The sequence below is a fragment of the Nipponia nippon genome, unplaced genomic scaffold (assembly GCF_047370975.1).
Source record: "Nipponia nippon isolate SJK-2023a ecotype South Korea unplaced genomic scaffold, ASM4737097v1 scaffold_4, whole genome shotgun sequence".
In the NCBI taxonomy this organism is placed as follows: Eukaryota; Metazoa; Chordata; class Aves; order Pelecaniformes; family Threskiornithidae; genus Nipponia; species Nipponia nippon.
In genome coordinates this window covers 47,044,188-47,188,366 of record NW_028262358.1, presented here as the reverse complement: position 1 = coordinate 47,188,366, position 144,179 = coordinate 47,044,188, and the positions used below count along the sequence as shown (strand labels likewise).

Below are 144,179 nucleotides of genomic sequence, written 5' to 3'. Positions count from 1 at the left end.
TGCCAAACTACTGGAAAGGAATTTGGAAAAAACACTACAAGAGGAAACCTCACCCTTCTTACAGGTTTACCTCTGGGAGAAAGCTGTTTCCCTTCCTAATTACATTTTTTATAGGTGTCTTCTTAAGTAATGTATTAACCACATACAATAAATATGAAATGCATAGAGATGTTGCTGGGTGTTAGTTCCAGTTGTCATTTATTAACTTTAAAATGTTTTTCCAGTCTGTCTGCCAAAGGACTATGTAGGATGATGATGGTGTGTTTATACTATGACATATATAAAGGGTGTGCAACTTCATTACCCTTAGTGAATGTCCACACTTTGAAGAAAAATGCCTTAAATCTCCAGTCTCCTCCACCCAAACTATACTTGTTTTTACGTCATCCTTATAGTCTTTATTTTAATCACTGTATATTAGATTATTCCGACTGTTCTCAGCATGCAGATCATTTTAAGGTGCTTAAAAGTGAGATACTAAAGAAGATTCTTTGTGTTAAGGTACCAACTGGCAATCTGGAAAGTGCAAAAGCATAAAATATTTCTAAAGAAGAATAATAAAAGCACATTGGTATGTCTCTTGAAGGAAACCTGAAATGATATTTTTACAACTATCTTATTGCACAACTTTGTTTTCTTAAGCAACTTCAGTATAGCTTACTGTCATGAAACCAAAAAACTGTAGTAGATGAAAAAACCTTTGGATGAGTGAACAAAAAAAAAATTGTACTACTCTGTTAGGACAGAAGAAGGTAATTTGCATTTACTGGATCCCAGAACTCCACATCATGCTTCACTTGAATATATTCTCTGTTGTGACTTCATGGGTGGGAGCAAAGAGGAAGAATGGGTAAGAGGAAACATATCACCATGTCAGACCACTGATCAGAGTGGTTTCAACTAGAGGAGGGAAAAAAGCTCCTTCCAACTGTATTTTTCATAGCCCAGGATCACACATGGTGGAAGGCATTTCATTCATTTTTTCAGCTTCTATTTCCTTTCCTCAAGATGTCTTTTTATCTACAGTCGTGGAGAGTGTGTTTTATATTCATTAGGCCAAGCTCGCCCCTGCTGTAACCCTAGCCAAGCGTGTGGAGTTGGGCCAGGAATACTTTCAGCCTCTGGTCTCCTTCTTTCTGGGATCGTTACCACCTGAAACCAGCATCCTCCCCCGAGGCATGGCTTTCAGGTCTGCTAGTCAGCGTGCACAGACGTGAGGCAACGCTTTCTGCCCAGGGATTGGTAGCTGCCTGTGAGTCCTGTCTACAAATTGGTAAAACGAGATACCTCTGGGTGTTGTGGGAGAGTAGACTATATACAGACGTTTCTCACTTCCAAAATGAGAGCTTAAATGGCAAGTTTAGGGGCAGGTGCTGCCCTGGGAAAGCAAAAAGTGCTTAATCCAGGCATTTTGGCAGATCTCTGAGTAATAGCATAGAAGCAGAACCACAGCTACATTACTATGTGCTGTTACTTTTCACAGCTCGCGTTGCAAGTTGGCTCTAGCATAAGTTTGCCATTACAGACTCCACAAACAAATGGGATGTACTCAACCAGTATTCCAGTGAACCCTGAATTTGGGCCTGTATTTAAGCTATAGCTGCCTTTTCTTATTTACTGTCTCACTGTGGCTTAAAATAATGGAATGTGCTGCGAAGATTTGGCAGTGCGTAAGCTTATTGCCTGTAGGAGCAGAGCGCAGCCCGACTGTCCACATCACAGTCCCCAAGCAGAAAGAAGCTGGGTGATGCTTGTAGATGATTAGAAGTCTTCTTTCATGTAGAGACTAAAAAAATCCTGGATTAACAGGGCTTTAAGATTAATAAGGCTCAGAACTTTGAAGTCCTGTCTTGTTTTAAAATTAAAACAAGGCCCAGCAAAATCAGGTTGACTTTTATCCTTTGTTTTTGTTGCTATTAATTGCCACATGAAGAGCCTGAAACAATGGGGAAAATGCTTACTTCAGATAGTCTGCATTTTTCCTCTGGTCTTAAGAAAATTGTATAATTCTTTTCTTCTGTTAATTTGATTGCTCAGAGAAATATTATGCAATAATATCCAAGCTCTCCATACTTGACACAGCTAATGAGAGAAACAGCAGCCAGGAGCCGCCAGTAGGTCTCCTAGAATGGCCAGTCCTGCAGTGAGACTAAACGGCAGCCTTTACGTGAAAGCTGCATAAAAAAATCAGAAAATGTTATCTTGAAGAATACAGTAGTAACCCATTTTTTTTCCTGCCTCTTTCCAAAAGATGCAAATTCCCCAAGTCTGAATCAACACAGCCAAATGGCAGCATTTGGTGGTACTTTAATACAAGGTCTTTGGAGGGAAAAAAAGTCAGAGATTTAACTCATCTTAATTCTATCAATCAGCGCAAATGAGGAATGGCTCTTTGAAAATGAATGCAGAGATTAGGTATAAAACAAACATGCAGTCATTGTGGGTAACATGCCTGGTGCAAGGGCTGATTCCCTTTCTCATGGTAGGAACCTCCTTGAACCTAACAGAAGAGTCAGGCCAACAAATTGTTTCAAAGCCCATGCCTTCAGATAAAACTAAAATGCATGCATATAAGTACGTGCATGATTGATTGTTTTTTACAGCAGGGGACTAATGCATCTACACAAAGTCCTGATGAGTGAAGGAACAAGAAATTTGCACTGTGACATAGTAAAGTAATGATGACACTCACATGTTGTTGACCTCAACAACATCGGTAAAAGCTGAAGTGCCCTGCCTTGACTGGATTGCTAGAATAAAGCAGTAATTTCAGCTAATTATCTCACTGAATGTCTTCTCGCCCTGCCCCCACCTAGAGTAAGTGAAATAAAAAGAATACCTTCCTTGAGAGTGCACATATAACCTAGGAGCCAAGTCAGCAGGCAATTGACTTCCTCCACCCTCCGGAATCACTACTTATTCAATTTGCAGACAATAATAAATTAAGAGGGGCTGGAGGCACTTGGGACCGCAGGATCAGAATTCAGTGTGGTGTTGGCCAATTGGAAAAATGAGTCAGTAATGCCACATAGCTGTAGACAAACTCACCACCACAGTGGAATGTTGAATTATGAGTGCCATATTTAAGATGCACCAAGCCATGCCTTCAGCCTACACAGCACTAACTTAGCATGTAGTCGTGTAACCTTCTGGGAGCACTGCACTTCCAGAAAGAGGAACACGGGGCCGGAGAAAGTACAGAAAACAACAAAAATTAATAGAGGTCTAGAAAACATGACCCATGAAGACAGATTGAAAGATCTGGCTTTGTTTAGACTAGAAAAGAGAAGTCTGAGGGGAGACATGATAACAATTGCCAAGTATGTAGAAGGTTGCTACAAAGAGAAGGTAATGAATTATCCCCTGTGTCTAATGGATTAAGACAGAGAGTAATGGATTTAAATTGCACCAAGGGGATTTCCCACCTGGGGAGGCTGTGGAATCTCTGTCACCAGAGGTTTTGAGGAACAGTTTAGGCAAACATCTGTCAAGAATGATTTAGAAGTAGCTGCTTTGGTCTAGTGGGCACCTCTTTGGAAGTGACTTCTCAAGGGTTTGTCTTTCTGGATGATAGGATCAACCCAATTGCCACATTATCTTGCAATACTTTTCTGCTCAGAACAGATTTTTGTCCAGTAATAAACAAAGCAAAACAAACCCCAACAAATCACAAATTCTCTCTTGTTTGAATGGAAGGGAAGGCATGCGTTCATTTGTTTACATTAACTAAGACAGTGCAAATGTTCATTGTGGTTTGTTCAACTTTGGCCACAACATAAGATTAATCTGGAAGCTGAATCTGGGAATGAAATTTATATCACTTTATGTTAAATAAAATTAATCATAGCTATAATTCTGCTCATTCATGCCACATCATTTACTCTGTGTTTGGTCACCTCAGGGCCAAAACCACTGTTCCTACAGAGAAAGCCCCTGAGACATCTGGAGCATCCACCCAGACAGATCTGGTAAGAAAAGAAACATCAGTACAGGCAGTAGGTTGCAGCAAGTGCCCAAACCCTTCCCCTGATGAAGAGGTAAGTACCTGCATAAGGGGCGCACAGGTCGATGATCTGTTACGTCAGGTGACTGAGCTGCAGGAAACAGTCAAAAGGCTGCGCAGTATTAGAGGAGCTGAGACAGAGATAGATCGGTAGCTTCAGAGCCATGTTCCTGTGGCGGACACCACTGAGAATGAGGCGCTTTGGACCCTGGTGACTCACAAAAGTAGGACTCCACATCAACCTGCACCCTCCACCATCAAAATGAAAAACAGATATGAAGCCTTAACAGCTGAGGACACCCATAAGCAAGGCTTGCAAAGCCCCCTGCAAGGGGAAACTGCACCAGCAACACACAGTGGACACCATAAAAAGAAACGATGAGTACTCGTAGTGGGTGACACTCTGTTGAAGAGTACTGAGGCACCCATCTGCTGACCTGACAGGGAGTCACAAGATGTATGCTGCCTTCCAGGAGCTAGGGTTTGAGACGTGGCTGAGAGGGTGCCACAACTCATCAAGAAAGTGGGTTATTATCCATTGTTACTATTTCATGTAGGCATGAACGACACTGAAAGCCGAAACCTGGGTAAAATCAAGGAAGACTTTCAAGCCCTGGGTGTGCAAGTGAAGAACATTGGTGCCCAGGTTATCTTTTGCTCCATTTTGCCAGTTCGAGGGAAGGGGGTAGCCAGAAATAGGCGCATAATGCATATCAACTCCTGGCTACGTGGCTGGTGCCGTCATGAGGGTTTTGGCTTTTACGACAATGAGGCATTCTTCGATGACTATAACATGCTAGGGAGGGATGGAATCCACCTGTCTAGAAGGGGAAAGGGAATCTTCAGCAACAGGCTGGCTAACTTGGTGAGGTGGGCTTTGAACTGAAGGATTTGGGGGGTGGGGTCCAAAACAGAAAAAAAGACTGGGATGCACCTGGCTAGAGAGCAGCTCTGTGGAAAGGGACCTGGGGATCCTGGTGGACAGGAAGCTCAACATGAGTGAGCAGTGTGCTGCTGCGGCCAAGCAGGCCAACAGGATGCTGGGTTGCATCAAGAAGGGCATCACCAGCAGAGATAAAGAAGTCATTGTCCCTCTCTACTCAGTGCTTGTCAGGCCACACCTGGAATACTGTGTACAGTTCTGGTCCCCATTATACAAAAAAGATGTGGGCAGGCTGGAGGGGGTCCAGAGAAGGGCCACCAAGATGATCAAGGGTCTGGGAAGCCTGCCGTATGAGGATAGGCCGAGAGAGCTGGGCTTGTTCAGCCTTGAGAAAAGGAGGCTTAGAGGTGATCTCATCACCATGTACCAGTACTTAAAGGGGAGCTACAAAGAAGATGGAGACTCCCTTTTTACAAGAGTCACATGGTGAGGACAAGGGGTAACGGGTACAAGTTATCCATTTCTGTTGATATGTATTTTAGAACAGCCTCTCATGCATTGAAGCAAGGCATCCTAAATTATATTAATAGCAATTTCATAACACATCACTTCATTTTTATTTATCAGGAACACCCAAACTTTTTTTTGAAATTGTTTCATGCAATTTTTATTGATATTTTTCTTCCTGCAATAAAATACCATAAGACAAACAGATCTATTCATTGTTTAAAAGGGAAAATGTGATTTCACAACACAGTTTTGAAAAGATGCTGTGATTAAATGAAGGGTGTGATTAAATGAAGGGTGTGATTAAATGAAGGAATAATGGAAGGAAGAATAAGTGCCACTGACTACCTCCAGGTATTCCAGGAGTGTTTAACTCTGTATTTAAATGCAATCATCATGTATAATGGAAAGCAATATAGTCTTGAAGAATACATCCAAAGAGCACTTCTTCCATGGTGAATTAAGGAAATAGAAAAGGCCAAGGGAAAACAGAGTTCATTCGTGGGCTTGCTCTTCCCCTCCTCCTGACAGCGCAACCCAAACTTGTCCATCTCTCCTTTCATTCTACACAGAAAAATAGGTACTACCTGATATTTTGCAAACCACTTAATACCAAACAGTTTTTAACAGGATCCACTTCAGAACAGTGCTCGCTGCCCCCCTGTGCTTTCTGATCTTTAGAGCACCAGACCAAACTCCTGTGGAAATCCATTTTAGGAATTCTGTGACATTTGGTAGATGATCACCTGGGAAAGTCCTCCACATAACAGCATGCAGAAAGTCACAAAAACACCACTCCTCTTCCCAACATATAGGACATTCAAGGACAGATGTTACATAATGACACAGCAAATATTTAATGAAACTAGACTATTCTTCTGCCAACTGTTTTCCTCACACATTGCCACATATTCCTTCAAAGCCAGACTTCTAATTTTCGTAAGATATTTGGGGTTTTTTTTCCAAAAGCAGTTTGAAGGCATACTCAATATTTGTCACAATGACCTATTAAATATTTACACTTACAGCTGTCTGTGTCATTTTTTTATAGCTGAGATACATTATCCACCTTAGCTAACCAGGAACTTTTCCTGTCTGCTTTTAGGACTGCCTCATTTCAAATAGTGTTGTCTTTATGTCAGAAACTGAAAATATAAACTGTCAGGTTTGCCTGTTTAAAACCAAAGGTATAGTGCTTCTGTAGATACAGCATTATGTTGAAGAGTAATCTTTTATGACTATAACTCTTTAGTAATTAAGTATAGCCTCCTGTGTCCTTCTATCAAGCAGATCTCAGAAGGAAAACCTAGTAATAATGAAAATGTTAAATATAATATTATAAGATGGTAGCACCATCCACGGCTGTTTTTTCCTCCTATTTGCTATTAGAAAACCTGCTTTCAAGTGTTTAACTTTGCCAAACTTGAAGTGTGTCAGCTAAAGTTTTCCATTCTCAAAACCACAAGCATTCAAGCATTTCTGAGGAGTCCAGAGGGAAAAAAAATCTTTTTTTTTTGAACATATGAAAAAATTGTAGTGAATTTCCATTTGAAAAGTTCTAGTGCCTGTGTGGTAGGGCAGATTCTCTCTCACCCCCTGAGGGAAAAAGGGGTTAACAGATTCTTGGGCTACCAAAGGGCTGCACATCTGCAAGTCCTGAACAGATGGAAGACTGTATTCAGCAGGGATTGATGATGCTGTGGTCATGGCCAAAATGCCCCAAAGGGCTTTTCTGTCCAGCAAAAGTCCTTGATGAAAGTAACCAGAAAGCACCAGACAGCTGAGTCTCACTTTAAGGAAAGAGAGATAATACATTAGATTTGGAAGAAGAGCTCCTCCTGCAGAGATCAAACTAGCCCAAGATTAAGAGAGGTTTTTGGGATACACACTGGCTGACTGGGGACTGACAACAGTTAGTCCTAGAAGGTAAGAAATCTAGAAAATTGAAGCCTTTCCCTTATACTTCAGGCCCATGGGGATTGTGACAACCTCCATGCTTGCAGCAAGGATTCAGAGTTTTTCTGAGTGTGTCCTCTGCCTTGAGCCTTGAGAATGTTACTCTTCTGTTTAAAAAATGCGACACTTTTAACAAAAAAATAATAGTAATAATTGCAATTCAGACATCCTCAGCAGATGTTTCAAACTCTCTGAAGAGTCAGTCATTACTAAGCAAGTTGCAAGCCAGGGCTCAGAAACACTTTCCTTGCAAATACAGGTATGGGCCATGGTATTTTTCTGTATTTGAATAGCGACTGTTGGTGTGGAGTCCAGAGCATGCAGATGAGAAAGTTAGCTAAATGAAGTTTGAAGAAGACCATCCTGAGGATCCCTGTGGTGGAGATAAAAATTCCACTCTTGCTAATAATTCATGAGTGTAGTGTACCAGTGTGCAGCCACAGCATAGAAGGTGATCTCTTGGTTAATCCGATTTTGAATGGGAAAAGTGTTCGGTTGCATTATTCCACATTTGCTTTGATCATACCAGGCCCGATTCTGATATTCAGACTCCTGCTGAGTATGGTCTAGCTGCACTACACTCCTATAGTCATTGATGAGTGTTGTGTTGTGGAGAATATTCGAATATGATACATAGTGACAGTATATGATTTTGCTTAGCAAAAAAACAGCTAAAGCCTTTTCAAAAGAACATTTGTTAAGGAAATTAAACAACTTATAGAAATATCTTGATTTACTTATACTAAATATTATATGTATAAATTGGGGATGCCTATTAAATACAACATTCTTTACAGTACTGAAAGTGATCTGTCCATACTGATTGATGTTAAAGTGGTGGTGGAAATTCCATTTTTTCCATTTTTTTTTTTTAAGTAATCTGATTAATAAAGTTTAGTGATTCTGTTCTGGCAAATTTAACTGTAATGGAAGTTTGCAAGGAAAAGAAAATATCTGTCTCCTTCCACCAGTTATATACATGCTCTCTACTCTTACCTAGAGTCAATGAACACTTAGAATGCCTAGTTTTAAAAAAAGAGTTGTCTAACAAATCTTTTCTAAGATCAAGATAATGAACTAGGAAGAATACAAGAAATTAACATTTTTTCCCCATAACTTTATTTTTATATTACTTAATTTTTTTTGAAAATATTTAAACAGTTATTAAAAGACAAAAATAATTTATTTACATTTAAAGCTGTTTTAATAATATCAGACCCTAGCAAGAAGGTAATATTTTAAAGAGATCTTTCTCACATATTCTCTAAAAAATTTACAGAATGTAGTATAAAGGGTAAAACAGTAAAATTCTGCCTTCAAACAACATCCACAACAAAGGAGTATAATAGAAGAACTCTCATGGCATTTCAGAAAGACATACAATTCTTCTCTCTTTCTGATTAATGTAAATATTTGGTCACAGGCACATCTAGCTTTAAAAAGGGAACAGTTATTATTTTACCTGCATTTTCAATCTAGAGTAAAGTGGTCCCAGTCTAGCAAAGCACTACAGAACACACCTATTTATAAGCACCCAAGAAGTCCTCTGAAAGCCACTTCTGTTGTGATCTGCTAGACTGAAGTCTGAATGAGTAGTGCCTTGCTTTTCTTGATCTTTGCCCTTATTTTTGCAATAAAGCTAACATTGTACAACAGAAAAACTTTGACAACAGTTTGAGGAACTTGCAGAAAACAAAATCAGGAGAAAATGGTAGTTTAAAAGAGAATATTATGCTGCTTGCCTTGGCCAGTTCCCAGTCTCCTTTCTCTCAGCAAGTCGTTATTCTGAGAGCACCAGGGCCAAAGCTTCACAGGCTGGCAAGTATCAGGGTAGAAACAATTGGAGTTTGCCATCCAAGGTGGCTGTGGTGAGCTGCAGTTCAAAAGAAAAGAACATATGGCTTTAATAAAGATCTTTCCAGTGAGTGAAAGTTTGCTTTAGGGCAACGAACTGAATGAAGATCATTAAGAAGATATTTAAATTACTTCTATGTTAAGCGGTCCAGGATTCATTTCAAAAAAGGAACAACTTAACCTATAGACTCTTCTTAACCAAGCTAATCTGAAAATTCCATTTTACTTAGATTTTTCTTTTCCAACTATTTTCAAATTTGTGTCAACATCCTCTAACACATCAACAGTCTGTAAAACTGAAGCATATGTTTAAACCACATAGAAATTCAGACAGACTTTACTGTGTATGACTCAAGAAGGGAATGTGGAAGAAATAAGAAAGAGCTGGAATAAATGAAGATGGAAAACACTATGAATTAAATCAGGCATACCAACAAATGCAGTTTTCTGATTTTTATTGGTGTTAAATGTAGTATAAGAATTTCCATTGTAAGAAAGTATGTTGAAAAAGGCCACAAACCTTTATGAAGAGGCAAGCCTCGAAGACATGCATAAAGAGTCTTCAACTGCATTAGTTTTCTCTTACCAGTCTGACAAAATCTTAATTATAAATAAGAGCAAATACTATTTTCTGCAATTATTCCTAAAAACAAGCACTTGAAAACCTGATGTAGATCAGAAAGTGGTGATCTACAAATGGCACCTTTTATTCAAGATGTTTACTCTTTGCATATTAGGATTTACAGTTATTCATACCAGTGAGAAAAATCTGAAGAGCTGGAACCAAAAACGTATCTCATGCTCTAACCAGTTCATCTGGTTAACTTTTCTCATCCTCATTTTTCTTGATCTGTTCTTTGTTTGATATGTTTACTTCTTTGTTTTCTTCCTTGGATAAAGTGGCTCTGTGGTCAATAAATAATCTTCTTGGCTTTGTATACCCTCCTGCAACATCTCCAATGACAAATCCTTTTAATCTCTCACAACTGTTATCTTCCAAGACAGAGACTTTTGTTCTCTTATTTCTCACTCTCACTTATGTAATCTTAAAGTACAGACTACCCAGGACTGTCCAATCTAATTCCTCCAACTGTATTTTTTACAGCTATCCAAGACTACTACATCTTTCCAAAGACTTTTATTAGCTCCTTATCTACCTCTGTAACTTATAATTGGAATGATGATATGTCTAAAAAATATCTAAGTAATGTATCCTTTCTAAGATTCTGTACCCATTTACCTTGTGGGAAAAAAGAAAATGCTTTTTTATTGTTATTTCATCTTATCACAAAAGAACTGACTTAACTTCAGAAGTCAGAGATAGATTCTATTCTAACTGAAGACTCATTATTACAGGAGATACTATAGAAATCTTGCTTAGTTTTCAGATGAAAATAAAATAATTGTAAATAAACTGAATTTTTACAAGACCCAAGGAGGTCATCTGGTCCATCTTCCTGCTCTAGGTGTAACCACTGAAAACATTAGAAGAGCTTAGCTATGGCTTTTTCTGGCTAAATATTGAAAAACTACAAGGAAATTTCACAACTTGTTCCAGTGTTGCACTGCCCTCCTAGTGCCTTTTTTTTTTCCTAATGTCCAACCTGAACCTCAAAAACTGCAATGTGTGGACAATCCCTCTTATCGTATCTTCTGACAGTACTGAAACACTGCTTGGCTTCCACCTGCTCAATGTAAATGTATTCCCTACACTACTATTATATTCTTCTTCCAGAGTCTTTCTGTTTTTATTATCCATTAAAAATTATCTTTCTACTCCATCTAACCACCTTCCACACTTTTGACAACACCAAACCACAGAATCGTTGAAATGTTGGCTGAACTAAAAACGTCCACCTTCCGGCTTTCAGATCTCTCCTTGTTGGTCATGTGCTCTAAACCACTGATTGTCTCACAAGTCCTCCTCCTTCCCTTTCCCTTTCTCCTGCTTTTTCAACCTGCTTTCCTTGGCAGTAGATAAAAGAGGCTGCCCTTTGATTGCATCATTCTCCTGAGAAGTGTTACAGTCAGTATCTTGCCATGGACAAAAGGAATATACCCTATATAAGGGGCCAGCAATTTTTTTTTAGTCTAACCAATGTTTTAAAAGCCTAATCAAAATAAAACAATTATTAGACAGTTAAAATGACACTCATAATCCAGAAGTTCCCTAATTATTACAGAAAAGTTTCATCAAAAATAGAGTTTTTGATGGGGTCAGTGAGTCACTAGCATGCTGAGTTCTTCCCTGGGAGGAGTACAATGTTGATGGCAGGGATTTTCTTCCTCCTCAGACTGGGGTTCCCTTGGGTTATTTTTAGACATTACATGGGTTAATGTAGACTAGATCTACTCTGGTCCCATGGACTGAAAGTCTGTTAGCACACTGAGTGCAACCCTGGAGTTCATCTTTTGGTTTGACCTGATCAGAGACAAGTCCGGTTCACATCCTCACACAGTGAGTGTACAGCAATGAGAGCAAAGTTGGATAAGTAGGGACAACAGTGCACTTCAAAAGTGCATTTCTGATCCAAACTAAATGCTAATATGTACTCACAGGGAGTCCAGATAGTTCGTACTATACGACGTCATGCTGAGCATATAAAGCTGGGGGAAGAAGAAGGAAGGGGGAACGCTCGGAATGATGGCATTTGCCTTCCCCAGTAACCATTATGCGTGATGGAGCCCTGCTTTCCGGGAGATGGCTGAACACCTGCCTGCCAATGGGAAGTGGTGAATGAATTCCTTGGTTTGTTTTGCTCGCATGTGCAGCTTTTGCTTTGCCTATGAAACTGTCTGTATCTCAACCCATGAGTTTTCTCACTTTTACTCTTCTAATTCTCTTTCCCATTCCACTGTGGGGGGAGTGAGCGAGCAGCTGTGCAGTGCTTAGCTGCCAGACGGGGTTAAACCATGACATAATACAATAACAGTACAAAGGTAATTGCAATCTATATCACCATAGATCAAAAGAGGTACTAAAAATCCAACCTGTAGGACCCTTGAAATTCCTGAATTATTACACTTAAGAGCTATCAAAAACTGATGAATAAAGAATTTGCTCAGCTATATTTAGAACCCATAGAAATTTCAATGAGATTTTAAAGAAAAAAATAATGTTTAACTTATGCCAATATTACATTTCCAAAAAGTGCAAACATGTAACTTCATTCAAACCCCTCAGCTCCCAAACATACTACTCCAAAATTGTGTTTTAAATTATATTTTACATCTCTGTAGTAGTTAAGTCAATATACTACTTAAAATAAAAAGAAAAAAAAACAACCAAACAAAACTGTCTTAGTATTAGATACTCAAATTTTGGCATCAGTTCTGTGAATAATTTGAAACCTATATAAACATTTCCTATGGGACAAACACTGGAACATTATGGAATATTAAAGGGCATTTGAGAGCATGGACTATTTTTCATATCGATGGATATATGAGTAATGAAGAAAAGACCTTCAAGTAGAGCAGAGAAGTAGGTGTAGGTTTTGTGCATTTTAGAGCTTTTTGTAGAAGCTTCGAGGTTTAGAAAGCACCTATGACATCTGGTGCCAGAACGGGGAGAGAACAAGTTCTTGAACACAGTCCTCCTCTACTTGATGGGCTGCAGAAGATATAAAAGTTTGCTTCAATAATGTTAAAACAGTGACATGCAGTGTTGGAAGGCTGTCAGTTAACTAACAGAATGAATTTCAAGACTTTGCGTTCTGAATTTCCTTGTATAATAACACAGTATACATATTTTTTTAGAATTATCTTTTGAGGGTGAGAAATATGCTTCTGTAGTGATGCCACATAACAAAAATGTGCTGTAAATTAGAGGCTTGGAGTTTTTTAAGACACAAACAATTGGCTTTGTATAGAAATGCATATGACAATTTTTTTTTTAATATTTTACACAACCCACTTATGTGTATACAGTGTAAATTTCAAGACATACTGTACTTCAGGTAATAATAAGAATCAAAGCAATTCCAGCCAGTTTCACATTACAGGCACATAATATGATTTTGCTTTCTTTTAATTAGCATAAATACATAAATATGAATAATATGCAAATAGAGATAAAAATCTTGAAAAGGTCCACTAGCTGCACAGCAAAAAGCATCATCTTGCCAAAAATGCAGTGTCTCAGCAGACCAGATGAGAATACGGTTTTTAGGGGTTTACTATTTTTGGTTTTCATTATTCAAACTATTCTTTGAAAATCAGAGGGCACATGTAGAACGAAAACTGCCAGAAGCAGATGATGTGAACCAATATGTCTCTGTAAGGTCATCCCTCAAGCTTCAAAAAGATAAAGAATTCTTCAAGTCAAGCTGTTATATATGATTTATAGGAACAGTTGGCACAAATTGTATTTTCAAAGTGGCAATCACTGTTCAGGGAAGCATCTGTTTATGGTTTGGCTAGTCAGTTAATCTTATTGTTCCCTTCATTTTCTTATGTGGCATATATTGATACGATAGAAAAAAATGATCAAAGCAGAAATGAAAGTATAACATAATGAGTTGTTTTTTAGCAATACTTGCATATGAGACTGGAGAAATATTTACATATAAATAACCTAAATGTTGTTGAAGCACCAATTGCAACTCCAAGTTCTGCACAAGAGCCTGCGACTGCTGACTGACCACTATGGAAGTTTAGAGCCTTTCTGCATTCCACCGTGTACATGAGAGGTAAAATAAATATACCAAATTAGATGAATACACACATTTTCTAATTTAACTTACACTTTTTTACATCTCCTTTTGAATGTCCTAGTGGCATTTTTACATTATAGACTTTAGTTCAAGAACATCTTTTTAACATTGTCTGGACTCCTATTTCACTTGTTACAGAGGCTTGCCATTGCCTGTGCTTCAGTACAGCAAAACCTAACTTAACAAGAAATGTATGCTTTCCAAAGGAAATGCTAATTCATTACACAGCTATCAAACAGCACACGCAGTAAGTTCAGGGTTTAAAGTAATCTTCCACAGCCTTCTAATCTATTAAATTAGCATGTTTTGAAACTGGTCTTACGGAACTGCTTCCCAACCACTACAGTTATTGTGCCATGCAGTAATAAACAGTAACAATGGCCAAATTAAAAAAAAAAGAAGTACCTATTATTTTTTCCCCACAAGTGATTTTGTATAAATAACTTATATACCAAAATCAATACCTATAAAAGCTACTCAAAAGGAGAATCATTGATTTTACATAGAATCAAGAAGTGCTATGCCAGAGCCCATCACATACTGAATTGTTGTGATTACAAGCTAACCATTTCTGTCCTTCTGAAAGAAAGGTTAAAAAACCCACTCACCGAATTGATCTGCAATTGCAACTTTTCAGTTGACCCTGACAGAAACACTGAGTCTGCAGCTGGATGGCGGGGTCCCATCCTGCAGCACAGTGTCCCACTCACCCCGTGGACTGGCAGAGCTGGTCCTCCTGTACCACGGCTGGCAGGACTGGGCACAGAAGGTGCAGCCCCTGCAGGAGGAAGCGGCAGGGACTTCCTTGTGTAGGGACTGGGGATGGATGAGTATCATCAGCCGGACCAGCAGAGACAGGTCTAAAGAACTAATGGTAAAAGCGAAAGCTATTTTTCATTAATTTCAAACCTAAAAAATACCTGGTTCATTTTTATGTATAATCAACATCGAGTCACCTTGATATAGTAAGTTTTGGAGTTTCTTTTGAGACTCTTCAAGCAAATTTAATTCATTCTCTCTTCATTTTTTTCACATAATCTCAGAAAACAGAGATTAAACTAAAGACTTCAACCTTCTCTATGCTATTCAGCGTGTCACAGACTTCTCTTATCCACACCTTTCACACTCAGGATAACCAAACACAAGATAACCTCTCAATGTGGCTTCAAGTGTAACCTACACAGAAGTCAGAACTACCAAATATCATCTTAGCAAGTATTTATTTTGAAAATGAACTTGAAATTAGTCACACAGATAAAATATAGATAGAACTCATATCTCTCTAATGCCATGCAGCAGCATCTTTAGTTCCATGGTTTTCAGCTAATTATGAGAATTGGGGTGGGGAGGGGGGAAGGCACTGCTCAATGGGTTTGAAGTGTGCTTCACAAGAACACCATCTTTTATTCCACATATTACAGTAGACAAACATTATTCACTGATACAATAAATCTCAATTTCAGGCCACTAGCAACAAGCCACATTCCGAATCAGTGCTGTAAATCCTACAAGAGTTTCACCCCTCTTTTTATTTTTAAAACTGTAAACTTTCAATACCAATGGAAATCTTTACATGCCAAGACTCTAAAAACTTACAAATTTGAATTAACTCAGAACTAAACTGATATCAGAAATAAAATTGTAACTGTAATGATATTTAACATCGATTAAGTATATATTTGCATTTATTTTTATATGACATACCTATAAAACTTTATGCAATATTATAAAACTCCAGATTCTTAATCAATACTGGCCATACCTAGACTGATACACATTTTAGGAAACAACTCAGATCTCTCTTCAGTGGATATAGTCAATGTCTATTACAACAGATTTTTGTTTTTACCACCTTTGAATGGATAGATGTAATCTCTGAATTTACTAGTGGCACACTCACAGCTGCAATATAAAACTGTCAGAAAGCAAATGATGTGAATGAAATTAAATTGATAGAAATACCACTAAACACTAGTGTTTATCAACGAAAACAAAACCAATACTGTAGTACTTACTGTTGCTCTTGAATTTTGCATTGGTTTGACAACTAGCCCCAGTCAAGAGCAAGAGGAAAAGGAGGCATTATGGAACTGACTTTTATTATATTTTTGCTGTTCAGAAAGTGGTGTCTAAAGCAACCACCTTTACCCTTGAAGATCTGCAGTACGTGAAAGCTTTACCAACTCCAGTTTTGTGGTTTAACCCAAGAACAGAACACGTGTAAGTAGCACTCTGAAAATATTCGTTTTCTTGAAAGACGATTGCTTAATTTGACAGCTACACTCAAGTGTTCAATCAGTTAGATCAAAGCCACATGTTTTTTCACAGACAGAACACAGAACATAAGTTTTTATTGTTAAGGGAGTTCTCCTATTGCATAAATGAGAACTGAGGAGAAAATATAAAAAACAAGTTAGCAGCTTTTCACCATAATTCCTTGAGGTGTAGCATGCACACATAATCATATAGGGGGTAAGGATATGTAGAGTCATTCAAGAGCTGAGGGCTTTTCTGTCTTCACAGTACCCACAGATGATATGCCTACATTTTTTCTCCCATTATGCTCAGTGCATGGATAGGGTAGATGGAGTACATTGCTCTGCCTCTGTTTCCCTCAAACATGGAATACACATCTCTGATTTCCAGACAGAAATCACTGGAGAATGGAAGACTGCCAGAAAGTGAACCCAAGCATGTCTGAAAAACAGTCCATGTGGCTTAGATCAGAAGGGTTAACACTTTAGGTGGAATTCATCTCACCTAAGTTTTAGTGTCTGTAATATCTATATTTGATGTGTCTTGCATATTAGAGATGGCTTGCGTATCTAGAGGGACTCAAGTTCAGAGGCCACCATGAATAAGACATTAAAACAGTTGTTAAAGGAGTCACTGATGATGTATATATAGAAATGTTCTAGGTAGGGCTTGGGCCTTAAAAAGGAGAAAGTCTTTTCTAGAATTGGTAGGAAGGATAATTGTAAAGAAAGCTAAATTATTCAACAGATTGAATTTATAGCAGGCAAACAATGCCTCAGAGTTGGCAAGCTGGAGCTGTAGAGAGGCCAAAGAATAAAGACGTTTTTCCAGATCACCTATATGTGCAGAACCCCATCAGAAAACTTATGAATAATGTAACAGATCCACCACATACAGTATTTTCACTAGTCACTCAAGAAAATCAACCAGATACATTTAAAGAAAATGATAATTGAATGCAACCTAGAAAGGTCATCTAACTTAGCTTCCTACTGAATCTTCATAGCAAAACCTTATTTTTAAAACCTCGTATTTTTATTTGTAATTTTCTCTCCAAATAAAATATTCAAGAAACACAGATCTGAAAGCAGCAGATCTTAATTTTATGGCCTCACCTGGGCTTCTTGTCATTTAAAGTTCTTAAAATTGTTACAACAAATAGATACTTTGGCAAAGCCAAAGCATGTGAATATATTTATTTTGAATTTCTGTCTAGATTTCTCAGTGTGTTTATTCAAGTGGTTTTATTTGGAGCAGAAGAATAGATATACTGGAGCAAAGATCCACTTTGCTGGACTCCATCTTGGAGTCTTGTCCAAGAGTGATAAAAACAAATACTAGCAAAGAGTGAGATACTCCTGCAGCTTGAATGTAGGTGCATCTACAGTCAATGTTAGGAAACCTAACACTGGGCCTAACCTAGTGTTAGGTTAATGGTTGGACTCAATGATCTTAAGGGTCTTTTCCAACCTAAATGATACCATGATTCTGTGACTTCCTGAGCCAGATACAACTTCTACATATTTGGTAACATAGTCAAGGGTTGACTCTGGTGGTCTCCCTCACCATGAAACAGTCATTCTTAGCATCTAAAATCTGATTTCTGCATACATCCTTATACAGCAGGGTAACGAATCTTCCTGCCATCGCTGATCCATCATAACACAGACAGTGTTGCCATCTTGGTCTTGTTATTAAGATACAAGTCCAATACTCTGTTTTTCCTATACAGGCCTGCAACTTCAGCCTGTACAGGACTCCTTATTACTTGTTGAGGTTTATTAATTTGTCTCTCTTCTATGCTGTCCTAAATATAAAGCATAACTTCACTGCCAGCAAGGTTTAGCCTATGTTCCCTGTACATTTTGCAACCTTTTACTGGACTGTCTCACTGATTACCCTTCTTCCACCAAATTTGTGATAAGCCTAACAGATCGCCCAGGGCAGCCTTCATCCAGCACTGACCATTCCATTTTCCTATCTTATTTCCTAGTATTTGTGCAAATGTATCACTAGTTCCGTTCTTGGCAGCCTAACTTCTGTTTTCTACCTGACTATTTCTACCTTCTGACATATCTGTGAGAATACAGAATTTCTGCATCTTGATCTGTCATAGAAGTGTCATCCCAAACCCAATCATAAGTTTTAAAACCTTAGTTCCCTTATAACTCAGATTAAGTTCTTCTCTTCTGGACAGATGTTCCTGGAACTTCCTGGGCAGTTTCCCTAAGGTATTAACTTTAAATATATTTCCCATTTCAGCACCTGCATCTCTTTGCTGTCAGCTTTTAGTAAGTATTATCTATGTGCTCAAAAAAAAGCAAAATTCTCATCTATATTTAACATGACATTTTTATAGGCAAGTAAAAGCAGTAATTCCCAGTAAGTCTTTTGATGTATGAAATTTACTTGACCAAAATATAATATGTGAAGCAATATTCAGTCTATCTTTTTGCTTTTATGCTAACATTCAGAAATCTTTTTCATTTAAATCTGATATTGATGAAGGAAACCTGAAGGAATAGGCTACCCCAATTAACTACAAACTCCTGTAATGGATCTGATTTTTTTGACTTTGCCTTCTCAAACATAGGTAAGAAACTGTGTAAGTATATAAAAATTCTCAATCAGCATGATAATAAAAAACAAATTAAATACCCTCATGTAAAAGAATATAATCCACTTCATATTTTTCTGCCTCTGGAGCTAATGAAGAAACAAATATATGACAGAAAGTAGTTATAATGCTTATACAACTACTGGAAGATAGGTCAACACCACAGCAATGCAAATGCTCTGAGGACAGAAGTGATGCAGAATAGGATTTTATGGAAAGCTCTGCACATTTTCCAGCTTTAAGATATAAGCCAATGCTTGTTAAATCCGGCAAGAGAGTTTCCTCTAACTTCAAGGGGCATTGAATCAGATCATAATGTAAAAAGCCAATAACTGGAACAACACACTAATTTAGAGTTACTCTTTACAACTCACAGTGATAAAAAAATCTAGTTTCACTGCTTCCTACTATACTATTAATGACAAATTACATAGGCCCTCAAATGCTGTTTTTCTTTTAATAGGCCACATTAAATATTTCCATTCCAGAAAGCATGCCATTTTGGCAGTAGACCCTCATGAGTTCACAGCACTAGGACAAAGTAGTGGTAAATATTCCTTACACAACTAAATACATATCAGTATATCAAATCCCAGTTGCTAGAATACAAATGAAAGGAGACAACTTAAAAAATAACTGAAAATAAAAATGTCAGACCTAATAAAAGGATGGGGTTAGCAGTGGCAACATTGGAGAATAGTTCAATAAACATAACATTCATGTTTTAAAGACTGTCATACATGAAGTGTTGTTTGACAGAAGAACTACTAGGAGAGTGTCTCATACAAAATTTGTATAATGAACCTAAATAAATTATTTTTTCCCTTCTTCAATGTGAGCTTTGCTCACTGCAGACATTCTCTTTCTCTGAATTTTTTATTTTTTAATGAAATCATTATATTGACTTGGGCTTTATGACATCCATACGTGCTTTTATGTCAAGAACTATTATTATTTTTGTTATTGATTTCACAGCAAGCAGAAAGCTGAAGTGTAAAAGAATAGTTACTTTAAAACCCCCAAACATCTTACCAATAAAAAGTGAACTTATGAAAGGACTGATTAAGTACAATTGTTTTTTCATGCAATTTTTTATTTATTAAATTTGGTTCCAGCATAAAGTTCTGTCTCAACAGACACTCCATCCTGGTGGTCTAACACCTTGGGGCACCGCTTGAAGAATGGATGGAGCCTGACACTTTGAAGCGGTTAATTCTGTTTCAGGTTAGTATTTATCAGACACAGTATACTACTCATTTCAAAAGGGGGGTGGGGGCAGGGCTCACTCTGCTAATGGGAACGTATTTGTACTGTGTAAAGAAAAAGGCTGGGATCCACCTGGCTAGAGAGCAGCTCCGTGGAAAGGGACCTGGGGATCCTGGTGGACAGGAAGCTCAACATGAGTGAGCAGTGTGCTGCTGCGGCCAAGCAGGCCAACAGGATGCTGGGTTGCATCAAGAAGGGCATCACCAGCAGAGATAAAGAAGTCATTGTCCCACTCTACTCAGCGCTTGTCAGGCCACACCTGGAATACTGTGTACAGTTCTGGTCCCCGTTATACAAAAAAGATGTGGACAGGCTGGAGGGGGTCCAGAGAAGGGCCACCAAGATGATCAAGAGTCTGGGAAGCCTGCCGTATGAGGGTAGGCCGAGAGAGCTGCACTTGTTCAGCCTTGAGAAAAGGAGGCTTAGAGGTGATCTCATCACAATGTACCAGTACCTAAAGGGGAACTACAAAGAAGATGGAGACTCCCTTTTTACAAGAGTCACATGGTGAGGACAAGGAGTAATGGGTACAAGTTACTCCCAGGGAGATTCTGATTGGAAACGAGAGGTAAATTTTTCACAATGAGAACAGTCAATCATTGGAATAATCTCCCCAGGGAAGTGGTTGACTCCGCTACGCTGAACACGTTTAAGACTCAGCTGGACATGGTGCTGGGCCATCTTGTCTAGATTGTGCTAGATTGGTTGGACCAGATGATCCTTGAGGTCCCTTCCAACCTGGTATTCTATGATTCTATGATTCTACAATTCTATGATTCTATGAAATGATTGACCCAGGACTGGGTCAAGGTATTGAAGCACAGCAACAAAGGAAAGTGCAATTCATTACTCTGCATGTTTTGTGATTAAAAGGGAAAGTTCTCTACAGACCACATCTCTTGGAACAAGAGAACACCACACTTCACCGCCCATACCACAGAGGTATTTAAGTTTTACATATTATCATTTTAGACCTTTAGCTTAGTCCCTTGCTTTGGAATCACAGATATCACTGTTAAACAGTTTTCAGTACAAAATACACATTTTTGATTTGTCAGTAGTGTAATTACAAGGCAACAGCAATGGAAGTAGGTAAATACACCGTATATAAATTCTTAAAGTAGCTTTCTGTCAGAATTATCCAGTCTTTTCAAATGCACATCTCAGCTTTTTCACTTCTAATTGAAATCATACATTGATTTATCACTCAGTTTATCTACAAGAAAGAAAAAATACTTTTCTGGTAAATATTCTTCAACTTATTTAAATCCAGAAGAAAATAATAGGGAGGAAATCTAGAGTGGATAGGGATTGATGGAAGATGGAAAAAAACAATCAGTATTTCCAGTTTTGTGAATATAATTTGAAATGGATCTTAAATAAACATAATGAAGAGAAAAGAAAAGTCCAAGAAAAAACAGTTTTAGTTGCCTGCTGAACATTTGTTCAAAAGGCAATCATGGTAGATGTCTTCCTGCATATCTCAGGTCTCAAATGAAGAAACTACAGACATAAAAGTTCAAGAAGAACTGGAAGGAACAAAATCCAGAAAAGTCGAAGAACTTATTTAAGCTTTTCCTGGGTTAAGGGACAGAGATGAGGAATAGAACACAATAAATAGTGATGAAAGTGTTCAAGTTAAAAAAGAAGGCAAGACATTTCAAAACAAGACTGAGCCATTTATGTCTAATCCATGTTCACATCTGAGGTTCAGGCAAACCATTACTGCTTTCCAATTCATTCAGCCTTATGCAGATTTTTAAACAGGCCCCCATATCTACGACAGGGATTTTATCCCTTAGTATAATAAAGGCAAAACTCCACTTGACTTCCTGGGAGCCAGGACTGTAATTAATATCTTTAACTTACAGTACATATATGTAAGCCACTTCATCAGTTGTTCTGAATTCCTTTGCAAGACTACAGATGCACAGAAAGCCAACAGCAACTTCAGAGGATAAAATTATATAAATGTACTTCCACTAGACTAATTAGCAAGTTTCCTATCAAATTAAGAGTTTGAAGTATTTTGACATGTTTGAAAAACAGAGCTGAAGTAGCTTCAGAAGACAAAGGGGAAACACGTCTTGGACAACAAAATCTTAAAGCAAGGACATTTCTAATTTCTGCAGACTGAAAGGTTTCAATCCAGCTTGGCCAGCATTCCATACAGCCCCCGCATCCCTGGGGACCCACGCAGGGGCTCTTGCCCTCCCCCACTGAGATGGTGGGATACTCCATCTTATGATGAGCCCAGCCCCAAATGACATGATAGTCCACACTGATTCTTATAGCAGAGGACAAATGTGCCACCTGGTTTCTGTCCACGCATCTGACTGTAGCACAGCAACACAGCAACCCTTCCTGGTCTGGGAGTCCACACACGGTGCAGCTAATTCATGAGCGAGGGACCCACTGACAAAGTCAGGCTAGAGCAAGGGCTTCTGGAGGGGCAGAGAGAAAGTGGCATAGTACTACTGGTGCTTGAGACACAGTCGCTTCAGACAGCATAAAAAGAAGCAAAATTGTTTCCCTCATCATGTGAGAATTGACAGGAGTGATTTTGTGGTTTTACTCTCGTCAGTGATGCACTTTGTGACATATTATTCCACACATATTATTTCTCAAATTGCCAAATACGGTTCTTGGCCTCCTTATACATAGACGTTTAGCCCTTCTTGGCAAAAGCTAGCTTGTGTTTGCATCAAGTCTATTGGAGTCAAATAATAGACACCATCTCTTGAGGCCAGTAAAGCACTTCTTGAAATGCAATGCCCAAAACTGGCTACAGTGCCCCATGTGATCACTTAGTAGCACATATGTAGGTTGGACAAACTGTAAAGATTGTTTGATGTCTCCCATTGATATGATGCCATCACTCATTTGATGCACTTACTACAAAACCTGGCAACTGGAGGTATGACTTCATGTGCCAACTATGCCCATATTCTAAGAACAGGTTTTCTAATTTGCCTTTATTAGGGGTATCATGCTAATAACTTTAAGCTATTTCAATTTTATTTCCACCACAGATAAAATCATTTCTATTTCTATGCTTCATTACCACTGCTGATTCTTCTTTGGCTCCCATTTTCTTTCCATTGCGTCATCATCAATGAGAAACGAAGAACAGAATTCTTTTAGACTTTTCAGTCACACTAACATAACAGCTCACATATTTTCTTGCTTCTTTTCATATTTATAGCTAAATATAATTTTATTTTTGCAATATTGGGACTTTTTTCAAGATCTAATTTACCTTGACTTTTCATGTTTGTCATTTAAATCCTCTGTATGTTGCTAATAGATGTTGCTATAATCTATAAAATGTTGTCTTATAGATAAGTATGTGCCAACAGATATTGGTCATTCAGGAAAGATAAGAATCATTAGTTTTCCTTAGGGGGAGGAGGTCATCAGAGATCCTTGCTGGTCAAAAAGGCAATATTAGCTAATAATAATAACAGCTAGCTAAGCTGCTCATAAAGACAGGTTGCACAAACTTAGTAAGCTTTCAAAGGCTCCTCTCTAAACTAAGAAGTCCTAAAGAAGGACTTGTTCTGAACAGATTTCCTTAGGCAATTTTACCTCTGGCTTATCACTTCATTTTGTGGTTGACTTCTGAACAGCAGGTGTTGCCATCAGTCATGAGGGACACAGTGAGCAGTTTTGGTCTTCTTGCACTATCAGCCTGCCTCCCCAGACATGAAATGGAGCTCATGGTACAGAGTTAACGAAACATTAGGTTGTTACTCCTGCCTTTTTGGACACACTGTTTCATTGATCTCAGTTATGGGAGTCTCTAAGATAATCAAAGGGGTGCATGTGCCCATCACCAGCCAATATAAAGACAGAAGAGGAAAAGTAAATTTTTAACACCAAAAGCTTTGGCAGTGCCATCTTGCTCAGTATGATATAATGTTCCCAAGAGAATGGACTTTGAGAAGAAACCAAAAAGGAGAGAATAGTCTCTCAACAGAGTAACCACTGTGCACACAGTTTACAAACAAAAATGCTAAGAGACGAACGAGAAAAGAGAGCCAAGAAGTGCAGGAAAGAATGGTACTGGAAGCCATAGTTCAGAACCATTTTGTACTAAGAAACAAAAGAAAGTGCAGTAGTCACAATGCACAGGAAGAGAAGAAAAACAAAAAGAAGTAAAACGAGAAAATATGTGTTTCTCTGTAAGCACACAAATGAATTGACAAAAACTCTAACTGTAAAAATCAATATATATCAGACATAAACCATGCCCCTGTCCCAAGAAGGAGTGGATATATGTGCCCTTTCTTGATACGACCTAGGTTACAAAGCCTCTGGTTTCAAGTGCTAATGGAACACCCACCCACTTTGTGAATGTATGTATGTGCTCCCATTGGAAAAAAAAGGCAACAGACCATGAACATTTCCTTTTCTACTATAACCTTGCTTTAACCCCTCATTGGTAAAATCATGCCATACATTAACAATGCATGTTTATATGGGCATATATGCATGAGTTCATATCCATGCACATATATAAAGTTTATTTTTACTTTCTTCAAACTTCAGAAATTGGTTATGTGCTGGTTGTGTTTCAGATAAAGAACACCTCAGAGCCTTTCTTACTGAACCCACAAAGGTTCAGAAACCTGCATTTAAACAAGAGTGCTATGTTAATATTACCATGTCTTTATAAATACACATCAATAAACATGTAAAACCACACAACACAATGTAAAATACAGATGGTTTGCCTCAGGATATTATGCTGAGGGAATTAAAAATGGCTTACTTTGCTGGTTCATGCACATACAAGGAGTAAAATGATTACATATTTTCATTGTTAGAATAACACCACCTAAACCTATACTATTTGTTCGGAATTTACAGTATCTAAACAGCCTGTGAGCATTCATATCTGAGATTTCCTTTGAGAGTTCATACTCAGAGTCAGTGCTTCTTTGCTTTCTGATAAAAAGCTGAAGAATGTCGGTGTTCCTGGATGAAGCCCTGCTCCCACTGGAATCAAAAGGAAAGCCACAAGAAACTACAAAAAGCTGGAATTAATCTCTAGGGGTCCATGGTTTATACCACCAACAAAGATGACCACTTCTGCTTTAGGTATTCATATCAACTGCTACATCTGTTTTGTAGTCTCAAAAAGAGACTCACAAAGCATTATATTTGCTTAAAAATCTTGAGGAGATTGAAACGTGGAATAGGAATGCCATAAAAATGTTTTAAATTGTAAGAACAATGAGAGACTTTGGAACAGGTTCTCATTGCTGACCAAATTTAAACTGGATAATTCTACTACTTTCTATATTGTAACTCCAAATTTCCATTGTTTTGATTGATATCACAGTCAGTTACATCTCAGTTGCAAATGATCCTTTCTACCAGAAAATTTGACCATGCCATTAATTCTCAAGATGGTCACCTCAGCTCTCCATAAAATGGCATAAGAAAAGATATGCACCTCAGAATGGAATCCATAAGAGCAGCATGCTGAGTAGGGAGCTGTTTGCCAATAGAGCCAACAGAGGAATGATGAAATCAAGGACATGCTTTAACTTTTGTCCTTTCCCAGGGTCTAGTGCCTTACCATGGACTAGGCAGTGGGAAGCTCATTTCACCCAGGATTCATGGTCTAGAACACTTTCCTGAAAATATTTGTTTGTGGGCTGCATTGCTGTAACTGTTGGCTGACTACTGTGATCCAAGAGGGATTTTTTTTTTAGCTTCTGAATGTTTCATTCAATATTCACTTCATATAATTCAAACAGCAAGCTCTTCTAGACAAGGACTACCATGGTTTTGGGTACTATCAAAGAACGGATACTGCATAAGAGAAACTGATGCTAGGAGGAGTGTATGTTATGGCATGTGGCTGCAGTTATGTGTGTAGCAGTAGTTTCAGTGTTGCTCATTTTCAGATGAACCAAATAATAGCCTGCACTGACATCTCCCCACAAAGGGGATATAGCACATAGAATAAAAAGAATATTCTAGCTCACTAGATGTTCATCTGTTTCATGTATTGTCAAGATCCATTCTGTAACTAAAAGGTTTTCTGTCCCTACACCTCTGATTAGAGGTCTGTTCCAGGTCCCCACTCATTTGATTATTGGGCAGGAAACTAAGAGTGAGTTTTTAAGTTTTTTCCATGATTGCTGTTTCTAAAGAATCCTTTTCGAATGTTTCATGGCTGGACTAAGAATTCTACTAAGAATTCCACATATTCCATATTCCACAATATGTCACAATTCAGTACAATTCTCCTTTCCTTGTAGTTCCCTAACTCAAGTTCTATGCAGCAGACACAAATTTGCACAACTCAGAGGACAGCTGCTAATCTGGTTGCTATTTTTTTCAGCCACATAGCCACATGTGTCTCTTACCTATCCCACTTTAAATGTGGGGCACTGTAATAAAGGATCTGTCATATTTACAGTATATTGAAGGCAATCTTGAAGCAGTCAGATTGCTTTCAGGTTGCCCAGAGAGACTATGGAGTCTCCATCTTTGGAGATATTCAAAAACTGACTGGACGAGGTCCTGAGCAACCAGCTGTAGGTGGCCCTGCTTGAGCGGGGGGGTTGGACTAGATGACCTCCAGACATCTCTTCCAACCTCAACCAGTCTGTGATTCTGTGATATCAGAACGGTGAAGCAGGTATCTGAAGATACTGCATGATGAACAACAAAGAAGAGTGCAATGAAGTAGAGTATGTTATTGGTATCAATCATTATTATATGAGAAAGAATGATGCCAAGGTTAGTCAAACTCTTGGGTACATTAAAGCAAAATTCAAAAGAATGAAAATATATAATTAGCGGTATGAAAATGTCTAATAAACCATTTTTTAATGTAGAAAACACTTTTACTGTATTCTTATAATAGCAATTTTTGAAAGTCTGCAAAATACACTTAGAACTCATATGGCTGGACAAATGATCAGGAATGGTTTCCAGATCATTTTCTTTAATGATGGGTTTGAAACAACTTAAATGTAATCTCAGACATTCTTCAGAAGACTGTCTTAATCTCTGAGGCTGCTAATGTTTGCATGACATCATTGTCATTACAATCCTGTCTCTTCACTCAGTAACGAGAAAAACTGAGGGAAACATGAAAAAGAGTTTTTACTAGCGTCCTACTCAGGTGTATAATTTCAAATTCCACTTCAAAATCTGGATGTTAGCTCACCACAAAATACATTAAAAACCCACAATTCTTTCATGCAAACCTAGCCACACAAGCGTAGTCAGGCAGTCCCCTTCAAAGTAGTTGTTTTATACCCCTACTTATCCTTGATACACCAGAGGAATGGATTTTTTCTTCCTAAAACTGAAGCATGCATCAGAACTTAACAGGCTCACATTTCTTCTTTTGTTATTCCACATTCAAGTGACTGAACATGTTTACATAGAGTATATTGCTTTTTACTCCTTTTTTCTCAAAACCCTGACATTCTCATACAACTTCTGCATTTAAAATAGTCGCTTCATTATGAAATAATGTATCACAAGAGAAAGACAACTGTCAAAAGAGTAAACCTTCGGTATGAAGGAACTTCTATGACTTCTTACATTCAACATTTTCCAAACAAAATGCAAGAGTAAATGGAAATTTTCAATATGATTCATCTTGGGCAGTGTTGTTTCTATCCCTATGTGGTATTTACAAAATTTCTCCAACTGGCATAAAGTTCGTATGTTACAAAAGCTGCAAGAAAGAGGAATATTTTTTAAAAAAGTAGGTGTTAACTACTGATCACATAGGCACAAAGCAGCATAATGAAGTCATTTGTGCCTGGCAGATCTAGACCCAACTGAAAGTAACTGCAGGTCGATGTATTTCTTCAGAGTACCTACATATACAGTTCAAATTGTCACCATAGTTTAAAAATTTTTAAAAGATACAAAGACCTCTTCTTCATAGAAAACCAACATTTTCTCAGATTAGTTGTCTAAAAGAAAGGGGTGTAAAAGCAGACATATCACTAAAACATTTAGCAGTTACCACAGTGACAGGAGGCATCCTAAATTTTGTTAGGTTTTAGTTTACTCCTGGATTAACTATTTAAATAAAGAAAATAAAGAGTGATTAGTTAGTAATCTTGTTATATGCTCATACAAAAAAATTTGCCAAGACGTAGTAAGTCTATTTAAATACATAATTTATACCAATGTAATTTTTAAAGAATAATAAATTAATGAAAATGCTAAACAACCTCAGTTCTGCCCTGCCCCGCCCCTAGAAAACGTAGTCTGATCTTTTTACGTAAGTTAAATTTACTAAAGCCTCTTAATATTTACTAATGACTTTTAGGTAGAGTAAGTAATAGACATGTATTCCAAAATTTATTAAAGTGAAAGTACAGTGATTATATAAAAAAATTCCAGATGTCTATTCCTCTGACCTAAAATAGTAGAAAAGAAGGAAATGTATATTTTCATCTTCCATAAACATATGTATGCAACAAAGTTTAACCTGAGATTAAAATGTAACTTTATACATGAACTGCAGAATTGCACCTTCCTGATCAAAGTCATGGAAATGTAATTTCATAAAAAATCATTGCACTGTTATTATATCACTTTCCCAAAGAAAGAAACAGAAGGACCAGGGAGATTCCACTGTGTCAAAAATACTTCTGGAAGCAACTACTGAATGTAATTCTTAAGATGAATCTTGAAGAAAAGGAGAAGCCAAATGTGTTTTCCATGTATAATGAAGTACAGTTGTTGGCAGTCAAAAAACATAAAACATAATGAGGCTTCACCACATGAAAAAAGTATCTTCCCACTACTTAGTGACACATTGCAACAGTTTGAACATGAAAGAGTCCAGGTAGCTCATTAGTAGCAATGTGAATGTGCCTTTATAGTCTCCATAGACTATGTTCTCAGAGTCATGGGCTATTGTCGCTTGGAATCTAATACACTAAAAAGCCTGGATAAGCCCTAAATCTGAGTGCTTTCCTGCCTTTAAAATGGGCAATCCCACTTGTCAAAGAATGGAAGATGATTTTTTACAGTGCAGGCAGCTACAAGGCAGCTACAAGAGTCTATGGCAGGATCAGCCATATGGCATGAATTTTCCGTTCATGATCACTACAGTATGTATAACCGTCTTGAGGAGAGGGAACGTTAATTGCACTTTTGCCATTCCAAAGATAATTATTATAAAATTTTCCAAATAGACTTATATTTTGAGATGATCACTGTTAACATTAGTAATTACAAGAAGTGTTCTGAGATGCAAAGTTTTAATGGCAAAATAGATCATCACGTATCAAACGAAAAGAAAAACCGTGGACACATAAATGTAGATCATTCTTGTTAAGTGGAATTTATCAAAGAGTATGAATGCCATTTATCTGAAGTCAACAAAGGCTGCCTCTGGCTTTTCTGATTAGTACTCATTTAGCTCTAGACTATTAGATGAAAGCTCAAACCAATGGTTCACAAGTAATTTGAAAATTATGCACACCAGGGTGCACTGATTCATCTTGCTTACAGGAATGTTCTACGTGTCTGTTATCCTGTAAAAGCACAGGTCATGATGCCTCTCTAGCAATCACTGGTATGCAAAGAGGACAAGATAGCTTACCAGCCTGTGTACTGAATTGCCAATGGCCTGTGGTCTGCCACGTTGTAGGTACATCTTCTCTCTTGTATTGCTCTGGTGAAACAACTGTCCCAGCTAATGCATTTGCTGGGACCACACATAGCTCTTTTCCTGAACAGTGTCAAAAAGCAGTTCCATTCTCCAGAACCACCCTCATGGAACCCTGCCTGCCACCAGCTCATGAGTGTCTTCAAGCCTGAGCTAAACTAGTTAGATTAGCAAATAGGTCTAAATCCCTATTTTAATACCACTGTGTGTACTCAGGCTGCTTTTGGTTTTCATCAGGAAAACCAAACCTTCATGACCAAGTGCAAAAAACAACCTCTTAGTGCCTTTGTTATCCAGTTTGAAAACAGGGATAAGAAGACTAACCTGAGGCTCCTGTGAAGGCAGGTAGAGTGAAAAAACTGGTATACCACAAGTAAGAAAGAGGAAGAATTTATGTGTGTTATATACGTCAATATATTTTTAAAAGTATTGTTTTCTTGAACTTGTAAATATATTCCTAGTTACTTACTTAATATACTATAGAATATGAAAAAAAATCTTTAGTCCTGTGTTTTGATGAAATTTAATTTTAAGAAGAAATTTTTAAGATGACTGCAATCTTGTGCAGATTCACCTTTAAATCTTTTAAATCCATACTGTAAGTCTTAGTTATACTTAAATATAAATGCCTCTTCAATAGTCTCCTATTCCTGTGCAAAATATGAGATGAGGGTGTACATATTTTTTTCTTTGTAACCTTGCACTGTTACTAAGAGTAGGTCTGGAATACTCTTCACTTCTTCCCCCACAAAAGAAAGCAGGAATAGAAGGAAAGCATGAACTGATTTTGCTTTTCACTTTACATTTTAACTTTGTTAAATTGGTAAGTTTAATGAACCCATCAAAGGTGCAATTTCTGGATTCCTCACCATTGTAATTTAACTCTAAAACAGTAGGGTCTACATGTGGAATTACTTATTTTATAATATGAAGATTATTTACAAACAAATTATTCAATGTTGTTTGCAGCCATTTGGGAAATAAGGACTGTATTTTAAGTTCCTACAAATGATACACTTTGCTGTTTGTCAGTTCCTCATTAACCTGAGACCATTTGGATAGCATATATGATATACATATATATCACACCGGAAAATTGCAATGAATGTATCTGAAGTCATGCATTTTGAAAAGGGATTATAAGTATGGAGATGAGGGAAGAAGGGCACAAGGAGAAGGCATCCTATGTACTGAGTTTATAAAGTGCCCAGAAATAAGATTCTCAGAACAGAAGATTGCTACTCAATTGACACATTCCTCAGATGTGACTTCAGTACACTCAGTGCTGGAGATCCCAGTAGCCAGCACACGAAGAACTGAGACTATTGCCAGACTATTAGAAACAAATAGCTTTTACTAGCCAGATACTAGATCAACAATCGTAAAGAATAACCTGAACCAACTTCCATGGACAAAGCCCAGGGACTTCAAATACAAGCATTTACAGAAGTATCACTAAGACAAAAACTGATACATCAAATTTGTTATTTTACAAGAGAAAATCAAATACTTTTTGTAGGGCATATTTCATTTCTAAAAGAAAATTTTGCTGGTATACTACAGTTGGGAAAATCCATTATTTAATAGAGGAAACTAAAATCTTAACATAAATAACCCCTCTGAAGTAAAAAAAAAGTTAGATAAATGATCAGTTTAGTTCTCTATACTCATTATTAATTCTTTGTAATTTTTTGCAGTCTTCTGTTCTTTTCAAACTAAGATGTTACAGACTCACTGAATTATATTTTTCTTTTCTACTTTAATGTAATTTCTATTAATAATGAATTATTTATCCTACAGTAATGAGGGAAATACAATATTATTTATGTGAACATCATGTAAAATATCTTTGGGTAAAAATGCAAAATAAAATTTTAAAAATCATATTTTGATTTATGTTATCTATCATTTAATTGGCAAGTATGCAGATTCCTACATATGGTTTTGACTATAATCCTACAAAATATGAAAGCCCCTAAATATGCACCATGGTAAACATTCTCTATAGCTAGCAAGTGACATGGTGAACACAAAATATTAACAATATTTTAATTTTCAGGGCACTGAATATTTACCAATTTGTGTTATCTTTTCAAAATTCTAAATATGGAGAAATATTCTGCAGGAAAAAATGCAATGCCACATTGCAATTTGGAACAAAAAAATTACCAAAATGATATACACTCAGAAAATACTCAGAACACTAACAGAAGACTAACCAGAGTTAGTTTCCTGGAATTTCTTAGCTCACAAAAGAAAAACAGAAGAGAAATTAGATTAATAGCTTTCTTAAAATGTGTTTTTCCTAAGTGCACGATTTGTACAGCCAAATGAGAAGTTTAAATGTAGCATGTCAAGTAACAAGCTCATTCAGTGTGCTGTACCTCAAATATACATATAAAAACATTTGCATTAAGTAACTCGGGGGGGCAGTTAGAATGTACACATTAAATTTAAACCCAAGTTTTAAAACAACTGTAAGTCTTATAAGGAGAAGTCTGCTGTTTATATTATAATAGAAACAAAAGCAAAGAACTTCAAGGCATGAAATTTAGGGCATGCCTATACTGTGAAATGGACCATGGTGCTGTTACCCTTGAGTCAACAGAGAATCAAGGCAATATGTTCATATGGTTTAGTACAGCACTATGTAGTCTTACTTGTGTGAGTTCACAGGCAATGTAGCCATGTTAGCTTGGTACCACCTTCCAGTGAGTTAGTAAGGCTGACAAGAATTATTAGCTCATCTACAGTGCTGGAATAAATCAGTTAAACTGTCCTAGGCCACAAACTGGCTTGCCAGTACTCAACTGATGAGTTTAAGTCTGGTGTGAATAAAGCAAGGCTGGAGCCTTCATGCACACCTACATAAATATGTCCTTACCGCTATCAGGACTTCAGTCTTTACTGATAAAGGGAGGCCGTTTGTCAATAACTCTAAAGTGGAGTAGTCTGCACAGATATTCACAGTCTGTGTATGCAAGTGCAGTCAAGCATCTTAGACTAGGGATAACTGTAAGGTTTGCATTCCCCTGTTCCGTGTCCTGCTGTCTGAACATGAGATAAATACCATAGAGAGTGCCCCGCCTTTTTGGTTACAAACCCAACCTCTCCCTTTGAAAAAGAACTTCAAACCAAAGGGAACGGATGCAGCTGTGAATGTGCACAACACTTTCCCAAGAATGCCCCCTTAGTTTTTAAGGAAACAGTCTTTTCCTTCAGATGATTATCCCTGCATACTCATGCTTTGGGTGACCCCAAGCAGCATCATTCCTAGCCTAACTGATTAGACAAACTAGAAGGACATATTCACTTTAGCATTGGCATAATTCATAATAAAAGCATGGGTCAATCTTCAGGCAGCAATTATACACATCACTTACTTAGAAACATTTCCAGAGTTTTCCCGGGAGTGCCTTTGCCTTGAGCTGACATCTTGCTGCCGCTAATTCTCTCCAAGACCGTCACAGCAGATACACACAAAGCTGGCACTACTTTGGGCAGCAACTTACTGAAAGCCTCATGAATATAAGGAAAACAAAATAATATCTTTTAAAAAAGCCTGAATCTATGTATTTTTCCAGGAAAGACAATGGTTACCAAAAGGTCATTTTCATTAAAAGATGAAGATACTAGGCTACAGACATAAAGGTTCACAGCAAGTTGATATCCCTTCCTGTGATATGGTCTCTAAAGGGAGAAAATGTCAATTGCTCAAAGAAGTTAAGGATGTCAGCATATGAAAAAATCAAATACTCTTCCACAAAAGTACTGAGCATAGACTGATGCTAAGTGCATCTTCACACAGTTCACAGAATTCCTCATGCTAAGAGGTGAAGAAATGGGTCTTCTGGGATTGGAAGGGATCTGATTACATTCAACATTAGAATGCCAGTCCACTTCAATATGTATTTGCAGGTTCCTTTCTGTTATTAATTATGTGCCAAATAAACTTGCTTTAACCCTTAGAGTCACACAGTATTCCTGTAGTCTGGAGCAGATTTATAAAATTTGTGTGGAAGCTTCATGCCAAGCCATTAGACAAGTCTGTCACCGAAGTTAAACACTGCACTGGTAAGTGGAGTTGGTTCTGCAATCAAGCGTTATCGCTACCATGTGTGTGAAGTAATTGTCTTGGAAACACGCTGCCTTGCTTTCCTCTGTATTTACAGTGCTAGAGGAAAACAGTTTGAAAAAAGCAGAAACAAAAGGACATGTATTAGAGCCTCAGATAAAGACAAAAGATAGATCCAACAGGGATCTCTAGGCTGGTCCTGGAGTAGAAAAGCTGGCATCTTCCTATAGGTGCTCCTGTTGGCAGAAGAGCTAGCAATAGAGGGAAACTGGGAAAAGGTCAATTACAGGGCCAAGCGCTGGCTGGCAGCAGAAGCTCCTGACATCAAGCCAATAGCACAGCTTGAGGCCACTGCAGACATTGGCTGTTTCAGGAGAAGCAGAGCTCTGTACTTTTTCTTTCCTCTATACTCGCTTGAATGTTTCACATGTAACATATAGAAGCACCAGTTTTTGATCCAATTTATTATGAACTTCCTGAGTTCCTTCTGTAGTACACCAGCCACACAGAAGGTAAGAATGCCCTTCTTTACAAAGCCTGGACCAACAAAAAATCCTTGAAATCTAGGACCAAATTCTCTACTGAAAACACCCACATTTTTCTCAGTAACTAAATAAGAATCCAAAGGTGAACATCCATGAGTTCCTGATGAGACAAACCGTAGAGAGAATATCAGAGTTTTTCCTGATACTTCTGCCTAATTCAGGGTTTGGATACCCAAACACTTAGCTGCATGTGTTCTTCCTTTAAAAACAGAGTGGGACTGGGCCCCCAAAACAGAGGCACAGGTAGATTCTCAATCAATCAGTTCATCTAGGAGATGATAGAGAGGCCAACAATGAAAGAAAATGACAAAATTGACACTAAAATGTCAACACAGGCAACATAAACCAAAATCCAGTAACTCACGTAGAAGATAACTAAAGATGCAGAGTATAACTAAAGCACTACAGCAAAAGAGCTTTACCTCCACTGGACAGTTAAGAAGAGAGGTGGTATATGCTCTAAGAGTTTCAGACAGTAAACAATGGAATATCAGGAACATGTCCTGTGGTATTGCAGAGGCTATAAAAGTCTGGGGTCTTGTTTGCTGCCAAGGTTTGCAGGTCAGGTTTAAATTTTATCCTTACACATCTAATTCTGTCAAGTTAATTAGCAGATGCCCAGATGTGCATGAAAACTTGTGGAAATCAGTCCCACTTGCACCTGTGTGGAATACTCACATAGAAAATAGTTACAAGAATTTTTCTTCACACTTTCAAGATTTTAACATTTTCTTGAATAAGTTCTGATAAAAACTGTTGTATATGCACCTTTTCACAAAGAACTGTGTTATTTTCTGTATTTAGGTTCCCTATTTATGATGTTATATAACATCATGACTGTGGCTCTAGGTACACTCTAGTAGGCTTCGCTACTATTGTAATTTCATTACAACCTCTGGACACAATATTGCTCCAAATGAAACAGACAGCTGTTTCCAAAATTTCAATCAGAGCAAGGTCTATAGTTTCAATCCTGTACTTTGAGCACACAAAACATGAAAGCACCATTGCTTATATTTTGAAATCACTGTAAAATTAAGTACAACTACAATGTTTAACCTTGAAACAAAGATCTGTATTTAGAAAGAGATCCTGTCTCCAAATATCAAGATTTTTCACCATACGTATTGTATAATGTCCTATTTAGGCCAATCAAACCTCAAGCTCTTGGCCTGAAAAGCAGACTCCACAGCCAAATAAAATAGAACTGAGGATCTGTTATAAATATTTAATGAAAATTTGTCAAACCCAGAGTTTTCAATCCTGTGAGTATATTTTGTATTCTAAAGGACTGAAATATTGTATAATTAATTAAGCTATTTTCCAGTTTTTCTCTAAATTTTATCATGTCTTAGAAAATGGCTCTGATGTAAATTAATAATATGCTATTTCTTTTTAAATTAGAATACTTACTAAAACAATTTCCTTCCCAGAAATCTGGGATTTAAAACTATATTTTTCAAGTTATAAGTCTGGAAAATTGGATTTACTCACAGAAGTGTGTTTGACACTACTACTACTATTAGTCCATTCTTATTCACAGTGATCCAGATAATCCTTTGCATTTTATATGTAAACAATAACATGAGAATCCACTGTTCCATAACACAACCTTTCTCCCATATGGCTATTAGAGCAAAATTCCATTTGTGTTTTACTATTACTATTCTTGATGAAATGTATTTCATTTCTAATGTCATTGTCTTGCAAATACAAGGAATACCTCTTTTTTATTCATCTCATATTTACTGTTCTTTTTTTAGTATTTTTTCATTACCCTTTCATGTTTTAAGAACTTTTCACCTTATAAAAATAAGTATCAGCTCTACCCTTTCCTGTACTTTAAAGCTTTGCACTAAAATTGTGTGCCAATACACACTTTTTCCTTGTTCCTTTCTTTTCTTCCAGATTCTGTTCTACTTCTGTTTCTTTTTTGTTACATTTGGTGAGTTTAACTGTATAAAATTATTTTACATAATGTTTTAATACTCTGATGTGCCAAATTGCTGATACTTCTTTTGAAGAATAATTTTAAGTCAAATCACTGTCAAATATATTCTACTATATTCCAAAGAACAAACCTGTGATCTAGATACATTTTTCTCTAGTTTTGCCTGACTCAGATTTCTCCTTTTGATCACAGACAGACCAGAAACAGGGAGAAATCTTACTACCTATTTACGTAGTAGATATATATATTTCCTTCAGGAACAAAAGATTTTGCACATGGAAACAAATAAACTTTTCTTCTTTTTTTTTTTTTAACTGCCAGTACAAAGTCAAGAACATTAAACTGTCAAGGTCTGAAGGGTAGGCACAGTGCTAATGCCTCAGCTTTCAAAGGTACCTTTTGAATAAACACAAGCAACCAGATTAATAATATCTTCCATATATAAGTGTAGAGCAGGATGGTGCAATTAGCCTTCTGGGAATCTAATATTTCATATGGGAGAACATAAAGTATAACTGTGTCAACATGTAATTATCCAAACATTTATTAATGGCATAAGCTAACACTAGTAAGAATTGTATCCTTAAAGCAAATCCTTTCCCTTGGTTCTTATTTCATTTGAAAAAGTCAAAACTTAAAGAAGTTGTAAGACTGATGGATCACTTTGGAACAACATATCCTAGAGTTGCCATCATTCCTATAAAGTTTAATCCATAAGGTATATTATATTGCCCTACATAGCTAATAAAGTAAGTTTTTTAAGAGGCTCAAACTGATCTATGTTAAAATTGAGAGGAAAGCATTCTTTTAAAGAAGGTGACTCTACTCCATTGTCTTCCTCAAAAGCACAAGTTTCATAGCACTTTGCATAATGATACATAATACCAAAAAAAGATTAAACAAATAACATTTGTAAAGATCTCTGCATATTCCATGAAGGGTTGTCTCTTCTACTTTTATCAGGACAGATCTCAAAGACAAATTCTACTGAAGACAAAATATGAGTTACCAGGAACTGCAATAGAAAAACCCAACAAGCCCCTGCCCTAATGAAAGATAAAGTTTGTTTAGTATGTATATGGATCCAGGAGCAACAGCCTAACCCAGACGTGGCTAACTGTGCTGCTTCAGTTGAGCAGATGAGCAGAACAGCTTTAACTGTAGGAACTGTCAGCAAGTGTTTCAATTAAGATTATGAGTATTTTCTTTCTCTGCTTTTGGTGTGTTTGCTACTTTTCTAGCATGAATTTTCATGTCTGTAATCCCCATTGCTTCTTTCCTAGCCATCTTAATTTCTCCACAGAATTTTCCAACTTTTGTCTTCCTTTTCTTTTCCCCTACTGCAATGCTTGCTTCCTTGTCAGTTGAGAAATTTCTCTTCTGTTCTCTTTCCCTTGCCTCAGAGGCCCAGTCTAACACATTAACTTATTTCCTTTTTGCTCTTCATTACTTATTAACATATCAATGTCATCTGGCTCTTCCTCCTTCCAATGTAAACATTCCTTAGTTTCTGTGTCCTTAAAAGGCCTACTTTTGTCCACACTTGTTTCTCCAGTTACAGATCATCTCTCATTTACTTAATAACAAAGAATGTGCTGTTTGCAGTCAGGTTTGGTGGGTTTTTTTCCAGTCCTCTTCTCTAATGTACCTTTTGTCCTTGAATTTCATTGAAATAATTCCTGAAAATCCTTCTAGTGATTTGTTCCTAGCCATAACTGAGAATAAATGCCATCCTTATTTGCTTCCGGCTATCAAGCTGCCTTCAATACAGCTGACAATGCTTTTCCTGGAGTCTAGATCTCTCTTGGCTTCCTTGATTCTTCTCTGTCCTGATTATCTTTCTGCTTCATAAATCAGTCCTTCAGAAGAGCATTCTCATTTCCCAGTCAATTCCCTGCATCTCACAGAAGTCTTCCCTTACTTTTCTCTTTCCCCTCCTCTCTTTATGTCTTAACTTCAGATAATGTCAAACTACTATTTCTCTCAGCATGACTCACAGTTAAACCTCTATTCCAGACCTATCTCCACACCTGTCTAATGATTCACCATTATTTCAAGTCTAACAAGATTAGATCAAGGATCTTCATTTCTCTTTCACTGCAATTTTTGCTCAAACCTTCTCCATCATTGTATACAGCAACTTGTCCCTGGGACAGATAAGTTGGAGATCATCTGCAACTTCAATTTCCTTCTACATCATCACCTCTAGGTTATGTGTTAGTCCTACAAATTCTTTCTGCTTAAGATCTCAGGGATATGGTCTTCCACATTCATTTAAACAGCTAAAAAATTTATCTAAGTCTAGGTCTCATTGAAAAAATAACCTTTTTCCTCAGCTTGCTAATTGCTTTCATCCTTATTTTCCTTCACTATTGTCACCCCTTGATTCAAAACAAACAGAAGTCCGTCACTTTGACCATGCCACCACCTTCCCTCCTTTTTTCACTGCATCAGACCTAAGCTAGTCGTTTTCACTAGCAAATTTGCAGTTTGTTTCTGCATCAAGCTTTGAGCATCTTGCTTACACAGGAGCACAACTCATCTGCGTCAGGCATCTTCGCAATGAAAAATTCTTTAGCCTGCCTTTCTATTTAAAAGAATAAAATGGTTATTTGGAATGCTGCAAAGTGTTTATTAGTGCTACAGTGATCTATTTGACATTCACTTATAAAAATTAATCTAATTGATTCAAAACTAAATCAATAGCTAAAATCAGAAAATCAAAAAGATGATGTTTGAATGACAAGGAAAATTACTCCTGAAAATATTATAAACATAATTGTAATAATCTTTGAGGTTTACTGTTATGGTAATATAAAGTAAGAGAAAACATGCATGTAAGGTATACTGTTAGTCTTCCAGAGTATTAATTCTTGCAGGTTAATAATAGAAAATGTCAATGTTGGATAAAGTTCTTTCACAGAATGACCAAAGACTCCATACAGACTTACAGACAGGACTGGAAAAATTCTTGTATGTTTATTCTGAGCAACATAATGAGGACTCACAGGCAAGTGGAAGAAAATTATTGTGATTTAAAAATGCAAAGAAACAGTTATTATTCTTTAATATCATAATTCTTTAAATTGGAAAGATTTACTAGCTTCAAAACGTTTGATCTATAGCTATATTTTTATCCTTTATATAACTTTTCAGTTAAAAAAAAAAAAAGACCATATTACATCAGCTATAATAATATGCCTTGCATGTCTTCAAAAAATAGCCTAAAATGGGCATTCAACACAAATTGCTAATGTCAAACACAGATTAAGTTTCTTTGGAACTCGGAATATTTAGCTCTGAGCATGCCGAATGCAGGTCTGATGTGAAATTCCGATACTCACAGTTGCCCACACATTGACCATAGAATCCCTCTATAGCGCAAAGACAATCTATAACAAGGCAGGGAAAGCAATCTGAATTTTCTCTAACTACATGCTGTGGCAAGAAACTTTCTGAATCAAGCAGACACACAATGGATGCTCATGAACTTATTTCTTTAAAAATATATATGTTTTTACCTTGTTGCAAACTCTCTGGCTCATCTGTTGGAGGTTTAGAAAATTCCCTAGTGCTGGTCCCAAAGAAATACATCTTTAATAAATGTCTGGAAATCAATCAAAATGGGTAATTCTGTCCACTGTTTTCTTGTGGTTCCCTTTGTTTTCTTTCCTTTGCTACTCCTTCCTTACCTACATTTAATTCACTCTCATCGACCTACTCCTTGCCATTTCTCTCCAGCTCCACTGCTGACTCAGCACCCATACAGTTTCCAAAGGGAAGTTTCCTTGTAGATCAAATGCTACGCAGAAGCCTGGATGGTGAGTATATTTCTGGCAGTCTCACTGCCCTGTCAAACCTTTTGACAAGCATGCAACTCTTCACATATAGCAATTTCTTGAGAACATGGTAACTCATCAGTTTTCCGTTATTATAATTTTTACATAGAAAGTCATTAAAAACAAACCAGCAAAGATGAAGGTAACAGTTTTGTTGCAAATACTTTTATGATTGATCTTGTCCTGCCACTTGATATAAAGCAAAGAACAAAAGTACAGACTGTTGATAACATCAGGCTACCATCCATTATTCATCCTCAGCATCCACAGTCCATTAATAGACGTATGAGCCATTCTGCAAGTACTTCAGTTTCTGAAAAAATTTGTTAGCATGATATCTTTTAAAAATCCACTAGTGAACCAGTAAGAGATTTCATGAGCAGTCCTTGAAACACATAGAATGTTGCACTTCAGTATCACAGGCAATATTAATATTAAGCTGGTTTTCAATAGGGACAGTTATGATCAGGAACTATATTCATAACTAAGCCAATATATACTTTCTTTTCAAACTGTATTTCACGGGATTTGCAATGACTTACAAAAGTAAGCCAAAAATGGCATATCATCAATGCTGAATTTCCAAAGCAAAGTAGTGTTCAAGCCAAGGTTACGAATTGTCCAGCAGAGCCACCAACCAATCAGACACTATTTGAAATGACGATGGAGCAGCTCAGATAAGGATGCATGGAAATCAAAAAGTTCTGCCAACGGTTCTGCAAGATTTAATTAGCCCTGGCCTGTCCACCTCAGCATAGTATCAGATCATATATGGGATCTAGCTGTGTAAAAATATTTTTTCAGCTGTACTGACAGGAAAAGATGGCTGCCTAAATTAACTTCCCATTTAGAAATGTTCAAATACATGTAAAAGCACAAACAGATCATTAATTTGCTTTCATTTTCTGCAATCCCATGAAAGATTTCTTTGCCATTACCCATCAGAAAAAAGGTTTTCATTTTGCCCAAAAAATTCTTTAACTTTTTAAAAATACCTGCATTTCTTAAATAGCATGAAGGAATAAATGTCTTCAATGACAAGTGACAATATTTATAGCATCACAATTACAAGTGGGCTGTAATGGCAGCCACAAACGGTGAAAGCTACACAAGCACACATGATAAACAACAACTTTCCTAGCGTGCTTAAATATATGAGGCTAATTTTACCATAGATCAGGCCAACACTTTCAGTATCTGGGATGGAACTGGACCATTAATAAGCTATATAGCAGTTTTGTTTCCACCATACTAGTAATATGCCTTCTACAAAGAATGTTAGTTTACAAGACTGCATTCCCACCCCCCTTCACCATCTTGTTAGACATGTATTTTTTCTGAACAAACATTCAAATGCCATGTAAGAACTCTGAACATGCCTGAACATCTGTAGTTTGGCACTATTAGTTAGACCTGAAGCTTTCTTCAGAATAAGATGGTAAATTCTATATTTTCTGATGATCTCTATAAGCATGTGTACGTGCACAATGCCTTACTTATTCATGTACCAAACAACAACAATGTGAATTCAAAAATCAAAAAGGGATAGTTTACTCTTTCATAAACACTAATATACAGAGGAGTGACCATACCATCCAAGAAATCAATTGTGAAATCAATCTGTTGTGAGGCAACAGTTGGTTTCAGATTCACATTAGGAATTTCAGAAACAAAAGAAACCAAGAGCCAATTTTTCTGGATTCTTCATCAGGCAAACTTGCGGTAAATTCAAACATATTGTCAAATTTGCACTTGCAAAATCAATGATCAATGTTGATCTTGGAACAACCTTTCATTTTTGTAGCCTAGTTAGCTATGGATTTCTAAATAGCAAATGACAAAAGAAAATAACCCTAATTACAGCTAAAAGAAAGACTGCACTAGTCTGTTTCTATTCTCATATTATCAGAGAAGTAGAGGGATAAAAACAAATGGAGACATGCTACAGATTTCAATAACTAAATAGACTGGCTTATACGCTTGCATAACTCAGTATAAAATTACCAATAGCTCATTCCTAACTGACTTTAAGGCCACTTTCCGTGCCAGAATTAACTAATACTAATGCAGTGTACTTTATTGTTTCTTTCTTTGTGATCCCTTTTTTCCCCAAAAATTAAGCATCATGAAGACTCATGTTGGGTTTGTTGTACATATGCAACATGATGCAGTAGAAATCTGCAACTGTCTCTTTTCATAAACCAATGAAAGATACTTCATGAAAATACTAGATCCTTGCTATGATTTTAGCATCTATATCATGCTGCTGAAGTATTCATATTTTTCGACAGACAAGAGTAAGCACACAAAAAGTGCAAATAATAAGTCTTTTTGCTCACTTTTTACTTTAAAAATATTGAAAGATTTTTTTCTTAAGAGCTGAGAAGAAAAACGTGTTAATAATTTGTCCAAAAAGCAAAAAATGTCAGAAATTAATAAACAACTGACATGATAAAATGAAAACATTCACAAAACTCTGGTATGATTCAACCCTAATAGCTGTTTATAGCAACATGCTTTTTCTGTTTTTTCTTCATTTTGTTTCACTTAAGATAATTGGTTTTGCTATTGCAGGATTGGCATTTTATAAAAAGACAGACATAAGACTACATTTAATGCAGAGTAAACATATATTACCCAGACTACTGGAAAGGAAAAAAATGGTTACTTTGCTGATTTGTCATGGCTAAATTTCACAGTTTACCATCTCTGACATAAATATGTTAATATAAACCACGAAGAATGGATAAATGCACTGACATATGGGGAATACATGGAAGGCATTGAAATCGTTAGCAATAGCACCACTGATATTTTAAACAAAAGGAGCTGTACTATTGGAGACAATGTCATTCTTAAGAAACTGTCAACAAAAAGAAACTCTGCTCTAATAACAAGGTAATTGAAGAGATTCACTCCCTTACTAAGCAAATATAATTCAGCAGTTTGGCACACAAAATCCCTTCAACTTCAAGGTCTGGAAAAATTCTGTGGTTTGGCAAGAGAGCAGCACAAGAGTGCAACTGTATACAGTACTACGAAGAAAAACTGTTTTCTTTTGGGAGAATGCGACTATACTAATGAATGTAAAGAGTTTATCTATTTTTAAAGATATTACAAGATGTGAAATCAGATATTCTAATCTTTCACTACCTTACCATAATCCAGTAACTATACCTGCCTCCGTAGTTATAAATTTAGAGTTGTAAACTCTGATTTTCTTCACTGAAAAATAAAAAATCAGTTAACCAAAGTGTGCCTTAAAATGAGACTGTGTCCTATGAGACCATTGCATACAGACTTATTATGCATGCAGAATCTTCTTTTTATATAATGTCCCTCTCCTTCCCCATGGAGTGGCTATCGCAAGGTTAGCCATGCTTAGCAGAATTAAACGGATAATACATCTATAAACAGAGAGCACTACTCCCAGTCTAGCCACAGTGTCTTCCTGACGCTATCCCTCCCAGGAAATTCTTGGACCACCCATGATATATGCTGTTTAAGAGCTATTTGTTATTGATGGACTCTCTCAGACTGCCAACGTATTATAACCACCCATTGTGGGTATGCTTGAGGAATGCGACTCAGGCCATTCAACAAAAACAGTAAGAGCCTCCATGAGTTGAGCTAAAGGACTAAAAGCTCAAACACTGAATAAAAGATCTAACAAATGAATAAATGATAACTAAATAACTGACTTAAGAGTAGGTTCCAATGCCATCTTCAAAAAGGATCTGTAAGCTCTCAGAAGCATAAATCACTTGAGTGTTTTTATATCCTGCTATTTAGTCTATAAGCCATCATCTGTAGCAGATGCCTTACACTCTTATGTATGAAATCCTGGAAAAGTACAGAAACCTCTGCTACATTAATATGGGTTGCATGTTCTTGCAATCTACTTAGATTTCCAGACTCTAATATTACTATTAATAAAGTGCCACTGTTGTCTTGTGAACATCTCTGTCATGAACATTGCCCTATGACCTACTCTATATCTACACTCCAAAATTCAGTTTCCTACAGAATATTGTCCCTACTATCTACTGTATAAATCTCAGTCACTTTGATGTTCTCTTAGTTTTAACTGTAGCAGTATTTATTTTTACTTTTAAATCATTCCAATTTTTAAAGTCTAGAAATTTGTAACTTAGAAGCATAGTGGAAATGAAAATGAAACAGGAGGATGCACAGTGAATATGGTTTGAATATGGTTTGAATATTGTCCATTAATGACCTGTAACTTAAGTTTAGCTCTTAGGAAGCCCTTCATTCTAGATTTTGAATGTAACTCTGATGGACCCTCTCATTTGTTCTCCTTTTGAACTGTGAGGCCATACTGTGTGCCCATCAGGCGCAAAAGAGCAAACATTTATTAAATCAAATAATGTCAGGAAAAAGGTATACACAGCTAAGTTGAAAGGCACTTTGCCATCTAGTATATAATACTCTACTAAATTAAAGTAAGTGATTTTCAATACTGCTTTTTATACTCTACTCATTGGCACTACTTCTTTGGAATCACTGCACATTAAAACTCCGAAAATAACTCAATGGAACAGGAAATGTTTACAGAAGTGGGAGCTTAAAAACTATGACTGTTTTTCACTTCAGCCATAAGCACTATGCCAGGCTGGCCAACTATAGTGATGTCAGTCAAATGGATTCCAGACCTGTTATCACATAGTTTATTTACAAAATTATTTCATGAAATAAATAAAAATCTCTTGCTTCTTTAAAATTTCCCCTGTAGTGCAATAGGTTAAAGAAAAGCCTCTCTCTCTTTTCTAGTAGAAGTCTTAATTATGTAATTAAACAAATGGATTAACGTTTATTTTTTTAAAATTGCTCCTGGGGAACCAAAGAACAGCCTCTTTTCCTCCAGACTCCATCATGGTCTCTTTTGTTTTAATTTCCTTTTTAAAGAGGTAAGAAATGCTGCCTCTAGTCCAGGGAATTATATTAGCTCTCCTTGCATGCAAACAGGAGATAATATGGCTCATTTCAGTGTACAAAACTCCCTCGCATTGGTCAGTTTTTATTGGTTATATAATAAGCATATTTTCATGAAACGTTAATAGTGATTTGCCTTTTGAAATAACCTATTGGCAAGAACTATTTCTGCCATTCTAACACACCCCACAGTTCCTTAATATGCAACCTCATCACTCCACCTGAATGCCTTAGATAACAACTGGTTTTGTTGATTCAGTGTTGCTTCTTTTTTTTAAAGGTTTTGTTTTCTTCTGGATGGTACTCATCCTCTGTGGCTGAGAGATTTACAATGTGTATATGTGCCTGGATGATATAGCCTGGGACTCAAAACATATTTTGTTTCTGAATTATTCCTCTCCATATCTATTCACCCACAGGAAGAAAGTTCATTTTATTGTTCGGTAATCCACCTTTTCCTCAGGAAAATATTTTGCAGACCATAGCAAATTCAAAAGCCAAACCATGGTCTTAAATGACATACTGGATATTTAAAGATTTTCAAGAGAAAAGGATATCCTGTTTAAAAATAATAAAGGCATATAACTCACACTTAAAGAAAGTGAAATCATATTTATTCCATACAGCCCTTTGTATCGCTTATAGGTATCTTAAAATAATGCACTTAACTTTCATGAAGGACCTTATTATTTACAAGATACTTTAAAACTCTGTGTTTCTGTATCTAAAGTAAAAGTAACAGGAGCTGTTCAAGTCATGGGATAGCAATGCTTGCATAACACTTGGTAAGTCAGTGGGAAAACCAGCTAAACCTGCCAGACTAGCAGCTTCCCAATGGAGAATGTATCATATTCTGCAGTGCAAACAAAACATTTTGAAGTTGAGTCATTCGCAGACAGAATTTGTTCCAACCTTCAAATATAGAGTAAATCTGAAATTCGGAAAGAGAATGCACTTAGAAGTGAAAAACACTTCACTCAGTAAGTATCATAATATAACTGTGTGCAGACGTTATAGATGGGAGAACATCAAAAGTTTAATTTCAGAGCAGATACCACCATTTTGGATGTTTGCTAAAATCTATTCAAAACGTTTAGATCAAGTATAGTTTACAAGGAAAACAAAACTGTAGTCCATGTTCATCCTTCACACTAAAAATACAGTATTCTGCAAGGCAGAGAAGGAATTTTGGAAATCCTTATGAATTTTGTAATGAATCACAGCTTGGGTGTCCCTCATTACATATTTTTTTAACCCTAAGATGAGTCCTAACAGATATTTAACTAAAACAGCCCAATGAAAAAGCGATTTTTCCCAAACAGCGCTATTTTGCAATTATGATTACCTGACAGTAAATAAACAACAAATAACAGACATTTATAGGCATCTATTGTTACCATTAATGTATTCCTGTAGACTTTTAGACTGTGCCTTAAGCTAAACCAAAAAATGTATTTCTTAATTTTTTATCAGCCTTCATATTAAAACAGCCCTGAAAATAAAACGGAAGGAATGCAACTTCAGTTAGAATCACAGGAGAAAATGTTATGTGCTCCAGATACAATAAAATGCTGCCAGATGTAGTGTGACATTTGGTTTACAGTACAATTTCTTGGAAGTTCTCAAGATTCATCTTCTGTTTCTATATCTACTACTTTTAAGAAATTCTAACACAAATATGTACACTTCAAAGACTAACCTTTATGTCATATACTCCATAAATTTGTATGAACTATAATCGTACTTTATGCCTTTTCTTAGAATGAGAGCTCTATGATTTCTGTTTTCCTTTTTATTACTATATTATTTCTTATATGTGGCATTATACATTTATTAAAATACCTTTAACTTAGGAAAATTAGCTAAAATCTGATAATTGGAATCAGATGTTGCTTTTCACTGCTGCAGGCCTCTCATCCCCAGTGTTCTGTCCAAATTCAAATTGGGCAATTAAATTCCAGTTACCTTGTGCTACAAGGTACACTCATCATCACATCTCAAATCTAGAATTTTAATTGTAAAAAGCATAATCTCATTCTGCAATGGCACACATTACATTTTAATGTGAGCTATTTTAAACCAGTGAAGACCAACTGATGGCTTTAGGATGGAAACAGGCAAAGGAGAAATTTTAAGTGGCACCTGGAAAGCTTTTGCATAGACTGCACAAAATGCAGTAAGCTAAGTGTTTTGTTTGGCCAGCAGGTAAGTGAGGAGGGTTCATGAAACAGGTAAGGAGAGAGGAGGTAAATGCACAAGGCTTGCACTAATAAGCTCTGAGGGACAAGAGCTAGGTCTGTGCAGGGTCATTCAGATGTCTTTGCACTGCACTTCTCAGAGGCTGAGGTTTTGGAGAACTCATTGGTTTCAGTGAAGTGCAAGGCATGAGTTATCTCTATGCAAATAATAAGCTAATAAGCTAACATGGAGCAATACAGTTTTACAGAGACTTTGCAGGGCTGCTGCTGAGACAGAGCTAGTAAAGGCTAATGGACTCAAGCTGCCTACATATGATCAGTATCTGTGCCAGAATCCCTTGCCTATAATAAACGTGTCCATATTACATATAATTTTTCATTGCCTGCAGTGTGCCAGACCTTACAGAACTAGGGGAAAAAACTGGTGTGAAAAGGCTGGCTTTCAAAACTTTTGAACTGCAGTAGATACACAGTAACAATTCTCTCTCTCTGTGAAGTCCATCACTCATCCTGTGTAATATGCTATCAACATATGAATAATTTGACTTTCAACATTTTTACTAGTGAAGGACATTTTCATATTGACAGTAGGCCTCCTAATTTTCATCTTCCCCATGACGTTTCTGAATGCTAAAATATCTCCAATAAATTTCACTGTTCTGAAAGGTCCCACTTAATTTTTTTCAAATGCTTAAAATAAGAGAAAAACCAAAACACAAACCAACAAAAAACAAAGGTGAGTGAAAACAGAGATGCATGAATGAAGACAGAGAAGAAGGAGCTTCCTCAAATCCTTAGATCATCCACATAGTTTATGCCTGCAAATGCCATATTTTACAGACTTGTCCTGCAAGTCAGGAAACTTCATATCATGTAATTACAATACAAGGTATATTCCTAACAAATACTGTTGAATTTGTTGTCATGAGTTCTGGGTACATACTGTGAGACCACAGATGACTCTTTCTTGAGTATAAGCAAGGAAAAAATAAGTTTATTATTTCTGCTGAATATACATATTTGTAATTTGAGATTTAAAACTATGATTAGTTTATCTCTTTTTGGATACACTAATAAAAAGCCTTTGCCTGAAATTTATTTCAGCATAGTAGTGAGAAACAAAATTCATATTTCACTAGTCAGTTTTTAAGAGCTGTGTTATTAAAAGATGCACAACAAAAGTAATTATATTTCTTGTATGTTTCCAGATTTTGTATTTTACTAGATTAATAAATTTGAAAGTAAAGAACATAACATATTTTAAGCATACGAATAAAACTGTTCTGTGTAATTAAGGTCAAATTTCATTAAAGTAAAAAAGCCAAGTGATTTTTTTTAAGTTTTTCTGGCACTAACAATCTAATTCAATGTAGAATTTCACAGCGTTCACAGTTTAACAGAAAAGCGCTTCTTTCATTAGTTTTAAATGCATTATTGATGTGTCTAGTTATCATTGATATGGTGCACATAGATGATAAATATATACACCTATTCAGACAAATATGGATACAGAACAGTTCTAGATATTCCTTGAGGATTTAGCTATCCTTGCCATTTCTCAAAGCCTCAGCATCACAGCAATTCTACTTCCCTTGAGTAAGTTAAGTAATTTTCAAAGGGGAAGCTTGAGTTTCAATTTTGTTAAGAACAAGCAAAAGCTTTCACTTTGTCCCAAAAATTCTAGATAAAAAAAATAGTCTTTTCTTCCTTAACCATTTTTGATGCAAAAATAATTCCTCCACTTCAGTAATACACAAGATACAGGCTTCATGAGAGCAAGGTCTGTGGACTCATGTCAACAGAAACAATGACTCTTTCAGTTTGTGAAATAATTTTTATCTTAAATAAATTTGTACCAAGTAACTCATCATAAGGAAGAAATAGATTTTAACACATTATTGGGATTCAAAAAAGATGACTAAAATATAAATATTTGATATGTCTTCATTAGCTGTAAGAATAATGGAACAATCTGAAGATTATGACGCTGTTTAAGGAATCTCAGCAATAGAAACATGCATAAGAAAACATGGAAAACTCTCTCCTTTTAGTTATTAGGTTCATTCGGTGGACACCTAGAAGGCACCTAGCCTAGCAGGCAGCTTGAGTTTCAGTGAACAGTTAATGAAATTAAAGACTTTTTTTTCAGAATATGACAGAAGCATTTGTGCAAAGTACATTAAAATAGAAGAAAATTTTTTATGCTCTTTTTTTAGTATTTATTAAAGGCATCGTGAGCTCAGGATCCTCTGTGTATAGTTCTAGGATTAAGTAAGCAAAAATATGAAACTTTCCCAAAGATTTTTATATGTAAATATCTAACTATTATAAGGTTTAGTAGATTCTTAAGATATATTGTATCTGTTTGTGGTGATGACAGATTACTTGAAAAATAATGAAATCTAGTAATTTTGCTCCAAAAATCTTGTATGAAACCCACAGGGAGGTTTTTTTGTCACTGTGATAAAATGCAGACTAAAATGTTATCAAAGGGGAGTTTCTGAGTCATTTAAAACATACTGTACACTCATAACAAGACAAGAAAAAGCTCCAAGATTTCTGCTTCCAAAAATGAGAACAGAGCAATTATTCAAAATTCCACACTATGCACAGATACTTGAATTTGCACTCTGTGCACAGATAAGTTTGAATCATACTTTAAGATCACAAGAACTACTGGACTTCAGTTGTTTTTTCTCCAGATTTTGCCTTAAAAACTGTAAAATCTCTTAAAGTAGTGATAGTATTGCAGAGGTCTGTAGCTCTTGGTGTTACAACAAATAGGACAGCTAGTTCTAACAGGCTGTAAAACAGAGTGGTACAAATAGTAACAAAGAATTCTTTATTCCCTAAATTTTCCAGTATTGCTGTTACTGAGAGCACATCTCCTGTGACAGAAATAATGAGATAACATCTGAATCAACGTGAGCACTCAAAAAAGATAAAAGAAAAAAAGCCTGAGGTGCAGTATTAACAACGTTGCTGTACCACAAAGATGATGCTGCTCTTAAGAGGATTGGTTAGGTGCTGTCCATATTACCCACTGTTATGACCCATCTGTTCAGGTTTAGAAAAAAACAAAGGAAAAATTAATTGCTGTAAAATAAGTAAGATGAATTTTGAAATTAAATGGCTCTGTTTCTTACCAACATCATAACAGAGTACTTTACCTTTTCTCCAATAGATGGTGGAGAATATTCATTTTGGAAACCAATAAACAGTTAACATTTTTGGAAAAGTGGAGCAGAGCCTAATTCTTAGGGAGGCTAGGGAGGAAGGAAGAAATGGAGAAAGCAGAAAAATGAGGGAGTCTAGGAATTTTATATAAAGATTTCGTGCATTACAGTAACTAGAATAATGGAATTGTCAGCTATATGTGTTGGCTAAACATATGATATAGACATTTTTCAATGACATCATAACCACATATATGAGGCTTCAGTTGTTTTCTTTATGACATTGTCAAAGATATAAATTCATTCAGATCACCAGCAAAATACTTACTTAATGTGTAACTGTAAAATAAAAACTAAGCTATTGAATTCAAATATAGAGGTGACCCTGCCTTTAGGCTGGGGAAACTATGTGAAGTCCTTCATCCTGTCTTATCAGTTTATGGAACTTCTACATCTCATATAATTTCTAAACATCAGAAAGATCACAGAGATTTTCACTGCATATAGATTATACAAATGACTATACTCGGTCAGACTAGCCCACTATCCTGCCTCGGATAGTGGTCCAAAGTGGATGTCCAGGAAATGAGAATGTAGGAAAGAATGAACTTTTAAGAATATTAACATATAAGAATAGACTAAGTAACTAACTAATGTTATCCCTAATATTCTGCTTGTAGAACTTGAAATCCAGGTAGATTTTGCAGAAAAGGCGATCTCTGTGTATTTTAGTTTACCTTTAACAGTTTTCTCAGCCATCAATCTGTCTAGTCTTCCCCTAAAACAATACAGAACTTCAGTGTTCACAGCATCCCATGGTAAGGTATTCCAAAGCTTAATTACATATTATGGAAAATACCTTCTTTCATTTGTTTTTAACCTATGACGGGTTATCTTCATGTGATATCCATTAATTGTGTATTGGAAGATGAACAACCATTCCTTATTCATCCTCTGCAGGCTACAAAATTTACTCATGATTTTTTTAGACATCTCATATAACACCTCAGAGTTGCTTCTTTTCTGAGCTGAAGAATCTTTAGCTAGTTGTTAGAATCATAGAATCATAGAATCGTTAAGGTTGGAAAAGACCCTTAAGATCATTGAGTCCAACCATTAACCTATCACTGCCAAGTCCACCACTAAACCATGTAAAAATATTGCCTTGGAGAGAGCCATGTATCCTCCTTGCAGAAGTTTTTCCTAATATCCAACCTAAACTTCCCCTGGTGCAGCTTGAGGCCGTTTCCTCTCGTTCTATCACTCGTTACTGGGGAGAAGAGACCGACCCCCACCTCACTACAGCCTCCTTTCAGGTAGTTGTAGAGAGCAATAAGGTCTCCCATCAGCCTCCTTTTCTTCAGACTAAACAACCTCAGCTCCCTCAGCCGCTCCTCATAAGACTTGTGCTCTAGACCCTTCACCAGCTTCGTTGCCCTTCTTTGGACACACTCCAGCACCTCGATGTCCTTCTTGTAGTGAGGGGCCCAAAACTGAACACAGTACTCGAGGTGGGGCCTCACCAGTGCTGAGTACAGGGGCATTGTTTCCTTTGTTGAAGCTATTCCACATCTTTGATCAACTTGGTGAGTCTTTTCTGAAACTTTTCCAGTTCTATTAAATGTTCTTGAGACTGACAAATCAGACTTTGCACACAGACTATCATGTATTTATACAATGACATGATGATGTCTCTCTTCTGCTTTCCAGTTAATTCTTAATAATTCCTAACATTTTTTGATTTACTCACTGCTACTGAACATTAAACTGATGCTTACATGCATCTATTGAACCCAAAGATCTTGCTCTAGATCAGTAGTGGTTGGCTCTAAGCCCATCAGTTTATAAAGTTGCGATGTTTTTTCCTCACCGTGTGTATCACTTTTCTATAATAGAATATTATTGAAACCAGTGTTCATTTTTTTGACCCGGACTCTAGTAATACTTACTGCCTAGCTAGAACTGTGAAATGTCTGTTGCATCTGTTCTTATTCAGAATATTTACTATCTTATTTTATTATCTCTCCTGGCTACTTGTAGGTGGAAGATTTGTACTAATTTTAAACAAATAATTTGAATGGTGTATATTTCAGAACTTGACTAATTACTTGAGGCTGTAGTTCCCCAGACATAATGTAATGCCAATATCCAGTGATAACTATTGCCATCTTCCTCCTCTCACCTTAAATGTTTGCTCTTATCCCCAGGTCTCATGTCATCATAAAGACTTGGCTGCAAAGTGAATTGGATCAAGGCATTGATCTAGGTGAAGAAACAAAAAATTGCCAAAGGATTTGTTTTATGTTGACAGGGCCTTTTCTACATTCTCTACACATTTTAATCTCAGGAATAAAATATGAGAACATGCTCTGATATTTATTTCCATTGCTTCAGGCTAAATATTTTTTCTAAATTATTTAAAATATTCACACACAAATCTTTGACAGTAGGGTTTTTTTTAAATGGTAGCAGTTTTTCAAGTGATAACATTTCTTTTAATATAGAGCAATTCACTTCCCTTTGATTCTTTACATCTTTCTTAGTTCTCTTGGAAGGAATGAATGAATGAATGAATCAATGTTTCCTGACAATAACACCTAACATACCTCTTTGCTTCTATTTCTTTTTACTGAAGTGTTATCTGGAAACATTCCTTTTAGTGTTAATGTTCCATGATCATGTTGTTTTCTGAACAACTTGCTGAGGACTTGTCTCCAAAATGTAATTGCACTAACCTCTGAAATAAAGGAAGCATGGATGAAATACTTAATCAGTGATTTTTAATGTTTTTTAGAATAGAATAGAATTCAGCTGGAAGGGACCTACAACCATCATCTAGTCCAACTGCTTGACCACTTCAGGGCTGACCAAAAGTTAAAGCATATTATTAAGGGCACTGTTCAAATGCTTCTTAAACACTAACAGGCATGAGGCATCAACCACCTCTCTAGGAAGCCTGTTCCAGTGTTTGACCTCCCTCTCTGTAAAGAAATGTTTCCTCATGTCAAGTCCAAACCTCCCTGACGGGCACAGCTTTGAGTCATTCCCGCGCGTCCTGTCACTGCATACCGGGGAGAAGAGATCACAGAATCATAGAATTGTTAAGGTTGGAAAGGACCTCTGAGATCATCGAGTCCAACCTGGATCAGCACCTCCCTCTCCATGTCCCCTCCTCAGGAAGCTGTAGAGAGCAATGAGGTCTTCATAGGACATTCCTTCCAGCCCTTTCACCAGCTTTGTTGCCATCCTTTGGACATAGTCAAGGACCTTAACATCCTTTAGAAATTGTGGGGTCCAGAACTGCAGACAGTATTCAAGGTGAGGCCGCACCAATGCTAAATACATAATACATGGGATAATCACCTCTTTTGACTGGCTGGTTATACTGTTTTTGATGCACCCCAGATGTGGTTTGCCCTCTTGACTGCCAGGGCACACTGCTGTTGATCAGCACCCCCAGATTCCTTTTTGCAGGGTTGCTCCCCAGCCACTCCTCTCCCAAATTATACTTGTGCCTGGTGCTACTCCATCCCAGGTGCAGAATCCAGCACTTGGACTTGTTAAATTTCATGCCATTAATGATTACCCAATGTTCCAATCTATCTAGATCCCTCTGCAAGATATCCCGTCCTTCAAGAGAGTTAACAGCACCTCCCAGTTTGGTACTGTCAGCAAACTTGCTAGTGATGCATTCAACTCCTGTGTCCAGACCATCAATAAAAATATTGAACAGAACTGGCCCTAGGATTGAGCCCTGCGGAACACCGCTAGTGACTGGTCACCAGCCAGATGTAGCTCCACTCACTACAACCCTTTAAGCCCTGCCATTCAGCCAGTTCTTCAACCAGTGCACTGCATACCTGCTCATCTCACAGCTGGTCAACTTGTCCAGAAGGATGCTGTGAGGGACAGTACCAAAAGCCTTACTAAAATTCAAAAAAACTACATCCACCACCTTCTCTTCACCCAGTAGACAGGTGGCCTTATCACAGAAGGATATCGAATTAGTTAAACAGGACTTTCCCGTTGTGAACCTGTGCTGACTGTGCCTAATGGTTGCATTGTTCTCTAAATGCCTTTCAATAGTACCCAGTATAATCTTCTCCATAATTTTTCAGGAACTGAGGTTAGGTTTTAATTAAAAAAACATATAAAAATAATCTTCTATGAAAATCTATTAAAATAATGCATACATCATAATCAGTGGTAAAAGGCTTGTGATCACTTCCAAGGTCTTTTAAACTGCACACATTGCACGAAGTGTTCATGTATGAGATTTGCTCTTCTTCCTGGCCACTCTCAACACAGAAACTACTGGAATTAGAAAAAAGTTCAAATCTATGACACACATAGAGTTAGTAAGATGTAATATGACTTTAGGTTTCAGGTTGAACATCTAGAGAAAATATTTTCTGATATCTTTGAGAGATCGTCTGGAACATGTGGAAGGTAGCTCCCCTCCAAAGGTATATAACCAAAAGGTTAAAAGCACACTACCAGCTAAGTGGGTAAGAGACAGATATACAAGAATGAAAAATAGATATTTAGAAAGGAAGTTATTATACTCTTTCATTGACAATGTTGCTGTTGCTGAAAACATCATTCATTACTGGTGAATTTCATCCTGTTATCAGCTTCTACATAGAGAAAAATTGCTACTATTGAGAAAAGAGAAAGTTTAATGGTTACAGTTCTTAAACATAATGGAGTCTAATTTCTTCACTCATGGCCCTGTTGCTTACAACAGTAATTTTACTGATCTCAGTGACACCATTCATGTAAATAACTACACATAATTGCACGAGGAAACAATGTAAATAAAACCAGATGTCATACAGAAAGCTAGTATTAATGTAAATTAAAAGTGAAGAGCCAAATTCTTCCCTGGGTCTTAAGACCTAAAGTCAGTGTTGGAAAACACAGGAAGACTTCAGGTATTCAACACACTGTTATTCTGTTTTGATTTACATTAACTTCAACCCCATTTTGTGTGTGGGTAAATATAAATTAGAATTGCCCCTTCTGTCTTGAGTACACGATCTTTGTGAGATTTTATACAGGAAAGTGGCAGTGTAGCAGAGCAAATAGCCTGCCAGATCACCTCCTCGGCATTCTCCGTATCATAGAATCATAGAATCATTAAAGTTGGAAAGGACGTCTGAGACCATCGAGTCCAACCGTTAGCCTAGCTGCCTGGTCCACCTCTAAGCATATTGGCTTTCATCTAATACACACACTTTTTTGTCACAGTCGTAGAATAATTTACACAGGATTTGGTTTCCCTACTTTTGCATCAACAGTGTAAGGATAAAGATGTAATGATATAAAATATCCAACTTTATGTCCTATACTTTTTAAAACACAGACTATATCGTTAATGATTTTATTCTTCTGTTAATTAAGTGTTCTGTAATATGACAGAGGGCGATTAATAAACAACGAGTAGGAACTCCAGGAAATTACAAGAAAACACTAATCGGCTATAAGGAGCATCTCTTGAAGAACTGAGCCTCAGTTTCTTTTACAATGCATTTTTTTACTTTAAGTTCACATCTTAGGTTGTCACATCGCAGGTGTCAACTAAACAGAAATGTTTCATATTATGATAAATGATGGACAATTTCCTGAGATCTTAATATAATTAACTAAAACATTATCTAATTTAATATCAATCTGCCTTAGAAAGAATGTTAAATGTATATTTTGTCTCAAGGAATTCCCTTATAATTGGAAGTTATATCACATTTCTGTTTCTTCCACTATCTCCCTGCTTCCAGTAATAATAGGCAATGAACCAGTGTTCTGTTTAGCTTCTCTGGGAAACCAGAAATAAAATTACTAAAGCCACTGGTATCATTTGGGCTGGAATTTCATGCTACTGCCATCATCCTAAGCTGATCCTTCTTCAGAGTCCTTATCTGAGTTAAAAAGGGATTAATTTGCATTCAGGTGAAAGAACGAAACACATACCGAGGTGACATTTTAAAAGACAAACTGCAGCTTTATCATTGGTCTTTCTCTGGACCTAAGTTCTCTCTTCAATGCACAGTATAGGTCACTCACTACCTGGTCAGAGACAAAAAAGGCAGTGGCAAGAATCAGTGTGACTCTACAGATGTTCTTAGCAGAGGAGCTGAAATGAAGGTCATAAATGTTGGAATAAGTCCTGGATGTGGGTTTCTAGTATGGTATGGTATGTCACTGCGAAAATGATCTATTTGCTCCAAGAAAGGTTCTTAAATGAGGAAGCAACTAGCTGGATAGAATACAGCCACAGTTCTGTGAAAAAACATGTCACAAGGTGTCTCAGCTACTACTATTCCAGACAAAGTAGATACGTAGTGTGACTGAATTATGAAAAACCATAGATCAACCAGTCCCCTCAGATTACAATGCCAGCATTTTAATGTGTGAATTCCCATAATTGTTAAACATCTCAAATACTACTTTTCAGAAACACAGTGGCTAGGAACAATGGTGATTCCATCTGTTGACTATTTCTATAGCATAAGAGAAAGGGTCACAGGATCGCCCTATCAGCATCTACTCTTTCCTGCCTACTCCAGCACCCACCACAGGCCTGAAAGGAAGAAGGCAAAACAGAAGCCCCCCCCCCGCCCCCGCCCAGCTGCCAAATCAGCTCACAGGGAAAACTTGCTAGAGAATGCAGAATCGAGCACTTCTGAGCCTGCTGTACTTTCTGCAGTGGACTGGAAGAAAAGAGGCACAAAAGGCAGCTTTAAAGAATTTCTGCTTCCTGCCTTCCCCACACTATGCTGTACACAGTTCAGATACTGCCAGGAGCTGAGCCAAGATGCTTGGTGTGGCTATATCATACTCCGTTGGACAGCTGGAATCATTTTATGTTGCTATTTTAATTTGAGACAGAAGTTGTGTCTGTTTTTCTTTTCATATTTAATCTGTTAGCTAAGACTTAGCTTTCCCTTTTCCAAAAGCTCATTTAGAATGCAGTTTATTCCATACTTCATTTTCTTTGTATTTCATCTAATTGTATTTTTAATGGCTGAACTCTGTTATACATCCTCTCTCTCATAATTGCCAATGGATTTCGCTCTAAGTTTCTTAAAAACCATGTAAGAAGGGAGAATCTTCTTGAAAGGTAAATGCTTGAATTTTAATTGAAGTGGGGGAAGAAGCTTTGTACCTGTTCTACATGAAAGCCCAGGAATTTTGAACTGAAACCTCCGCCAGTATCAGCAAGTTTTCAACTGCATTCTATGAATATTTTTTGTTGAGCAAAAGAAATGCATGATAGCGACACTCTTCTCAAGATGGCAAGAAAAAGAAATTAGATACCTGAAGGACAGCTTCCTAGAGTGCTATGTAAGATAATTAAATTCTAATTTCTACTTCTGTATAAGAAACACAGCTGAACAAACTCCTAAGGATTAGTCCTCTAGTTCTTCCTGTTTGGCAAAGCTTCCTCACTTCAGCTTCTCAGGACAGAGGAGGAGACTGTATTCAAAGTGCACTTCACAAAATATTTTTCTACATGCCCCTTCATGGAGCATAAAAAGTAGATGCTCACTTGCTTATCCCTTTCAATATTGTATTATTGGCTCCTGGAAGACAGTTGCGTAGTGTGTGAAGGGAGCAAGAGAGGTTTATTTTATCTGGCAGCTTCTCTTCATGTCCTTTGAGAAGCATTTTTTTCTGAGGCATTAAGCCCAGTGATTTTCAGAACTGTTAAGTCAAGAGCAACCGCTGGTTCTCAGTAACTCTGAAAACCAGGCCATGGGCATCTCATTTTTGCTATCTTTTTCAGAAAGAAGCCTTAACTAAAAGTGCAGAAACAATCATTCTTAACCTTGCAGCAATCTTCTCTTACTTCTCTGTGCAGGGCTTTCATTGCCTCCCTCTAGGCACTCTCTTCATCTCTCCAATATCATCACTTGTCTCCACACATATGTTCTTTCCCTCCAGTGCTTCAAGTTAGTTTTCACCATTCCCTCTTCACTCTCATTTTCTATCTGATGGTTTCCAACAAGCTGTCTGTTCTCCAGATTATCCCTATGACTACAGTTAGTGCCTTTCCTTCCTACTCCCAGCCAATCCTATCTTTTTCCAGTCCACAAGTGACCCCCACCCTCCCTGTCTAGATTCGTGGTAAACAGAATTCACATTGAACAGCTGAGTAACAAATTGTTTAGTACCACCCCTTTCAACCTAGTAGTGCCATTCAATAAAATATCTACACTTGTAAGAAGTATAGTAAAGATTTTATGACAAATGTGATATGAATTGAGAAGCTTGCCATTGCAAGCATGTTTATCTAAAATCATGTGGTGTACAGCTGTTGTTTGCTGGCAACACACTTAGAATGGAGTATCCCATGATTAAACTGAATTATATTGTCCTTTCTAGCTTACAGAAGGCTTTTTCTTTTTTAAAATTTGCCATCCTTCTTTATAGTTGTCATATGCACTTACAAGCATTTCTTTGGTATAAACAAATTTCTCCACTAAACAACACGAACTTCTATGCTAATGGGTACACAGCGTTACTGGGTTTTGTTAGAAACTGCAAAAGAAATGGTCTTCCTGCTATAAGCAGAGACATATATGTGCAGCGAGGAACTCTGATTCTGAATTCTCAGGGACTGGAATAAACTCAGTAGGACCTGCTGCTTCATGCTAATAGGTTCTCTGCAGGCTCAACTGCCCTCATAGCAGGAGTGTGGTACAACCCAAAGCTCTACATTCTTTTCCATCAGAGCAGTTTTTAAAAAGGCAAGGGCCAAGATCTGCAAATGTAACCAGTGACTTAAAGGCAGCAGGCAGACTAGGCACTGTAAGAAATCAAGTCCACTTTAAGAATCTCCCAAAGGTGGGTAAAGCTGAAGCCCTTCTTTTCCCCTAAGCCACTTAGACTAGGACTAAATGTTGGATAAAAGACAAGCTGTACTTCTGTGCTTTTAATGAATTTCTAAATCCATTTAACTTTTGAAAGTTGAACAGTTATGCAATTCGCTAAATTTGAAAAGTGTGTCATAGATTATTAACAAGTTATGGGATTGTAAACTACACAGCTGCATCAGTCAGTGACTGCTAACAATTTTTTTAAAAAAGCACTGTCTTACACAAAAAAATCCCAAAGGTCTCACTTGCTGTCACAATGATCACATTGTCACTCAAGGTGCTGTTATCTTTTGCAGAGATCTTTTTACCCCAGTGCTTGGCCCAGTGAATCCAACTTCTCCCTCTCATAAGTCTTAGAGTTATATAAGAATAAGAAAGGGCACGTGTAGCTGCCTTTGGCTACTTTGCACAAATGTCTTGGTGTCATTTACAAGTTGATCAAATTGGAATAGCCTTTAGCCCATGAGAGTTAAGATAAATTGTATTAAATGCCATCCCAATTTTTTTTTTTACAATTAATACCATGACAATAAATTTGTACATGTGAGGATAAAAGAAGAGGAATACTAAACATGATGGTGGATGAAAATAAAATGTTAATAAAATTTAGTCAGATTGCTATTTCAGTAAATTGGATAGAAAAATTAAATTTATATGTTCATTAAATTTAAGAGATTTCCATTCCAAATCCTCATTCAATTCACTGGGATTGCACAAATGAGAGTACACAGATTTGGCTAACAGGACAAGGAGAAGAGAAGGACAGAAATACATTCAACCTCAGAAAGCATGTATATGAGGTCAGCAGCAGGCTTTTTTTTCTTTTTAATGCAGCTGTCTGCTTTGGCTGGATGAGGGTAAAGGAAATAACTTCTCACTAGATACAAATTGCAGTACAATATTTGGCAAAGACAGTCTTCATACAAAGGCTGCATTACTGCACACTACTACTCATCAAGAAAGCAGACTGATGAAGTTTCTTCTTCAGCAGCTTAAAGTAGTATATAGAAAGACGACAGGTTTGTGAAATGAGTGAAGAGTTGAAGACTTGATATTAAGACACAGGAGGACATGCTGGAAAAACATTAAATAGCCTCTCTCTTTCACGGTCTTCTCTGATCTGTCACCCAATTTTAATCACACTCTGCATTGGAAGGTTCTCAGCCAAGCCAGTTGACTGACTGCTTATATAGCCCCAGCTCATCAAAAGAATGAAGTAACATATGCTATCTTAAACTGCTGCAGTTGCAAACATGTTTTGTTTAACATCTGCAATGGCATATGAGTACAAACTTTAAGATAACAGCACAGCACAGCAGATGCTTGAAGGTCTCTACAGTAGAAAGGCCTATGGTAAAAAAGACCTGAAGAAAAAATTATTACTTTAAGAAAAAAAAAAAAAATTAAGATTTCTCTACAGTAGAACAAGTGAGTTTGGGAATTCTTGTATTCAAAAATAATTAATAATTCAGTAGCCCGTTTCTGATCAGAAAAATAATCTCTTTTCTTCTCCTTTACCAATAATTTCTAAGCAGGACATTACTGCATTTAAAGAATTCCATTTTATAAGCAAATTAAATGTAATTTTTTAACATGCATAGTACAGGCATATTCAGTTCAGCTCAGGATGATCTGTGAATTTCCTAAAATTCCAGGAAAGAGCCTCTTCCGAGATGAATAGTAACCTATTTGCAAAAGCCTATTCCTTCTGAAGCTAATTAAAATCCAAAAGAAAATAATCAGTCTTCAGATTTTTACCAGGTGTCCTTTTCCACAAATATGCTTACATCCCTGGTCTCAGTGTCTAGCTTTCTGTGGCTTCAGTAAACCATTTCTACCCTTTACAGATTTGGATGGTTTTATTATCTCAGATAGTACAAGAGGATCTCTGTCCATTGGCTGCTACTGAGTTGCCAGATTTTAATTTAAGTAAGTGAGCTATCTGCCCTGAAAATAAATGTCCTGATCTCTTTCCTCAGACCTCCATCTCAAGCCTTTTCATTGCTGCTTCCTTGCTGCTTTCTTCTTCGTTATGAGAGAGCACTCGCACTCCCAGATACACTCCCTCTGGAGTTTTTCTGACATGACTACAGTTTCCTCTTAGATGTCCAAGCTAGCTTACTTTCCATCTTCTACTTCTACGTCTTTCATGAGTATAAAGGTTGTTCCATCCAAGGGCCATAAATAAGACAAAGGATTCTACCAAATGATTTTTCAAAAAAAGTCTATAGAAAACCTTTTAAAACCTAATTTTTGAAAGTTACTCTAGTTTTCCAGCAGAATTCAAACCTTTAAAATACATTTCAGAAAAGAAAAAAAAAAAAAAAAAACTAGAATTTTTAGAATTTGATGGTATTTTCTAGCCTTTGGATTTGATCTCCTGGAATAGATCAGAAAAGCTGACAGCTGGCTGCTTATTCCTCTCAGAGACAAAATCACAGGAGAAAGAAAAAAGAAAATTACCACATTCCATTTACATCTAGTTTTGATGTATTTGTGGATTATGAGAGGGAGTAATTGGGATTGACTGGGCCAAACAGTAGTGTCAAAAGAACCACGTGAAAGAGCTTTCCTGACTTCAGTGAGATCATATTAGAGGTCAAGCTGGTCACAGGTTTTAAATCCACATGATTTAGACTATGACAAGATAGTCCTGAGTCCTAAGGAAGAATATCATACTGGAAAAAATGTGCCCCTCATAGGGATGAAACAAGACTGATTCAATACTAAAGCCAAAACTCAGCAAACTAAAGTCTGAAAAAGAATTTTCCACATCACTACAAAAGCTACCTCCATTGTGGAAAATTTTATGATTAAATGAACCATCAATGGTGAACAAAAATTGCAAAAGAATGGAGTTTTCATACAAGTTGTTCTAAAGTGTAATCTCCAGATGCGACCACCAGGAAAAGCATACGTTCTTAGTAGCTAGTAAAAGATGATAACTCATATTTCCAGACACATCCAAAACCACCTGTAGCCAATTCTGACTAAAGTGGTGGCTTTAGTGCCAAATTGTGTTACTATCTGAGAGACCCACAAGCAAATGTCCTTACTGGGAACATTAAAAATGTCTCCCTTCAAGCAGGTCAGCAGAAAATCAATATGAAATTTTCAGTGGCTCCCATGCAAATCTAGCTGTGAAAGAGATTTCCAGATCTCTACTATTCATTTAAATTTCTCCAGCTGCCAAGTAATGCACTTATTGTCAGTTATTATCTCACCTAAGCATGCCACAATATAATAATACCTGAAACTAATGTTATTTGAAATATAGCTGTACTTCTAAACATAAAATCAGACTTATAAATTAATACAAAAAATATTCTATTAAGTAACAATTTGAATTAATACCTTCCACAAATGTAAATTAGATATTTTACTGATAAACAGGCCACAAGTTGAACTTATGTGGTAATTAAAAGTTGTTAATATTTTTTACATGGCAATTTAAAATTGCCATGCCTTCGGTGACAAGAGATTTCTGGAGAGTGTGCACTATCACAAAATCAGAGAATAATTCATTTTGCAGGGACTTCAGAAAATCTTATCATAGAACCTAGTCAAAGTAGGGTCAACATTGAACGCAGACCAGGTTGCTGAGGACTTTTTCCATTATAGTCTAGTTTTGGTTTGTTTTTTTTTCTCTTGAAGCTATCTCTCAGTATATCATCAGGTGGTCACATCAAACTGTCATTTACTTCCTTTAAATCTATAGACAAAGAGTACAGAACAGATTTGCCGTATTTCATCCAATGCAAATTCTATTTTTGATTATTTTTCACCAAATGCCCTACATTGACTTATTGAGCCTGTGTTTAATTATCCGTATATTTCAGACAGGTAGCCTTATGAGGACTTCAGGAAATCATCTCATCCAGCCTTCTACTCAAAATAAAGTCAAAGCTGAACTCAGATCGGGTTGCTCAGGGCTTGTTCTATTAAAGTGTAGTTTGGGCTGGGGGGGGGTTTCTCTCTCTCAAAGCTACCTCTCAGTATATCAGTAGGGTGGTAGCGATGCATACTGATTTCAAAGCCATGATTTTGCCATGAAAAAATAACTTCCAGCACGGTATATTGGCTCAGAGTTTGGAGCTTCTTTTCTTCTTCCTTGCTTTTTTTTTTTTTTTTAAAGCAACTCCCGATGAGGACAATAATATGCTAGAGTGTACGTGGATGGTTTTGCCCCACAGTGTTCACGCAGCTTGTACAAAGATGAAGCCAACATTCAACTGTGCAAAAGCCACCAAAAACCAGCAGATGACAATAGTGTCCCCATTTGCTTTTATTGTGCTTCAAAAACATTTCAGAGACATGATTTATTGTTCCCATATTTGGAAGATAAGACTCCCATGCTATTTTAGCTTAGTTTGACTCAAATGTGGTATAGTTAATCGCTATAGTTATTATAGTTAAACACTATAAAATCTTTTAATGTACATTCCCTAAAATAGATTGGAATTCAATTAATATTTTTGGTAAGATAAACACTTTTCCCTACATAAGGTTTGAACAATGACTGAAAACTAGGAAGTGACAATGAGAAGCTAAAACTGAGAAATCTTCTTGAAAATAAACCTAAGATAAATGCAAAGCAAAGCTTCTGTCTTAGAATCATAGAATCGTAGAATCATTAAGGTTGGAAAGGACCTCTGAGATCATCGAGTCCAACCTGTTAACCTAACTGCCTGGTCCACCTCTAAACCGTGTCCCTAAGCACCACATCCACATGTTTTTTGAATACTTCCAGGGACTGTGATTGTACCACTTCCCTGGGCAGTCAGTTCCAATGCCTAACCCCTCTCCCCATGAAGAAATTTTTCCTAATATCCAATCTAAATCTCCCCTGGCACAACTTGAGGCCATTTCCTCTTGTCCTATCACTTGTTACTTGGGAGAAGAGACTGACCTCCACCTCACTACAACCTCCTTTCAGGTAGTTGTAGAGAGCAATAAGGTCTCCCCTCAGCCTCCTCTTCTCCAAACTAAACAACTCCAGTTCCCTCAGCCATTCCTCATAAGACTTGTGCTCTAGACCCTTCACCAGCTTCGTTCCCCTTCTTTGAACACACTCTACCACCTCAATGTCCTTCTTGTAGTGAGGACCCCAAATATTCCCCTTCTCCAGCTTTCATAGCAACCATTTTGTAAATCATTCTGGAGTACCATATGATGAAATCAACAATGCTCCCCATCAGTAAAAAAATGACGATTATACCCATCCAGGGTTTTCCCCTCTTTTCTGGAAGAACATTTATGCAAGTGAGAGTTATAATAATGCTTGGAACAAAATACCTCATGGACAGGTGCTGGGCAAGCAACCACTGAACTGGACTACTGCCATTACACCTCACTCCTGGCTGGATCTTTCCACGGCAGAAAGCTTAGCCATAATGTTCAAATTTCACTCATCAGCCACTTCCCTTTTTTCACCCCTTACTCCTTCCCCTGCCAGTGTTTCCCTTTGAATGCAATGGGGCTTTGTGCAGAGGTTATTCAGAACTCAATATAATTATTAACTTTATTCATTCAAACTTCAGATGAAACAAGAATAGCATCAATTTTAAATCCATAACTACTAGTAGGGATAGGTATAAAAATCTTCCGGTGTTGGAAACTGGATGCCTAATACAAAGGCTTTCTTTCAAGGCATGGGATTATTCTTTTCTGATTAATTTGTGTTGGTTTTTTTTCTTTTCCACTCCACAAGCTTACCATTGCATTTCTTACCTTCTCCTAGTGCCTTCTCCTAGTGCCTTTCAATGTAACTTCATGCTAAATCCTATATTGGAAACCCCAGGTGATTTTTTTTTTTTTGATTCTGCAGCTCCCCCCAAAATACTTATTTAGAAAGCATTTCAGAGTGCTTATTATGCAGAATGACTTGGTTAACAGAATTTACATTTCAGCTGTAATCCTTCAAAGGATCAGTTTCTGCACATACCTTGCTTTTTAGTAAAGTGTTCCTGATAACATCAGCTTCAAAATCTTCCCCCAGAACCATATCTATGGGGAGATTTGTAAGCTGGTTCAAATCCACAGCTCTTGCTTCTCATGAAAGAGCTCTTCAAGAAAAGGGTTTGTGGTCCCTGAACTTCAGATTTGGTTCTTAACCGTAATACTAAATTGACTGTGTCATGTTTCATAAAGTTCAGTATCAAAGGCTTTGTGCCCCAAGACACACTTTCAGAGTTAGACCAGTCTGGCGTGGATCCACAGCCGATGTTTATTTTACACCATTTACCGATTCTGCCCCCCGATCAACTGATTTGCCTGAACTTAGTTACTTCAAAGTCTTTATTCATAGCATTATTGCGACTGAGCCTCGGGATTTTTAACGATTAAACTCTAATAAGACATTTTCCACCAAAATGCATTCCAACAGCTGGACCACAGAGCTGCAAGACTACAGTCAGCTCTATTCTTCAGTATATAACATCTTTTTTTGAGGACTGTGTTCAGTGTTAAACCTGAAACTAGTCTTAATCTGGATGCAAAATTTAATAAACTATACCATTTTGTTGAACATAGCATTGCTGAATACAAAGAGCAGAAATACATAATGTTCACCACAAGATAGCAATTAACAATTTCTCAGTTCAAACAACATATACACAAGGAATAAAACTTCCAGAAATTCTAAAATCACAGAAATGCTAGCATCTTTATTTACAAATGGAAGGAGATATGTAAATATGACAACACTCCCACATGTAAAGAAATTAAACTTACTCCATAAATATTTTTTAATAGTAGCAAGTACAGCCAGTGTTGAGGAGGTAGTGAAGTAAAGAGGAGCTACTGTGCACTCTTCTATATATATAGTGACCATTGTCTCTTCAAAGTAAGAAGTGTAGAAAGTAGAACACTTCAATGCAGTTTCAATACATGAAAACAAAGAAGGTAAGTCTATAGGATTCAAAAGAGTATGCAAAGAATTCAGGTGATAAACTAGCTGCAGGAAAGCTCTGATAAAACAGAAAACAGACTTCTGTGTATATATTGCTGCACTATAATTAAACCATTACATTGAAATGTAATGCTGTTAACACAACATAGTATTAATGATCAGTAAAAAAAATAGGAACTGTCATTGCCTAATGCCTAAATTCTGCAGAGTACTTTTTACTTACTTACTTTACTTTACTTACTACAGTAATAGTTTTTCAAAACATTGTGATAAAGCTATTTCACTATTTATTCTGACACAGCACATTTAAAATAGCATTGCATTTTAAATCTTTCAGGCCATCAAGTAATTACAGCAGGCCTGAGCCCCTTGCCATTTCCCTGCCCCTACTTATTTCCCTCTTAAATTCTCTGAATTCAGAGTAATCTACTCAGGTAATTTGAAGAGGATGTACATTTTGCCAACATTCAACCAGTACAGGTTCACAATAGCTCCTGTGCCAGAACTCTTCTTTGTAGGCAGTTAGTCAGAGCATTTGTCTCTGCAGCATGCAGCATTTTGCATGAGTTTATAATTGACACAATAACCACACTATAGTTGGAAGTAGATGAACAGCCTTACAGCTACACACCATATTGGCAGGTAAATAGAAGAGTAGTGAAAAGGAAGCTTACAGTGAAGATTTTATATATTTTAATTACAAAGAGGGAAAAAAGCAATGACTTACCTGTGGAGATGAGGGACTAAAAGTCACGTTGATGACAGATTCTTTGTGTCCCCCCAGTTTATGTAAAAAAGTGCTTGAACGCATTTCATATATGTAAGCCTAAAAACCAATGAGATTATATTTTCACTTTAAAGAAATACATCACATTCTAGAAGCACTAAGTTATAGTATAGGAGGACTAAAGAATCAGCTTACAGAGAAGTTAGAAAATTTTCATAATAGCTAAACATATAAAAGTCATCAGCATCTTAGAACTGATTTCTATAATTCAGGATAATTTAGAAATGCTTAAGGTAACTCAAATAAAAAAAATATTTAGAAAGAGTAATGCAATCTTTTCCCCTTGAATAATTAAACATTAGGTATATTTCAAGCAGGCAGGTAAAAAATTACCCTTTTAAAATATATTTTTAAGGGTGTTCTTCAGAATTTAAACCCTTTCTTTTAAGTAGAAATATGTAGAATCTAAAACCTTGCTTTCTAAACTTGAAAACTCTTATGTTTATTGCTACATTAAGTAATTTTTTTCAGTTTCTACATAGGTCTTTGCAGTTTTTAATTGCACAGCACAGAATTCAATAACAAATCAATAATATCACAAGTGATGCGGGTATCATCAATGAGAAAAAGCATACTGCCTGCCTTTGCTGCTCAACAGAAAAAGGAAAAACTGTTTTCCAAGGTGTAAATTAAATTTACTAGCAAAATAGTTATATTCTTATTGGTACAGCCTCAAATAATGAAAAAGTGCCAATGCAAAACTGCATTAAGAAACCAAACCAAAATTCAGTGAAAGTCATAGACATACTGATACTATGAAAATGGTTGGATTGTGATATTAAATTATCTTACATTAACAAAACAGAAAATGTTTTAAAATAAATCCTATAGTATATGTCCTCCACATAAGAAACACTTGTGAGAGCCATGTGCAGGCACATAGGATTGTTTTGGACTATGCCTTATCTAGTAAAAATAACAATTATTTGCAGGATACAGTCAGACAGTATGCATATGCAAGGCATATCAGAAAAAACATATAACGTAGAAAATATGCAGTCTTATTTGGTACATTATAAATAAATTGTATATCTCAAAAGAAATAATAAATTGTAAAGCATGCAAAAAATAGTCAAAGATGATAATCCAAACTTTACAGTTTCAATAAAAAATTAAAATGTTCCATTGTCTTTACTAAAACTCTGCAGTTAAGACTATGAACATGGAATTCAGAGCACAGCCTAACATAAACTAAACCAAACTGTGTATAGGCACTATTGCAACAATGTATTACTCTGTAACTTGTCTTAAGTTTTTTGTTGATATTACCCTAAAATGACTCTAGTCATTCAGACCCAAGGCAGTGAGCTTCCCCTGGCAGATGGCAAACTGTTGCAAGACAGATGTCCGAAAAACTTGTGGACTCAACTGACAGTCTTCCCAATTTATGAAAAGATTCATGGACCAACACAGGTCCTGAAAAACACTTAATGCCTCATTCAAAACAAATCTTATCAGCCAACTCCAAAGATTTTCTATTTCCAAACCAGCACTGAAGAAACACTGGATAGCCCTCAGTGGCAAATATCCCATTCATGACCATATTCGCTGAGAGGCAAACCAAGCGGCCAACTGTAAATCTACTTAATTGCATCCCATTTATATACCTCACATATTCTGGATTAAGTCCAGGATATGGAATTAAAACCATCTACTGGCATAAATGAAGTACCTAAAAACAGACAGAAACATAGGCATCCATTTCTAACCTCTGGCTCTTTTGTAGCATTCCACACAGGTATTGCCATACTAACTGGGAAAGTAGAAGAGTCCCCAGTAATGTGTTAAAATCATTGCGTCCTTCTTAAAAGGATACAGTAAATGCTTGTTAATTGGAAATTCTGCCTTAAAAAGTAAGACCCTCCTCCCTACTTTTTAAACATCTCAGGAAACTGGTCATAATAATGAGTATTTGATTGCCAGTAATACAAAAGCAGAATTTTTTTTTGTTTTGTTTTAAAACATGGCCATAGCACAGCTACTGTGACTGATACTACTTGAGACATGATGAGTTCACAGGGGAACAGATAGGTAAGGGGAACCCAAACAAGATAAAAGTGATATAATGACACAAAAGAAAGGATTCGGATGTGTCTGTAGACATTAAATTATTTTCTCTAATGGAAAGCAGAAGACCATATATTAGTAAATTCAGTCTGTGCACAGGACTACTCAAGTTCTTGCTGTTTTCATACAGAAATGCTGCAACTGCTGTTTGTAAACACCTCCAGTTAGTCATAAGATTCCTCTTTATTGACATAAAAATATTAAGAGGTGGTGTTGGTTATTTACTTCACATCCTAAACAGATTACAATATTGCCAAGTAATTAGGCTTAAACAGAGAAGGTTTCAGAGTTCTAACATAATAGCACCCTTCAAAGTTTCCTTTATTTTATAGGGCTACATCCATCCATTCTCCTCCTTCCATACCGGCTCTCCATTCTTCACTCTGATGATACTACACTATGACTCAACTGGTATCAAAATTATCAGATGCTGACACCTGTGTGTTATCTCAGTACCTGTAACATTATGCTCTCTTCTTCATAGCCAAGCTTTGTCACACTGTGTACCACCTGGCCCTACTGTCCAGACTTCCCACAGGAGTTCCTTCCGAGAACAGAGAGTGCTAGTGATGACCTTTTTACTCCAGCAAGGATGAGGTGTAAAGACTGCAGTCAGGTTGTACTTCACCACTACCACCACAGTGCCAGAGCAGACTACAGCGGTCATGCTCACATAATTAATGGGAATCTGCAAGTCTCAAGAAAATGAGACATGAGATGCTGTAGAAGTCCATGTTCCACGGAGACTCCAGAAAGGAAAGGAGTACACTGAGTGAGAGGAGAGCAAGAAGCATTACAAGCTGCATTGCAGTCTCCAGAGCAGGATGCTCCTCCGCATCTGACTGAAGAAAGCAAGTATTCGTGAAAACAGGGAGAAATCATTCTTACCAAACAGCCCCCAAAATCCTGTGGACCTCTTGTCAAAAATGTTCAATTGTATCACAATACTCAGTAATGCCATGACACTTTTTAGGTGTTTGTATCATGAAAGATTCAAATCTTATTTCTCATAGCTATTGTACACATGTCCATTCCCTTTGGAACTGTGGGAATGACCAAAACAGGACAAATACATCATGCTTCTTAACACACTACATAACTTTGTTAGATATAAGAACTTAAACAGAAAAAAAAAAAAAAAATGAATGAGGAAAATACTGGAGGGAATAAAATCAACTCTAAAATTCAGGTGTTTGGTACATAGCATAAGTCCTCTGGACTCCGCACAACTGACACATAGGGACCTAGTAAAATAATAGATTAATGAAACTTCTGTTGCAAGCAATTATTCCCCTTCACAAGCTCTGCAATTGCAGGGTTTTGGATGCCTGCATCAGTGCTGCATATACCAAGACCAGTCTTTGGCAGAGAGGTATAGGCAGCAGACAGGACTATGCTTTCTATCACTCACCATCTTTTCTCTTTCTGACCCCAAATTGCCTTACTGTCACTTTTCTTTTCCTCTTCATGCCTACGCTCCTCCCTCCCTTTCATGGAAGTAGGCACAAAGAGGCAAAGTCAAGGACAGCAAGAATCAAGACCACAAAATGCTCTGAATCACAGACCTACAATGCCTTCCAATAATTTCTGAGCCAAGAAGAAACATGGCTCCATGTTTTAATCAAGAGAACATATCACAGAGAGACGGTTAGTGAAGCTGAAAATTTTCCATCATAATCTAGTGGCTTACAGAAATTTTCCAAACTTATCCAATAAAAATTAATTTTCCATTCCAGGTTCTCAGTTTAATTTGGGGAGGAGCACATTCATTTTTGGCTTAATCTCTACATCCCAATTCATCTCTGTAAAATAAGTGTGATAATATTTCACTATTTTTTTGAAGACAAATCCAATGTTTGTGAAACCCAGGTATTCTAGTAATTTATGCTCTTCACACAGTTCCTAAATCAACCCTTTGGCTCATACGTTTCTTTCAAAAAATGCTATGCAGCAGTTGTGCAGCTTCAGTAGAACCTAGCAGGTGCGTATTCGGTTCTCTAAAATGAGATGATAGCTGATCACACTTGTCAACCTAAAAAGCATTCAAACTCTTACCTCCCACCTTTCAAGAAATGCTTCTAAGCCCTGAGCTAGAGGTTAGGCTGGGATGCAGTGCTCTTCTGAATCGTCACATTGTGTAACAAGATTCACTGGGTCAGAGAAAAGTAATGACAAGCAAGTACAGATAGAAGCGCACCTGTAGCTACCTATGGAAGCATTCATCAGCATGGGAAAGACCTTTACTCTGATCTTTACTACACAGAGCACTTTCGTATTGAACAGCTGCTAGACAAAACACACAGAACATGACTGGGAACACAACTTTCCCACTCTACTTCATTCCTACAATTCTGTCCTAACAGAACTAGTGTTAAGCTTCTTTCTGATACTGTATTTCTAGCCCTATAAATTTAAACATTTAGGTGTGGTGGTTCAGCTTCAACAGAGAAAGTGGCAGAGTCCCTGACTACAACCCAGAATAGTTTTATTATCTTGTGGTAGCTATCATCTTCTCTTCCAATAACTGTGCTTTTAAGGAAAGTAATAGCAAATATTTTAAATCAGAGTAATTTTGACATGTAATACAATAAAATGTGAGTAAAAGAAAAACATCACCATAAAAAAGTGTATAAAACCAGCTTCTGTTTAAGTAATTCTAGTCACAGATATTTAAGCTGGCCAGTGATAGTCTAAATACTGAGAATAAAAGTTAACTTGGTGCAAGATTGAAAATCAACTTTTCAGTAAATTTATTTTTAACTTCAATAGTAAAAAAAAAAAAAAAAAAAACCAAACCAAAAAACCAACCCAAAGGAAATTGTATTTTAACAGAAATGACATTCAGGTATTCATAAGAAGCGGAATATCTCCAGTATAAACATTCTCCTCCTATAGCCTGCCATCATACTAGTTTTACTACAGTTCTGATGTCATTCTTTTTTTTTTTTTTCTATTCTATACTTACTAGATTTTTTTAACATATTCTTCTCTACAGAAAAAGAAAAAAAAAAAACAAAACGTAAGTGAATTATAAATGATACCATAACACTAGCCACAGAAGAAAAAAAAAAGTTGAAAATCTGAATTCAATGACAGAGGAAGAACAGATTTTCAGCAAACCAAATGTAATAAAAAAGAAAGCAAAACAGTCTAGGAAGTACTCAGCAGTACCCAAAATGCATATGTGCATATAATCTGTTATAGACTTTAGCCAAAGTCAATCCCTTTTTTTTATATTAAGACCAATTTCTTGTAATAAAAATACTGATTCAGTAGATATTGGTATTTCCTTTCCATTTCTGTCCAAGGGTCAGCCAAAAGTAAAAATCATTTACCTGTACCAATAGCTTCCAAACAAGTTTCCTGCACCCATAACCACATACTTACTTGTGTTTCCTTTCACTTGAAGTTTGAAGAAAATTTGGAGTAGTCAGTTTTCATTAACTCACAGTGCGAGATTATATTTAGCACCTTATACATATATACAAGCTTGTGCTTTCTTCTTTAAATTTTTAGCAAGAGACAGGGAAGAAGGATGAAGGTCCCTCCTTGAGGGGAAGAATTTGTATCCAAATGGAAAACTACTTAATTCTACTGCATTGGTAGGGAGAGTGTGCTAAATAAATTGACCCTTTATCTGCAGAGTTTCACTATAAAGTCTTTCTTCTGTTTTCTTATACTCTGTCTTCAAAGCAAACTTGTCCCCATCTGTTCCCACTGCCCCCTAGTCCAATCCGTGGCCATAAGCATTTGAGTCAAACTACTTACACTCCTACTCCCTCCTGGGAAGGGAAAGAGAGGGAAGCAAATCAGAAAGAGAAACACTGAAAGCATAACAGAGGAATTGTCCTTGTTGTCAGCTCTTGCACAGGGACCAGGAGGGCAACACCAGTTTCAAGAAAAACTTTGTAACTGCTGTGGCTTTAAATTGGAGCACATATTTTACAAACAGATCACACACACAAAAAAAAAAAAAAAAAAAAAAAAAAAAGACACTGGTATCTAAGGTACCTAAACAGAGATTTTTTCTTCAGAAATTTTGCATGGATTGGCCAAAGTCATCCCTTTTCCACAACTAGTTTTTCTAATATTTCAAATGAGCTACAGAAGATGGAAATGCTAAAGCCTCTTGATAGAAAAATAAATAAATAATCTTACTTACACTTTTATGAAAGACATCTGGATTTGTTAATAAGGCATTAGTCTCCATTTGCCTCCATTAGTGTCATCAAACCTGGTGCACACTCCTACACTACATGATACAATTATTTGACTTGCACTCCACCATCCCCTGTTTACACCGGGGCATGTCTCCCACTGAACCACGTATTTTTCTCAACCTTAAGCTGAAAAAGCACCTGAGCTACTTATACTAAAATGAAAAATAACAATCAGTTTGAGGCAGACACCCAGCATGGAAAGTTTCAGCCCAAAATGTTCTCAATTATAAGCAACTAAAACCAGAATTATAGTGGAAAGTGTTAGACTACCTTAACTATAGGCATCAGTGCCAAATCCACGCATAATAAAACAGATTTCAGAAGTATCCTAAGCACTGATTAACGCTCTTCAGTCCCAAGATATCTTATACACTTGCCACATGGTAGCATGGAAAGTGTACTCAAGCCTGTCACAAAAACGTCGAGCAGAATGTGCCCTCTCAGAGTCCCTTCCCCTTCTAATGCCACTTATGGAGGCTGTCTTTCTGGTAGCCACAGGAAATTGCCCACTACAGTAAGATCCTAGTTTCCATCTGAGTTCCTTCGACATAACTACAAAAGGAATAACAGTGAAAATTCATAATGCTCTTTATTATTAAAACAGTTATTATTATGAAACTCAGTCATCTTTCAAGATGCAGGGGATACTTTTCAAATGTTCAGATGCTGACAGCTATAGCTAACACACTGAATTTTCCTCACTAAAAAAGATTTTATAAACAGATATAAGCCATATCTCGGTTTTGCCTCTGCAAACCATCCTTCTTAGAAGCTTCCAATTTATATTTTTCCTGATTTTAGTTTCTATTTAATTAGCCAATTTCAAAGCCTCACGTATGTGATTGTTTTTATTTGTCTGCCTGGGGAATTTATGTAGCACCAAACACTGCTGTATTTAGGTTGCTTTTACTTTTATAACATACCTAGGTTTGGCAGAGTGCCAAATTATTACTTGAAGATTTTGTTCTAAGAAAATTTACCTCAAATCTCATTATGAATCAGCATGGTTGGATCACACACACTCTGGAAATGGCTCTTTTCTACCTGCTGCTAAGACTCTTCTGTATCAGCTGTACCAATAATTGCATTCCCTATTTGTGTACTGGTGTTGATTGTTCAACAGAAATACTCCAAGATTCAGATAATGCAGAAGATCTTCATTCAGATGTTTAGGCATAACAGGCAATTTCATCAGCTTTACAAAGGATTACCCCATTCTAACAAATTTGCAAGCACAATGCAATCAGCCACTAGGATTATAGGCATATGTACCAATGATACACAAAATTCAGCCACCATCATAGTTGTAGACTAAGAGGTATACACACAGAAAACCCAAGCTCTGTGGGTATAAATCCATACATATCTACTTTTAGCAGCTCACTGCTGCATGCATACCAAAATGAACCTTGGGTATTCATATTTACTTTGACTTCCTATTTTGCCTACATTTGAATACGGGGTATTTTCTCTAAAATTATTTTGCTTTAGCAAAAAGGCTAATTTCACATACTTCCACCCAGCTCTCAGAAGTATTACCAAACTTAAAGATTAACACAGTAACACATTGCAGCCTCATAAAGTTCAGTTTGACAGGCCACTAGAAAAAAGATGTTCTGTAGTAGTTAAACAAACACGTCTATAGCCAGCAGAAAATCCTCCAGAAGTCTCAACTGCCAGTTTGGTTTTATGGTGGTCAAGTCTGAGGTGTATAGGCATAGATAAAGCAACAGCCTGAACTGACCAAGAAGCAAACAAGAGCAGCTAATGTCCTTATGCTCACATAATTCCACAGTTCATAGAATAATCTACCAAGGCTAAGATTTTTAATCATCTTCAAAGATATACCCAAAGACACAGCAAGGTAACAGCACACTGTAAAGCCATGTCTGTATTAACAAGAAAGCAATATTTATCTCTTCCCTCCTAGGATTTTAGGCCTAAAAGCCATCCACACTACCAAAGAATCCAAGAAACTGAGGGTCAAAAGTAACACAAAGTTGTGTTCTTCTTTGGACAGGGATAGATTTTCTCCAGCAATAGCTGGCAGAGAGGTAGGCGCAGTCCCTGTCATTCATTCTCTGCCATGGATTTGCTCCTGCCAAGTAATGTCAGTCCTGGTTTGTCCAGTAAGCATTACTAATGCTATTTTCTCCAGATGTTTTCTCTTAAATGCTATCTTAGTTATACAATACAGACATATAAAATAAAACTTGAGCAACATATAATTGGGATACCAATGACACTGAAAACAGGAACAGACAGTTCCTACCACTGCTTCATATAATACATTCTGTTCTGCAAACCCTCTGGTAGGAAGTGTAAACCAAGACAATAAACACTAGACAACACCATTATTGGACATTTCTAAAAGGAATTTTTCAGTAAAGAAATTATCATTCTACTTTTCCAAACCCAGTATTAAAGTCAACACTACAGCATATTCTATTGTATCAAAGATACCTATTTTAAACATCAGTGATAACTCCAAGATACAGTTGCAAGAGATAATGAACTAAACATTCTGAACTATTAGCATGTCCTGTCTCCTCCATTTACATACATCCACACCAGAATATCTTTCTCAGCCCTCTGCCTCTTCCCTCGTCTGTAGTCTTTTATCTTCCATTCATTAGTACCTAAAAGGTTCTAGTGAAATTGTGGTCTCGAAGGGAGAACAGACAACCACATAATTTTGTCATTCATATTTTGGGGTTCTTGGGGTGGTTTTCTCTTTCTTATCTAGACCATTTTATGCAATTTTGTACCTAATCGGATGCAGTTTTTAAGCTTTTCACACCAGAGACACACAAGGGTGGAAGTATTTCATATAAATAAGATCAGAGTAAATAAACGCAGTGGTAACAAATTGAGATAGGCCTCATCTAAATTCTCCTTTTAAAGAGAAAAGGACAGAAGAAAGATACCATTGCTAATCTCCATCTTAAAAATCAGAACTGAGCCACAGAAAGACTAATATGACTAATAATGTATTTATGGTAGTCAAGAAATAGATCATAAACTCCTATGGCAATGATTACATTAGGAAGTAGTGCAGCGCAAAAGGAGCAGATGTACGGAACAAAACAGTGCTGGCAACCCAACCTGCAAATGTATTTTAGTGCTTTACTTCGGGCTATCTTATCTCTGGTTCTGTGGACTGAACACCATTACTATGTAGAGAGCATTCAGTTTGCTCAAGGAGTTGCTCTTTCACTTCAGCCTCACCTGAAAGTAATTGATTCGCATGATCCAAGACCACTCTGTGATACAAATCAAAGCACAGTAAATGGGGATGACTGGGAGATATGCTTCAAGAAGCGTGTGCACACTCCTTATCCAAACTAAAAAGCAGATCCTCACTCTGCACCAGTGCGCTTCAATTGATAACGGCAAAATAAGGGGAAAAGGGGAAAAAACTTTAAAAATTTGAAGTACTTCAAATTATAGAGCTCCTTTCACTATGGCTTCTCAAAGCCAAAATATATGTGGCCGAGTAAAGTAGACAACAAGTTTAACAGATAGCAACATTGCATTTTGAATGCATTTATGAGTGACAAAATAAGAAATAATATTTTTAAAGCTACCCATCTTGATGTAAGAATAAATGAAAATAAAACTAAGAGTTCTGTTATATAATACATATTTTTCTTGTCCTTATCAAAGAAGTTATTAGCCTAATCCAATGAGGAAAGTCATAAAGATATTATGTGATTTGAGACAGTGAATTTTACAACTAATTAAATATCTGGTAGCAAAACATTAAAGTATATTGCTCATTAGGATGGACATTCTATTTGGAATATCAACCTCTGTAACTATTTAAAGCTAAGGTGTCAAATATAAACAAACTCTACAGTTTGTGTTATGCCAGATGCAGAATCTTGTATCTGAAAACAACCGAGTCTGTGAGCACTATCAGGTCCAGGTTTACATCCAGCCACCACTCACAGGTTTGCAAACTTCTTTGGAGATGCTCCGTGACCAGTATGTTTCCAGCATCGCTTGCATAATGGAAATTTACACTAAAACCAATTTTGCACAAATGTTAACATTCAAGGATTAACAAGTGGTTAGTACACTGGTGTTATGTATAAGCATCAAATTGCATTATCCTGTCTCCTGTTACTCCTTTCAGTGTTGATGCCCTCTGGAGAATAAACAATCTTCCTACTCTTTCTAACTTTGGTGCCTTCACAGTTGGAAGGCATAAATTTAATCCTGCATTTAGAATGTGTTTCAAAGACAATGTTGTAGGCAAAATCCTATACTTTGATTAAAAGCGTAAATAAAATGGAAGACAATTTCATACATTACCCATGTATTTTTGTTATTGATGTAGCAACCCGTTACGCTGAAAAACTTCTGGGTTTGCAATATGGGTCAGTCAGTGTGAACTGTGAGCCCAGGCTTTGACATTTGACATGGACACAGAGTTTTGTGTTAGCAAATTCCATTTCAGCACTAGGGTCAAAATGTGCCCCTTAAAGTCTACAGTTCAAAGAGAGCTAGCAAGAATGAATCTGAAAACAATTAAAGAGCCAAATCTTTATTTCTGCATTCCCTACTTCATTTCTGGAAACTTGGAATTTATTCAGAGAGCCTTAAGCTCTTCAAAGACAAAAATGAAGAACCTAATTAGACATGAAGTAAAACAGCTAACTAGAACTACATGGAGCACAGGAGAAGATTAGCTATTTCTATTTTAAAAAGTAGCATTTTGCACTCTCCAGATATTTCTGTCCTTTTAGACTAAGACTTCTTTGGTCAAACAAATGTTTACGTAAACATTTTTGTACAGAGCCCAGGAAAATGGAAATCTAAACCCACTTAGAGTATTTGTCCAACATCCTTAATACTATTGTCTGATAGTCAGAAACCTCAAACTGCCCACTTGTAAAATGGTTAGAAATTAAAATATTATGTGTATTCAGCTAAGAAAAAGTCAACCCATGTCACTTGTAACCTGAGGCTATTTAAGATGAAGAGAAGATCTGATATTAGAAATGTTTAACTTTCCATGTTTTCTAATCACAATGAATTATGATAATCACTGTTCAAAACCAGGATACTGTGGGTACCTGCTTTGATCAGACTGTCAGGTCCCACACAGGTCTTGACAAAGGTTCTCTTAAAGAAGTTGGAGTAATCAGTTAGGGGAACACTTTCAACCCATGATTTACAGTATGTACAAATCTCATACTAACACACACAAAAACAGTTCAAATAAAAACAAGTGGCTACTTCAGCCACACAGAAGCTATACCAAGCCGTTCTCATATAAAATAGGTCATGTACTTTGTAAGTAGAGAAAAAAGCAGACAGAATTTGCATCTCTTTGCTTACAATAACATATTTTCATTTTCTGATTCTATGCCCTGTAGGAATATGGTTTTGATTTTGCTATTAATCAATGCAGCCAACATATTCCTCTCTGTCAAACACTATTGTGAAATATAAAAGGCAGTTTAAGATTAATGTCTCTCAATTATATTCCAATTCTGCCTCTTTTGGCTTTAAAATCAATCATATTTGTTAACCACAGGGTGCAAGCATTGCACTTGAAAAATTAAACTCCAAGATGATTGAAGATGCAGTTGCTGGTCAGTGGAAAGTTACATAACTTATTTCCAGAATGCGTTATTTCAGGATAACACTTGTATCCACACTGATGAATTTTTATGCAGCTTTTTGAATTCCAATTAACATTAACTCATAGAATACAATCTGCAAAAATATGTAGCTTCTTGATATTCTTAAAACTGGTCCAGTTGCACATCAGTCTATCTGTCAGGATGTTATTAGTTTAACAATATGAATGGACTATTCAGTTCCATCTTCAATTTTCTTGTTCAGAAGGAAACACAAAAGTGTATCCAGTATCAACATTTCAAAGAGAAGCATCCTAAAAATGCCCCCAAACTGTATTTTGCCCTAACAGTACAGTTGTAGCAAGAGTCTGAAACTTGACTCAGTTTTCCTGAGGCTACAAGAAGAACAATGAAAGTTGTCTACAGATATACAATGCAAATTATGCAAAATTCCAACCCAGGAGCCACACTAAGAAGTATTGATTGGCACTGTGCCCACCAAGGACCACATGCCAACTGGAGCAGGATGCAGTCCAGTTATTCAACTTCCTATGACGAGCAATCATGTGCCAAGAATTTGGAGTAAGGGCAAAATCATGCTCTATGACTTTCTTTTCTTGTATCAGCAGTAATTCCAAACAATAGCCTCAATGCAAAAAAGTAGACAAAAGGTCTTGTGACTGCATCTCCTTTTATACTATTCAAAATCAACCTTAATTAGTAATCTTGACTAAATATGTTTATATCATATACGTCATGAGCTGAGATCAATATTAGATTCATTTTGTTTCACAGACAATGTAAAAAAACATTCCTTTGCATTGCAAACTACATTTTGAAATGCAAATTACCAGAAACTTGAAAAATATATTTTATCATGGAAACATCAAGCACACATTAGCTATTGCCAAACCTCTAGCAATCTGCCAATAAAACCTCTAACCTTCACACATGATTTGAGCCAGTATTTCAAAACTAGCCACTACAGTATATTCCTCTTGTTCTGAATTTGAAGTTGACCAGAAACCCTGTGTCATAGTACTGATGAGTCACTTAGAAAGACCTAGAAGAAAGTTAAACAGCTTTCCTACCCAGCTGTTTTGAAAGGACGTGTTTACAATGAACCCAACCCCAGCCCAGTTTCAAAGGCCTATACTACAAGCTAGCAATCATCTATCTCCTAGCAAACACCAAGAAAAACATTGTGCCAACAATGCAGGACTTACTAAATTAAAATTAGGTGCATACTCAAAAAGGTAGTAATACACGTTTACTCAGGACTCTTTGCTAAGTCTAATAATTTAAATACAGTTGACATTGAATGAGAAGAGAACCTGTCTGGGGAGGAAACACACAATCAAAGTTACGCTGTGAACTATGAAAAGTTCTAACTACAGTAGAATGACTTTTCATTTTGTATTCAGCTGACTGGTTCATAAGAAACCAGTAATGAAAGATTCATCACCCTAAATTTGGGAGCTTAAGTAAATTAATGTGTAGTTGCTACATAGTTTCTAGTGGCCAGATATGCACACACTACATAAAGCTGTGCTACAGAGGATACCGTTCTTTTCATCTTTGATGGCATGTGACAATTCAGAGTCAAGCACTATGAAAACTTTTAGAAGCAGCCTTTTAATGACTACTTTGAGCACTAAGATTTGGTTGTTCAGGGATTTTTCAGGCAAAATAAAGAACATACAGATCAGAAATCATATGTAACTGCTGCATATAAATGAAGTATATGAAAGTTTAATAGACCTCAGTTTTGCACATTAAGCTGAATGCTAGAAACATGCATTAAAAAACTACGTTGTGTACAATATGAGTAGCTCTTATAGTTTAGAAGGAAAATAAGCAAAAACATTACTTACACACTTGTCATCTGATCCACTGGCTATAAACCGTCCACAAGGAGATACTGCAATTCCACATGGATAGCAGTGGCTACTGTGTCCTTCAAAATGTCGTTCACACCTTCAGAGAAATTTCAGTCTTATTAACACCAACTAAAAACTAGCTCTTCTAATGCCGTTTTCATTAAATCCTGCTGAAGTTTCATCCATTTTTCTTAGTCTACAAATTTACTAAGGCAAATCCACAAATTAAGTTTTAAATATATCTGCTGTAGGATTTTGACAAAACTGAAAAACATTAAAGAATATTAACAACTAAAAATAAACTGAACACACAAAACTACCCCAGTACAATGCCCAAAACCATGCTTTGGCCTTATTTAGTTTACAAAGATAGAAACATGATTAGTATTTAGTAATGAGAAGCTGTGATGCCTACCATTAAGCTACCCCTAGTTAGCCATCTCAGCAGGGAAAGCCAAACTCCTCTGCATTAAGGGGACGGTGTTGTGAAAGCCAGTCTGCTCTGTGAAGCTTTAGAAAACTCCCTCAAGTAATTTATATCAAATGAAGATCCAGCATGTGGAATCATAACATAAATAATTATTGCTTGCTTTTCTTACACTCAAATCTGGATATTTAATCTGTGTTGCTCTATTTACATTCCTAATTTATTATATCTTGTAAATTCAAGAAAGGCAATATCCAAATGACATTCCAAACTGATAAATCTAGCTATCCACCCTACAACTGTAGAAAACTTCTTACCTATCTGTGTTAATATAGTCTAAAGGAAGGAATGCATTTAAATTCAATGCAAGGAATTAATTTCCTACTTTTCATGTTAGTATTGCAAGGTAGCATCATGGAGTAAGTTTTTGATAGCTGAGCACACTTGGCCCATTTAAAAAATAATAATGTTTTTAATGAGATGAAGGTTAATATCCATCTAAAAAAAAATCTGTAGTTGTAAAGAACTGTGATAGCTTTGTAGTCACTACAAAACTAAGGAAAAAAATTGTATTTAGAGTTGCTTCAATGTTAAAAGACATTTTAATACAAGTTTCAACCCCATTCAGAATTATCATTTACATATGTATAACTCATTTCAGAGCTTTATTTTTATACCCACAAGGTATCATTTCAAAACAGACTTATAATAATCTGTATTCTTCTTTTGCTTTTATTATGTATGCTATCAACCTGCCCTTCTCCTTATAGAACAAATTCATATACTTCGTCATAATACAGCTGTCACACATTCTTTTTTTTTATGTATGCTAGATCCAGGAACAAATTTGAAAGAGTAACATCTCCTGCCAACACCTGTGATATACACTTTTTCCTGGCCAGTGAAATCACAGATGCTGTGTTAATTCAATTGAGTGAACCCATGTGCAGAAATCTCTAAATTTTTATACCACGTTGTTCTGGTTTAGACACGCATGTATGTGTAAGAATGCACTGAATGCCAAGTTGATTTCATTCACCCAGGTGAAACAGGCATACTTAAAGAAAAACATTACTTTGTGACTGATCCAATGGCTATCACTTAGTAAAGCATAAAAAAAGACACTTTCGAATGTATGACAATACACCATTTTACAGAGCCTAACTCTGAACTTTCACAGATAGCACATATTTGGCTGAATATGTTCATGGACAATGTTCGTAGAGATATTTATTTGAAGAAAAAGTTTCTTTTTAATCTTATACTTGTAAGATACAATGGCATCCCGTGAAAGAAATTTTCTCATGAGAAAAACAAATAAAATTTATATATCCTCTGTCCCTCCTGAATACGCCTTCAGGATCACCATTCGTCCTTAAGTAGAGCACTGGCCTTCAGGACTAGTTCTGAGTGTTTAAGACCTCATTCTCAGGGCCTGTAAAAGCTAACTTCCTCAACGAGGTGTTTCTTCTTCACAGAAGAGTCTACTAATCACTGCAAACAACTTCCTTTCAAAAGAATTTGACTCCTCTGCATCTGTGACCAATAACTCAATTACTCCACATATAAATGGAAACATAAGAACTGACATGATTCCGAGGCTTTCACTGATCTTTTTTCTGCTATACCACAGCAATATAAGGCAATGTCTGAGTCATAGGACAGTGCCACTTTTCTTTGTGCTAGCACAGCCACAGTACTAACTAACATCATGGATTCTATTTTCTTACTTGTTTTCCTGTTCAGCTTTCCCATTATAATCAGGATGTATGTTCTATTACAAGTATTGCTACTTCCCCACCCCCTCAAAATCCTGCTCTAAAAAGACATTTAAAAAAACTGATTTCAATTAAACTTTCCACAGAATCCAGTAGAAACTTTGTTATGCAATCTATTAACTCCAGCTATCTCCAGGTATCACAGCAATGGAAAAAAGTGGATAAAAAAATCCTAGAATAAATAAATGGATATTATGTGTATAATTTTAGCTTATTCTAGGATTTGTCTTATTTCAGGCTTTTTTTCTCCTGTTTTTTTTGGGTTTTTTTGGTTTTGTTTTTTTTTTAAGTAGCAACAGGTGGTGATCAAACTTATTGTGGATATTGCAAGCTTTACGTGGCCAGCTGGCATGCTGTCCAGCCTCCTAAGAATGCTTTTCTGGTCAGAGCTTTTCAGGGGTTACCATGACAAACATCTGGTAATTGCATGGGACAGCAAACAGCCAAGTTTTCCCTATGTTCTCCATTGTACAGCTTTTAGTCTACATTCCAAAATATGTATCTTTTTATGTTGCAAACAACTTGCAGAATATTAGAAAAAAAAAGTAACATGTTTTCTGTCTTTGTAAGAGAAAGATACCAGAATGGTGCATGTCTTTATAAACTGGGGAATAATCTCACAAATAAGTCTACTTCATTCTACTTGCTGCATTAAAAAAATATCTTTACTGTAATCAAAGTTTTCTTTTTTAACCACTTCTCCTTGTTTTCTGTTACTTTGTTCCAGTGCTCTGGTATTTGTTCAGAGACCCTTCAGTACCAGCAGATCCACTGAAGCTCTACGAAATCGAGTATAACTTGACAGCAGTAGTAGCTACCTTAGATGTTCTGTACACATGGGTTTCATTTTAAACACACACTAAACCCCTCACATAGGAGCTCAGCACGTTTTCACCAACAGCATCCAGCAGGGACCACATGTTCCCTATCCTGTATACTTTCATGCATCCCCAGTCCCAAACTTGGAGGAACTCCAACCACGGCTTTATCCCTTTTTCCCTCAGAATCCAGATGACAAGACTCAAAGCTCCAAGGAAAAAAAGATGGCAAATCATGGGATCCTCACATTCAGAGAAGACCAAGAAGTAATCAAATTCTGAATATGTGTATATGTGTATCTTGCTCAGGATGATGTCAAGCAGTTAGTTCACAGTGGAGATGCAAACTGAAAAGTATCTGAAAATCGAAGGGCCATTCATTCAAACTGCATGTCTGACCCTAAGGCTTTCTAAGTGTAATTGTTAGAAAATGTATGAAATGAGTTCCATGTGGCTGCAGGAATTCTACTAAAATATGTTGCCAGGGGAGCTTATGATCTAGTTGCAAAGGATCATAATACTAGTTGGACATTTAACCTTAATGTCTAAAACTATCTTTATACAATTGGCAAATCTTTTCAGAGGCTGAGAGAGGGCGAAACTGGCTTTCTCTGGGATTGTGCATCAAGGCATTATCATGCATCTGCGTATTCTGCAGAAGAAATTCAAGTAGTCCAATATTCTTCAAATATCTTCACTCTGGTACAATGAGCATGCACTGCCTTTTTTCCAGAAAGAGATGAAGAATGGCTATTGCAGCAGCAAACAACATTAGAGCAGCTGAGCTTCAATTCCCTAGCTGTTCAGAGCGTGAGTCAGAGGTAGGGTGCTCCTGCCACCAAAGGTGTTAATGTGATTATGGCTTCGTCACCTGCAACAGTAATCTAGCAGCTGTAACATCTACCTCCTCACACCTACCATAGTAGCAGCCCAGACCTCTAAAAAGGGCAGTAATAAGTTTTCCCTGCTCTCCCCACCTCTGGGTAGATAATGAGCACATCTGATGGCATAGCACAACTGTCCCATTCCTTTCTTTTAAATTAATTCCCAATTTCAGCTGTTGTTGTCCATCCTTCTCTCTTATTCAACATTATATCAATTCTCCCAGCAAGTTTCCCATCTCTATATTTCTGTGGCAAGTAGAGAAGAGCAAACACTAATTTCATAGAATCACAGAGTCACATCATGGTTGAGGTCGGAAGGCAGCTCTGAAGGTCATCTTATCCAACCCCACTGCTCACATAAAACCAGTGTGACTTCACCAATCCTAAACAGAGGGGAAATATCACCTCCCTCAGTCTGCTGGCAACACTCCTCCTGATGCAGCCCAGGACGTCATTAGTCTTCTTTGCCACAAGAGCACATTTCTGGCTCACCTTCAACTTGATGTCCACCAGGATCCCCAGGTCCTTTTCTGCAAGCTGCTTTCCAGCTAGTTACTCCCCCCAGCATATTTTGGTGCCTGTGGGCTGTACTTGGTGCCAAGGGACTTTGCACTTCCCCTTGCTGAACTTCATGAGGCTCCTGTCAGCCCATTTCTCCAGACTGTTGAGGTCCTTCTGGATGGCAGCACAACCCTCCAGTATATTAGACACTCCTCCCAGTTTTGAGTCACCAGCAAACTTGCTACATTCTGTCCCATCATCCAGATAGTTAATGAAGACGTTGAACAGGATTGGAACCAGTGCTGATCCCTGGGGTACACTGCTAGTTACTGGCCTCCAACTAGACTTCATGCCACGGATCACCACCTTCTGAGGTTCCCATTCAGACAGTTTTCAACCCTCCTCACTGTCTGCTCATCCAGCCAATACTTCATCAGCTTCTCTATAAGGATGTTATGGATACAGTGTCGAAAGCCTTACTGAAGTCACAGTAGACAATATCCACTGCTCTCCCCTCATCTACCAAGCCAGTAATTTTATCATAGATGTTTATCAAATTGGTCAAGCATGACTTCCTCTTGGTGAATCCATGCTGACTACTCCTGATTGATACCTTGTCATTTATGTGCCTGGAATAGTTTCCAGGATTAACTGCTCCACCACCTTCCCAGGGATTGAGGTGAGGCTGACCAGCCTGTAGTTCCCTGGGTCCTCCTTCTTGCCCTTTCTGAAAGGCCTTTTCCTCAGAAATTTATAGAAACTATGTCTTCTTGGTCAGCTAGAGATAGGAAGAATTACTGAATAGATATTGTACAGCGACATGTAAAAAACACCCAAGCTGCAGTTCCAAAGACAACTTGTGCCTTGTTTCATCTCATATTCTGCCAAACACTAAGCGTCTTAGATTAAGAAGTCTGCTGTTGATGCAGGTGTTCTTCCTTCAAAAAGGCGGCAATGGCTGATAAAAGCAGAGACAGAGTATTTTTTCATGTCTTAGAACGTGAAAAGACCTGAGCATCTTTTCACTCACACAAAAATGTTTCTATGGGATAACCTCTGCAAAATCAGTAAATCTTTATTCAATTATTCACCTAGCTTGAATGATCAGCATATTCATATGCTGATTGTGCTCACAATCCAGCAAATTCATCAGTGCATGGCTTCTGTATATATACTACCTATGTTACTATCCCTTTCAGAAGTGGAAGGAATTACTTTCGAGTTAGGAATGTTGCTTAGAACATTAATTGGATTCCAATTAACTACATGGATCGCATGCTTGGTAATTACCAGGACCAACTTATCAGCACTTTTTTTTTGAGCACAAACAAAAATAAAAACATTATAAGGCATTCCTTAGTGTGCATTTTGCAGACCTAAGCACCTTATGTGAGAAATAAATATCATAGTGGATATGCATGTCAGAGCGCAGCAAGAGCAGGGCTGCTACAAAACAGAAAATGAGTTAGAAGCCAAAGGTGATCATAGCACAGCGTCTTCAGCAACCAAGGCACCGTCCCACCATATCTGAATAGGATGGGCAGAGTAGTGTGCTGATAACAAGGTCCACTGACAGTCCCAGAAAAAGTGAGGTGATGAACCAGGTCCAGGGTCCATCCCAGGATTCCAGTCAGGAGCAGCAGGAGATGGAGGCAGATACAGAGCTGGAGACAAGACTGCAACATGGGTCTGCTGGAGACACAACTCTACACAACTCAAAGCAAACTACCTACAAGGTAGGTCAAGGTCCATGCAGAAAACAAGGCCAGAGGCAGGACTTGAAACAGGTACACTGACAACATAGTTCAGGCAAGGACTAAATGTCCAGGCCTAGGCTTAAATGGAGTGCCTGAAGCAAGGAGCAGAGAGTGCATGGGTGGGAGTCCAAGGCTGGTCAGGGCAATTAAGGCCCAGTGGTGCACTCAGGACCCTCACAGTGCAGTCTGTAACTCGAGTAAAGATACATCTGAAAATCTGAGACCAAGCCAGGCCATACAATTAGTTTCACAAAGAAGCCTTACTGCACCATGACTTCAGCTACATTTTACTGATGAGCGAGGAAGGTCCACATAAATGCCTAAAAGCTTTGCAAAAGATCTGAAATCCACCTTGGGGAAGAAAAGCTTACACTACTTCACATTCTAGAACCTCTCTTTGGAAAGTGACTCTTTGGAATGAATCATGCAAGGGAAACAGCAAACTGCTGCAGAAATCTGTACAGTTGATTTTTCTCAATATCAGGCAGTCACGAAGATGAGGGTAACTCATCATGTACCTTTGCCAGCGAATGTGAGCTGGTACTACAATTAAGTATTTAGTCAATATTCTAAATGCATTTAACAAAGTGAAGAGGGAAACACTTTGAATTGATAGTTTCCTCCTAACGTAGTGAATGAAGGAAACTTCCATTCTTCTGGATATTTTAATGCACAGAATTATCTAATCTACAAGTGGGAGGAAATGAGAAATCGAAGGGATCCAGACTGGTAAAACAGAATTAAAAGCTACCATGTGAAACTTAAGTGACATATGAACATATTAAAGCAGCTGGTATTTAGTCTAGTCTGCCATTTTGGGTTGTTATGGGTTTACTGTGTAAGGGAGTGGAATTTTCCTTAATTCCTACGTTTCTGCACTCTTTCTATACATTAGTTTTACAGCACTGGGATGCTGAAATATATCTGTCTCTCACTGCCCCATATGTTCATGAACATAGTCACTAAAAACAGGCGGGACTGCAGATAAGGAGGCTTAGTGTATTGGAATTTTCTGATATGTCTAGCCTGGGTGATCTATAGGAGTCACCAACTTGTGTCATTCCAGTCCAGACTTTCCCAAAAGATTAAAATTAAGTGGTGGAGACAATAGATACAGATCCCTATGAATCATTGTTAGATTCCTGACTTCAGAATGAGTTGTGATGTCTCTAAAATGCATTCAACAGAGAGACAGCAGAAGGAGGTAGAATGGTAAAGTTTCTTGTGTCTTACAGACAATTAAGAGTCTACAATGTTTCATCATAAAGAACACAAACTCCTTCAAAAACTGTAAGCATACATCAACCTTTTGTACCTCCTGATCATTAAATGTTTGTCTGACTCTTTCTTGGTAATCCTAGAGCTGGTAACTGTAATGTTCTTCTCATTCAGAGTCCCATTGCACCTCAGTGTTCACTGCTTCCACTTTGGACCCAAGAGAAAGTATGTTTACTTGTTCTCCAAATAGCCACTCTTTTAGACAAGATAGACTTAAATAGCTCTTCACAATGTCTTGGAAGTTGGTCAAAGGTCATTATCTTACCCTAATGCATGTATTCATAAAGCCTCGTAGTTCATTACCCTAACCTGGAAGAAGAGTAGCCAGAGTTGGTTCTTCTTCCAAAAAGATCTACTCTCCTTGGTTCTTTATTCATAAGTCTGCTTTGTAGATTGTCTGGAGCTTTTCTTAGCTACAGTTATAAATGAGGATAATGCAGAAGTACAAAAATATTCCAGATCTTCAGATGAAATTTTACAAATCCGTGCATTTCAAAGCAAATGAAGCAAGAGTCTGAGTAAATCCAAAAGTCATTAGCAGTGTCCAAGATTCCCTCATTTATTGGCAAGATGACCTGGCTGTGTGAGGTTGGCTGACAACATCAGAAAGTTAAAATGCCTTTTCTTGTACCACCTTCAGAGGAACCCATAAGACTTTCTGGCACTCTCTGAAGCAATCTTGGAATGCCTCCAGATCATCAATAGTGAAAGAGACAGACAGATTCATAGCTTTATCCAGTAAGGATGGTGAAAATGGAAGTTGCAAAATACTCTCATCAACTTCAAAAACAAAAGAAAAGATAAGTTAAATGAATTTCACTGGGGAAAAAAATGTAGTTTGATAATACAGACTGAATGGAAAAATTCTTGTGGAACTCAGAGCAAAAAAATCAATACATTCAAAACCTATAAAGCTGCAGGCCAGGTTAACATGTCTGAAGATTTACTCCAAGGAAAGATCAAAAAAGAACCTGAACATTCTGCTATGATTTCTCAGTCAATTATGAGAAAAGGAATGCATGTCAGAAGAATAAAAAAAGGAACCATCATCAAAGAAAGTGAATAAAACAAACAACTAAGAGTCCCAGGGAAATTGTGCAGAGTTACTCTGAAAATGATTTCCCATGCTTTCAACTGCAGTTTTCAAGAGCACCATGCTGGAGGTTTTTTTCTTATTTAATCAGAGTTTCATACTTTACAGTATCATTAAATAAAGTAACAATGGATAGAACTCATTAAGGGCAACAAGCAGATTAAACAAAAGCAAAACATTTTGCACTGTGGATGTCTAGGGCAAATATTTAAAGCAAAATCAACAAACAATAAAGTTGAGATCTTGCAGTGAGTGTTACTACCCACAACACTGTAAACAGTATAAATGAGAAGGTGGACTTACCTTTGCTATATTTCAAGAACACTGGACAAAGATTTCACTAAACAAACCCTATTCTGGCAAACCCAAAGCAGAAATAAAGAGAGGTCATTCCAGAGGGATCATTCAAACACAATAATGGCTGATGCACCAACTTTACAAATCAACAACTTTAAGAGATTGAAGGTACTGGCCCACCATAAGATTGTTTAGGAACTAATCTCTCCTGTAAGCACCCAACAGTGCAAGGGATGGACTGGATTTGATTGGACAAGACCTATGAACAAAAAAAAAGGCAAAAGTTTTCAGTCTGTGTAACTTTATAGTAGACCTAACACTTCAGTGGAGACTTTTTCCAAGTTCAGATAGAGCTTTCCAAACGCAGCCATTTCAAATTTATTTATGTGAAAAACACCTGGAGAACACATTAGGAAAAAGTGAACAGTTTTCCTCCTTATGAGAACTCAAGAATGGATTTTAAAATACAGAAGACTCAATCTCTGGTCTGAGCAATGAGAGAAATTTTCATTTTTAAAAATTGGTTTTTTTTCCCTGAAAGTTACTAGTAAGTGAAAAATAATTATTTATTTTCTCCATTTCTTCTCCACAATAGTTACTACCATTGATCACTGTGTGATGTGTAACAAACACACACATATACATAATACCTAATAAGTACCCTTAAATATGTGTCATTAAGGACTTGCATTACTGTTTTGAAGTTTGGCTAACAGAACTCAGTGGACACTAGAATACGACAACTTTGCCAAATTAAATATAGAGCAAGAACATACATAAATTATTCCCCTCTTCCCAGGACATATTCATTTAATTGATTGCCCAGATTTTACACTTTAACTATTTTACCATTCACCTGGTCTACTTATATTAGTATTTAGAAACAAAGAGACAGATAAGTGATCTGTGAAAACCTTTCTACTTTTTCATTACTCTTCAGCAACACAGTGTGAGCAACTTATTAGAAAAACATAAGAAGGTAACAGATTCCAACCCCAGCAGTCTCTAGTTTCATTACTTTCTGACATTCAGTGCAGGTAATACAGCAATGCTTTTGGCAAGAACATACATGCCCCCTATAGGTTTAATGTATTCTTACCGCAAAGATGGAAATAAATGAAAGGATCATTAAGCATTTCCTAAATAGAAAATTCAGTACTAGAAAAATTATATTACATTTTTCAATAAATATATGTTTACATACACACAAAGCAAATATGAAATTATTCTTTAAAATTTAAACATCCTCCCTGTCCAAACCCCTTTTCTTTTAAACATAATTCTTTTAGCCTGCGCAACAGAGATTGCCCCAAGTATTTCGTTTCCTGAGCAATGTTCCCTCCCAACCATTCTATCCTTTTGTCCCACAGCTTTCCCAAGTACAACACTGAAAGGCTGATCTTAAGGGTCTTTTCCAACCTTAACAATTCTATGATTTTATTCTGAGTTTATGATAACATATTATGCAAATTTATAGCACTACATGCATGATTTGTAATTATGTTGTTACAATTACTTGTATATTTTAAAAGCTGGATCATAAATTTTACCTTCTTTAGCAGTCATGACATGCTGTTTTGGAAATACCATTAGCATTCAGTTCAATAAACTATTTTATATATACAATTAGATCTACAAAGGTAGGTAAGACATGGGTGATAAATCTTGAGCATATAATGGCTTCCACATAAATAACTACAACTGAGGAACCAGCATTTTGTTTAGTCTCTTAAAATTAGTAAATTCCAATTAGCCTTTAATTTTCTTTTTTAAAGGTCTGACTGTAGTTCTGATTCCACATCCAAATTTCTACTGGTATATCACAGCAAGTGTAACAATTCTGAATAAAGATAAAGCATGGCTTTTTATTCCAAGGTACCTAATTCAGCCTTACCTCAGTGTTCTTAAATCCCACAGTTTGATGCCATCACCTGCAGCTGTGGTCATGAAAAGATTGTAAGCTTCGGGTTGCTGAGTGCTGAATGATGACCCCTGTAAAACATGAAATCAGTTTCAAATAACTATTCTCGTGGCACTAAATATTTATAGAATCATAGAATATCTCAAGTTGGAAGGCACCCATAGGGATTATCGAGTCCAACTCCCTGCTTCTTGCAGGACTACCTAAAATTAAACCATATGACTAAGAGCATCGTCCAAATGCTCCTTGAACTCTGACAAGCTCAGTGCTGTGACCACTTCCCTGGGGAGTCTGTTCCAGTGACTGACCTCCCTCTCAGTGAAGAATTTAGTCCATTTAAAAAATAAGCAATAAATATTTGTTAGGTTATGTGATAAAAAGCTTGTCTGCACACACACACAAAGGAGCACAGAGGAAAGTTGGCATGTGGAGGAACCCCCATAATCCAGCCAGAGAAATGGAGCACTGCCTTGACTCCTCTCAGTGTTGTCCTAGGACAGCCATGAGCCCTTTGGTCCAGGGGTGACACCCACCATGATGAGTCAACAGGAGAGGCTCTCTGGGTCATCTCACAGACTGATGGGGATTAGTACCTATCCCGGTATGGGATCCATTATGGGATGTAGGGAAAGATAATTTTGTTATTGCACAAGACATTATGGGGTGTTTAGGGGAGGAAATAAGGGTGAGGAAAGGGAGGAATCAAAGTGGTTTGTGGAGGAACAAGGGTGGGAAATAGCAGTGAAAGGGAAAAAGAGGAGCCAGTTGTGTGTAAACAGACTGCTGGTCAGTGCATTTGGCCATGCCCTGTTTATGTGAATGCTGAATGTTTCTGTCTCTGTTGATCTGTGTGGCCAGCTGTGTGTATATGTATACATGTGCCAAGCGGGTATACAAACTCAGCCTCATTTCTGGTTGGAGCCAGAGGCAGGTAGCTACAGCAGCCTCAACTCCATTGGGCTACTGGATTCAGCTACTCCTAACAATATTTTATCAGAACTTCAGAAGCATTATTTGGCTTTGCGTAGCTGACAAGATTCAGTTCACACAGACTTCCTGGACCTATGGTTGCTATTCATCATTTCTTCAGAAGATGGCCCTTCAAAAACAATCATTCCAAAATGATATCTCCCTATAAGGTTCTCTACCTTAAGTTCACATCTGTTTGCAGTCATTACAAGGTCTTCAAAGAAAGGTTGATGTTACCATAATCAAAATCCTTTCAAAGCAGTAGTACCTCAATACTTTTCCAGATCCTTAAAGGAAAGTTCAGATTATATTTTCTATGTTCATTCAAGACTGCCTTATTACTGGAGGGCAGCAAACCACACCAGGCATTAATATTGCTCAGCTTCATATCAAGGAAGTTTCGTGTTGTCAAGACAAACTAAATATTTTATACTTTTTCATAGACATACCCAAAATATTGATCAGCTATACAAATGTGAAATGATCTATGGCCATTCATTAGCAAATCATAAATTCCATCAGCTAATTAGAAGACTACCATTCAGACAATGACTATGCAGTTAAAAATATGTTCACATTAAAGCAGAAGATATACATATATAATGCAAGCTGGGAACATTCTAGCAATTTCTAATTTAAAGTTACTTTTTTTTGGAGGGTAAATATAATTTTCATCTACATGAGAAACAAGAAAAGTACAAATATGAAACCTTAAGGAACTATCTTGACAAAGCCAAACTACATAACACAGACAACCAGAGTAGTCCAACATTTTATTATGTCGTGTTTAGCCCTGGCATAAGTGGGCACACTTTCCATTGACTTCAGTAGCAATTGTATTCATTCATAACAGGACTGATTTTGGCTTCATACCTTTAAATAATTAAATCCAGTCTATCATCTTTAAACCTCTGATTTTTTAATGTCCACATTGGCAAATCCTGGCCTTTTTGCTGGCTACAAACTTCTTTCTCTAGGGAGCTAAATATAAACAGTTAAAACTCCTTCTTTGCTTTCCCCAACATTCACATTCTTGATTTGGCTGAATACATCACAGAAACCTCAAGGCCATTTCCTGCAATCAGTGCGTCACTGCCAGGAATCTTCTATTCGTTATGAAAACTGGTATATAGCTGGAAAATGCTCTAGTGTTTAGTTAATAGAATTCCTCAAACAGCAAGACAAAGTGGGGCACTCAGCATTAAAAAGACTATAGGAGCTTTCATTTACTTTGCTTTAAGCAGGTTTCCTTCCTAAACTAAGGATTACCACAGCCTGCTCTAACAGATGAACTAAAATGCACTGTGCAACAGATTTCCCAACAAAGTCTACACATTCTCACATTAGCTGTGTATAACTATAAAAAAAAGAGTAATTGTAGAGACAGTAGTTTTCCAAAGGATCGTATTCATTTAAAGTTACAGAGCACCCTTTCTTTTTGTGTTTTTGAAACTTCTACTCACCATCCCTTTCTTCAGTCAGTAATGATCGCAGAGTCCAATACAAAAAGTTCTACAGACACATACACATTTACTTCATGCACTACTCCTTTACTTTAGAATACACTAACAGTAATGCAAGTAAGAAGAAATGTAATCCCTTTGTTCCTTCCCTTTCCTGACATTTTGTCAGTAATATACTTTACTAATATAAAGCTATACTTGTATCTTCAAACTACATTTGCTACTGAATATGCTGTAGAAGAAAAGAAAATATATACTATTTGGGATAATATGCAAGCTGAATTTTATTATCCCTCTGTGTTTTTATAGTCCATTAATTTATGATAGTCTGTAATTTATGAGTATCTAATGCAAAAACTAGCATATTCCAACACACTCTTCAAACTATATTCTTTCATTCTGTCAGACAAATCACTTGCCTGTGCCCCATCATCTTCCTCATCCACCACTGTAATCCCTTCTCAGCTTCTATCTAGACTAACTACATTGCAACTTCCACATAAAATTTGGCCCCAAGGACATGGTTCAACAGAACCCCTACCTCATTCACTTAACTCCATATGAACACCATTGATATCATCCAAACAGTGCAGCTGGCTTATACTAAGGCATCGATCAACAGATGTCTCAGAAAATGCTCCACATCTTCCAGGCAAGTACATACCTCCAGACAGTTTTGTCACTATGGCTAGGAAAAGCTTAACTGACTGAAACATCTGAGTTTCCTATAACATTTTTCAGCCTTCACATCATGTACATTTCCTAATTAATGGACCAATGAATTTTGAAACAAAAGGGCCTGGGCAGAAAACTAGAAACTTTGTTGTTTCTCTGAAAATGAATGTAATCTATAACTGTGTTTGCCAGAAGAACATAATACCATCCAAATATTTGTGGTTGATACTGATAGATTCCTGTTCAAAGAATATGTTTTGCAGCACTACAAATGTATTGCTATCACTAAAGCTCTGAATCTTTGTGGTCTGATCTCAAATTGCCATCTATTTCTGTATCTCAGAGGTTCCTAAACTCTAAGACAGAAACACAATTTTGCTATTTCAATCAATTCATTTTACTATGTTTCTTAAAAGTTAGAATGCAATGCAATGGAACCCTGAAAAAACACATAATACTTTGGTAATCATTGACAATCAGTTTTCCTTAGGTGATCTTATGTATCAAACCAAAATCGTCAAGTTGGAAATCACTGGTTGAACAAAGCAACTTACAGCAGTGTAAATCCATTATTACCAGCTTAGGATATTCGCCTTGTCAGGCTTGGTATAAGATGGCTAAAGGCTACTTATCAGAGTGAGGTGAAGCTACTACAGCCAGAAGAGTGACATTTGCTCATTGCCTCAGAAGGAGTTTGATGACATCACTTGGGTCTAGTAACACCCTGTGCTGAAATATCATAAGCAGTTCTGAGAGTAGGGTCTGGAAACCAGACACAGGTTCAGGGAAAAGAGTGGAGGGTCCCTCAACACCAGCCTGTCACTGAAAGGTGGGAGATCGCCACCAGTTTCTGCAGACTGAGGAGAACAATGAACCTCTTTCCCCCAGCTCCTAAGCAAACACTCTGAAAAGTAAGCTATTACATGAACCTGGAGCAGTATCACCACCACGTCTCCACAGGACCATGTATTTAGCCCAGTTTTCTGATTAAATTATGCTTATGCAACTGTACTGTCTGCTGATTCCCATCCACAATTTTTTTAACCTGCTTCACTATTTAAATCCAACCTGACAGAGAGATAAAGGTCTTATGATAATTACATTTCCACAAGATACATGTAAATGAGTAACTAGCAGACAGAAATTCAAACCAGTACAGCCATTAAGGAAAGTGATTTTGTTTGACAAGCCATTAACCAATCAACATAAATGTAATTTGGAACAGGTGTGCAGTATGGCACGCCTCTCAGTCAACTAGTAAGAAGGACATGACAAGAAGATAAGGTTGTGATAGGGAAGGAGTGTTTAGGGAACAAAACTGAAAGTGCATGTGGTGGCGAGGTGAAGGTTATAAAGAACACAACAGTCAAATTGAGTTATTGTGGTGGATTTGGAAGGTGATATTTAAGGATACAGGATTAAAATACTTTAGAAAGGATGCTTAATTAGTTTTGTTGCTGCTGGAAGAACCTGTATACAAAGAAAGATAAGCTTTGTATCATCATTATATGGTATGCCCCGAGCACTTCAGGGGAATTTGGTGCCAAAATGCTTTTTAAGGAAACAAAAATACACTGAGGTTTGGAATAATAAACATTAATATGCTCAATTGAATCAAGATTATAGACATTCTAAGCAAGCAGTGTAAGGCCTAAAGTTCTGCAAGCAATTTAATTGTGTAACCTTTAATCATATATGGAGCTTCAAGAGCTAAGCATATCTTCTGTGGTTTCGTCTCCTGGACTTTGGTAAGCTAAGTTGCACTATTTTGGATCCAGGACTAAGGGTTCTTTATATATCAAATCCTAAATAACTGTACTAATCTAAAGTAGATGACAAATGGGAAGTAATGTACCACAAGTAATACAAATATATAAACAAAAATCTGGTAGTAAGCACACTACCCAGAACAACTTCTTCCCTAGGTGGGTTTTTTTCTGTTATGATTTTGCCCAGCTTCCTCTTTTCCTTCTACTGTTTTTCTTCATCCAATACCTTAAATTTGTCACAGCTCCATAAGCTTAGCTCTAAAATGGCCTTTTTATAAGTTTCAGAATATCTATCTCCCATCTGAGAATGCTTGCTACATTCTTGCTCTGATTTCCCTTCTCTGATGTTGACAAAATAACAAAAATTCACAACACAAAATACTGTTCTGTAGAATATAAGGAAAGACCTGAAGAAAACACAATCAAGTCACTGAAATACTATAGATGGAAAGGTATAGTGTGAAAATATGTATATATCTATTAACATACATATATATACAGTATGTATATAGAGACATATATTACTTTCTATCACTGTTGCAATTTAAGGTTTTCAAATCAAACGGGGTAGTATTAAGACATTTGGCTATTCCTACAGTTAACAAAGATAAAGAAGGCAAGATTAAGTACAGCAATATATACTTTCCATCATGATGTGATGCTAGTGTGCAGATATATTTTCACTGTATTTATTATTCTTCATCTCACTATAAACATGTAACAACATAGGGCAGCTTCTTACCTGGTGCAAATATGGAAACTACTGTCTTTAAAGATTTACCAGCCAAGATTTTTTTCTTACATTTCTCTCTGCTCTGGATCACAGTAATGACTATTTTTTCCCCAGCTTCCTTGCAATTCTTATAATTTTTCTTCAGCATGATACTATTGAATTTTTCATTTCTGAAGTAATCCTTTGCATTAAAAGCTGAATGTAAAACGGGAAGGCTTTCTAACTGTGCTACTGCATGTAATTTAAAGATGTTTAGAATTATTCTTCATACTAAACCAGAAGCCCCAGCCTTTTGGGAGTGAGCTTTACTGATGCTGCTCTCTTCACTTCCCTGCATCCTTCTTCTCCCTCATGGCCATTATCTTCCCAAACCTAGTTTCTTCCAGTCCTTGCATCTGTCTCCTCTGGAACTTTGCAAGACACTGAGGTTCAAGGAGGTGAGAAGGGAAGACGTAATCAGGGCAAAGGAGCTCTGGGAACAACAGTAATCTACATGGTTGTGGATAACTGGAACAGTAGCCGGGGGGAAAGAGGTTGTAGGATGTGGAGAAGTGAAGACTCATAGCTGCAGAGGCAGAGCACCTGTAATGATATAGAGAGATACAGCCTAGATTCAACTGGTGAAATAGGTTTGGAGATGTAAACTGGCCACGTGGCACAGGATCAGAGGAGCAGGCTTCAGCCATAGGTTGGTTATTCTGGAGCTCCAGAAAAATGTCAGGAAGCTTGAGGCAGTACTGTCATCACAGAGGCTGCCAGTGAAAAAGGCAGAAGAGTGACAAGATAGAAGACAAGCTGGAAGCCCCATCTGGTTGCTGCCCGTGTTCTTGTCTCCAGTGAAGAGGGAGAAGAGTCAGTAAGAATGGGCAGAACCACCATCAGATTCACACCTCACCTGAAAAGAATGACCACTGGCAGCAATTTGCTAGCCTACAATAGCAAACACTCCATGTACTTATTCTATGTATGGACCCTGTATGAGTACCTACTCATCTGCAATGTTTCACAAAGTGTTAACAAGAACAGAGATTACCTTGCATAATTCAAGCTTTAGATAAGGGACAAGTTTTCATCAACTGTACTTCCATCTGTACAGAGGCTGCAGATTGAATATCTCAGGCAAGGATACAGTCTGATTTTACAACCTAATCATGGTCAGGAAGATTCAAAACATTCCTACGAAAGAAAGATAAGCTGTGGCAAGTAATGATTCAGTAGGGTGGTTTATCATCTTCAACATACCATTACTGGATCAAGGCTTCATCACACTGATAACTGCCACTGCAACAAGGGATGTGCTATATTCTATTAAATGTAAAGTGATGGTTCTGACCACCTATGGTCATTAGATAATTTGGGGCAAGTGGGGAAGGACACTCAGTGATGTTAGCCGGTATATTTTGGGCAGATTTCAAGAGGAGCAACTATAAAGAATTCTACTCTGGCTTCATTGAAGTTACTGCAGATTTTGATAAGCAAAACAAGGGTTTCTTGATTGAGAGAAAGAAGACTTTTACATTAATTTTATTTAATAGGCCACAGAAAGAGATTTCCAAAATTAGACAAGAGAGTGAGGCAACAAGTTCTTAAATTCAGCTGATATTGAAATGTTGGATGTTCCTCTGAACATTTCCCTATAGCGCATTCTGAATTTCTGTAGTGTCATAAAAATAATCTGTGACTATCTTTACAGAAACAGCAGCTTATATGCACATACAAGTAATATGACAAATTTATTTAATTTTCACTCCCAGTCTATGCTTCTTGATTAATAAGTCATAGACATACCAATACTTATTATCTTTTAAATATATTTTCATTTTTAGAGTATTAAAATTCTAAAAGGATACAGGAATTACAGACACCCATTAAAATGGGTGTCCCATCACATCATCTTCTGAGATACACTTTATAACAGTCAGTGCAGCCAAATCTTTTATATGAATATACATATATATATATTTGTAATATTTTCTGCTAAACTGTTCCAAAGGAAGATTCAGAATACTGTTCTACTATACATCAGACAACGTCTGCTGTGAAGAGAACATATTCAAAATGATATAATAAGCTTAATCAAGTACACTGCAGGCTGAGATGAATTTCACACATTGCCAATTCTTGCAAACAATCTCTAGAACAGACCAAAAGAACAATTTAAAATTGAAGTCATTATATTACAAATTATGTATACTTGCTTACAGCTACTGCTGTCCAAAACCAGAAATAACAGAATGTCATGTTGTTCACCTATGTTTCTAGAATATGCTATGTATTTAATAATTTGCTAACAGGTTTCTCCCACACTTTGTTAGTGTTTTACAAGACCTTCTAAATAGATTTTTTTAAATTATTTATTTAAAGAATAAATCTCCTGATTGTCCCCAATTACTACTGTCCAGGTAGCATCACAAAGCAGTCTTGGAATGTGGGAACTGATCTGCATGAATGTAAACCAGAAAATGCACTTCAGGAATGTATATATTGCAATCACTAATGAGCATTCAGTCCACAAGATGAGACTAGGGCTAGTCCAAAGGAAAACCTTCATAAATTTTGTTCTGTAGTCACTGGATCTTCAGCATCAACTGTTTCACTCCACAGATTTGCTTCTATTGCACCACCCCTCATCACTAGCTAACCTTAGATTCCAATGTGTTTCACGCTTTAAACAGCATGTAATTTACACACAGCATTCTGCATATTTTTATGTCTATAAAATATTTTAGCATATTATCTTAACGTAAATGCACTAAATTATATTTACTTTAACAGCTTTAGATTATACAACTGTAACAAAATAGTTGCTGTGTAATTTTCCTATTGACTTATCTAAAGCATTAATTTTATATAACTGAAAAAATAGAGAACCTTGATCTATAATTTTCCCCAAAAATGGTCAATTTTCTTTGCTATACCACATACCTCTAGATTTTTTCCCAAGTTAATACTTGCCCACAGCTTTAAGGTTTTTCTTGATTAAATAACCTGAAGCCACTAAGCTGACCAAGCAAAAAGAAAAGCCAGAACTTTAAGCCTATATGTGTTACAAATAGTACTGAAAGAGTTAGCACGATTTTAAGTGTTTTAACAGATCATATCTCTCAGGAAAACCCACAAAGCTTCATACAAAAGTAGTAATAAGGAACTGTTTTAAACCCACAGAAGCAAGGACTTTCCAACTGGGAATGAAGAACCATACTCAACCAAACCTAACACAGCAGGCATTCCAGCATGTACAGTATCATAAGACCTCCAAACATTCAAATCAATCTTCAAGTAAAAAACAGAGTGAGGATGAGGGGTTTTAAGTCATCTATTCTATTGCAGTACTGAGCAATTATTATTTTTGGTTGCTGTTTCTGAAGTTTCAGAATAAATCAGATGACTTCAGATTCAACTTTAGAGAAGAACATTTACATAAGGAAAAGTTCCTGCGGAACTACAGTAGTACAGTCTGGTGCAAGTAAGACAAAGGGTAATGTACACTTCCCTAATAGCAAGTTTGTTCAGTCTTTCTCACTGCTCCTTGCTTTCCACTAGAGAACAAATGAGATCTGGGTGCCTTTACCACACAGACTTATGACCTTGCCCATCCTCCCCAACGTATAAAAAACTCTATTGATTACTATCAATTATATTTTTAGCCTCCAATTTCTTTGTTGATGGAGTGGTAGTGGTACTACAAATAAAACTCAATGAAGTATATACCTTATTTTGGCAGATCTGATGGACTGATCTCGCATGAACTTCTGGTATCACTGCTATGCTGCAGCCTGCATTGAGGTCAAAAACTTCCAGTGCTCGGTTGCTGCCAGCTGTAAGTACAATATCTGTACAGTTCTCTGTGTTAAAGTTAAACTGGTCTAAAGGAACAAAAGCATATAGATAGACAAAAAGACAGATAAATACATATCAAGACTCTGTTGTATTAAGTGCTCTCTGAGCAGCACCAAACTCTTACAGTCCTAAAAAATTTATGTCCCAGGCTGATGTTCAATATCACAAAAAAATACAACATTTTTATTCTAATAGAAAAAGAGTAGTAAAGAATCAAATGCTAATTACTTTAACTGAAGTTATTTCCATGTCATGAAGTCCAAAGAACTATAAAGAAATACAAAGGATACAAGAGTAGAAATCATTTACGGCTGAAAGGCTGGTAATCTCCATTGTTGAAGCCATGGGAAATTTCTGTACCAATTTGCAAAGACTTCTCTGTTTGTATCTGCAAAAAATACCAAATGAATGCTAGTGTTAATGAAATAAATTATGATTTGTGGCCACCGGTAAACTCTCACTGGAATCACAAAGCAAACCAAAATGCTTTCTTTCATTACCAAAAATTAAAGCCACAGACCTTTTGACTCATTGCTGAACAATTAAAAAACTTGGTAACAAAACTCATTTGGATGAAAACAAAACATAATATTCGTATACCTAAGACAGATCTTCCATCAGCATGAAACACGAAAACAATCTTGTGTGTATGTTGAAAACGATGAACAGAAAAAGACTCTGTCAAGTACCTATGATCAAAAGCCAGAAACACCACTAGTTTCAGTATAGCATTTCGTGTGCTGGTTATAGGGGCAATAAGAAAGAAAATGAGGAGAAAATAGTGAGGAAAGAATAATTTCCACTTAGGAACAGAACAAGGGGCTGATTACACGTTATCAAAGAAATTTGGCTTCCCAACATACACTGGACTCCTCAAGGTCCTGTGGGATATCTGCCAGCTCCATGCAGATGTTGCAGACATGCCAAGCCCTCTAAAATGGCTTCAGACTTATTTATAAATATCACACAATGCAGAACTGTGTTGTGATTCAATCTGATTAGATCTTTCTGTCTACTGAAATATATCAGCACAAACAACATGGATCTGATCTTAAATCCTCCAAAGTCAACAGAAAACATTCCTCCATGGATATGGATATGGGTACGTTGAGCAAGAAGAGTGTGGTTTCCATAGAAGTCACCTAAGGAATACAGACAGCGTTGTAATAACTGTATGGGGTCTGGTTGGGGTGGAGTTAATTTTCTTCACAGTAGATTGTATGGTGCTGTTTTACGTTTGTGACCAAAACAGTGTTGATAACATACCAAGGGTTTGGCTGTTGCTGAACAGTGTCTGCACATCATTAAGATATTCTGTTTCTGACTGTGCCCCCAGAGTGAATAGGCTGGGGCAGTGCAAGAGGTCAGATGTGGACATAGCCACGACCACTTACCTGAATTATCCAAAGAGATATTCCATGATATATAATGCCAAGCTCAGCAATAAAACTGGGCAGGGAGGAGTTTTTTGAAAGTAGCCATTGCTCAGAGACTGGCTGGCTATCGTTCTGCTGGTGGGACCTACTGAGCAGTTACTTTTGCATCACTTGTTTTTTTTTTTTCTTTTTTCTTCACTTATTAACAGTCTTTATTTCATCCCACCAGTTTTCCTCACCTTTATCCTTCCAATTCTCCCCCCGCCCATCCCTCTGGGGGATCCCACTGGGGGAGAGTGAGTGAGCAACTGGGTGGGGGCTTAGCTGCCAGTGAAGGTCAACACACTGCAATAACTCAAAATTTCTACATTATATTCTAAATGCAGACACTTCTATGCAGTAAAATAATTCCAATGTAACTGTAAGTATCATAATTCCATTTTAGCATGTCTGTCTACTGACAAGGCAAAAGTCCATGTGTCACACACTTGTAGGAATAATTACTGGTTTTTTCCAACAATGCTAAAAGTTGGCAAAACTGAGATCATTTGACAGAAGCAATACCTTCATCAGCTGGATCAGTTCAAAAGAAAAATGGTTAATGATTTGCTTTTGCCTTTGTCACTCTCGAACAATGATCTGCTGAGCTTTTCCAGGTAAGACATTAGAGCTACTTCAGCAGTGATGCTGAAGCAGAAGGTAAAATACAGTATTTTGCAATTTAATCCAAGAACATTTTGTGATTTCCAGAAATATTTTATTCAAGTAAACTACAAAAATAAGCTGCTCTAGACTTCAGGAACAACTGATTTATCTCCATTTTTGGGTAAAGATATCTAAGCTAACTTTAAATAAGATGACTGAGATAATAGGAACAATCTAATAAAGGCAGCATGAAGTTTGCTCTGGTCTAATTTACCCTGCTGAAAGAGGCTTACTGAAACAGATTGCTCCTAAATGCAAGAACAATTGCTTTGAGTTAGCTGAAGTATCCCTCTTCTGCAGTGCAGTCTGCTACATAGATAAACACCTCACAGGGTGTTTCCCAGATGAAGGAATTTCACCTAGAAAGCAAACAGTAAACTGAGATTCATCAAACACAAGTTCGGACAAAACTGAACCAAAGTAACAGAGGAAAAAAAATAGAATAAGAGTACCCATTAGCAAAAATAAGAGGAATTTTAATATATTTAAGACCTCATATTTTTTGGACACAATGCATTTGCCACATGTCCTATACACATTCAATTCAAAGCGTAAGTCAACTTAAATTCAGCCAGGCATTGTGGACACACTGAGCTGGACACTGTACATTGGTTCTTGCCTCTTAGAGATTAAAGTTTATATAACAATTTGGGTTACCTTTTTATTGCTTTAATAATACATCCATAAACTAAGAATTAACAGGGAACACAGAAGATGGGTAATCAGATTGTTGAAGAAAGGTATTCCATAATTCAAACAGACACAAGACAAAAGCTTAAATGCCACTCACTTGTAATATACAAGAACAGAATTCGAGAATAAATTTGTATGTTGAAACACAAGCAAAAGTACACAATCTACACTTTAAGTTAAAATAATTTCCTGTTTGCTATAGAAAAGATTGTTATATATCTTACAAAGGACTTGTTGAGGAATTAATCAGAGGAATTAATACAGTAAGGGCCAGAAGGTGTTGTAATGTTTATTAAGATAAAGGTGTGAAGAGCACACAAAGGAAAAGCTTTTCAGATTGTTGAAAGATACTACAACTTATCAGTAAGAAGGTGCATTTAACAAAATAACTGTGCTTTTGATGGCAGAAAATCAACAGATTTCTGTAAATATAACAAGGGTTATTTTGTAAGTAAAAAAAGAAGATAAGAAAAGGAAAGAACTTCCCATCAGAAGTGAGTTCTGAAAAGAAAATTATATACAACTAGATTAAGAATTCCATCTCTTTCTTTGTTGCAGGGTTTCCAATATGAACGTACTGTCACAGACAGCTGTGAAGTTGTTTTCAATTATTACAAAACACTATAAGCCCTAGAAAATGCTGCACAGATGAAGACTAGGAGTGTGAAGTGAATATAGGCAAAATTCCATCTCACAAGTAACTGAAGAGGCTATTACAGCCTAAACGCGCCCTAAAAATTGTCTAAATTAGACTAATACCTCCTCAAGGCACAGAAAAGCTTGTGATGGAGGCAAAAAAAAAAGGATGAACAGTGTCTTCTTACTACATTTTTTCCAGGTCTCCAATTCTATGCACAGCACATAATCTCAGCTGACAATCCTATCGATCAGGTACCCAAAAAAATCACATGTCTTTTGATATACTCAAAACTACAATTCTGTCCTCCTTTAATGCCTTCAATATTAGAATTCTGAAAATAGTGTAAATTACTAATGTTTGTAATCTCTTATATCCCACATACTTTGGGGATGTAATGATTTTTGGGGAACACATTTACAGTATATAGTTATTTTCAGGAGACTGGTATATCTTCAGAAATAAGATATAAAACCAGATTCTAAGATACAAACACTTCCTGCAATGATTGCAGAGACTGATGTGTCTACTTTCCAGCAGATTTGAAGTCCTTTGCTGAAAGCATTTTTCAGGAGACACAGATAAAGCAGAAACATTTTGATGACAGACAAAAACCTTCAATGTATGGAAGTATGTTACTATGCTAAAATCTGAAGATGAATAGACACCAAAAAAAACCCTCCCAAAACCCCCAAAAACCAGCTTGATGCAGATCTGACATTTAAAATTTTACAGAAAATGGCTGCACATGACAAAGTCAAAACTAAGTGACAGACCACAAACATCATCAGTATAACAGATCATAAGGTTTCAGGCTGTTAAAAACATTTTTGTATGCACTGTAAAAATTAATCTTCAAACAGTAGTCCCATTATACATTTCCAGACACAGCCTTGAGTTCAGTGAAATATGAAAACCAGTTACATGAAAAGGAAAAGAATCACTTCATCTTCTGGAATGCTTAGAATTCATAGTAACTGAAAATTATTCTCTCTTAGACTACAGAGGAAGGTGGATGTCATTCACTGACCCTATGTAATGAATCTTAGACATAAGAAAAGATAAGCACAGGAAAATTTAAAGCATTTAGAGATGGTTGCTGTTAAAATGTTGTTAGAATTCATCTTATGACTTATTTACTTCTTCACTAGTTTCCATCCTGTTTCTGACAAGAATCAAAGAGTGTTTAAGTTCTTTGATCTAATGGCTAAAGCTCAGAGGAATCAAGCTTATTATCATACTGCTGAATCAGGCCTCTGCAGCTCATTCACTTAAGAAGTTTAAAATGGCTTACAGTGGTTTGCATGAAAATAATTATCCTGTTAAACATAAACTTTCCAGAAGTACCTGAAAGGTACGCTCTCCTATGCATACTTAGCATGCTGAATTTTAACCCTACTTACCATGGCCTTTGCTTTATCCATCTATAACATGTGCTGATATAGCTTCCCCATTTAATCAGAGTAGATATTTTATCATTACTTCCCTTACTGTGTGTATGATTACTACAACCAGTTGCTAAATATAACGGCTTTAAAAGGCACTGTTTCTGTTACTGGAACACAATTTTCTCCTTTTTAAACTTCTTTCAAATTGCTCATGATGATCTTTAAAACAACGCATAAAACTGTAAAAATGAGATAACAACCCATAGATGTTTTGTTCTGCTCAAATTCTTACGTGACTTAAAAGTAACTAAGAATTAAAAAAAAAAATAAACTGAGAAGCTAATAGTTGTACTTCATATCACCATGCACAACTGCTGATGAGAGTGGAAATTAAATAGTTAGTAATTTTGGAGAAGGTAAAGAAATTTGTTTAGGTTGTGAATCATTTTGAGATTAATCATAGAAGCAGAAGTCAGGACATCTGCATTCTATTCCCAGAATTGCAATAAATCTCCTCCATGGCATTTGTAAATAAGGATATATTTAAATAAGCCAATAAAGAATACAACATTCTTTTTCTTATTTCCATTTCTTGGTTTTAGCTTTAAAACTAACCAATATTTAACCATTTAATTAAGTTGTTGTGATGCTTAGTTAATTAATACTTATAGGGACCTCTTTGAAAACTCTGCAGACAGAAACAGTGATATGATTTGTCATTGTACTGTCTTCACCTCTGAAATACAGTAGCATTCTATTGGTTAGCCAGACTGCATTGCCATACCCTTCTAATTAAGGGTATAAAGCATGCTTTGGGGATAGATCTAGCATTTTCTTGAATCAGTTCCATTCAAGCATTCTTCCAAATTTGACTCAGAAGGCAAAATGAGAGAGTTGTGAGAAACAAAAGGAATGATGCAGTGCTCCACAAAAGAAAGAAATGCTGGGAAATGAACTGGAGGGTATTCACAAGAAAATGTCAAAGCAAATTAACCTTTAATACCTTTTTTATAGATATATATATAACCAGGCCTCAGACTGGTTTGTGGATTCATTGTAATGTCTATGACTGTGTGGTTGGTCTTTTGGCATTACACTAATATCCCAGAGAGTCTAATTGCATATTTTTGAGTTAGTGTTAATGCATCATGAAATACTGACAGCATGGTAATAACAAAATTCTGCTATAAGCACAATCCTACATACATACTTTAACAGCTTTAAACCAGGATATTATATGCTTCTGACAAAGCAACTGGAGCAACACAGAACACAGGTGAAGTTCAGTGCCCAAGTCCTTGCAAAACTGCTTGACTGTGTTCTACAATTACATCAGGTTCCATAGTACCTTTAGTCCTTTAGTTTCTGAACTAACTAGCTTGAAGGTAGTTCAGACCAGTCTTCCACAACAGTAACTGCCGTATGGATTTTCTTCAGGTTACTGGATACTTTCCTCTAGGAGGCATGGGTATTAGTTAAAAAAAAAAAAAAAAAAAAGAGATATCTAGAGCCAGCACATTATATACTACAATAAAAGTTCTTTATTAAAGCCTAAGGCCTCATGAATAGAAGGGAAAAATATTTTTAACTATATCTTAAAACTGAAAGTAATCAGAAGAGGAAAGGATCTAAAAGATAAGAATATTGTTTTCCGTCTTCTTTTTCTAAGTTCCTTCAGGATTGCCTGTATAATTTTTAAGAGTTAAGAATGGTATGAGAGAAGCAGTTGCATGCCTCAGTTTCCAAATATTACTTGTTTATGCCATGAATAGATTTTAAGCAAAACTGGCAACAGGAATAACTTTTCCTGCCTTCCAGGTTCCTCCTGTACTATTACACTTTGCTACAGGGTAAGCACTTCAGAACATGAGATCTCTGTAGAACCAGTTATGAGAAAAGAAAGTCAAGGGGGAAAAGAATCTTTTTAAAAGAACTTGTGTCTGTATTTCAGTATTTTCTTTTCATTTTATTCGATTAGTTTTACCCTCCTAATGTAATGTATATACTATAAAATCAAAGCAGGAAATTCGGTATTCCTTTGACTATTTGCTATATTCCCATTCCAAATAGAGTATATGACTAAAATAATATGAATAAGAGCCACAACAACACCCTCCATTAAGGATTTTGACCAAAAATGGGAGGTAAAGAATCACAAGTGACAGTGGATTAACTGTAAAACTAAGCAGGTGACTGAAAACTGGAATTAATTAACCATTTTGAAGAATTTATAAACAGAACGTAGATCATAATCTATTAGCTACTTTTCCAAACAAGAAGGAATTTCTGTTCTTAAAAAAGTGTATTTTAAAAGAGTGATATAATTTGGCTTTTTTTCTCCTCTTGTTTCCTGTATGACTGCTTAAATTTTCAGTGAAGTTCCACCTACCAGGTTCATGCCTCAATCCAGGAAAGCACTCCTATTCAAAAACATATTTAAGCCTGTGCTTAGTATGTTTTTCTGTGCAGTGGCAAAATTACCAAGGAAATAGGCCAGTTTTTCCCATCTAAGGATGCAGCCTAATACCATGAACAGACAGGACACACCATTCACAATATCAACTAACAGACTTCAGTGTTGTAACCTTAATTCTGTTTGTCCTTCCACTCAAAATATAAAGTCAAAATATCAGACAAAGAAAAATATCTCTTCAAGGTTTTTTTAAATGCTGTTATGTCTAATCATATACATATATACATGCATATATATATGTATGTAATGTAATAAAGTCTTATACACACAAATACTGCTGAAAACAAGCAAAAGCAAATGAAGAGCAGAGAAACTTAGTAAAAGGATACAAGGAGAGTTTTAGCTCCAATTATAAACGAAAAGAACAGAAAAGGTATATCAGACATTTAATAAAAGAATTGATTCCCAGTGAGAAAGAAGGATGCCTAACACAGGGACAAAATAGGATAGTAAGAAAAGTAATTAGATACAATATAACAGTTGGAAAGTCAGTGAAAATTGCGAAAGTGATTTACTTCCATTTGACAAAGAAGGAAGAAAACAGTCACAGCATGGTGGAGTCTCTGAAAGAAAAAATATATAGAAAAATTCCCACAAGAGAAAGACTTGCAATAGCTTCTCAAATGTAACTTAAGACATTAATGCACACTAAGATGTAAACAGGCAGAAGGTAAAGCTCAGAAGGTCCCAAATGGTAACAGTAACAGTAAAACTGTATTTGCACCAGATAAGGTATGCACTATAAAAAAATATTTGACATTTCAATTTTTTTTCTATTGTGCCAGAACAAAGACATTTTTACTATTAGCTTTTACTATTTGTTCAATTTTTTGTTCTGTAATATTCTTGCCCTTCACCCCACCCCACCTCACCACCCAAAAAATCCCAAATCAAACAGTGCACGTACTTTCACTGGTCTGTTAATGGGAAATTTTACTCACCTTTTGAGGTCATCCTTGGTTGTGTCTAGATGGAAACTTAATAGATGAAATTCAGCTCCACAACACAGCAATATAAATGAATCTATAAAATAAAACTGTGCAAAGCGTACAGTCTTATGGAACTTCTCTTTGCCCTGAAATGCAAAGTAAATTATTAAGAATGGATTCTAAGATACTGAATATTTTTTGTCTGAGATTCCTGGTGTTAAGGCATAGTCTCCCTGTTATCCTTACTGTATGCCAGGAGGTTAACCTACTATGTAGTGGCCCTTCCTATTTTTGACATCTCTTAATCTCAAAATAAAGTTTTAATTCTACTTAAATTAGTTGGCAGTAGAGTTAATAGTGTCTGTAGTCAACTGAATCTAATACAATCTAGCTTCATACTCTAAACTTCCATTTGAACTGGGGAGTAGACTATAAAGTCAAGCAGAGCTGAGCCAATGAAAATAGAATATACAGAGCAGACAATAAAACCAAAACTTCCAGACATGCCCACTAGTTTTGTCTGCCAAGATTGTTTTTTTTCTTTTCATAAATTGTCATGATAAAAGCCTAATTTGAAGTCAATGGAGACACCCAGATGGTAGTAGCAGTTTGAATCACCACCACTCAGTAGCTCTGAAAATCGGGCTGTATGTTCCTTCTACAGAGCTGTTAAAATGGAAGGCGGTCGAAGTGCAAAACAGTGTCCTCTGTGAACCAAACTGACAGGAGTTTCTAATTACCAGAATTAGGGCAGGTTCATTATTGCAGACTGACCAGACCCTTAAAGTTCTGTCTTCTGATGCAGAAACTAACCACTTCTTGTCATGACTCCAGCCAACAGAGTTAACTGCACCATCATGACCTAATAAAAATAGTAATAGACATATCATAAAGCTCGTTTCTTGCATTTATACTTTCTCCAGAGTTAATTGTATTGTTTTAATATAATTGTACTCAATATTAAAATACATTTTAAATACAGGCTTCAAATGGTTGGATTGAAACTGGTAGCAGTAAACCAGTTATTGATTTTTTCTTCCACCAAAAAACATGGGAAAATGTCTCTCATTAATAATCAAGATTCACAAAATTAAATAAGGTCAAAGAAATACCAAGTTAAACTACCTGAAATCTCATATGCATTTGTATGACATTGCCTCCATTGCTATAAGGGAGTTTGTATGAAAATGTTATAACAAATATAAAAGACACATTGATCTTTTACAGATATTCACATTCTTAAAGAATAAAAACTAGTATCTAAATTTTGTTCAGCTTTCTGCAATTCGGATTTAACTCAACTAGAACTATAAAATAGTTTTAAACAAACTTGTAACAAACAAACTTCCTTCAAGTTAACAACAAAAACACATTCACAGATCTTTGCTATCACAGTAATGTTAAAAAATTCTATCTCCACACCAAACTGAATTAGAAGCACAGAAGTGGTTATAATGTTGTTGTCATCAATAGCGAGTCTTGCTGCTAACAGTCATATTTCTGACCTTTTTCTGTAAAAAAAAAGTCTCAGAGTGAAGTGCTGAATGGTATTATTATTCCAAACTGTGGCAAAAAACTCCACAGCAAATAGAAGTTTGACCATCAACTCCTAATGCTTCTAATCAAGCTTCTAAGGTTTGGCCTTCATGTGACAAAGCTGTCTTCTGATGCAGAGCGGTCCAAACATCAGTCTGAAAAAGACTACCCAAAGAGGGATATTCAGGGAACAATTTCATCTGACTTCATCCTTGTGTTGGTAACAGAGTGAAGAAAACAACCATCACTGACAACATGGCTACCAAATATTTCAAAGTGCACCTGGGGTGGTTAAGGTCCAGAGCCCTATGACTTGGTACTATACCCAAATGGCAAAATAGAATGGTCGTCATGCAAGACCACAGTGCTCTGCATCTGCTTGTTAGCCAGTATTTGGTGCATGGAGAGGCCCAAAACCTGGCATCTAGCCCACAGTGTTGATGATCGTGTGTTATTTTACTCTGACTAATAAGCTGTCCTGAGTGTTTCATCCTAGATTGCTTCGTCTCTGCCCATCCCTAATAACAGAGGGTTGGAAGCCCAGCAAAATTGAAGTTACCACACTGGAGCTTGTAAAGACTGGTTTATGTTTTGTCATGGGCCCGCAAGAAATGTACTGGTGTGGAAAGGTTCAGCCCAAAGAAAAGTCCTGAATCCCAGGGTGGTTACTCTAGCACTGGAGGCCTTTAAGATCTGAATCAGGCTTCATACGAACTTCATTTTTAATGCTTAACTTCAAGTGCTTAGAAACTGATCTTACAGAGCTGCAAAGTGCCATATATTCCAGAAGACAATGTAATTGATGGGATGATGCTTTAAAAAGAAGGAAGACAAGGCTACTGAGATCTAGAAGGATTTTATCACATAAAGCAGTAAAGGAACTCACCATAGCTATGGCAAATAAATACTTATTGTAGAAGTCTCAGTAACAGAATACCTGACTTTGACTTTGTCAAAGTTCAGTGTTTTAAAACACAAAATATAAGCAGGCAGTTACAAAAGACTCACCAATCTATTATCTACAGATAATGATCATTCTGACTCTAATTTTTGAAAGTTATTGGAAGAGCATTTTCAAGAAACATCCTTGAAATTCAATTTAAGAAAAGATACAGTATTACTTGAAAAGAGAATCTGACTATCATATTATAATGAAATTTTATGTTAAACATGATCTGGAAACCACTTAAGACCTTGCAAATTTTATTCATTAGGCTTTTATTACTGAGCTAGCTGTTTGTGTAAAAACACAATGAACATGCCACTACCACAGCTTCTGCAGGACTGTCTCATTAGATTAAAAAAAATATAACTGCCTGTTTAAAAATCATAGATTAAAGTATTATAATCTTCAGTTAATAGCAAAAAGCTTCTACAAGAAACAGACTTTCCAGTTGGGTGTCACACAGTTAAAAACAAGATTAGAAACTTACAAAGAACTTCAAAAGCCAGAAACATCATCCAGAAGCTAAAATTATTAATTTGATCTAAAATTATATTGAAGCTGATCAAAAATGTCAAAAAAGAAGAAAATATGTCAAACAAAATTAACAAACTTTGGCCCATATTATTCTAATTTTTCCAGATGAACTCTGATGAATTTCACCTAGCTGTAAAACATTCAAAGTTCTTATGCTGCCCTCTTGTGCACATTTTCTCTTTAGTCAACTGAAGTTTTATATAAAAAAAATTTGATTGCTTTAAATTACAGGAAGACTAATCTATTTATCTTAGCAATTAAGATCTTCTATGACAACATATATCTATAAAAAGGCTTATAAACAAGATATTTTAATTCCAGTTACGAAAGACCTGTAGAATTTTCACCAGAAAACTGCATAGGTACTGGATAAGTACATATGTAAGTTCTATCCTTATTTTATTCTCAACACAAAGATTTATTTGGGGGCTTTGGTTTTGCAAAACCATTTGAAAACTTGAATTATCTGAATTTAAGAAAAAAACAAAACAAAACCAAACCAAACAAAACCAACTTACCAGAATACACAAAACAGTTTTCCAAAGTGGTAAGGAACATGAGAAACTTTAGGAAAATCGGAGGTTTGGAAAATTGAAAGAGCCATGCAAAAAGCTTAAGAATCTTTACACTCTAGGTCCCCCAATCCCAAAGCCCAGTGAAGGAGATGCCAGCTGGCTTGCAAGAGGCCAGTAAGCTTCAAAACAGGTGTTACTCAGAGTTCCCCAATCCTGAAGCACATTGAGCAGGACAGCAGCTGGTTTTGAAAGACTTCTTCAAAAAGGCCATGCTGGCTGTAACTCCTTTAAAGATGGCCAATGTTACCTGCACTTCACTGTAGGACACAGACACCTGAAGAGCCAACACTGAACAGGAATGCAGAACTACTTAAAAACTGTAACTGAGCACTTCAGGGAACAAAACTGAATAAATTAGGCTTATAGCAAAATTACTGTTGTTATACCACTCATCCCTGATGGTGCATTATAAAAAATATCAGCCATATTCAGATGTTAATGCTGCCTTGAAATTGAAATTTTTAACAGAATAGATATCATTGCCATTTCTTGAAAAAGGAAAGTTTTACATTACCATTGATTGCAGCTCTGAATAAGAGCAATGCATCATGGCTTTTAAAGAAAAGAAAATACATTTATTATGACACTTCAAAACTGTACAAAACTACATGAATGAAATAAGCACGTAACTGATGGTTTGTGGTTCCTACTCCCCTACAGTACAGTATCTGACAGTTTCACATTTATGTTGCTTTTGAAAAGAACAATATGCACAGGTTGCATTCTTATGCTACCTAAAGAGCCTGAAGTAGAATGTGGTTTACACTTCTTTTCAGACTGTACATCATAAAAAAAGACATAGAATAAAGAATGAAAGGTATCAATGAAATAAATTAGATGATAGTAGTGCAAAACTTAAGAAAACTAATAGAACAAAGCCAATTTTTAGAATAACAATTTAGTAATAAATCATTTTTTTTTTAAAGCAAGACAAAGAATTAGTACTTGACACCTTAACTACTGGCACCAGAAAAAGCTTCTTTGTGGTAACATGAAATTTGGTGCAGGTCACTTTACTCTTCTCATCACAGTAAATTAGCCTGCATTTGCAGAGTACTGCAGTATTTTAGGGAGCTCTGAATGTTGAAATATCTTATAAAATCATAATACTTAATTTTACTTCATAGAAAGACAAAGCCTTTCATTAATAATGTGTCAAAACCTAAATACTGTTTCCTTCATGATTTACAGAGTAACATGACCTAAGGTTTTCTTTCAAATTTAGAAACCTCTAAATTCTAAGCTTTTTTTTTCTGCTTTCAAATGTGTCTACTTAGATGAATATTTTTTCTTATTAAGGTGTATGTTTTCTATTATTGCCAATATCGAGTCATTCCTTAGATATTATTTAGTATGTAGCAAGTATTTGGAGGTATAGATGTAACAAAGTCAATGAAATTAGTATCTTCATCTGAGATGAAACAAAGATAAACCCACCTATTACCAGTCCAAAATCAATGAAGCCTAAATAAAAACAAACTCCAGTGAAAAAAACATCCAAAAAAGGTATTTCACAGAATTGAAATGTCACTTTCTGCAGCACATAATCCCTATATACATTCAAATAAAACCAGCCTGTCTAACTTCTTGATTGTGGTTCACAGTAAGAGAAGCTCGATCTGAGATGCAAAAGACAAACTGTGAAGAACAGCTACAGAACACATACTGTACAAAGATAATTTATAGCCTCATGAAATAATTTTGCAACACTTATGTTCTATTTCATGTTCACAGTAGCCCTGCTACCACAAAAATAAAGACTTTAAAGTTCTCAAAAATCATTTACATTTTAGCTGCTTCAGATTGCTTAAGAAAGATGTGTTTAATAATCTGAAGAAACACTGAATTCTTTGGGTACAACTTTGTTAAACTGCTGTGTACCAAGTACTGCAACAGTACTGTATCATTATTTTTATAGAAACTTGAACAACTAAGGGAAGGAAATACAGAATTTTGATCTCTTTTGGTTAATTGCATTTTTTTAGAAATCCTGATCTTCTAAAACTACGTTAAATATGTTTCAGATATATGGAGTCCCTTTGGACAAAATTACTGCTTTTGTTCCATTATTACCTAAATAACAAAATTATGCCAATAAAACCACAAAACACTATTCCTGCCTGCAGTTTATATGACTTGCACTATGAATTTGCTCAAATTAGTCAGTGATACATGAAGAAAAACATCTTTAAAAGCTTATGAACTTTCTATTGTGGAAAAAAAAGACCAAATTACCCTGCCCATAAGGCATATTTTCATCAATTTCCTCACACGAAGAGGAAGATATCAGTAATGTTACCTTTATTACTGGCCACAATGCCGCAACTTCTTCCAGAAAATACAATTAAAATTACTCCAAAAAAACCCCACTTTTCAGAAATCAGTTATCAGAGTTTTTACTTAGAAATAATTTTCTAAAATAACTTAAAATAGTCTACTTTTATACTTCTTAACGCCTGCTAGTAAATGACAGTCATCTTCCATTATGAACTTCCACAGTAAATCAGTCCTGCTATATGAATTTTAAGTCATAACATTTACTGTATTAAAACTTTAACAGATAGTCCTTGTAGAAATTTAGATTTTGGGTTTTTTAAGGCTCACTTACAATGTTAAGTAATGCACATGTGTTTGCACATGCATACACTTTTGCAGATATGGATTTCTCCGTAGGAATAGTCCCTTTTTTTTTCAAAGAGTTGTTCTTTAGAAGTTTGGGACTGCAAACCAAACACATTTTTTGCCAAGCCATTGCAGTCAATTTTTTGGCTAATAATCTATTACAATATATTACTGCAATATGCACATGCATTATCATTACAATATACGGGCTTAATTATTTCTATTTAATTATTGTAATAAACATACACAATGCAGATTGCAATATATATAATGATAAATTACTGTTTACCTCCCAGAAAACTGAGAAATGGGAAAACCTGGTAGGCAGTTTAATTCTAGAACAAAATTAACTAGTCAGAGAAATAACTTCTACATCTTGAATCAGCAGTATCCCCTCTCCCCCATTCTTCTCAAGGTGATGGAAGTGCAATCTTTTAATTACTATGCCATATTATGTTAAACTCAATTATATACCATTTCTTTAATACTGCAATTCATAAATTTACCTGAAAAAACATTACATGTATCAGTGAGACTCGAATTGAGTATCAGTACAGTCTTGTCAGCCAGGCCGCAAGCCAGCATCTCTCCATCCCCTATAAAGAAGAGTGTCTAATGATTCATATTTGAAAGCAACAAGGACCTAATATGCTGTTTCTTTAAATCATATATGTCACTACAACAAAACACACACCAGATATTCATTTCATACGTTTAACACATATTTTGTATGAACATCACAAACTCATATTGCAGAATTTGGTAGGAATTTGTGCACAATTCATTTCTTGTCCTGACGTATTCTCAAAACAGTTATTCATCACAAGGCAGAAACTCACTTTTCACAAAAAAGGTGCTACAAAATTTAAGTGCAAAAATGTTTAGAAGTCATTTAAATCTACTTCCTTACACTCATTTTTTTGTGTCTTCTTGTTAAAGTTACATCACCTTTTCTTACATATTAGAATAAAAAGCACATATTAATCATTCTGGATCACTTCTTAAAGATGATAAATTTCCTTCTTAAGGTAATCCTAAAAACTATCCAAGTGCAGTCAGATTGTTCATTTATATTGGTAATCAGCAGGGGCACACAATGACAGGACAGACTCCCTTAATGTTTACCTAATGGTAGTGATTTGTGAAATTTAACTGTTCACTCAAAAACTTTTCCTGAAAAAAATAAAATAATAAAGAGCAGATAAATGAACCAATGGGAGAAAATAAGGGAGGGTGGAATAAGTGAAGATAGCAGTGAAAGAAAGTAAGGAAATGAAGTGCAGAATTCAGATCAATGCTAGTAGGTTCACTGTGAAAAGTATTTTTAAAAGAGGTACCACCTGAACACTCCCTTCATAAATCTCCTGACCACCTTTACAAAGGGAGAGGGAATATAAGTCATGCTTGACTTCACCAACATTACCCACTGCTATCCACTGTCCAAGTACTATCCCCATTGCAGGTTCAGAATACTATACTCCACAACACAATTTTTTCCCAAATTAATCATGGCAATATAAACAGGTAAGAGATCTGTATTTCTAATCTCTGAGTCATCTACTAAAAGTGAATTTTAAATGGGACATACAATGGGGTAGAGGTATATGTTAAAAAGAGGCATTCCAGAATCTTTTTTTCTGTTATAAGTTATTAAATGAAGCAGTATACTAAACTGGCAAAGAATTACTTTATAAAAATATTTTAAATTTTATCTGATAAGCAATATTTCAGCTGACTTTTTCTCCAAATACTAGTAATTGCATATACTAAATAACGCTATTAACATACCCATCACAAAAATAAGACAAGTAGTCCTGGACAAAATAGTCCAAAAAATGCATGCCCCACAAACTCAAAGGTATTGAAGTCTTTGAGCTAAAGGGTGGTGCTCTTCTGCAGATTTCCCTCGCTCTTCTTAAAGTTTTGACAGTATATATTTTCAGCATGAGAGCTGATTGGTAAGTATATCAGGTAAGTGATATAAGGTAAGTCAGACACATAATTAACAATACATAAACCTTCTTGTGCATACAGAATGAGAGAAAATTTTGCGTGGTATTTTGGAGGCTTGTTTAATGGAACATCATCTCAAATCCTGAAGAAAACTGTTTTCTAACAGAGCAAAAAGTCATAACTTGTAACACCTCCAATACTCCAAAAGGATGTTTAATAAATCCAAGAAAGTTTGCATTAACTCATTAATGTAACTTTACAACCTCTTAAGTTTTACTTAAGTTTTCTATTTAATTTTCTTTCTAATATGTTTAAAGATGCACATAAATATTAATTATTGTGATTCATACTTTACAAAGACCACTTGAAAGATTGTTCCAAGCTGCAATTCCAAGTTGCAAATTTGCAACAAAAAATATATTGTAAAGCTAGGAACCATCTGGTCAAGACAGACTACAACAGTAACAGAACACCTCTTTACAAGCTTACAATAATGTGATTTCTTTACTCCAAGAAAAAAAGTCTCTGTGATTTTTGCTAAACCTTGTTTTGCTAAACTGTGGTTGTTCAAGCCTGTGTGTGCATTTGTGTGTGTGCGAGAGACAAAGACAGAAAGAGAGAAAGATGTTCCTTCCTCAGAGTAAGTAACAGAGGATTTATACTTAAAATGTATTATCGAAACTATAGTGATGCTTTTCTTTGCTAAAAAGGAACCTTTACTTTTAAGCTCACATAACATTCTTAGAAATAAGCTCTCTGCAACTACTTTCTTTCAGGAGCCATAAAAATAATTTCTTCCCCTTCTCTAAGGAACATTTACGGCTGGAATATGTTTTAGAAAAGTTACTGATTGCATCTAACTGCTTTTATTTATTGAAGATGAAAGTTGCTCTTGTCCCAAAAATATTTATAAAGATATAAATTTTTAAATACTTTGAAAATATTGTGGTTTGCAGAGTGTACATTGACATAATTGTATACTTGGTAATACATTTGATTGCTAATCTAAGAAGTGGTTTCTGTATAATAATATTTATATGGATTGGAAATGACTAAATGTATTACAAGACTCATTTCTCCCAAACAGTTAAGAAAAATACCCTTCTTTGGATTATATGCAAGAATTCTTTCTTTATAGTTTAATACAGAAAAACTGAATAATTTTACATAAGAAACAAGAGTATTCTTATTCTTTTGAAACAGAACTTCAGCTTTTAATACACCTTAATGACACTAAGTAAATGTCTCAGAAAATAAATTCCTTAGTGAAAGAACTTGTTAGACTGCTCATTTTCTACTTGTAGTGGGAAATTCATAGAATCACTACAAAAGGAAACAAGACGTAAAAATCAGAAAAGAATTAAGATCCCTCTGCATATGTGTTAGCAGCTTGCATGGTTTTACAAGTTAAAATATTATGATCTAACAGTACATGGTATTGCCAAAAAGTTTTCTGGGAATTTACCTAGCAAATCCATGGCCTAAATAAACCATGGCACACAAATTTTGGGGTTTTTTCTGCACACTGGCACAACTGTACCTTTTATAAAGCCTGTACGTACCGGAATACTGAATGCAACGTATTGGAGTTGGTTTACAAGTAACAAATATCTCTTTCTCACATTTGATTGGAGGAGAACTTTCCAATGGATATTCTTTATTTTTACTTCAAAGAAGGAAAAAAGAGAAAGAGAGGAAAAATATTAAGATATCTAAAACCACTACATTTTCATTTCAGTTATGAAATAAATGTCCTTTGGGAGCTATTCTAAACCTCGTTATAAAAATATTTCCTGGAAAACTTATGTTAAATCCAAGATAAGAGGCAGAATGAATTTTAAATTGTCATACTTAAATTACTTACATCACCAACTGTTATGAACTCATGAGATCAAGAATTAACATGGACTTGTACATAAAATCAAACTTCTTAAGTTGCACATCTATCTAATAGAAGAAAATGCAAACTCTACCTAGTTGTGACAATAAAAAAATCTCCGTATGTAAAAATAAGAATTACATTGATCATCTATTTAACAAGATACTAAAAAAAAACCACACAAAAAATGAAGTGCTAAGTAGCTTAACCTATCATAAAATAACACAAACCAATCTTGAAATTATCTGAGGTGCTTATCTAAAGGCTTGCCTATGTGTGCAAGGATTACAAGTCTCAGTCTTGAGCTATTAAGTGTTTAAGAAACAGTTTTTTAAAAAGAGAAAAATGATGGCATTAATCATTCTTTACTTTCATGTTTATACTACATAGAACAAAGACTTTATATAGTACTAAAGAGAAAAAAATGTGTGTAATATCCCCACTTAACATACCACACCAATTAACATGAAAGTGTCAGCTCTAAAAAAACATTGGTTCTTTGTGCCCACAGTGATGATGAATGCACTGGTCAAATTGTACCATTATGCATACTCTGTTTAAATCCATTACAGTAAGCTTTCTTTAGCGTAAGATAACATGATTTTAGGGGTGAATGAGGCATATGATCTGAAATCACTGTCACTGTGCCACATTCAGTTATTTTTCTGACTAGAATTGCAGTTTAAGAGCATGTTGCGACTCTGCCTCCAAACATATTTAGCACCTGTTCTCCTTTCTAGCAACCAAAATCTAAGAAAATATATGTGTATATTTTCTTTTATATGTAAGACTTACTCAAATTTAATTGATAGTCCGATAATCTGAATCACTTGGTACAGTCATTATATAGCAAATTTACAAAGCCTTTTCGTTCCAGTGATACTGCTAACTAAAAAGTTCCAATGAGAGAAGCAGCTACAAACCATATTTCCAATAGAACTGTATTTATCCTCATTTTAATTTGTTTCTCCTCTAATGGAGTTGCTAGATTACCTACCGTTTACATCTGGTCTTCCCCTTTGACATTTCTTTTTTCTTCAGATTATTTGGAGAAAACATGGTCATTCTACAAGAAAGAACACAGACTATCCTATATGAAACACTAAATGTTGCATGAGAGGAATAGTTTATTTCAAACAAAAACCAATCCTACTTCCTTCTTATTACTTATGTCTACTAGAAACGTCAGTAGGTAAGATAATGTACACATTCATAACAAGATAACTTTCTAATGATCTAATGCTCGAGTTGCACCTCAGTTTTGCTTTCTGTGAGTTATTTGTTGGATAATGCATTCTGAAGGTCAAAATCCATTCATATAAAGTTCTCAGACATTTCTTTCTGCAAGCTGAAGAAACAAGAAGAGTTTAATGATATGAAAGAGACAGGATGCCTAATACAGATTTTGGAAGGAAGTTGAACACTGACCAGAAGCTGTGAAAATTTTGTTTTACAACATATTTTAAAAATTATTTTGTTTGATAACATCATATCTGTTTTTCACAGGTGGTTAATTTCACAGTCATGAGACTACATGACTCCATTATGTGACAAAATATCACACACCAATAAAACAGACAAATATATCTACTCACTGTGGTGCTGCTGTATAACCTGATGACTTAATTTTATTATGGAAAACCAATGGCTGATCTTTCACTGTGCTTTTCACTCCTATAGCAAAATAAATTAGTTTTCATTAAAATGTTTTTTACAGTTAAGGTAGATACTTCGTTAAGCTAACACAGTAGAAATATTTGATGTCTCCTTATGTTACAAAACACATTTATGACCAATCACTCTAAAATAATGTTTACTGAGAAAAGGAAAGAAATACGAACTGTTATGCTGCATAACAACCCTCTTCCAATAATATCAATAAGTAGGAACTTCTTTAAACTTTGAACTAGCAAGGATATTGTTCTGATGAACTTTTCTATCATTCATTCACAAATGTGTTTTGTAGTTGTCTATTTTATGCTTAGACTTTATATGCACTATCTATAATATAGTCACACCTTATATTTGGAATAAGGAATGTATCTAAAGATCATTAACAAACTGGCTAGTGGGTACACATAAATGTTTGGGTTTTCATGTGGCTTAAGTCATTAACAATGTCTGCATTCACACTACTAAGAAGCCTGAAGGGCAGCCTCCAGCCCAAAACTAAATATGAGCATTTCAAACAGCAGAAACATCCTAATTAAATAAATGGTGTAAAGGGGAAAATCTTGCTGCTATTCCCAGGGAAAAACTTCAGGTGCATTGGGAGTGAACTCATGGGCACATTTACCTATGCTGAGGGTAGAAGCTCCTTCAACTCCCACCAGCTATCCTTTCTCTTTATGTAGCAATGAGGCAGAAAAAGGTCCCTTCTGGGAAGCTCCCAGTACCACTTGCCATAAGACACTATAGGATTTCCCTGCAGCACCTAGTCTGTCTGAGTGTGAGGTGTCAACAAATGTAGTACAGGCATCAGTGTTGGGTGTCCCAAGCAGCCTGGAATTCTAGATAAAGCACTGTAGATGCATTCTCAGAATATCATACAACACTAAAGATATAACCTTTGACATTCTAACAGCTCCAACAAGGACAATGAATATAGTAAAAATAGATTATTTCTACATGTCTGCAGCTGCCAGTATTTTTATATCTATCCTAAAGAAAAGGTGATGATGAAAAAATTATTTTGTAGGTATTTTTTGGACTTTGCTTTATTGTTGCTAAGCAAAGAACCTACAAGTGCTTCAACAATAACTGGAAGACAGACCTTTTTTTTTTTTTAAAAACAGTAGGACATTGAGACAAAAATTAACTACCTAAACTTGCAGGTATTGACAAAAGACTATTCAGGACAATAAAATTAACCAAAACAGGTAACAAAAGTTAAGAAAGAAATGACAAATTTTACAGAAAAATATATTGCATGCTATGGAAAAAGAATGACTTATGAAAAATTTAAACATTCTACACTCTTTAACTCTTTTAAAACCCACAGAAAGTTCTCAGAGGATTGTTTTTAAAACAAGAAAAATACCATCATTTTCACTACAAATATATATGTAGGATATGAAATGCTACTAGAAGCATAAAATTTTTCTTACTAAAATAAAAATATCATGCAATATATATTTAAAACAGAAATCAATATATTGATTGTATTAGGTACCAGCCAGTTGTGAGTCAGTTACTGTTACTAAAAATATAACTTTATTAATTCATTTCAAGGTGGGTCTATACTTACCAAGTGTTTTATTAGAAGGTTCTTTCATGTTTTTCTTTAAAACTTTATACAATGGAGAATTTGTCAATAAAGAATACCTAAGTTATAAAACCAAGCACGAAAATTGATCAATACAATGGACAAAAGCATCAGATTAGTAAAAGATGTCAAAACTTCTCTGTAGCTATTTGTCTATATGTGTGATACCAGTGAGATTTCCATAAATACAAACCAGGCATAGTGGATTAGTTATCAGCTCAGATACCCAGCAGCACAGACAAGCCCTGGCCCTGACTACATTCACAGACCATTGCATTTATATGATAAATCCCATTTCTGTGAATATTAACTGATGATGTTATTATAAGCACTGAAATCTGCACTTCACTTCCCCTTTATTATACTATATAGAGTATAAGTATATAAGTATATATATATTACATATATATTATAAGTATATGTGTATATATATAAGTATATTATAAGCATTGAAATCTACACTTCACTTCCCCTTTGTTATATTGTATATAGTATATTCTAGGGTTTTTTATTGTCTTCAAGATGTCAGTGTTTTCCTGGAAATTATCTACAGGCACATGAAGGACAAGAAAGTAGTAGTCAGCATGGATTCACCAAGGGGAAGTCATGCTTGATCTACTTAATAAACTTCTATGATAAAATGACTGGCATGGTAGATGAGGGGAGAGCACTGGACATTGTCTACTGTGACTTCAGTACGGCTTTTGACATTGTCTCCCGTAAGATCCTCATGGAGAAGCTGATGAAGTATGGGCTGAATGAACACACAATGAGGTGGACTGAAAACCAGCTGAACAGCCAGGCCCAGAAAGTGATGATCAGTGGCACAAAGTCTAGTTGGAGGACAGTAACTAGAGGAGTACCCCAGGCATCAATATTGGGTCCAATTCCATTCGACATCTGCGTTAACAACCTGGATGAAGGAGCAGAGTGTACCCTCACCACGTTTGCTGATGACACAAAACTGAGAAGAGTGTCTGATACACCAGAAGGTTGTGCTGCCATCCAGACATCCACAAGCTGGAGAAATGGGCTGGCAGCAACCTCATGAAGTTCAACAAGGGGAAGTGCCAAGTCCTGCACCTGGGGAGGAACAACTGTAGGCACCAGTATATGGCCGTAAGGAAGACAAAGCTAGGCTCTGTGCCTGGTTCCCAGTGAAAGGACAAGAGGCAATGGGCAAAAATTGAAATACAGGAGGTTCCATCTGAACACCAGGAAACACTTTTTTACTGTGAGGGTGACTGAGCACTGGCAAAGGTTGCCCAGAGACGTCGTGGTGTCTCCCTCCTTGGAGATATTCAAAAGCGTTTGGACATGATGCTGGGCAACTGGCTCTAGGTGGTCCTGCTTGAGCAGGGCAGTTGGACAAGATGACCTGCAGAGGTGCCTTACAACCTCAACCATTCTGTGATTCTGCGATTTTTCTCACTCAGTACAACTAAAGCATGACAGGAAAACAAGAAAAATAAAACCATGGCAACAAATATCACTGTACAAAACCATCTGATGCACTTCGGTGTCAGGAAAACAAATGCATAACCCAACTCAGAGGAAAAAAACATATAAAGTTATTCCGTACCTGGCAATAACCGATAGACTGTCCTCATTTCCACACAGGAGAAAATCACGCTGCTGAGTTCTCACCAATGCAGTGAGGTTAACTTCCAACACAGCAATCATATCTTCAAACATTGAGGTGATCAAGCATAAAACCTGCAGCAATTATACCATAAAATAACACTCCATTTACTTCATAATTTAAGTTCCAACACTGAAGCATTTATAATGGAAAATTAAATAATTTTGTGCCATTTATGAAAATTAGTTGAAAATATCCCTGGGTTTAGTCTTGCAGAGCATTAAACAGTGAAAAGTCGTTAATGCTGTCCTGCAAAAATGTGATTATGTTGCTTAAATATGTGTCTTAACAGACTTGCATGCCTAACAGTCACAGAAATTCCAATACCTTTTACAACAGAGATATTTCTGCAGTAAGAGTTGTGAGAAAAGAAGCACACATGGAAGAAAGATTGGTTTCAGAGACATGCTGAGAACATGCTAAGAACTGATTTTAAAACAAAATTTTGTTTATCTTTAAAATAAAACACTGCTATATTAAATATGTAGAAAGGCCTAGACTTATCTCAGTTCTGTAGGAAAAATGTAACATCAAAGATGAAGTATACAAACAAGAATGCTTTTTGTATCCTTAAAAGCACTTTTAGTGACTTTCCACAGAAATTTTCTCACAACTCAAATAGTTTTCACAGATTTATTGCAAAGATTCAGAAGCAGTTCATCCTAACATCTCTTTGAGAAACAAGGTGTAACAATACTTATATCTTTTTTCCCCTAAAAGATTGCCTCTGCTCCACTAATGGTCATTCTTGACGTTCAAGGTACACACCGAACACTATAAAAAACAATTCACCTTTGTCTTATTAATCACTTTGGACAGTATACAAACTGTGAGAGCTTTAAAACTACCCAGCTGTTTCAACTAGTAGATTCCATAAAGAAGTATCAACCCTCTCCAGAGAAATTACTGTGTAATTCACATCAAGCAAAACAAATGTGTACATTAATCTGTAAATAAAATGCAAAATTAATACTTATTGAAAATAACTTGAAATGTAAACATTCGTTAAATCAATGTTTACTTTATACCCACCTTTCCATTAACTGCCTTCCTTGTTAATGCACATGATCCGGCAAACCAAATACTGAGGTCACTGTAATCTTTACCAAAAAGAACATAGTGCTATAAAATTGTATTTGCATTTCAAAAGAAAAAACTATCACTAAGACAGGGGAAAAAAAATTCCTCATACTAATTTGACATCACCGTAATCCACTGTCTTCAGTGTATATCCTTCTAGTTTACCCTCACATTGTAAAGTAGGAGCAGAATAACATTCCTTGTATTTAACACTCATAAACTGCAAAATCGGATAAAAATTCATTGCTCAAAATCGGATAAAAATTCATTGCTAGCCACTACAGAAATCTAGTGTTGACACATCTTCTGAGACAAGTCATCAATGCCAGAAAAACATACAAAAATGAATGAGAAAAAACATTTTAAAAAACCCACTTAGTTTCTACTGTAGTCCGCTATTTCACAAACTAATTCTTATACTAGTTATATCAGATAACAAAAGAAAGCAATCACATTATGGTGTAGTCAGATATTTTATAATCATACCTTTGTAAGATAAAAAAGCTTCTAATTCAAAGTTTGCCAAATTAATTATTAACAAGCCAGTAGAGCTTCCTATCCAAAAATAGCTAGTATTCAGGGCAGAAGATCTATTAAAAAAAGAATAAAAAATTATCTGAGTATAATAAACAAGCTTTTCTCACTACCATACCAGACACAGAAATTGTTTTCTTTAATACTTCTTACCCAATCCCAGTACAACAATAATAATAAATGACACCAAAAAATAGATTTTAAATTTACAGCATTTTTTAAAATCTGTAGCTCAAAGTAAAAAGTTTCAATCAAAATTGGTGAAGTTCTGAAAACTAAGAGCAGAACACAATCCTTGATTTTATGTAAGTGCTCATGGCAAGTCTAAAACACCATAGGAAATGCTTTTCTTCAGAAATTACTGTGGTTTATAACAGTTAGGAGATGCTGTCAAAGCACTGTATCCACAAAGAGTAAATTGAAATAAAGAGCAAATCTACGTATATTCTTACTTTTACCACCTGTAAAATGAACGCACAAAAAGCAGTGAAATTTTAAGGTGTGTTTGTACATAAAGTACAAGAGAAAAACCAGCACAAACTAAGGGGAAAACAAAACAGACAAGCCCAGAATGTCTATCTATCTCAGTCTGTGCTTAGTGGCATTAGTATTGCAGTTAAGTAATGAAATCCAGCCTTCACAAACACCTCAGACCAGACCAACACGTTACAATTTCAGTCAACACCCTCACAGAAGAAAAATGTTATCAAGTATAAGATGACTATATCAAAATAATGGTTGCCATTCTCAAAAACTAAAAATGTTTTGATGCCACAGTAAATAAAAATTGACATCAATATTTTAATAAATTTTCCAAATAAGAGTGAGTAGACTTATCAGTATGATTTGTAAAGTTAGACCACAAGAGTTGAAGTAAGGGTATGGAAAAATATAAAGCTGAAACTTGGCATAAAAAGAGTCACCACAGTGGTTTAATACTTCTTTAATAAAAAAAAAAAACAACCAAACAAACAAACCAAAAACAAAACCAGAAACAATCAAATACTTTAAAAGCAGACTGGGAAAGACAGTTCAATTCTGGTTTGTGATACTTTTATGTGCTCTGTATAGTTTTATTTGTGGTTTGCACTACTACTTTCGTGTAGAGCAGTAACAGATTGATTTAATTTCTGAATTCTTTGAATTATTTTTAAAGAAGTGGCACTATCAAGTTATTATGAACAATGATATCAAGGGATATAAACAGGATCTCACACCCACTTTACAATAATAAAATGCCATCCACTGTGATGGAATTACTCAACTTCAAAAAGCTTAGGGAAGTATGAGACCCATAATTTTTTGCACATCAGTTTTGCAAAAATATTTCATTGTTGCATTTCATTGCAGGCAGGAAAAGTGGTAAATCAGGGATTGGTCAGTTGTTCAGACAAATCTGAACCACTTGCTAGAACCAGCACATGGTAGTTTAAAAATGAAACAGAAAAATACTTATAAATACAAAACTCTAAAAACAAAAGATAATGGAACTGGATTAATAGTAAGAAATTAATGTTCATGGTCGTTTATAAGCAGAACAAAACCTCCAACTGTGATGTGATATCTGAAAGGGTAAATAGTCCTTAGATGTACAATGCCAGGCAGTATCAGGTGGGTATTGGAAAGTGATGTTATCTCAATTCAGAAAATTATTTCCATTAACCTGTTACTGTGGATCCATTTCAAGCAACCATGTCCAAAAAGGACATTGAAAAAGAATTGAGATTGAATTTCAGTAAAAGTTCAAAAGAAAATGTTAAAAATGTTACAGAAAACATGCCTTATACAAGGCGCAAATTATTTATCCAGAAGTGTAGCGGTAACTTGTTCATGAGCTATAATTCGCTATGCAAGGAGGGAACTCGATAGTAGCTGGCTCTAGACTATCAGAATAAAAAACATACTAAGAGCCAATAACTACATGAAAAGAGGGTAATTCAGATCAGAAGTAAAATGGAATGAGTCAGTTGCTGGAACAACTTAACTAGGGACATGGTGGATTCTTTATCACTGGAAAAGTAGCCATCTTTAAAGATGTGTTGTAGTTCAAACCAAACCTATAGTTTTGATGAAGAAAAAGTTCTGATGATTTGAGTGTGGTATTACAGAGGGACCTGGACAGGCTGGATCAATGGCTGAGGGCAACTGTATGACAGCTAAGTGCTGGGTCCTGCACTTGGCTCACAACTACCCCAGGCAATGCTACAGGCTTGGGGAAGAGTGGCTGGAGAGCTGCCTCGCAGAAAAGGACCTGGCGATGTTGGTTGACAGCCGCCTGAACATGAGCCAGCAGTGTGCTCAGGTGGCCAAGAGGGACAATGGCATCCTGGCTTGTGTCAGGAACAGTTGGCCAGCAGGACCAGGGAGGTGATAGTGCCCCTGTACTCGGCACTGGTGAGGCCGCACCTCGAGTACTGTGCTCAGTTTTGGGCCCCTCACTACAAGAAGGACATCGAGATGCTGGAGAGTGTCCAAAGAAGGGCAACGAAGCTGGTGAAGGGTCTAGAGCACAAGTCTTATGAGGAGTGGCTGAGGGAACTGGGGTTGTTTAGTTTGGAGAAGAGGAGGCTGAGGGGAGACCTTATTGTTCTCTACAACTACCTGAAAGGAGGTTGTAGTGAGGTGGGGCTTGGTCTCTTCTCTCAGGTAGCAAGCAACAGGACGAGAAGAAATGGCCTCAAGTTGTGCTGGGGGAGATTTAGATTGGATATTAGGAAAAATTTCTTCATGGAGAGAGTGCTTAGGTATTGGAACAGACTGCCCAGGGAAGTCGTGCAATATCTGTCCCTGGAAATGTTAAAAAAATGTGTGGATGTGGTGCTTAGGGACATGGTTTAGAGGTGGACGTGGCAGTTAGATTAACAGTTGGACTCGATGATCTCAGAGGTCTTTTCCAACCTTAATGATTCTATGATTCTATGATTCTATGATCTTCTGGCCTTAGCATTCTGTCATTCCATTAAAGTATGTCTGAGATGTACATCTTAAAAATCACCACTTCCTTCCTCTCAATGGTAGTCCTTCTGAAAATGTAGGCACCATGAAAATAACTGTTTGTTAATAATTACTTCAATTTGACATAAAGACAAACAAAATGATCCAGGACTGCTGGATATTTTTCTTCTCTGTTTATAAAAAATTGTTTATATACCTAACCAGAGGATTATTCAGTTATACCTGTACAACCCACCATAGGGCAAAGGGTGGAACAAGTGTTTCCTAAAACATGATGTGGCTGAGAAATTTATCCAAATGACAATTATAAATAACGACAAACCCAAGTTGTTCTATAAGATGGTTCTTGCGGCAGTATCCTGAACAGATTCCCAGGTGCCTGATAATATGGTTAAACTTCTCTTCAGGAAAGAATTGCAATATAAGGATTAATTTAGGTATCTCTCCTTTGCCTGGCTGACCGTTTCCATGGGAAGGAGTAAAAACATCATGCTTTGAAATGTCTGTCTCTCTGACAGAAGCTGGGCTAGAACTGGTTATGTAGTTCAAAATGTATTTAAATTTGGAAGGCAAGCTGACACAGGCACAGAGTGACTTCATCAGACTTATTTCCTTAGGAAAGCAAACTAAAAATAAATTTGGCTTTTTAATTGTAACTTGCTTCTTAATTATTTTTAACTGATCTTCCCTGATCAACTGGTATCAATAAATGCTAAAATGGATATTCCCAATGCCGTTTTTGTACAATTATTTTTCAGACTAGAAATCAGTTTTAACTTTGTATCAGTTTGTGTATGCTGCCTAAGAGTAGTCCACCAAAACTTGCAGATCACTGAATACTTTCTCTGATTTTCCTGTTGCATTTTTAAGAAAATAGTAAGTTCCAGTGAAAATAATCCAAGAACCAATAGGAACTCCTATGAATAGATTCCAGCCAAACACATGGTGGTATTTTAAAGGACTTACATGTTTTCTTCATTATGGAAACATACTAAAAAGTCACAGTGTTCAATTAAGAGGACAGGCAATGATGTTTCCACTGATCCTTCTGGTCTCATGTTGTTTGTTTTGCAAACCTTGGAAGTATTTTGCCCTTCACCTAAGAAAGACGATCAACAATACCAGCTAAGAGAAACAGACAGGATTTAAGACAGAATTAAAAGTAGTAATGTAGCATGAACTAAGACCACATTCAAGAAGTTTCTCTTTCAAAAGATGGATATATCCTAAGAGCCAGCCCTCTTGAAATACCTTTCCTCATTATTATGCTATTTTTAGTACCGTCTTCTTTCAAATACCTAGAGATAAAATCCAAAGAGCCTACTCTAAGAACTGAAAAGGATTTGGCAGAATTTAGGTGCGTTCATCTCAAAAAGTGACTCTGAAAGCCATATTCCAACAACCCTTAAATATGCTGGTTACCTTTCCACATAGCCTGAAAATTCCCTTGACACTAAAGTTACAACATAATCCAAAACCAAGATGGAAAGCCACTTCAGTTTCATCTTCCCAAGGAGTCTCCAATCCATTACGCATGCGCAGTTCACACCTAGGAACTACTAGGACCGAATTTAGCATTAGGCACAGACACTGCATCACTCTCAAACATCTAAAGATCAAAGTGACATCCATATATTTTAAATAACAGGAAATGTAGCAGTCTTTCTCATTAGGTTAGGACCTTAGGATTACTGAAGCTGGACCACTGGGCAGCTAAGAATACAACAGTCACTGAAGACAGAAAAAGAGCAAGCAAGGGAAAACAGATCTCTTTCCCTAAAGAAAGCTCCCTCTTGCTTGCCTTTAGGAGGACATCAACTCACTTCAGCTAGTGTGCAGGTACTCTGAATGCCTCGTTTAGGAACGTGGAATCACCTTGCTGAGGTTATCAGTGCAGTCTTTATAGACTTATTAGTACTCTGTGTTATATCACTAGAAATACCACAGCCAGAGAAATACCATATCATGGAGGCACTGGTATGGATAAAAAAAAAAAAAAAAGAAAAAGAAAAAAAAGGAAAAAACAAAAGAGATTCCTAGAAGCTTCAAAGGTAGCTGAGAAAAGGTACTCCACTTAGACAATGGATGAATTTTTAGGCACTGTTTCTGTTCTCACTGAAGCCTTGGGCAATGAATTCAATAAAAAACAAATACTTAATAGTTCACGTCATGCAATGTTTTATAAGCAGATACATTGGCCAAGAGTTTATTACAGACATACATGCATAATTCTGTCCAGATATGTCAAATAATTCTTTCCAGATATGCCAATACCCAACTTCATATCACCTTCAGTAAGAATTCCATGCCACAGTCTGAGACTTATAACTCTATCACTTATAAGAAATTCTCATGGAATAAAAAGCACATACTCAGTAGCCAATAACAACCAGAATATACCATAAACAGCATTCTAGAAGCACAGTGCTACCTATTTCTTGTCCAGATTTCCACACTTTATTATAGAATTTCTCCTGCTTTTTCTTTAAGTTGATATGTGCCACACAACGGTAATTATGATCACTGATTAAACTGAAGATCCAAAGCTGCAATAAAAAAAAAAAAAAAAACAATTGCAATAACCTTTCGACACTAAACATAAAGCTTACATGACTACAAACTAAAGGTCCAGTATTTAAAACTGTTGATGTAACTAACTAATGAATTTTTGTATCTGGAATCTCGCCATGGACTAGAAATTCAATTATATGCATTTCTAAGGTTATCAAAGGATATATTCAATATTAGCAAAAGCAGACGTTATCAATTTGAACTGCACATCTAATTAATTCCCATATGTTTATGTCTTTGAAAAAAACTCCTCATAGACTATTTCCCACAAATAAAAATCAAAGGTAACCTGCATGTAATTGCTCACTGAGTCATGTACATGAATTTCATTTATACCTTTCTCTTTTTAGGCACCACTATAGTTAAATCTTTAATTTTCTTCACAATTCATTGAACGGTAACACTGAAGGAAAACAGCTGGAAAATCTCATGTAAATATATTCTTAACATTAAATTAAAGAGGAGGTGAAATGCATATTCACACTTATCACATTTTGATTAGAATTCCAACATGCTGAAATCATAGTCTCTTCCATTTATTGTCATGTGTTTCATTCTTTGGCCAAAATAGAAGAATCCTTTTTTCTTTTAAATCAGATATATTTATAGCCTCTCAGTGTTCTCCTCTTACATAACCACTGATTGTGCTCTTAAAAACTTTTATGATTTTCAGGAAAAAGTTTCCATTTTGTAATAGATGTCTTATATACCATACATGGTTTATGCTCAAAGCATTGAATTATGCTTACTAACATAACTGCTGCAACAGTTCAAAACATGTGTGCAGATTGTGAAGCTTTTTTGTAGACAGATACATTACTAACAGTTGATTATTTCGACATAGAGACTAAGTTTAATGGGTAATTCTTACCTGTCCCTCAGCACATCCAGTGATAATCTGTTTATTTTCTTCATCAATGAGCAGACTTAGCAAAGGAAATGCTGCTTCAAAAAAGATAAAATTATTTCCAGAGTAGACACAAATCAGGTATTTAATTAAAATACACGATTCAAAATTGAATCCTCCTATTCATAAAGAAGGGGGGAAAAAAAACCTTACAGCAATTCTTAGGGTTGCACAATGTTTTGTGTGGCTTAGCATTTGTGTTGCTAAGGGCTTTCCATTTGCAGGTCTGTGGCCTGCCTTTCACCCAAGCTGCCATGGCAGTGGCTTTCTGCAACCTGTCACCCACATGGCTGTGGCATGGTTTTCAGAGCCCCTGTGGCAGAAGTTTTCCCTTGTTGTTCCCATGCTGTTATTCTCATGGCCTTGCACCTGCAAACCGTGATATTGCAGTTAAGGCAGGTTTTCAAGGGAAGCAATTGCCACAGGCAACCAGGGGGAAATCACCCCTTCTTCCTCTCCTTTCCTACCATGTGGTTTTAGCTTTTAGTTCATGTGAAGTCATCCAATAACATGTATGCACAAAGCTTAACAACCAATCTCCACGCAGCTCGTGCCCCCAAAGTGTGCTCCAATCACCACTAACGGCGCCACAAGCAGGAGCAACCAACAAGGAGTTTGAGCAGGCCCTGTTGAAAACTATATGGGTCCCGTAGGAAAAGTGCTATTGGAAGAGGGGTCCCTGCTGCACTGGAGACAGCACTTGCCCTCCTCCTCTTCTCTCCTTTTGCTCTCATCTTTCCACAGAAGTAGCTTTCACCTTTAAAGTCAATATATGTCATCAGCTACACACGCTGCTAATAAATCTGCATATGGTATACTTAAAGTATTTCCTTCCATGTCATATACAAAACTTGAAGGAAAACAAGCACATAGTACTCAGACAGTGGAACTGTAGCTACAAGAGAGCTTCATTTGCGTATCTCAGTAAATGGCAAGTTACATACACACCCCGTACAAAAAGAGCTGTTTATGAAAGCACACTACAACTATCTACCCAGAAGCACACTTTAAAGGAAAATATATTTACTAATGGCTTTAAAGGATATGTTTACTACTACCTAGTCTACTAGAACTATTTTCACTAAATCAACTAAATACTTCTATAATAATTTTATGTTATTGTTTAGAGAGAGGATTTTTTTGCTCTGAAAAAGTATATATAAAAAAGAAAACATACCCGTTAATACTCCTGACTGATATATTAACTGGCCAGTAGAATAGTCCCACACCTTTAGGAAAAAGAAAAGTAAAGATAAGCACCTACTTAGATCTTGAAGGAAAACACAAATTTCAACGGCCATCATGTGGTGAAAACAGAGAAATGCAACCATTGAAAGGGATGCAATATGGTAAGGATTTTTTTTCAGCATTTTTTTCTAACTACGTAGGGTTTTGTTTAATTGATAAGTATCCCTAGTGAAAAAGGTGAAACTCACCTGGTATGGATATACGAAGTACTTAGAAGTACTTATTGTCATCTTTGCTTAGGTTGATCTCTTAATGACTTAAGCTAAATTAATTAAAAGACATACTTCAACTGGTTCTAGATTTCACACAGGGATCTTGCATAATTTCACAATTTTCATATTGGGCTCTGGGATAAGAGGTCATTATTAATAATAATGATACTTATTATGGTCTATAGACCCACATATAAATCAACTTTCATTATTAACATGACTGTTTCTACGTGATGTATTCTATGCTTAATAGTTGATTAAGAAAGCTAAATGAAACCAAATTTTTCCTCTCATGTTGCTATTTCTGTAAGCCTTCCTCTCCACAAATACTTCCACTACATTTATCTACACTATCATAGCTGAGATGATTGAAAAAATTACAGCCAGACAGTCCCTGCTTTCTAAACATGGCTGTGAACCTTCGTTTAGCTCCCAAGCTTTTCTCTTTGTTCGTGTTTCATTTTTCTCTGAATGTAAACATCATTCTTATGAAAAACTGTTTCCTAAGATCTTTTATCATAAATTTATCTGAAGAGATTCTCACCTGTTTCACCATTTCTTTAGCCAAGTAAAAGGGCTAGGGGAGCATAAGGTTTTGGACACGGCAATTCCTGCAGTCACAGGAGCCAACTATCATAGACCCCATCATGGCTGCCCTCAGGGAATTACCCCTGATCTGCAGAATCAGGCAAAGAAAATAAAACTTGAAGACTTTCTTACTAAATTATTTGAGAGACTTGCAAAATATTTTCATTTGATTGTGCTTTTAGTCCCAACATTTATTGAGGTTAAAAAAAAAAAAAAGCAAAACTTATTTACGAGGATTTTGTATAATTTATCAAGTCTTCATTCAATTAACATGAAGAAGCATATAGATCTTTTCATTCAGTCATTTTTACCTTGATTTAATTTCTTAGATCAACATAAACTAAATAAGAAACAATCAATCAGAAAGTCAGAATTATTAGTATTTCCTAAAATTCCAATTCAATCTTTGCCTTTTTTTTTCCAAGACCAGGACAAAAATCAAAATCACATTTTCTCCAGAACAGAGTTACATAAAAATTAAATTTAGAAAAACAAAACAATCAACCTTTGATATAGCAAACCTTAATTTTACTTTAGCTTGTAGAACCAAATGTTGGGCTATGTTTAGAATCATATAGAGGACAATCAGTAGTAGACTAAACTGTATCTAATCAAAGTACCCACATCAGTATCTCCTGGAAGATACACCTGGTTTCACTCAGGCTCCTTGTTTCCCCTTACTAAGTTGTCTTCAATTGTCATCATGTACAGCAGCAGCACTCCATGGTGTCATCATATAAAATGCTGTCTGGGAAAAAATCCTACCAGTATGTAATAACCCAGCCATTGCATGCAATAACCCAAAACAATATTCCCAAAAGGGAAAATTCCAATCAATATCAGCAGCCTCAAAATAAAATGCTTTCATTCATCTCAGCACACTGAAACACTTCATTACAGCCAAACTGGTAAAAATATTTCCATTTGCCAGATTATAATAATAACCAGTTAACACTTCACTGTAGAAAGTTTTGAATATACAAAACCTGCATTGTTCTTTTGAAAAAGAGTAATTAATTTTTATAATAATTTCCTAGCCAGCTCTAAGAACAATGTCCTGATCTCTATAAAGTTGAAGATGTTTTTTGCTTAATCTTCAGAAAATATATTTAAAGGGAAAAAAAGATTACTTCACATATTCACTAAATTATATTTTTTAAAAGTGCAGCTCTACAATTTCCTTGCCTTAAAGGTTCTGTCTTCTGACACAGATATAAGCATACTTTTCTCCCATGTGCAAAACTCAGCAGCAGTCACTGGAGCCAGGTGGCCATCCAATTCAGCTAGTATTGCTTCGTTCTGTGATTAGTCAATTCAAAATGAAAACAGATTAGATTTCAAACTAAAAATGACAATTAGTTAAATGTTTTAATAATTAATAACTGTTTCTAAAAATTGTCAGATTTGAATTTAAAATATTAATTCAATAAGATTTTTCTTATTGAAACTGCAGCCCTGTATGTCATCCTGCTGGCAATGCCACATTACATTTGTTTCTTCAGAATGAATGATATAGGAGTAATTTTTCAGATGTCCTCAGAATGTCATCTTCTTCTAAGTTATTGAGATGATGTTTCACTTCAACTTTTTAGATCTAGTCTTCTATCTGGTATATGATGCATTATCAAGCATTAGTTCATACTTATTTCCATCTATATGATAAAAATTAATGCTTTTACTTAATTATTCTGACATTTCTCTATCATTATTTTACTTGAAAGTGAATAAGTTAAAGCAATACCAACACCATGGCTACAAAGAATGGTATCTCACCTTTGCACTTAACATGTAGATCTGATTTCCAGCACATACTGCCACTTGTTGATCATCCGGATTAAATCTTACATGAAGAACCATTCCCAAAAGAGTTCCTATAACAATTCCTCGAGGTGTTAGCCCTGCAGCAATTTTATTGTTATTGAGACTCAATGAAATACAAAACTCTGGTGCAGTGAGATTCTTAGAAAATTTTCATAGCAATTATCTAACCACAGAAGTACCCCAGTTTCTGCCAGGAAGATGTACAGAACAACCCACAGTTTAATTATACCAGGCTATCGGAAAGCAAAGCACAGAACTATGTACCAGCAGGATTCCTCCATCTGCCATGTTGCCTAGACATGATCCAGTACTCTTTGAGATACTGATAATAAGTGTGCCCATCAAATCATACTTCCATCGAAGACTGCCAGGGACAGGATTTTTGGAGTAGGGTGATGTGCCCAAGGAACCCAGTAGCGACACATTCATTTTGGAGGCAAGAAATCCTGACTGAAGCCCAGCAAAACAGGGGTCTGAAAAATGCTTTTTCCAGGAGAATATCCCAGGCACTCAGCCATCAAGAAGGGGGACTTTCTTTCTCTTGGTTTTAATCCTTCTGTGGCAAAGGGCTGAAAGAGGAAGTACACCACTGAATATCATAGACTAGCTTTGAGAACAGGCTCATGTTTCATCCCTCTCTTCACCACTTCTTTCTGGTCATCTCAGTGGTTCAAGCAGGCCGGTTTCTGCAAATCCCTATTTTACGATGCTGCCTTTAACTATGTGAGGAGATTTTGGACATCTCATTAAATTTAAGGATTTCATAGGCAATAAATTAACTAGGATACAGGCACAACAACTACAGGTGTCCTTTTCTAGGTTTTATCCTAGATGCTGTGGAGTGTTTCCACAATTGATTAACTTGTCAAGATCTACCAGGATGGAGAGATGGCTCACACAAAGAACTCCTTAACCACTTTGATATAGTTAATAAGAACATGGTCAGAGAAAACATGCCAAGACTGTGCAGAGCACAGACTGGGGAAAGAAAGACTATACAGCATCTGCCTGTGGATAGAGAGAAAAAGAGAAAGAAGAAAATCCAGCAGCAGAGAATCTGGCTTTCAGATGTCTTTGCATTAAAACTACACATACTCTTTATCTGTCTGCTGCTGTCTATTTCTAACTGCCGTTTTTGTTTCCTCCAAATTTATAGTCCCATTTTATGGGGCTTTGAGTTGCTGTGTTACTCTTACATGGATTACAATGCAATACTGGCATTTATTATAAAAGCACTTAAAATGTTCATTTTTCTTTACAACATTAATTTTCATAATAGGTAGATTTGCAAAATCAGCGTGGAGTAGAGTACAAGAGACAACTCCCACACATTAAATCATAGGCAAGTCTCTAGCTACAGGTAATGAGGAAGAAACTTTTAATAGTGTTGGACAATGCCATGTGACTCTCAATATTGACATCAAAGGGGGACTGTAATACCTCTCAGTTATCATGCCATAACAATGTATTTTGGACAGAGTGTCATTGGAACTTCAGTGAGTCGTGACTCTGGGAGTCTTGCTCCCTGTCTTTCTCTTTCATTATTCTTCTACTTTCCAGTCGATTTAAGCTTGAAGAGGAGTTAGCACTGCTCCCTAGAATCTAACTCCATTAGTTGAGGCTCCAAACCAAGATGGTGGCCGGGATACTAGAACTTCTGCTTTCTTTGTGTTAGGTCATCATAACTCTCTTTCACTCATGCACTTTCCTCCCAGATCAGATACTGGCATTGCTCCCCCCCCCCCCCCCCCCCGACAACAGTTTCAGACAGAGGCAGAAGGAGAGGCAGACCAGACGAAGCAGGATGTAAAACCCCAGTCCTACAGATATTCCAGAAAAGGTAGCGTTTAGTTATTTTGGCATTGCATGCTTAGTTATGCAGTGCTGTTATGATTGAAAATTTTGCTGTCGCTTTTATCCCACAGCGGCAGAACTTAACTGCCTTTGCAGTGCTTCTCCGCCTTTCCCCTGGGGTTGCCAGCACTCGCCTACTCCCGCACAGGACCCTGGCCAGCTCCCGGGGCCGCCCGCCCCTGGCAGCCCCGGCCCAGCGCAGCCTCCGCCGCGGGGCCCGGCAGCCGCCGGGGGCGTCCGGTCCGGTGGGCGCTCGGGAGAGCGGCCGTCGTTAAGGGCGGGTCTCCTGAGGAGGTACGATGGCCAGACCGGCTGGACTGCGGGCCTGGTTCAGCTTGGCGTTGTCGAAGGAGAGCAGTAGAGAAATAAAGCACTATTTATCACGGTGAGGGCTGCGGAATCTGAGTGGCTAATGCATGCTACTCAGAAATAACAATCTTTCTATGCAAGTGGTAGTGGAAGAAAAGGAGGTGTTGGGCGGTTGTCTTCTAAGGTGGTCGTTGCTCAGAGACTGCCTGGGCATTGGTCTGCTTGTAGGAGGTCATGAGTGACTGCCCTTGCATCACTTCTTTTATATATATATATAAAATATGTATATATTATATAAATAATACTCTACCTTCTTGCACTTTCCGTGTGCATTCATCAAGATTCCACACTATCACACGTTCACGAGAAGCAGAGCAGACTAGAAGTGGATTGATTTTACTTCCAAATGACAGCGCGGAAATTGAGTAATGATGTCCTGACAAACGTAATGGCTGACAAATGTACATAAAGAAGAGTTAAATGAGTCACTTCAAACTAAGATTATGAACAATACAAAATTACAAATGGGTAACGTACATATAATTAACAAAACAATAACTATTTTTTCTTTATTGTTTCAAAAATCACTTAATCAGCTGCAGTGTAGCTGTACTGCGTTTGGCTGGGATGGAGTTAACTTTCTTCATAGCAGCTTGCATGGTGGAGCGCTTTGGACTTCCTGACGAAAACTGTTGATAACATGCCAATGTTTTGGCTGTTGCCAAACACTGCTTGCACAGAACCAAGGCTTCCTCTTTTTCCCACTCTGTCCCGGCCGCCCCAACCCCAGCAAACAGACTGGGGGTGCACAAGAGGCTGGGAAGGGACACAGCAGGAACAGCTGACCCAAACTGCCAAAAGAATGTTCCCTACCATATGATGTTGTGCTCAGCAATAAAACTAGGGTATTGGCTGAAGAAGGTGTTGGGGGGCTGGGGGGTTGTCTTCTAAGGTGGTCGTTGCTTAAAGCCTGTATGGGGATCGGTCTGCTTGTAGGAGATGGTGAGTGATTGCCTTTGTATCACTTCTTTTTTCCTGTTTTCTTCACTCGTGAAACTATCTTTACCTCAACCTGACTTCTGACTTCTGCCCATCCTATTCTCTCCCCCATCCCGCTGGGAAGGAGCAAGCAGGAGACTGGGTGGTGGTTTAGCTGCCACCACAACAGTTTATATTATTCTCATCACAATAACAAAACTCATACTAAATGCTAAATCTTCCCAGCATTAAAGTGAAACCTGACACTCCTACACTACCCTCAAATATTTTGTTTATGTCTTCCTTTTAAGTCTTCTTCTGCAATAGCAGCCTATGAAGGGATATATTCTGCTTTTACCTGAGCAGTCGCCGTATTCCAGATGCATAACTCATTTCGATTCAAAGGGAAAGCACAGTAATGGTGACTACACGCCAGCTGAACAAGGGACTCTGACAGTCTGGATTTAAACAAGCGTTTTTCGCGGACAACGTCAGGATTGCAGCTTCCTCCAGAACAACGGTCCCCGTCACTTTCCATCCTGCGGCTGAAACGGGCCCCGCGGCGGAGCACCACGGGGGGCAGCCCCCGCCTCACCGGCTGCGTCCTCACCGCCTGGCGGCGCGGGGTCCCACGGCCCCGCGGCCCGGCCCCGGCCCCGCCGCCCAACGGCCGACCCGTAACCAGGGCAGCGGCGCCGCCGACGGGCCGCCGAGCGGGACAACCCTCCCTCGCCCGCGGGGCGCGGCGGGCCCGCGGCGGCCGCCTCCCTCAGGGCCCCGCGCGGCCCGGCCGCCTTCCCGCCCTGGGCAACGGCTGAGCGCGAGCCTAACGGCTCCGCCGCGCCCTCTGCCGGCGCCCAGCGCAGCGCCGGCCCCAGCGATCGGCAGCAGCCGCTTGCGGCCGTTTTCTCTTTCTCCAAAACAGGGCGGTGTCGCCAAGGGGCCTTCGCTCTCCGCAGCCGTACCCTGGGCTGCACCGACAGCAGCGCGGCCAGCAGGGCGGGGGCGGCCATTCTCCCCCGCGGCTCCGCTCTCGTGGGACCCCGCCTGGAGCACTGCCCCCAGCTCTGGGGACACCAGCACGAGACAGACACGGACCTGTTGGCCTGGGTCCGGAGGAGGGCCACCAACACCTCTCCTATGAGGACAGGCTGAGAGAGCTGGGGTTGCTCCGCCGGGAGAAGAGAAGGCTCCAGAGAGACCTTATTGCGGCCTCTGAATATATAAAGGGAGCTTATAAGAAAGATCATAGAATAGAATCATAGAATGCTTTGGGATGGAAGGGACTTTTAAAGGTTATCTGGTCCAACCCCCTGCAACGGGCAGGGACATCTTCAACTAGATCAGGTTGCTCAGAGCCCCGTCCAGCCTGGCCTTGGATGTTTCCAAGGATGGGGCATCTACCACCTCTCTGGGCAACCCATTCCAGTGTTTCACCACCCTCATGATGAAAAATTTTTTTCCTTGTGCTCAGTCTAAATCTACCCTCCTTAAGTTTAAAACCATTACCCCTTGTCCTGTCGCAGCAGGCCTTGCTAAAAAGACTATCCCCAAAGACTATCCCCTAAAGAAAGATGGAGACTCTTTACCAAGGCCTGTAGTGACAGGACAAGGGGCAATGGTGTTAAACTGAAAGAGGGTTGATTTAGGTTGGACATAAGGACGAAATTCTTCACTATGAGGGTGGTGAGGCACTGGAACAGGTTGCCCAGAGAAGCTGTGGATGCCCCATCCCTGGAGGTGTTCAAGGCCAGGTCAGATGGGGGTTTGAGCAACCTGGTCTAGCGGAAGGTGTCCCTGCCCCTGGCAGGCAGGCTGGACTACATGATCGTTAAAGGTCCTTTCCAACCCAAACCATTCTGTGGTTCCATGATGCAGCAGGAACAGCACAGATCAGCCCATGACAGTGTGTGGAGCAGCACCGCTGAACAGAAGAACAGCCTTCTTGCTCTCACCAAGTTTGTGGATGACGCCAAATCGGGGGGAGCAGTGACCACGGTGGCGGGCAGGGCTGGCAGTCAGAGGGACTCGTCAGGCAGGAGAAACAAGCTGATGAGAATCTCATGGAGTCCAACAAGAGTAAGTGCAGAGTCCCTCGTCTGGCACAGAGTGACCCCATGCAAGAGGACAGGCTGGAGGATGGCTGTCTGGGAAGCAGTTCCATAGAAAAGGATCTGGAGATCCTGCTGGACAAGCTGAATATGAGCCACCACCACACCTTTGCAGCAGAGGCAGCCAGCTGCATCTGAGGCTGTGTTAGTAGTCGTAGCCAGCAGGTCCCAGTAGTGGTCCTTCCCCCCTATCTGGCACTTGTAAGACCACATCTGCAGTACTGTGTCCAGTTTTGGGGTTGTTGGTACAAGAAGGATATTGACATACTGGAGCGAGTCCCGCAGAGGGCAACCAAGATGGTCGGGGGGCTGGAGAAGGTGATGTACGGGGAGAGGCCGAGAGCACTGGGCCTCTTCAGCCTGGAGAAGAGACAGCTGAGACCTTACTTTTGCCTACAACTACCTAACTGGAGGATACAGGGAAGATGGAGCTAGACTCTTCTCGGAGGCGCTAGAACAAGCTGGAACCCGGGAAAATCCAGTTAGATGTCAAGATTTTATTTATATTTTTTTTTTAAAACACCACGAGGGTGGTTGAATATTAGAACAAGTTTCTGAGGAGAGGTTGTGGATCTCTATCCCTGGAGTTGTCCAAGAGTCAACTGGACATGGCCCTGAGCAACCTGATTTAATTAGACCTGTTTTGAACAGGAAGTCGGACCGGAGGAGTCTGGAGGTCCCTTTCAACCCAAGTTATGGTTCTATGATCAAGTTTTTGATCTGCGCCAATTTAAGCCATTTCAATGGACATCAATCTGTGGACTCGATATCCGTCTCAACTGCATTTCAAACAGATACTTTCTACAGGCCTGTCTTTCTTGTGCCTGTCTGTGATTAACTCTACCAGCATTTTTGCCCTATATGAGCATCTAACATATATTGTAGATGACAACACACTCTCCTTGCGTTAGCTTTGCTGGAGAAAGTACCAGTCCAAATTCTCTTTCACGTGTCCTTGTGAATTTGGATAAAGCCACTGTATTGAGCACCAGCTGCACAGAGGTAACACAACGCACTGCACATGACAGTATTTCTTTCCTGAACTGTGACTCATGGCTGAGAATACCAGCAAAAAAATTTATTGTAATATGCTGATGACAGTTTTCATGAGTGATACAGTCATGAATGTGTTAGGACAGTTTAGTCAGTAAAGATAAATGCTGATACAGCAAAAAGTTGTTGTTCAGACAGGCAACGCCTAGGAGTAAAGAACTTGTTCTGAAACACGTTGTGTCTTTGTAGCTGTTTCTAGGCAGCTTAGTACGCTTTTTCGCAATTAATTTCACTGTAGTTTATTTTCATCGTTCAATGCTGGTAGCTACAATACTTTCAACAACCTACTGTCCATAACAACTAGGAAACTAGTAGAAATCCAAGGAAGTATCAGAGACCTTGGACTGATTTCTTGACTGATCCAACAGGAGTCAGAACACCAACTCCTTTCCTGCAGCTGGACCCTGAGCCAGTCAAGTCCATCTGAGGGAGACCCATTCAGACAGGCGTGGACCACCACTGCTCTTTGCCCTCCCAGCGGGCAGAGACGCCACTCCTCCAGTAATAGGACAAGAAGCCGGTTCCTGCCCTCTTGGGACAAGGTGGCAGTTGCATGGGAACACTGGCAAGACGTAAGTGTGCAGTGAGAAAGTTATACCGCACCGCACCCCCATGAAACACCCCTCCGGGCCACGTCCTGTTCCTATGCAACACAATGCTAAAAGACCTTGCTGCCACAGCTTGGGTATCCGCCCATTTCAAATGGAACCGACAGCCACGGGGGGGGGAAAAGGCACTTAAAATTTTAGGGCATTTTAGGGAAACGCCAGTTCTTTATCATGTCATGCTTTTGTGTCCAATAGTATATTTCTATTGGTCTCAATATTCAATCATTGTAAGAACAATTTTAAACAATGAGATTTATCAGCTTTAAGATTTTAATGTGTTTTAAGCAGTCGATAAGCCTGTTTATAAAATCGAAATTGATTTTAATAAAGCTCAAATTTAACAGAATCCACATTTGGTGGGTTTATGCACCCTGTGTGTTTGAGGTAGGAATGAACAGAACAAGTTACATAGGTTTTATGAAATTAGAGAGCTATGGTTTGGCAACAGAACATCAGCTCGTTCTGTTAATACAGGGCCCTTGAGGTACATGCACAGATTCTCTTCAATCTCTCCGTACACAATAACACTCCATGCAGATTTTTTTTCAGTTTCAATCCTTCAGTCTTGCTTACAATTTTAAAGAGCTCAGTCAAGTTAAGGCGAGTGTGTTGAAATCAGTGGGTATTCAAAAGCAATATTTTTTTTTTTCTCTTCACACTGTGTTTTTCTATTCTGTGTTCTTAGGTGAAGTTTATGCTGACAGCCACATAAACTGCCACTAATTGTTGAAGGGCAACCTATCCTCCAGTAAGTGTATTACACCCTATTTTAGTGCAGGTAAAATTAGATTTCTCTAGCTGTAGGATTTCATTGTGAAAAATGCTTAGCACGTTGTTGAAAAATCTACATATTCAGTCACTCAGCGCCTCACCATCCTCCTCAAATGTGTCATCCCTCACTCAGAATTTACAACTAAGCAAATCTTACTGTACTGGACTTAGAAGCGCCTGGTGCTCTGAAGCCGCGCTCCCCACCCCTCCCCAGGCGCATCCCCTCCGCCGACACGGCAAAGCTTCCCCCTTCCCCGGCCGCGGTCCAGGCGGCTCCTGCAGGCCAGGGCGGCCGCTGCCCGCCGGGACGCGGGAACCAGCGCCGGCCTGGCCCGCCCCCAGCAGAGCTCCCACCCGCCGCCCCAGCAGACCCCGGCCTGCGCGGGATCCGCCAGGGGCCGATGGCCTCCCCGTGGGGACCCACCCCA

The 144,179-nt window shown here is 37.0% G+C and overlaps 1 protein-coding gene across 1 annotated transcript; it reads right to left on the bottom strand.

Annotated features, from left to right (window-relative positions):
- Nucleotides 1-66,134: 66,134 nt before the first annotated feature.
- Nucleotides 66,135-139,746, bottom strand: WDR27 (WD repeat domain 27). The gene is made up of 24 exons (XM_087776155.1): nt 139,567-139,746; nt 138,541-138,682; nt 136,020-136,144; nt 135,432-135,545; nt 133,376-133,427; nt 132,163-132,236; nt 131,152-131,266; nt 129,687-129,819; nt 125,718-125,821; nt 125,184-125,251; nt 124,092-124,225; nt 122,492-122,568; nt 120,840-120,918; nt 120,242-120,310; nt 118,928-119,031; nt 115,919-116,008; nt 109,940-110,061; nt 109,212-109,345; nt 101,289-101,386; nt 100,870-100,991; nt 91,523-91,620; nt 80,790-80,892; nt 66,978-67,076; nt 66,135-66,249 (listed from the first exon to the last, which is right to left on the bottom strand). Exons 1-24 carry the CDS (start codon nt 139,744-139,746, stop codon nt 66,211-66,213), a joined length of 2,475 nt encoding a protein of 824 aa, XP_087632281.1. The 3' UTR covers nt 66,135-66,210.
- Nucleotides 139,747-144,179: the final 4,433 nt, after the last annotated feature.

Coding starts and splice junctions, on each gene's coding strand:
- WDR27 (XM_087776155.1), bottom strand. CDS start 139,746: ATGGAAAGTGACGGGGACCGTTGTTCTGGAGGAAGCTGCAATCCTGAC. Junction 129,820..131,151: donor GAAATCTGGACAAGAAATAG/GTAGCACTGTGC, acceptor CGTCTTTCTTAG/GTGAAGGGCAAAATACTTCC. Junction 80,893..91,522: donor TGGGATTTAAGAACACTGAG/GTAAGGCTGAAT, acceptor ATTTCTCTGAAG/GTGTGAACGACATTTTGAAG.